The 121,896-nt window shown below is 39.7% G+C and overlaps 1 protein-coding gene across 5 annotated transcripts; it reads right to left on the bottom strand.

The window, feature by feature from the left end:
* Positions 1-20,929: 20,929 nt before the first annotated feature.
* KTN1 (kinectin 1) lies at positions 20,930-116,927 on the bottom strand. 5 transcript variants are annotated; one of them, XM_083378038.1, is made up of 42 exons: positions 116,682-116,927; positions 94,750-95,301; positions 92,878-93,015; positions 86,218-86,394; positions 82,917-83,047; positions 81,985-82,101; positions 81,144-81,284; positions 79,593-79,699; positions 77,411-77,543; positions 74,512-74,599; positions 73,770-73,936; positions 72,400-72,468; positions 71,733-71,770; positions 69,680-69,770; positions 67,676-67,744; positions 65,108-65,145; positions 64,903-64,993; positions 63,665-63,733; positions 55,399-55,433; positions 54,651-54,741; positions 53,265-53,333; positions 50,752-50,789; positions 50,367-50,457; positions 50,138-50,206; positions 48,645-48,682; positions 43,920-44,010; positions 43,799-43,836; positions 43,281-43,371; positions 43,134-43,202; positions 42,109-42,146; positions 40,460-40,550; positions 37,717-37,803; positions 34,385-34,474; positions 30,759-30,839; positions 29,344-29,433; positions 29,156-29,248; positions 27,896-27,979; positions 27,570-27,653; positions 25,058-25,141; positions 24,080-24,172; positions 22,437-22,545; positions 20,930-21,326 (listed from the first exon to the last, which is right to left on the bottom strand). In XM_083378038.1, exons 2-42 carry the CDS (start codon positions 95,270-95,272, stop codon positions 21,319-21,321), a joined length of 3,939 nt encoding a protein of 1,312 aa, XP_083234164.1. In that variant the 5' UTR covers positions 95,273-95,301; positions 116,682-116,927; the 3' UTR covers positions 20,930-21,318. The 5 variants fall into 5 exon arrangements, with proteins under 5 accessions (XP_083234164.1, XP_083234165.1, XP_083234166.1 ...); XM_083378039.1 differs by having other exon boundaries at positions 20,930-21,473; XM_083378040.1 differs by lacking the exon at positions 63,665-63,733.
* Positions 116,928-121,896: the final 4,969 nt, after the last annotated feature.

Raw genomic sequence — 121,896 nt, forward strand, 5'->3', positions numbered from 1 at the left:
CCACAGGTCTGGCGCGCCCACAGAGAACGCCCTCCCCCTGGGGGCCACCAGTCAACATTCTTTGATCGGAGGCACCCTGAGGAGGCCCTCTCTGTGGGAGCAAACTGGACGGAGGGAAGTTGACGCCGGCCGCAGGTGCTGCCGTAGGTAATCCGGACCCATGCCATGTAGGGCTTTGTAGGTCATTACCAACACCTTGAATCTCACCCGGAGGGCAACCGGCAGCCAATGCAGCTCGCGGAGCAAAGGTGTAACATGGGAGTATTGGGAGACTCCCAACACAACTCACACGGCTGCATTCTGCACCAGTTGGAGCCTCCGAGTGGTCTTCAAGGGCAGCCCCATGTAGAGAGCATTACAGTAGTTCAAACGAGAGGTCACGAGCGCATGAGTGACTGTATGCAAGGCATCCCGGTCCAGATAGGGCCGCAACTGGCGCACCAGGCGGACCTAGGCAAAGGCCCCCCTAGTCACAGCTCCAATATGATCTTCTAAAGAGAGCTATGAGTCTAGGAGGACCCCCAAGTTGCGCGCCCTTTCTACGGGGGGCAATAGCTCAAGCCCCATAGCAAGAGATGGAGTAATCTGAATTTCCCAGGATGCCGGCACGAACAGCCACTCAGTCTTGTCAGGGTTGAGCCGAAGCCTGTTCCTCCCCATTTTGCACCAAGCACTCCTTCTCAGCTCTAAATCAGCATCAGGCTGTGTGGCAAACTGGCTGAACAACACCCCTCATCACATCCTACATTTGCTGTAAGAACTAGACAAAAGCAATGCCAAAACAAGTAGACCCTGTAACTAAATGGGACAAATGCCAAGAATAACAACTACCTGATGAGTGAGTAACTTTCTGAAGGCAGGGTGATAGCACTGGAGAAGGCAATGAACTTAAAATGATTTTATGTAAAACAGGTTTTCTAGAATCATTTCAACTTGGTTTTAACCTGGGTTCATCATCAACATTTTGATAATCCAGATTAATATGATATATGATTCCAGTTCTTTTCTTTGATGTTAGGGCAGTGCTTCCCAACCTGGCCAAATTCCAGATGTGTGGACTTCATCTTTTCTCATCAATGGCTATGGTGAATGTGAAATTCTGGGATTTTAAAGTCTATTCATCTGGAAATTGCCAAGTTTGGGAAACACTGCCTTAGGCAGTAGGAGTTTGATATCATCAACTGCAACAATGGTTCTCCATCAGATGGGAATTGGGGATATACTCATCTAGTAGTTCTGTTTCTTCATGAGAGACCACTTCCAGGAAGCCTGAAGCACAAAACTCAAATGACCCCCACAACAGTTAAGTGAGGGGGAGGAGGAGAGAGAAGTGGTCCACAAATCTTTCCAGAGAGGGCTGCTTGAAGCAAGTCCCAGGTCCCATCTCATCTAATAGACTCCATCTGTCTGTGCTGTTGTTTAAAGCCCAGCCTTCACTGGGCAAGCTTTACTGATCCTTTATTTATATGTTTTCATTGCAGCAAATTGAACCAATAAATAAAGTAGCAAATGAGGAAAGAGCTGTATTAAGCTACTGGATGTGGTTTCTCAAATGCTTCATATGACCCTTGAGAGAGTTTCTTTTTGTAAAGTTACAATCCTGACCGAAGCACAGGGCCTCTGGGAAAAACTCAGGTTTTATTTAGAGTGAGTAAATAGGTTTTCCTTCCTTCCTTCCTTCCTTCCTTCCTTCCTTCCTTCCTTCCTTCCTTTCCTTTCCTTTCCTTTCCTTTCCTTTCCTTTCCTTTCCTTTCCTTTTTAACCAAGTATATTCTTGGTGTCTTTTTGCCTTCTGCAGTGGTTGATTGCATCTATCCTCAAAGCAATTTTCATGGGGCCAGTGGTCTCACTAAATCCCTTTAGGCTAAAACAAATAAATTCATTGATTTATCCATAATTGGAGAGAGGCTACTCTGTGTTTTCATTTACTCCGGTACACTGGTTTGAGTAATAATCCACATGAAGCCCTGGCAGGACCAACTGTCCTGGCCTAATGTAGCTGAGTTGAGAGGGCAATCTCCCCCTCCCTCTCCCCCTCCCCTCCTCCTCCTCCTCCATGTTAGAGATAGTAAACATTGACTAGGAGAAGGTACTTTTCTATTCATTAAAGTCACCAGGTCTTGTTCTGTGGGCTTCTGTTTGATGTTGAAGTACTTCTTAATTGCATTAATAAGCTGACAAGAAAACAAATTGTTTTGTTCATCTACTAGATTTTCTTCAAATGGAAGCATGCTCTCCTCCTCTGTGCAGAGAGAAATATCCCTTGAACCCTCAGGGTAGAAGATTCAGAGGATCAATAGAGGGCAGCAAATTGATATGAAACTTTCACTACTTGCTGCCATCTGCTGGTCATCTGGAGCTTTACAGCTGACTTAAAGCTTGAAAGCCCTCCTGGAAGCTACTTTGCCAAAATTTTCCAGTTAAATGAGCCCAACTCTTTATTGACAGGATTAGTTTTCCATATGGCAGTGAAATTCTTAATTTATGTCAGCATTTTTCAAACTTGGCAACTTTAAGATGTGTGGATTTCAACTCCCAAAATTTCCCAGCCAGCATGGAATTCTTGGAGTTGAAATCCACACATCTTAAAGTTGCCAAGTTTGAGCATCATTGATCTATGTCATGCTAAGGAAATCCTTCAGCTGCTAGTTATTTCACCCAAGAGTCATATTAACCTTTGTGTCTATATACCAACTTTTTTAAAAAATGTAACTGCTTTCCATGATCCTAACAGACTATTCTCTAGATAAGGATGGCAAGAAAGGATAGTGGAAAAGAATATATGGCTTTGACAAGACATAGCAATCTCCCTTAGATCTAAAACAATGCCTGAAATATGACTCAGGAGACAGAAATTCAAATAATATGACCATTGAACTTCCTAGAAACTGTCTTTTCCTTGTGTACATAAGGAATTATTTTATAGACTATTTCTATAACAAACTTATTCATGGTTTAACCTAATCATACATTTTCCCAGGTATGTGTTTCAGAGGATGATGCTACAACCTGGCCATTTGCATTTTCTGTTGGGTTGCAAGTCATCCAGTAATACTATAACATACAACAAAGAGAAGTGGCTGACTTGAGGAGGCTTATTGCTGTAAATGATTCCCATCCACGTGTTTCATAGCCCAATAGTAAACACCGTTTTCCACAAGCAGAGTCCCTGCCCAGCCAAAGCAGCACCATTTATTCTCCATAGGAGGGCATTATTAGCAAAGTTGAGAAAACCTTAACATTTGCAGAAGTACAAAACATTTTCAGGGAAAACAAATATAAGGAGAGAGGGAAGGGGAGGGGAGGAGAGACAATAGGAACAAGAATTTACAGTTGTTAAAAATGTCTTCCTTTGATTCTGGCAGAATTCACAAAATTGATCAGATGGGCCACAGTGAAAGGTGGTACAGTATAATAGTTGTAATGCTGGGCAGGACTGGAGGCACACAGTCCTTTGGACAAGTCATTTCCTCCCTGCTCAGCCTACCCTACAGGATTGCTTTAGGAAAAATAAAAGACAGGACATAAAACTAACAAAGAAACTTTGGGAGTGTGCTCTGTATTTCACATTATTCTGTTCTTTCCCTTCATTCATATTCTTTGACCCTGTTCTAACACTAATTCATACTTCTGTTTTAACCACATTCTGGCCCTCTCTAAAGCATCTGTAGGCTTGTTAGAGCAATATTGCCACAGTTTAGAGGACCTTTCCTTAGCCTCATAATTACCACATTTTGGAAATTTATTCTTCAACTTCTCTGATCTTATGAAGCCAACAATTAAATCCTGCTTATCCATAATCCTCCACTAAGTTTCCAAAGACAACAATGCTGTTTTATTGTATCAGGATTTGCTCAGCGTCCTTCTATCAGCAGCCCTAACAAGAACAGCAACTATTTGAAAACTAGTGCCTGTTTCATAAGTGTTTAAATGATTAGCTTGAATTGGAAATACAAACTTTTGGGGTACCTGATGCTAAACATAGAAAATATGGACAGAAATATGAAAAATAAATTACTTCAGAGTGGGCACAGGAAGTTGAATTTGGAGTATGAATAGGTAAAATTCTGAACAGGAGTGCTTTGTACAGTTACACCTTGATGCAAGTAACAATTATATTTTTATATGTTAGTTCTTATACACTGTATAAACCAAGAGTGGGCACAAAGAATTGGGCTTACTTGTGTGTCTCTGAATGAGTTGCAATGAATTGGCAAGAAGTTTGGATTCACACTTGTTTAACAATATTAGTAACATTTTTCCTCTCTTTCTTTCTAACAGATGAAGTAAAGAAAATTAGACAGATTTCTAAGTCATTAGAAATGTATTATCTGAAAAGACTGTGAGATCAGTCCTAGGCTGAGAATGCACATCTGGATGTACATTTCACCATTATTTTGGAGGTGTCTGGACTATTTAACTGATAACAGCAATAACCTGACTGACCTTAAGGTCGAAACCCCTGATGAGCAACCAATGGTAGCTGTCTCTAAAATGGGTGTGCATGGGGCAGGAAGTGGGTGGGGGTAACTAAACTTACTCAAAGCTGCTTTTCTGGCGGCTCCCTGGGAGAATTTTGGAGCGTCTTCTGGTCTTACTCTTTCACAATTCAGAGGGGTGATGGTTGGATGAAGCACCCAATTTCCAGGAAGACCTGGTTGCAACTAAGAGCAAAACCAGACACAGCTGGCGAAAAGGACTCTGTTACAAAACAGCAGCAAGTTATTCCTTTTTGTGGGAGAGCACGTTCTCACTCAAGGGGAGCAGAGGAATCAGCACCACCAATAGGTAAAAGCAGTAGCCAGAGATCCACTTTGCAGCATTTAATGAACCTTCTGTCCCTCCCCCACCTCATACAAGCAATCCCTCTGCACTACAGCCTAGAACAGGAGTCTCCAACCTTTGCAACTTTACGACTTGTGGACTTCAACTCCCAGAATTCTGGGAGTTGAAGTCCACAAGTCGTAAAGTTGCTAAGGTTGGAGACCCCTGGCCTAGAAGGCTCCAGCTTGCTGGGAGTTGGCCTTTCAGACCGATTATCTGAGCACAACACTCTCCTGCCCCAGCCTTTTTTTGGGAAGCAGGAAAATATAATCATTTATATGATTTATATGGCCACCCACCTTAGACAAGTGACTCTGGGCAGTATACAAGGATTAAACACCCACACACCCCAAACCTCATGACATAATGAGGCACCAGAAATGGAGATCTCTATCAAAAAAATCCAGCACCAGTAATTTAAAATGTTCAGATAGGCTTTTCATTCAGACTGTAAAATGTAATAATTAAAAGAGAATGCCCCATATTATTTTGATGGGTTGAACGCTTCCAAACATTCTTATTTGCTTGGCCACTGACTGTAGTAGGAAGTAAGAGAAAGATAGACTCGGGTCTAGAATGTGATTTGTTCCAGTCTTGGTCTTCCTGTCTTGGACCACATGCTGCTTTTCATGGTTGATCCTACCTATTCTAGATCAAATTCCTTTCTTTCTGCCAAAACCATGGAAAGCCCAGCCTTCTTTGGCCCAAAAGTCCATAGCCTGGAATCCTCTGAGTAGCAGCACCTGTACCGCCTTGTTACTTCCACCAGCATGGAGAAAAAATGGGTCATGCCACAAGAACCACTCCTTTGTGCATGCAATATGGTGCTGCATACAAAAAAGGGGTGAGACCAATGTCACAACACTACTTTAATCACTGTGTCCCCCTGTCCTCTGGACTTTTTGGATTTCCCCCTGCAAACACCCATGGGATTGCAGCAAAATACAAGGATGGCTTTATGACTACGAGCAGTTTAAAAAAAAAAGAAGCTTGGTAGGTACAGGCAAAAGCGTCCATGCACCAATTCACATAGGAGAGTTCCATATTTTTCACTTAATCAAGAAACAATGCCAGCGTTTGGACCATCGTTCCAAATCCTGGCTGACTGCAGTCTGCAAATTCTGCAGTGTACAAATTGCAAATTCAGATTTCAGACCCAGGAATTGCAGAAACCGATAGGAACTTGCATAAGCTGCATGAAATTGGTCTCCCTCCAGTGATCCACTTCATCTGCAAAAGCAAGAGTGGGTTTGATAAGAGTGCTTAAATTACAAGACCTCCTTGGACCCTGAAGCACATCTGAGTCTCCTGGACACACTTCCCCCTTGCTAGGTTCTTTAGCGGTCCCCATTATTCTTCATTATAAGTGAAGAAGAATGTTACTAACTATAATTTAGAGAATAAATCTCTGCTTTTATCTAGATATTTTACTATTAGCATTAACTGGTTTTTAGGATTCTTTCCATGAACTTTTCCCCCCACCTAAAAGAATCAAATTCTATCACTGAGTGCTCATCCAAGAAGACACGATTTTAATCCACATCTGTAGGAACAGAAAACGTTTTGCTCCCCAAGAGCCCACACAATGCTGTGAGAATGACAATGCTGCCTCCAGAGAAGGGATTGTTAATTTACAGGTAGTCCTCAACTTGCGAACACAATTGAGCCCAAATTTTTCGTTGCAAAGTGAGACATTTGTTAAGTGAATTTTGCCCCATTATACGACCTTTCTTGCCACAGTTGTTAAGTGAATCACTGCAGTTGTTAAAAAGCAACACCATTGTTAAGTGAATCTGGCTTCCCCATTGACTTTGCTTGTCAGAAGGTCACAAAAGGTGATCACATGACCCCGGGTCCCTGCAATGGTCATAAATATGAGTCAGTTGCCAAACATCCGAATTTTGATCATGTGATAATGGGGACAATCGTAAGTGTGAAAAATGGTCATAAGTCACTTTTTTCAATGCCATTATAACTTAGAATGATCACTAAAAACTGTTGAAAGTCAAGGAGTACCTTGTTGTGATTCTGGGTCAGCCTGTGGGTTCGGCATTTGGGTTGGATGACTCAGAGGAGGAGGAGGGGGGTGTTGGAGAGGTTGCTGAGGGGGTTGGAGAGCTTGCTGATGAGAGCCCTCAGCCAGGCCCCTCCCACCTGGTCATGACGCAGACCCAGCTGTGTGAGCCTGATAGCGTGGATGAAGATGACCCACAGCTGGCCCTGTTCAAGGACGCCCGACGCAGGAGGCAGTCAATCAGGAGTATTTTTATTTTTTTATTTTTATTTTAATTCCATTTATATCCCGCCCTTCTCCGAAGACTCAGGGCGGCTTACAAGCTTAGCAGTAGCCTTCATTCTATGTATATGCCTGCTTATTAGGGCTTTCATACACCCCCCAAGTGGCATTATTACAAAGTCAGCTTATTGCCCCCAACAATCTGGGTCCTCATTTTACCTACCTCGGAAGGATGGAAGGCTGAGTCAACCTTGAGCCTGGTGGGATGTGAACCTGCACTAATTGCAGGCAGCTGGTGTTACTTAAGGAGGCATTAGCCCACTGCTCCACCAACAGAGGAAGGCAATGGGGCACCTCGGAAGGAGGCAGAGAGAAGCCACGCCATGAACTGTTTAAAAGGGGAATGTGTGGGAGGGCTGGTTTGCTGAAGGCAACCATTTGAATAGCTCCTGTTTCATGGTTCGTGTTTGCTCTCTTTGCTCTCTTTGCTCTATTTATGTTTTTATGTTAATAAATTTGGCAGGCTTAGCTCCAGCCTCTTGCCTTCTTGTAAAAGGGGTTGTCCCTGCCTTATCTGCAGGGCCGGTAGCAGGCTGGTACAGAACATACCTGTACTAGCTTGCATTATAATACTGTATGCTAGTTTACATTTTCAAGAGAGAGAAGCTAAACTCTTATTATTGGATTTTTTTAAAAAAAATCTGCCTTCCTTCAAAGAAGCTCATTGTGTGCTGCCTGATTATTAAAAGTGTACATTCAGTGCTCGTTGACTCTGTAGGGCTCATGACTCAGTGACTGTAAGAGGGCAATGGGAGCAGATAGAAAGTTAAGGGTTTTTCCTGTGTCCCCTCTTTCATCTGTCACTCTGTTGCTGTTTCCCTAAAACAGGACTGATCTGAGATCACAGTCTTCTGCCATTGCTCCCAGGCACACATGCCCAGAACAGATGCTCTCTAACACTCAGTCTGGCATGAGGTAATTAGGTGCTAGGCATTGCCTTCCTCTATAATATATTTCAAATAAAACTCTTCACTGCTATGATTTAAAAAAATGCTTAAGTAATCACTGCACAGGTCAGATTCCTGCTCTCAGAACCTCTCACTTTGGGGGTGTCTAGAGGGTGTGATTAAAAAAAAAAGCAAAGAGGATGACCATGAACTCTGCCTATTTTTGGTCATACATAATCTTAAAACTGGAAGACAGTATTTATTGATTTACTGCCACCCCAATGATTACCTACTCCTATTGCTTACACTGCAGTTTATAGCAACAAGATTAAAAACAAAATATAACACCAAACAGCAAAACCAATAATAACCACAAATTATGCCCTTTCTCTGGGAAAGGGCAAAAATCTTATTATTCCCCAAAGGCCCTCTAGGAAATCAAGAAGTCAGGTCTTGGGTTATGTTATATATTGGGCTCAAGTGTAACACCACGTGGTTAGCTGGAGCAGCTAACGGCTCTCCAGCAACCCAGACTCCAGGTCTCCAGTGCTGCTATTGGCTACCCCTAGGCGGCAATGGGTTACTTTAAATCTATTGGTTGCCACCTAGGGGCCAGGCTATAAATTGCTGCAAGCTGCAGCCCAATTCTCAGTTCAGATCCTGCAAGCAATAAACCATGAGCTTTGTTGAACTCACTTGCCTCGTCTTCTTTCCTGCGTGAAGAACTCACTACACAACAGGTTATGTCTGTAACTACTTGAGCTGCTGCATTCTAGATCAGTCGCAGCTTTCAAGTATTCAAAGACAGCCCCATAGAACAAATTCAAGTAGCACAAGGCTTGACTTAGGCATGAGTACTGTGAGGAGGATCCCTGATCCACAAATAGTTATAACTGGTGCACAAGATGGAGTTGTGCAAAGTCATTTGTGGCCATGACTGACACCTGCTCTTTGAGGACGCTTAAGGTTATGATGCCTCTCTGCAAAAGGAGTGTGACCCTCTATAGAACCAACCAAGGATAAAATAGAAAATAACTGGAGTAGTTGGCTTCCATGCCCACAGCCACTTTGTCTGGCAAAAATTAAGCTCACATTTCTTCCTCCTCATCCAGACTCGTAACAATCTCTGGACACTGGGACAGAATCCCAACCACATCTCCTATTTAGGTATCATTAGTATACTGAAGATGATATCTGACCAAATACCAATGGACGCCTTTCCCCAGGTGTTAAAATATGAAGGGTAAATATGCAGAGTGCTGTGACACAATAAAACAGTCCTAAAGCTTGGCCATTTCCCCCACAAGGCATTAGGGAAGAGGGACAGACACAGGTTCATACTGAAGAAATTGAAGGCACCTGAGTAATCTAGCTGGACTAATAAGATTGCACTCTTTCTATCTGAGTTTTAACACAATTCATCCACATCACTGATCCAGAATAATCTTAATTCCAGATGTGTCTGAAACCTTCTTTCACCTAAATCTGAAACTTAACTTTGGGGAATGGGAAGAGGACAGGTATTTGCCCTCCCACTCAGCTACTAGTTTGCTTTGAAGAGATTCTCATTAAACAAAGATGCAGTCCTTTTTTGATGTGAAATGAAGCCCCTAGTGACTAAGTTGTTGTGTATATTCACAACAACTTACAAAAAGGCACAAAAAAACGGGTTGGAGCCACCCATGTTTTTATTTTCTGAGAATGTTTCTGTGGCCCTAAAGCACTAATGGAAACATAGTTATACTGGGAAAACAGGTATATTGCTTTATCTCATGTTAATTACCCATCAATTTCTCAATTTTTTTTAATTACAAGAGGCTTTAAAAATGAAAATAAATATGGAAGGAATGTATCAGCACCCAGAGATGATGTGTTCGTATGTCAGGCACTAACCCCATGGCACTATCACACAATAATAGGTCAGTGTTAAATATAGCAATTAGCATGTTGTGTAAATAAGATAAATCTGGTTAGTTTTATCCTCCCTCAAGTGTTTTATGGCATAAGGCAATACATCGTGACACGTCACATGATGTTGCGAGTTTGACACCCCTGGCATAAGGTGTTGCTTAACCTTAGCCATTTTGTTGGTTTGTAATTCAGTGTTTTGTATGCAAACATAGGAAATGAGTTGTGGAAACTCATCAATATAATTTATTTTTTAGCTTAATATAGTTTGTGAATTCAGTCTTGTGGTTTGTAAACTATGGTTTGTTGTTGTTAGTGGCGAAGTTGTGTCCGACCCATCGCGACCCCATGGACAACGTTCCTCCAGGCTTTCCTGTCCTCTACCATCTTCTGGAGTCCATTTAAGCTCACACCTACAGCTTCAATGACTCCATCCAGCCACCTCATTCTCTGTTGTCCCCTTCTTCTCTTACCCTCAATCTTTCCCAGCATTAGGCTCTTCTCCAGTGAATCCTTCCTTCTCATTAGGTGGCCAAAGTATTTGAGTTTTAGCTTCAGGATCTGGCCTTCTAAAGAGCAGTCAGGGTTGATCTCCTCTAGGACTGACCGGTTTGATCGCCTTGCAGTCCAAGGGACTCGCAGGAGTCTTCTCCAGCACCATAGTTCAAAGGCTTCAATTCTTTGGCGCTCAGCCTTTCTTATGGTCCAGCTTTCACTGCCATACATTGCAACTGGGAAGACCATCGCCTTGACTATACGCACTTTTGTTGGCAGGTTGATGTCTCTGCTTTTTAGTGTGCTGTCTAGATTTGCCATGGCTTTCCTCCCCAGGAGCAAGCGTCTTTTAATTTCTTGGCTGCAGTCCCTGTCTGCAGTGATCTTGGAGCCCAGGAAAATAAAATCTATCACTACCTCCATTTCTTCCCCATCTATTTGCCAGGAATTGAGAGGGCTGTATGCCATGATCTTGGTTTTCATAATGTTAAGTTTCAAGCCAACTTTTGTACTCTCCTTCTTCACCCGCAACAAGAGGCTCTTTAGTTCCTTTTCACTTTCTGCCATTAGAGTGGTATCATCAGCATATCTTAGGTTGTTGATATTTCTCCCGGCAATCTTAATTCCAACTTGATGAATCAAAAGTTGAAACTATGGTTTACAGTGTAACATATCTGAAGTCAGTTTTTTAGGAAACCATGTTTAAGCCACCTGTGGCTTAGTACAGTAAGTGAACCTAATTAGAAATCACCAAACCAAAATGCAAGATGCTCTTAACACCCACTCTGTTTGACTTCAAAAGCCAAAGTCTACTACACAGATATACAGTACATTCATAGTTAGCCCACTTTCCTTGCAAGAACTCAGCAAATAAGTATATGGCATGAGGCCAAGTTACCTGTTGTACTGACTCTGCTCCATTACATCAGTTCATCCTACTTGGTCAGGCAGAAAGCGTAGAGCTAGTCCTCAATTTACGACTGAGCCCAAAATTTCTGTTGCTAAGCAAGATAGTTGTTAAATGCATTTTGTCCCCAGCCTCTTGGTTTTTTGGAAATGTCTAAAGACCTGGCTCTGCCAAGTTGCTTGGGGCTCACATAGGAGTTTGCAGCTATGGGGGTAGTTAGTGCCTTGAAAGGCCCCCTGGTCTCTAACACTGCAAAATTTGCTGCTATTCCAAGCCTCGTATAATGAACAATCAAGGGCAGGTATGCTTTCTTATTACTACTGGTATAGTGTAAAATGCAATGTTAATTTCTCTTCAGTTAAGGAGTCAGTGAAATAATTTCTTTTGGACATTCACCAGCAAATTAAGGAATAATTGCAATGTGTAAGTCATGGTTGCAGTATCAATGGCCTCCCCCAGCTGGGCACATGTATGCCAGAACAAAGGCAAGAATGCTTCTCTTCTTCTCTGGAAGAGGGAGATCAATCAAGCCATGTTCTTCTGCCTTTCTGAGGTGGAGCAATCTGAGAAAATTAATAGCAGATGCGGCACAGCTGAGGTGGCTGGATTGCCCGTTCTTTTGTTTACACTTGGGGATTGGTGTAAATAATGTACCCATCTGAATGATAGATGTGGAAGCTCCAGATAGCCAGCTCTGTTATTGATCAAGTGGCTTTGAATGTAACAGTGAAAAGGGGAAAAACTGACCACATTCCAAGCACCCATATATTTATTAGCTCCGGATTGTTGTGAAAAAGCTCCTTTTCAGTTGGACAAAAGATTCACTTTGTCACCATCATAAAAAATTAATTAATACTTATTTTGTGGAGGACAGCAACAGCAAGATGACAAAGCGTTCTTTCTGAAAGAGCTGGGAATAATCACAGGTTATTGATACTGTTGTCATAAATTAATGAAATCAAATTAACAAAGGACAATGGGGCAATGTGCAAAGGTTGCACACCAAACTCCAGCATTTACTCTTTCAGATCAGAGGTGTCAGGGTTATAGGTGAGACACCTTCTGTCCCCTGCCCTCTACCCCATGGGTGGTAATCCTTTGGGCAGCTTTGTGCCATTGTAAAATTGATACCTATTAATGTTTGTATATGTAATCCTGAAGATCTTGCAACATTCAGGTCTTATTCAATTACCTGCTGTTGTGAAATTGATTTTTAATGAAATAATTATACCTTTGACTTAACACTTGGATTCCTTTGGGTAACAAGGCATCTGTAAGATACTGCTGACTCCTGCTGCATAATACTGGAATGAATGATACAATCAAGCTTATAGGTTCAGGATGGCTAGCAGATTTATGTATACATACAAAATAATAAATATAGTTCAAAACAAAAACAACCAAAATGGATCCCTCTCTGCCATTGTATAGACAAACGGTGAAGACCTGGCATTTCACCCAGGACTTTGGCAAGAAAGAATGAGACAATGCCACTGTACTTGTTATCTTTTATGTTTACTGTCTAATTTTATTTGCTTCATCATTGTGAGCCACCCAGAATTGTTGAGAGTTGGGCAGCATCTAAGTTTAATTAAAGTTGGTCACCCTTTATGTGTGTTTACACTAATAATGATAATAATGATAATAATAAAAATGAAGAACTGGGAAAAATTACAAAATATCGCAACCTGGCCATCAGAACTGTGCAATTATGGATGAAACGTGTAACGGTGATACCCATTGTCATCGGGGCACTGGGAACTATGTCCAAAAACTTTGCAAAATACATCAAGAAATTGCAGCTTCCTGCAATAACTCCAGCAATGCTACAAAAAAACTGCACTACTCAGAACATCTTATATTTTAAGCAGGTACCTGGTTGATACCTAGGATGCTAGCAGCAACCCATGTCAACCATCAGCACCAGTCAGTTTGAATGTTCAGTTGACTGAGGTTCATGTTTAAATAAAAGATAATAATAATAATAATAATAATAATAATAATAATAATAATAATAATAATAGAAGATTTGGCATTTTTATCCACCTATTGCAGGGGTCTTCAAACTTGGCCCTTTTATGACTTGTGGACTTTAATTCCCAGAATTCCTCAGCCAGCGTGCTATTGAGTCCTTCCCAAGGTCAACCTAGCCCTAGCTCTTCCCAAGAATCTGGGATAGGCAGATGTTGCTTGATGATAATATATCATTGCAGGATATAAACTGTTTCAAGTAAAGCTGCCTTTTGTAGTTGAGTGACAGGGATTTTGTCAATGCTGATGGTGTTCTAGTAGCACTCCAGATGTTTTTGGATTGCACCCAAAGACCTGTTACTGCAGGTACTATCTTTGCTTTCTTTTGCCACAGTTGTTCTATTTGTGTCTTTGTATTTTGTGATTTTCTCCAGTTCTTTCTCTTCTCTTTTGCTGTCTGCAGGTACTGCGGTGTCCACTATCCAGACTTTTTTACCTTTTTCTTTTTGATCAACAATTGATATGTCTAGGGCAGGGGTAGGCAACCTTGGCTCTTTTATGACTCGTGGACTTCAACTCCCAGAATTCTGTGCTGGTTCAGGAATTCTGGGAGTTGAAGTCCACGAGTCATGAAAGAGCCGAGGTTGCCTACCCCAGGTCTAGGGTGTTATGTTGCAAGTGCTTGTCTGTTTGAATTCTATAGTCCCAGAATACTTTCATTTCTTCATTTTCTATTACTTTATCTATTTCATAATCCCACCAGTTATTGCTTGCAGGCAAAGAGTATTTCGTGCAAATATTTCGTGGAGGTTTTTAAGGAGACTGGACAGCCATTTGCCTGAAATGGTATAAGGTTTCTGGCCTGAGCAGGGGGTTGGACTAGATGACCTCCAAGGTCCCTTCCAACTTTATTATTATTATTATTATTCCAATACACATTGATGCTATTTTGTCATGAATTATTTGTAGTCAGTTTGTGCAATCTTCTTGCAGCAGCTAACTAGGTGGTTCACTGTTTACTCATTATTTATTTATTTGTTTGTTTATTTATTCATTTATTTATTATAGGGCTAGTTTGCAGCCTGTGTAGTGAAGGTGGTTTCTTTCTGACTCAATTTCTCTGCCCATTATGCAGCTGTGGGCTATATCTCCCCTGATCTGAGTGTTTCTTAGACAGCATGTCTTTCCCCTGTCCCCCAAAGCCATTTTCACATACCATTAAATGTTTTGTGAGATGCACAACCATATTCATGGAAAAACAAACAAACCAATAAATAAATGGGTGAGCTGCTGGGAAGCATCCAATGAAATAAGAGCAATTGATTTCCACTGCTATTTAGCAACAACATCTATTATCAGGACTATTTGTGGATGAAAGAAGAAAGCAATGAGTCTTTCCACTTTCACCAGTTTATTTGAACCAAATAAAGGTGGATGTACACAAGCATTTATCTATGTACTTATTCACAATGCTAGCCCCCCCATCTAATACCGCAATGGCCAAGGGATCAAAAATATCACCACCCCTAGAATAAGCTGATCAGACAAGTTTATTTGTTTATAGGTAGTCTTCACTTAATGACTCTAATTAGGACTGGCAACTTTGTTGCCAAATAATGCAGTTGTTAAACAAAATGTCATGTAATTGCTCCAATTAGTGGACAATTAATGACTTCTAGGCAATCTCAGTTGCTGTCATTCCATGTGAATTCCATGCAGTTGTTAGGTGAGGACTCACCCAGATCCAAGCCATTTTTGGAAGAAGGTAAGGGACTGACTCCATTTCCCCCATCCACCTGTCTCCCCATCTCTTAGGGAGGGAGCTATGGTGGCACAGTGGTTAGAATGCAGTATTGCAGGCTAACTCTGCCCATAGCCAGGAGTTCAGTCCTGACAGACTCAAGGTTGATTCAGCCTTCCATCCTCCTGAGGATGGTAAAACGAGGACCCTAATTGTTGGGGGCAATATGCTGACATTTATAAACCACTCAGAGTGCTGTGAAGCATTATGGAGTGATATATAAGGCTAAAGGCTATTACTATTGCTATCTCCCCAACTCTTGCCTTTTTGGTATCCACTACCCATCACCAGCTTCCTTCACGGCTCACCCACTGCACCACATTGCATTATTGGCCAGGACCTTCTATTGTGCTGCCTTCTTTTGCAACAAGGCACTTCTTTTCATGCACCTGGCTGGTGCACGAAAGAACCCAGCTAGTAGCCATAGTTCTAACTTGCCAGTCTGCAGGATGTTTCCACATCATATTCCCCAGGCGTGGCCAGGATGGTGAGCCCATTGGAGAGGCAGATAAAGATGACAAAAGTCAGCTGAAAATGAGAGGACAGCAGTGGTGGTGGTGGCGATTGGCAGTTGTGAATGCAGGAAGGCCTGAATTTTGTTCACAACTGTGCAGGTGTTGAATGATCAGAACTTTAAAGACTAGTTGTAAGTCCCTGTGTTCATTGCTATGATAACTTTGAACAGTCACTGAAGAAATGGACATTAAGCAAGGACTACCTATATTTAAAGAATTTTTGTGGCTGCTTATCTCACATAGTAATCCTAGGCAGCTCACAGCAACCAATAAAAACATCAATATAAAAACACATCATATTCTTCCATCAGGATGCCAGAACCACCCACACCATTAACCTTTTGAGTCAACCTCATCCTAACCCAACACTTGGGAAGAGCCAGATTCTAACCATCTTGTGGCTTTTGGAACTGGAAATCTTTCAAAGAATGGTGGACTCATTGGACCAAATTTTTACCTGTGAAAGAGTTTAAGTTTAATTGTTAAGCAAGGTCGTCAAAAACACAGTGTCTGGACACCATCAAAGCTGATACCAGCTTCAGCATAGAACAACTCAAAGAAGTACAGCAAGATCAGAAGATGTGGAGAGATCTGACCCATAGAATTGCCAAGAGTGGACACAACTGAATGAATAATATCATCATCATCAAGCAAGGTTTGGTGAGAAATAGCTCAGTCATACATTGCAGAAATTTCACACTAAGTCTTGGATTCAATTTCCAGCATCTAAAGCTAGAAAAGCCAGTGAGGAAAATAAATTCTTTTGAAGGACAGCTGCCAATAAGAGCAGACAATATTAAATGAAATGGTCAGATAGTCTGACTGGATCATAAGGAGGTTGGTATCCTATAATCAGTGTGATTCAAACTTTCTTGCTGTGTGATATAAACAAAGTCTTGATTGATTGATTGATTATATATTTGGAGTCACTTCATAGGCATCAGTTATTCTTCAAAACACAAGTCTTTCATAATAATTGCAATACGAATTTAGGAAAAGGAGAAATAGGTATGCTGATCCTAATTTTAAGCCTCCTGAGGAGAAAAGGGGTAGTATTCCCGGTATTCTTTGAATTTCACAGTTCAAGGGAGCAGAGAAAACGGAACAGAGAAATACAAATTGCTGCAATTACTTCTTACAAACCTGCTTAATAACTACTATCCCATCAACATATTAATGATGGGCCTATTGAGACAGATTACCAGTGCTTTTGAACACTGTTGGACCTGAAAAGGGTGCTAAGTTGACTGCTCTGAATTCAAATGCATTTTGGCTATGGTGACAGGATAACTCCGTCTGCGTGCCAGGACCCAACTCATTCTTTGGCTCAAATGAGCACTTTTGTCCAAAACCTATATAAAGATTGAACTCTGTGAAGTCATAGAAGTCCATGACACCAAGCATGCAGATGTGAACAAATCCCCTCTTTGAAGTATTAAAGTAGTAGTGTTATCTTGAAAACTTGACATAGCTGCTTTAAAAGGCCTTTTCAGACTGCCTGCTGTGGGCTAATTATTTTACTGGCATTACAGGCAAAGCAGCTTTGTGTGCACATAGATGTGATACCCAGGGAAAGCTTTCACAATAGCTGTGCTGAACCTTTTAGAGCAGTGTATCTCAGGCTTGGCAGCTTTAAGATGTATGGACTTCAATTCCCAGAATTCTGAATGTGAGAATGTGCTCTAGAAGATGCAGCCACTCTAACAATTAGAGAACATGTACTTTGTTAATTATTGTGAAGTGCCCCTTTCAAAACAACTTACACAGCTGTATAAAATACAAAATGCTGGAAATTTCCCTCCACTTCAGGCAGTGTGCCACTTATGAAAACTGCTGCAGTCTGCCATACAGCTATAGGATATTCAATTACTTGGGCAACTGAACTCAATCCATTTTCCCTCATGGAAATCCTTTCCTCTTGAATACCTGAAGCACAAAAATGAGCGGATGATGAGGGGAATAGCCAAGAAGACGTTTTACACCCTTGACTTTACCTCATATACTTTATACTTTATACCTCATATACTTTACCTCATATACTTTTTGAAGCCCATCCGATGTTTTCCAACAGTTCAGCAATGGTTTAATTAATTCCCAGATACACTATTTAAGATCAACTTAGACTGGACAAGAAAAAACGTAGGTAGCATTTCCATTTTTATAAGACATGAGGGAAAGCTTATCTCTACGCACTCTTTAACAACTAAGTAAATATGTGCAGACAGGAGTGCTTGTTATCTTCTCCATTGTGCATTGTTTCAGCTAATTCCTAGCCTGTATTTGCTGATTTCATCATGCTGAGCTGGGATACTGACATTTCTGAGAAGTGCCAGCTCACACTGTTACCTTTCACTGCTAAAACAGTTCAAAAGAATCAAGGAGAAGGGTCAGGAAAGTTGCTTTTAACGAATGACAAAGATTCAGAGCTTTTGTCTAATAAATAGGGGAGAATTATAATCAGGATCAGTGAATCTGGGCATTCCCAAAGTCAGCGCTTTTCAGCCTTTTCACCATTGTACCACTTTCAGGATATGGCAACCTCCGAGTACCACCACCCTAGCCAGGTGACAAAAAAAAGGGAAAAAGTGATGAAGTACAGGTATTCCTCGACTTACAACAGTTCACTTAGTGACTTTTCGAAGTTACAATGGCACTGAAAAGTGCCCCCCAAGCCACAGCCGAGCAAGACGCCTGCCTGCCTGCCCGATGGCGCTCTTCCTCCTGTCCGAGATTTTCATTGTTGTAAGCATTTCTGTTGAGGATTGGCAACGGGGGTGGGGTGGGGGGGGGTGTTTGGTTTTTATTCCCTCCCATTTGCTGGGTTGCAGCAGGTTTTGGTCACTTCACATGACCCTGGGACACTGTGACCATCATAAATATGAATCAGTTGCCAAGCATCTGAATGTAAATCACAAGACCCTGGAGATGCTGCGACATTCCAGCTGATCGGCGCTTCTTCTGGGCTGAAAAGTGGCAGGATCAGTGCCAAGCTCCAGCTGGAGCCTGGTGCTGATCCTCACACTTCCGCTGAGCCCTGACAGCCCCGAAGAAGTGCTGATGGGTTTTTTTTTAATTTTTTTTATTGAAAAGTTTTAAATGGAATTAAAATTTTTAATTCCATTTATATCCCGCCCTTCTCCGAAGACTCAGGGCGGCTTACGAGCTTAGCAGTAGCCTTCATTCTATGTATATGCCTGCTTATTAGGGCTTTCACACCCCTCCCAAGAGGCATTATTACAAAGTCAGCTTAATTGCCCCCAACAATCTGGGTCCTCATTTTACCTACCTCAGAAGGATGGAAGGCTGAGTCAACCTTGAGCCTGGTGGGATGCGAACCTGCACTAATTGCAGGCAGCTGGTGTTACTTAAGGAGGCATTAGCCCACTGCTCCACCAAGGCTCCCGATACTCCCATGTAACACCTCTGCTCAGTGAGCTGCATTGGCTTCTGGTTGCCCTCCGGGTGAGATTAAAGGTGCTGGTGATGACCTATAAAGCCCTAAATGGCTTGGGTCCTGGATATTTGAGGGAACACCTGCTGCCGGCATCAAGCTCCCTTCGTCCTGTGCGCTCCCACAGGGAGGGTCTTCTCAGGGTGCCACCGGCAAAAGATTGCCGGCGGGTAACACCCAGGGGGAGGGCCTTCTCTGTGGGTGCGCCTGCCCTTTGGAACCAGCTGCCCGTAGAGCTCAGGACTGCCCCTGACCTTCGTTCATTCCGCCGGGACCTGAAGACCTGGCTCTTTGAGCTTTCCGGCCAGGACTGAGAATTTTAATTGTAATTTTATTTTAATTGGGCTTTAATTGGAGTTTAACAGGGGTTCTATTTTATTCAAGGACTAAATTTAATTATTTTAATTGTTCTTAACTTTTGTAATTGTATTGTTATTTTAAATACCTTGTGAACCACCCTGACTCCTACGGGAGAAGGGCGGTATATAAGTCCAATAAACATAAACATAAACTTCTGCTGAGCCCTGACAGCCCTGCAGCTCCAGCCATCTCTCACACAGGCTTGTGTGGTGCTGCCACCAGTTCAGCTCATTCCCCTCCCCCGCTACCACTTTTCTAGGATGGTTGCGTACCACCTGCCAGGTGCCAATGTACCACAGGTGGTACCCACAGGTGGCATGTATGGTTGAAAAGCCCTGCCCTAAGTTGCAGCTATGCTTCATTCCTGGGTGTATTGATTTGTGGGGGAAGAATTGACTTCAGAGCATCTGATTCAGTTTGACTGATATACTGTATGTAGGCGAGTAAGGGCATAGTTAAATGGATCAAAGTGTCAATTAAATGGTTGCTGGATATATGGGTCTAAATTTATTAATGTTTAGATATCACTCTTTATACCAATGACAAAAATTCTTTTCCTATCAGTGTTTAAGAACCGTATGTATTTCAGGAATTCTTTAATTAGCTGAAGCATATTTGAAGGAGGAGCTAAGTATTCTAATTTTTTCTTTCAAAAATGTGTTTCTTAAGCAAGTGCACTCAAGTATGTGATAATGCTTCTAATTCAGTTTTTTATTGGTACCTCAATTACTTTTCTTTTACTTGAAAGGAACAAATGTAAAGACTATCACTAAGAAAATGTTTGATTTCATCACAGCATAGAATCCTTTCCACTTTGTCATCACAAGAAATGATACATTTAAGAGGTACATATAGGCCACCTGAAACATTTAGAAACTTATCACACTTTGAATATTATGATTAGCTGTGCACCCTGCTTCTGAGAAATAGTAAGGTAGAAGTGGAGAAAAGACGTCATAATGGTGGAGGAATTGAAAGCAACACAATAGTTTGAGGGGCTAAACACCAATCACAATAAGAGCAGGTAACCATGGCATATAACATTGGGCACAGCACGAATGAAGTACATATAAAATGTTTCTCTCACACACATATATTAGAAGGCAGAGCTATTATGATTAGTGGGAAGTTCAAGGCAAATAGTAATTGGGTTTTTACTATGATTTATTAAATACCATAATTGGTTGGGTTTGCATAACATGCCTAGCCTTAAAATCATGATTTACAAGTTGTAATGGCTAGAATCACGTGACACTTTTTTCTACATACTGCATTTTCAGCATTGGTTCGAAAAAGTTCTGGAGAGGGCCCCAATTCAGATGGATCTAAAAAGGAAATGGATGAATGATGTCTTTTTTTCCAGGTTCCCAGTGATTGTCCCGTCTGTGAAACCTGATACAGGAACAGGAAAACCTGTGATTTGGACCCAACCAGGTTCTTGTGCCATCAGTCACATTAGAGTGTTTTTATATAGTAGCACGGAAGATTGACAAATCAAGAACATAACAGTACAGTTAGAGTAGTAAGCATCCCTTTATTTGCTGACACCATTACAAAAACTGATTACATTAGCAACCCAAAAAAGAGAGAGTAGGGAGGAGGAGTGTTTACTTCAGGTAGAAGTTACAAGGCTGCTACTCCCAAACTGTATCTAAGTTAAACAGCATAGGCTGTCAGTATTAAAACGTTATTGTTGCTGCTGCTACCACTATGTCAAGGGTGCGTGCGTGTCTCTGTGTGAACGAGTTTTACTGAGCATAGTAAAGATAAAAGGTTACACGTTTACTGTAGCTCCAGGAATGTAAAGCTCTAATTATCCAAACCGGTTTATTTAAATTTATTTATTATAAAACTAAACTCTGGAGGTGTCTGCAGAGTCGTCTTCTTCATCATCTTGCTTAAATCAGTAGTCTAACAAAGAGTAGAAAAGACAAAACTCTGTTCAGTGTTTGACGAAGTAGAAAGGATGAACACATAAATAAGGCTTTAATTTGGCAAAATATAAAATGCATTGCCTTCTGCTACCCCCAAATTAAACGATCTCCCCATGATTTCATTCTGTAAAAGAGAAGCAAAACAAAACAAAAACAAAAACAAAAATAGATAAGCTTAAAGATTAGGTAGTCACTATGGCAAACTATTATTTTTAAAAGTAACAGAAAAATGTCATATTTTGGGAGATCCAGTTGTGGTATATACTAAGAATCAGGAGGTTTTTTTAAAAATAGAGGTATTTTTAGGGAGGAAAAAAGTCAATATTCAGCATGTATAGTTTTCTTAAAGCTAAAAAAAAGTACTAAGTAAGCCCAAATTCAGAATCTACTAAATAGAATTAACGAAAATTAACTTTGTAAAGAGGACAGGCAATTGAGAATCCAAATTCTATATTTGTCCATGCATATTTCTGCATTTGTGAACAAGATTTTTGTTACCCCAGAATAAAAATAATCATTACAGCTGTGAAAAAAAATATATTTGCCCTGTACAAGAGCAGTAAACGCAGCTGCAAAGGGTAAATGCAAATCCATGGGAATGCTACTGGGAACTTTGAAAATGACCATTTCATTATTTCTGTAGGCTGTTGGTTGGGGAAGGCTGATCTGCAATGAGTCTTCCTAACAGCAATAGCAATAACACTTAGATGTATAAACTGCTTCATAGTGTTTTACAGCCCTCTCTGAGCAGTTTACAGAGTCAGCATATTGGGCCCAACAATCTGGGTCCTCATTTTACCGACCTCGCATGGTGCAGTCAACCTTGTGCCGCTCAGGATCGAGCTCCTGGAGTGAGCAATGAGTTAGCCTGCAGTACTACATTCTAACCATTGCGCCACCACGGCTCTTCAATGTGCTACTTTATATGGAGAGATAATCCACAATGGTATTTCAACCAACATATGAGGCTGCAAGCTTCTTCTATGATTTGATTACTGCTGTCTAGAGATCAACTGAAAGCTTCACCAGTTACTTTTGCCCTCCTGCTAAAGTCCATCTTAGGAAAAACAGACTCAAATTCTCCTACCTAGTAGCTGATACTGTTCTTTTCCCTTTGTGAGCATTTGGCCTACTGATGCAAGTAGCTTCTTGAGATGGACAATATCTTGAATTAGATTCACATTATCTGGCCCGGCCTGAAAGAGATGGAAGTAGAAAGTATTTAGAAATTGTGAAGCAAAGAAGGCCAAAGGAGATGAACAATTCATTTTAGGATATGAGCTAAATACCTAGCTCAGGGGTAGGCAACCTCGGCTCTTTTATGAGTCATGGACTTCAACTCCCAGAAATCCTGAGTCAGCACAGCTGACTCAGGAATTCTGGGAGGTTTTTTTTTAATTCCATTTATATCCCGCCCTTCTCCGAAGACTCAGGGCGGCTTACAAGCTTAGCAGTAGCCTTCATTCTGTGTATATGCCTGCTTATTAGGGCTTTCACACACACCCCAAGCGGCATTATTACAAAGTCAGCTTAATTGCCCCCAACAATCTGGGTCCTCATTTTACCTACCTCGGAAGGATGGAAGGCTGAGTCAACCTTGAGCCTGGTGGGATGAGAACCTGCACTAATTGCAGGCAGCTGGTGTTACTTAAGGAGACATTAGCCCACTGCTCCACCAAGGCTCCTCATGGAGTTGAAGTCCATGAGTCATAAAAGAGCCGAGGTTGCCTACCCCTTACCTAGCTGAAGCCTCAAATCTGTCTCACCCCTTAAATAGAGCCTCTTCATCCCCAAGAACCTTCATTCATTCAACATTCATTCAGCTGTTCTATACAAGTTTCACATCTTGGCCAAAGTGTTCCTTTTCCTCCAGGACAAGCAATTAACACATTTTGGATATTCACTTCAGAAACTCTTTAATCTCTTCCCACCCACTTTGGCCAGTTTTTTTTAATAAAAAAATATTCTCCAATTAGAAAATGTAATGTCATGGAGAACTATACTAGATCAGATCTACCTTTTATGGGAATATTTTTATTTTTTCATTCTATGAGGCTTCATTTAGTGGTGCCCTAAACCACAACAACCCAGATATATACGATAAGAACTAGATAATATAATATAAACATCAGAGCAAAAAATTTTCCAGCTATCTCTTAAGATTTCCAAATGTGCTTAATAGTACTTGCCAGGATGTTACTAGCCTGCCATCTGGTGGCAGGAGATAATAGTCTTTTGCAGGGTTTTTTTAAACTAAGCAATTTAGCAAGATTTGAATTGCCCACCCAGCATGTAGGCTGGGGGATTCTGGAAGTTGAAGTCCACACATCTTAAAATTGCCAAGTTTGAAAAACACTAGCTACTGGCCAGCCCCACAAAGACATGTACCAAAGAAGCTGCAAGACCATAAGACAGTTACAGTTGGATTTGGAGTCAGGTGGTGCCTAAACTGAACTAAATAAGTAAATAAAAATACACAGCACCTATAAACTTCTAAAGCAAATTTCCAATGGCTTAGACAACCCAAACAGCAGCTTTGTATACAGATTGTAGTGGACCCTTAGGCCAAACAAATGAAAACTATGTGAAAGTGGGATGTAGCAATTTTATTATGTACAATGACATCAAATGATACAGAGCAAAATGCACAAGATAAATCGGCCTCTAGGCTGTCTGCTTTTATCTGCACTTCCTAAGCCATATTATTTATACAGCTAGGAAAATACTCACCATCTGTGAGCAGACATCACTATTCTGTATCACTTCGGGGCCCATACTAGTTTTTCCTATTTCCTTTTCTAGGATCACCAGTAATTCCTGGGCCTTTAAAAAAAAAGCAGAAAATTAGAACAGTTATTGCTTTAAAACATCTAATCATAGTCAGCGCCTTTTTAAAGAGGAGGTAATGGGGACAACAGCCCTGGACCCATACGTGGGGGAGGACGGACTGGAATACAATTCAGTATTTGAAGTGATCAAATAAATCATTATTCTTCATTCTAGATCTCAAGCATAATCAATGAAAATATGACAAGAAATGTTCCTGTATTCCACATTTCTCCAAACTCCCAATGACTGAATTACAGATTTCAGTGAGGGGGAAAAAGAGTTGAGAAGAAAATTACACTGAAACGATTTCTGTTGTTTAGAAACACAAGTATTGCAGGATTGCAAAACAAATAAAAAATAACCAGGGCTGTAAAATATTTTTAAAAAACATCAAGGTCGGCAGCTGCTGTGACTTTTTGATGTTCTTTTACTGTTTATAGCCCTAGTTAATTTTTGTTTTGTGTTCAGGGGCAGGAACTTTTATTAATTACTGATTAAATCAATAATAAAAGTTGTCACCAAACTTTCCTGAGGAAAAATATTTCAAAGGGAACACTCCACTAAGGACCTTTTGCAGGATCTAGGAGATCATCTAAGTATGAGGAGATGCTTTCTGGTTAATTTAAGTAGCATTTGGGAACTAATATTTCAAATAACCTTCATAATGACAACTTCACATAAAATGCATTGCTATAAACTAACACAAGAGTCATTGAGGTATGGATCACCATGACTTTTCTGGGAGAAGCTAGAAATGGCACAGCAACCTTAATGGGTATTTTCATGACGAACTTGAATCTATCAATACCCCAAACTACAGATAAGTGCTTTAGAAAGAAATGAACTATCATCATCCAGAATCGGGCCGTCATTCCTTACCTTTAGCAAATCAGCAGCTAATTTGTGTCTTTCACTCTGATCAGACTGGAGTTTAGATAATGTGTCATTCAGCTGGGTTTTGAGCTGTAAGAGGTAAGTCATGGTCAGGTGAGAGTGCTTAAGAGGAGCATGGGGCAGTTTCTGGTAAAGTAATATACATATAAGAACATAACCACACTGAAGACTAATTGCTACAAAGTACATTGAGTGATAGGAAGTTCCATCTGCAAAGGAGTTAAGAAGAAAAGATAAGCCTAAAAGAAGTTAAAATCGGTATTTAATGCCAGCATTAAATAGATTTTTTACAAGTATGCTTTACAGATAGTCCTCAACTTACAACAGTTCATTTAGTGACCAAAGTTACAACAGCACAGAAAAAAGTGACTTATCACTGTTTACAACACAACTGTTGCAGCATCCCCATGGTCATGAGATCAAAATTTGGGTGCTTGCCAACCAGTTCGTATTCATGCAGTGTCCCGGGGTCATGTGATCACCTTTTGCCACCTTCTGATAAGCAAAGCCAGAATCACCTAACAACCATGTTACTAACTTAACAACTGGCAGTGATTCACTTAACAAGCAAGAAAGGTCTTAAAATAGGGCAAAATTCACTTAAATGTCTTCCTTAGCAACAGAAATTTTGGGCTCTGTTAAGGTTGTAAGTGATAGGGACGCGGTGGCTCAGTGGGTTAGGACGCTGAGCTTGTCGATCAGAAGGTCGGCAGTTTGGCGGGTCGAATCCCGAGTGCCGCGTAGCAGAGTGAGCGCCTGTTACTCGTCCCAGCTTCTGCCAACCTAGCAGTTCGAAAGCATGTAAAAAATGCAAGTAGAAAAATAGGGACCACTACGGTGGGAAGGTAACAGTGTTCCGTGCGCCTTTGGCGTCTAGTCATGCCAGCCACATGACCACGGAGACGTCCTCGGACAAACACTGGCTCTTCGGCTTTGAAACGGAGATGAGCACCGGCCCCTAGAGTCAGAAACGACTAGCACACATGTGCAGGGGAACCTTTACCTTTACCTAAGGTTGTAAGTAGAGGACTACCTGTATTTTATTGGCTTGAGATTTAAAGTTGCAGATTATTATTCTTGATCAGAGGAAGTACTTTTATGGGTATAACATTGTTTTGTTGTCTGCAGATCAGTTTTAAAAAACATAAGGAATCCTTCCCCAAGACAGTATTTAGACGTTTTCTGCGTGTTTCCAGGATCTGAATCAATATAGATTCCTATACAGTATGTAGAAACAGAGATGAAAATAATCTCCAGAATTTTTTTTGTGGAGCCAGTTCCCCACTAAAAGTGATACTGAAATATAAATTCTCCTGAACTGGCTCAAAAACCTGTTCTTAATTTACAAATTATGTAAGTCAATCTTTTAGCAAAGATTGATAATATAATTTGTATCTGTCATTCCCCAACTGCTCCCAAATATGACAAATTCATGTGGTCCAACAAAGAAAGAGATGGTCTTTTTCACTTGTTAATTACATTAGGTTAATGTACATTAGAGACCTTTCATTTGCTTGCTTCTTTTGATCTCTCTGTGCTCAGGCTTGGTTTTTCTTCAACAAATGGAAGTGGCTTCCTTGATCACAAGACACTCAAGTCTTAGCTGGGAGTCTTCTCCCTTTAGATGACTGATAAACAGGTATGTTCTCTTCCCCACTGAGTAGGTCCTGTGGGTCTCAAGCTCCATATTCAGTCAACTTTTAAGGAAATAAAAGAACTCCCCTTCCTTAAGCTGATAAACCATGTTATCTCATAGAATCATAGGGCTGATTGTAGATTTTTCAGTCAGCGGTTCTTGTGCCTGAACTCAATAAAGAATGGCTACTTCCTTGTGGGTATTTAATTTTGACATCAAACTGGTCCCACCCAGTTAGGAGGCTTTTCCTATCACTGAAATTTATTTCTCTGTAACTGCATTATTTCAATTCTTATATTCTGAAATTACAGACAATACACTGTATATCCCTTTTTTGTATTTATATCCAATTCTTCTAACTGTCTTTGAAGACGTAATTTCCAGTCCTGTGATCATCTTCATTGCTCTTCTGTGAATTCAGTGCTGAGAACTGGATAAAATTCTTGAGGTGTCATTTGCCCTATTCCAATGTATTTGTTGTATACAGACTGGGATTGTTCAGTTTTTCTTTTCAGCAACTGAAATTCCTTTCAGGAAAGGAAGTGCACAATTTAAACAAAACCAAAGATTTTCCTCCAAATGATCCTACACAACACTCAAGCCCAGTTCCTCTGTGTTCTGTGAACAACATGTTCCAAATTCACAAAGTATAGAAATATGAATCCTTTAGGCAAGGGAGAGGCAGGCAGATGAAAAGGTATACTAAGCACTAGTCATGTTATTAAGAGGCAGAGAAAGGCTATAAAAGTGGCTGAAGTGGACAAAGGCTAAGCCAAAACGGTTAGCAGACAGAGAGGATTTGGAAAAGTTTCTCCACTTTTGAACAGATACAGTATATTCAGTGGAGGACAGGCCTCTTACCAATGTTAACTCTTCGTTCTGCCTTACTGCTTCAGAATATGAGTCATCAAGTTTTCTCTGCAATTCAGTCAACAGATCTTTAAGCTGAAATGAAGTTTTCAGAGGCTTTAGGATGCATTACCATATGTTCCCAAATGACCCTCTATTCAGCCATTAATATAATTTATTTCCAAGTAATAAATGAATTTGAAAGCATAAAAATGTTCCAGATCGTCAGATGAGTAGGTTTTTCAACTTTGGGCCAACTAAATATTTATGCTTCCAGGTAAATGCGTACATGTGACAGAAAGCAAATCTGGCTTCAATAGTTCAATTAGGTACATTACCTCTCGGACTTCTGAAACATACGTTGATCGCTCTATTTCTGCTTTTTCCAATTCATGTTCCAAATGTTCTCGTTCCTTTTTAAGCTAGGAAAGAATAGGCAGCCACAAATCATATATTTTATTTCAAGTTCAACCTGGCCTTCTGCCTCCCTTCCTCCTTCTCTCTCTACACACACACAACACACACACACACACACACACACACACACACACACACACACACAATATATGATATCCAACTCTATCCAATTTTATAGCTTTATTCAAATAATTTATATCTTTAAATTACTGTCTGCACTTTATTGAATGTAAAAACTGAAGAATTTATTCATACTAATTCTAAACATAGCTAATTTTTCATTAAATAGCCATGTTTAAAGACTGTGGCTCAAAAGGTCCTGGTTTGATATTCTAGCTTAATGGGAAGACCTGAATGAATTTCCTAATGTATACACAGGGGGGGGGGGGAGAAATCTAGGAAAATTTCTAATTTGTTTTCAAAAGATCAGGTAGGAGAGAGAAGGAATAATATATCCAGACACATATCGTATTCCTAGGTGAATAAACTATAATGTATCTATATATTTAGTTTTCTGACAATCTGACAGGTGAGCTCATTAAGGAACGCATTGTCCACTGCTGGCAACAGAAGATCAGCTAGGCCCTTCATGAAATTACTTCTGAGTGGCCTCTATCAGCTACTCCAAGTGCCCCCTCCCATTTGTGGAGGTCTTCTGAAAGATAAAGCAACAGATGTAATGTCTAGAGCACAGGCAGAGGAGGAAAGAGTGAATCTAATTCAGTATGGGTACGTGTGCACGTTCAGACCTATTTTGTAGCAATAAGAGCGGTTAAACATTCTCTTCCTACATCAGTTTAGCTATGGAATTCTTAGGGCAAAAATCAGCTCTACTTTTTTAGTTGGTAGCAGCTATAGAAAAATCTGTTTGAATTAATGGAAGGGTAAACATTTGTATAGATCCATAAATTAATCAATTGTTCCATTTATTCAGATAATCAGTTTTATATATCAATTTGGATTTACATGTACCTAATGACTCTTTCAGATAGCTTTTATTTATATCTTTCATTTTATCACCTACATTAAGAATTATTATACTGAGAGGCAAGCTGTATTTTTTCTAGACTAATAATTAAACACTGTGAGAATATTTTCAGTTAACATCTGAAATCTGAATAAAAGCTCTAACCAGCTCCCAAGTATTGCAGCATGAATTCTTGATTTTTTAACAAAAATACCTGTTGTAGTTCCTTCTGTGATTCTTCAATTTTTATTTTCCATTTGCTTTCTTCTTCTTCAACACTGCGCTGTAGCCTTTGCAAGATTCCCTCCTAGTAATACAAAATTTCAGTTATGTTGATGCCCACAAGAAATTGAGGCAAAAGAATTACCAGATACAGCCAGATTTTATAAAGTTCCTTCCTACCGTCTCTGCAAGGACAACTTTGTACTTCTCACATTCTTGCTGCAACATGACATGTAGTTCATCTGCCTCTTTCAACTTCTGTTCCATAACCTATAATGATAAAAAAGATTCCATGGATATAATGTACAGCATGCGAGGCAGAGAATTCTCTTTATTCCAGTGAAATGCTGTATGACTGCATTTTGTTCCATTAGCTCTGATTCTACACAGCTGAACAATCTGGACAGGTAGCCGGGATAATAATAGAATATGAATTCAATATATGTTTAGGAAGTGACCACAAACTAAGAGGACAGTTATTTATTTCTTCAAGCAATTCACATCTATTTTAGCAATTACATGTTCATCAATTGTACACAATTCTATTTCAAACTCAACCTTACAATGTTCAAAAGCAAATTACCTACTTTAAATCTTTCTAATAATGGTAAATAAGAAAACCATTGGCAACCATGTCCCTCTGCCCTCAGCTCTTTTTGATTTTATATTGTATTCCCTCTGACAACATTCTAGCATCCCGCAATAAATTAGCTGTGTTTGCCTATTATTTTTCATCTACGAAATGCTTCTTGTGCTGAGAGTCATGCATCCCCCCACATACACCTTTGAAAACAAGATGTTGCTTTTTTATTTATTTATTTCACATTTGTTCCTTTAGGAATCCGGACAGGTGGCACAGATAATAACAGAATATGAATTCAACGTAAGTTTATGGAATGACAACAAACTAAGAAGGACAATTATTTATTTCCTCAACCAACTCAAACCTACCATTGAAATTATAATGCCAGTGAAAAACTTGAACACAAAAGAAAAAAAAACTGGCAGAAAACAAACCCAGATGGGAACAAAGACAAAGAAGAAAAGGATTGTCAATCATTCTTGTCAAAGGTCTGGGGAAAGAGAACATTTGTGGCAACCCATGCTTTTATCATATTTCTGAAGCACCTATATTGGATCAACAAAATGTGGTTATGTTGCTAAATTTCAGTAGCAAAGTTCTATATACACTGCAACAATAACAACAAGAAGATATGCAAAAGTGGAGATCTGGGCTAAGGAAAAAGTGCATGCTTCTGTTGTTCTACAGAAAAGGGTCTGTCTGCTTTTCATGTTTTGTTCAGTCAAATCTGAAAGCTCAGGATTTTGCAGAGGACAATCAGTTCTGTAATTAAGCTCTGCAGAAAAGTAATCATTCAAAACATTAAAAAAACTTTGGGGAAAACACTTGTGGGACTAATTGTAAGATTAACCTTGGCATTACCTATTGTCAGTCAAATCTCCAGATATCACCAGTTAATTCTCACAGGACATCAGTTTCCTCCCTGCTCCCCAGAATAAAAATACCCCTTACATTAAAAAATACCTCTTACGTTATTTAGTTAAAACTAAATTCATACCCAGTCTGCACTAACCTTAATGTCATCTGATCGAGAAGTTTCTTTTGTATGTTCTCTTATTGCTTTTTCAAATCCACGCATCCACTCACTGTGATTCTTGAATATGAAAAAATACATTAGAAGAATTTGGAAATAAATAAGTAGCACAGCTATCTAGAAAGGACAGATCAGCTAGCAACTGCCAGTTAATTGGAGTCTTGAATGACTCCAATAGCAAGTTAGAACTTAATAATCTTTGAAGACACAATTTTGCCAGATGGTAAAAGTGAACCAGCCAAAGCTGCTTAATTAACAAGAGAACTAAGGACATGTTAGCAAACTCATTTTTCCCTCTTCAATATTATCTTAGATATCAGTCTCGCTTTAAACATGGTTGCCCATTTGATAAATTTAAACAAATGGTAATCTTACCAACCCCTTCATGGATTACTGCATTGTCGTGGCGAAGGGGCTTGCGTAATTCAATGAAGCTATGAGCTATGCCGTGCAGGGCCACCCAAGACAGACAGGTCATAGCAGAGAGTTCTGACAAAACGTGATCCACTGGAGAAGGAAATGGCAACCCACTCCAGTATCTTTGCCATGAAAACCCTATGGACAGTACCAAAAGGCAAAACGATATGACGCTGGAAGATGAGCCCCTCAGGTCGGAAGGCGTCCAATATGCTACTGGGGAAGAGCAGAGGGCTAGTACTAGTAGCGCCAGAAAGAATGAAGCGACTGGGCCAAAGCCGAAAGGACGCTCAGCTGTGGATGTGTCTGGTGGTGAAAGGAAAGTCCGATGCTGTAAAGATTTTTTCTCCATAGGAACCTGGAATGTAAGATCCATGAATCAAGGAAAACTGGACGTGGTCAAACAAGAGATGACAAGACTGAACATTGACATCTTAGGTATCAGCGAACTAAAATGGACAGGAATGGGTGAATTTAATTCAGATGACCATCAGGTATACTACTGTGGGCAAGAATCCTTCAGAAGAAATGGAGTAGCCTTCATAGTCAATAAAAGAGTAGGAAAAGCAATACTGGGATACAATCCTCAAAATGACAGAATGATCTCAGTTCGAATCCAAGGCAAACCATTCAATATCACAGTAGTCCAAGTCTATGCCCCAACCACCAGTGCTGAAGAGGATGAAATTGACCAGTTCTATGAAGCACTACAGCACCTTATAGAACTAACACCAAAAAATGATGTTCTTATCATCATGGGGGATTGGAATGCTAAAGTAGGAAGCCAAAAGATAACTGGAATAACAGGCAAGTTTGGCCTTGGAGTGCAAAATGAAGCAGGGCACAGGCTGATAGAATTCTGTCAAGAGAATACGATGGTCATAGCAAACACTCTTTTCCAACAACCCAAGAGACGGCTCTACACATGGACATCACCAGATGGTCAACACAGAAATCAGATTGACTATATGCTCTACAGCCAAAGATGGAGAAGCTCTATACAGTCAGTAAAAACAAGACCAGGAGCTGACTGTGGCTCAGACCATGAGCTTCTCCTTGCAAAGTTTAGGCTTAAACTGAAGAAAGTAGGGAAAAGCACTAGGCCAGTCAGGTATGAATTAAATCATATCCCTGTTGAATATACAGTAGAGGTGACAAATAGATTTAAGGAATTAGATCTGATAGACAGAGTGCCTGAAGAACTATGGACAGAGGTTCGTGACATTGTACAACAGGTAGCAACCAAAACCATCCCAAAGAAAAAGAAATGCAAGAAAGCAAAATGGCTGTCTGAGGAAGCTTTGCAAATAGCTGAGGAAAGGAGGGAAGCGAAAGGCAAGGGAGAAAAAGAAAGATACACCCAATTGAATGCAGAATTCCAGAGAATAGCTAGAAGAGATAAGAATGCCTTCTTAAATGAACAGTGCAAAGAAATAGAAGAAAACAATAGAATAGGGAGGACCAGAGATCTTTTCAAGAAAATTGGAGAAATGAAGGGAACGTTTAATGCAAAAATGGGCATGATAAAGGACCAAAATGGCAGGGACCTAACAGAGGCAGAAGAGATTAAGAAGAGGTGGCAAAATTACACAGAAGAACTATACAAGAATGAGCTTAACGTCCCTGATAATCACAATGAGGTGGTCACTGACCTCGAGCCAGACATCCTAGAATGTGAAGTGAAGTGGGCCTTAGAAAAGCTGAGCAACAACAAAGCTAGTGGAGGTGACAGTATTCCAGCTGAGCTATTCAAAATCTTAAAAGACAATGCAGTAAAAGTGCTACACTCAATTTGCCAGCAAATTTGGAAAACTCAACAGTGGCCACAGGATTGGAAAAGATCAGTTTACATTCCAATTCCTAAGAAAGGCAGTGCCAAAGAATGTTCAAACTATCGCACCATTGCACTCATTTCTCATGCTAGTAAAGTCATGCTTAAAATCCTACAAGCTAGACTTCAGCAGTATGTGGATCGAGAACTACCAGAAGTGCAGGCAGGATTTCGAAGAGGCAGAGGAACTAGAGATCAAATTGCCAACATACGCTGGATCATGGAGAAAGCTAGGGAGTTCCAGAAAAACATCTACTTTTGCTTCATTGACTATGCTAAAGCCTTTGATTGTGTGGATCATAACAAACTGTGGCAAGTTCTTAAAGAGATGGGAGTACCAGACCATCTTATTGGTCTCTTGAGAAACCTATATGCGGGTCAAGAAGCAACAGTGAGAACTGGACACGGAACCACTGATTGGTTCAAAATTGGGAAAGGAGTCCGGCAAGGCTGTATACTGTCGCCCTGCCTATTTAACTTATATGCAGAGCACATCATGAGAAAGGCAGGGCTAGATGAATCAAAAGTTGGAATTAAGATTGCCGGAAGAAATATCAACAACCTAAGATACGCAGATGATACCACTCTAATGGCAGAAAGTGAAGAAGAACTAAAGAGCCTCTTGTTGCAGGTGAAGAAGGAGAGTGCAAAACTTGGGTTGAAACTTAACATTAAGAAAACCAAGATCATGGCATCTGGCCCTCTCAATTCCTGGCAAATAGATGGGGAAGAAATGGAGGTAGTGACAGATTTTATTTTCCTGGGCTCCAAGAGCACTGCAGATGGGGACTGTAGCCAAGAAATTAAAAGACGTTTGCTCCTGGGGAGGAAAGCCATGGCAAATCTAGACAGCACACTAAAAAGCAGAGACATCACCCTGTCAACAAAAGTGCGTATAGTCAAGGCTATGGTCTTTCCAGTTGCAATGTATGGTAGTGAAAGTTGGACCATAAGAAAGGCTGAGCGCCAAAGAATTGAGGCCTTTGAACTGTGGTGCTGGAGAAGACTCCTGCGAGTCCCTTGGACTGCAAGGCGATCAAACCGGTCAGTCCTAGAGGAGATCAATCCTGACTGCTCTTTAGAAGGCCAGATCCTGAAGCTAAAACTCAAGTACTTTGGCCACCTAATGAGAAGGAAGGACTCCCTGGAGAAGAGCCTAATGCTGGGGAAGATCGAGGGCAATAGAAGAAGGGGACGACAGAGAATGAGGTGGCTGGATGGAGTCACTGAAGCAGTAGGCGTGAGCGTAAATGGACTCCAGAAGATGGTAGAGGACAGGAAGGCCTGGAGGAATGTTGTCCATAGGGTCGCGATGGGTCGGACACGACTTCGCAGCTAACAACAACAACAATCTTACCAAAGTGGAAGGAAGAGAGACTATAGGAAATAGCTTCTGCAATACATTTCTCGTCTCTGCTTCAACAGCCTCTGCATGTTGCTGACTCTCCTGGATTGATAAAAGTGAAAGAAAAAAAGACGAAATAAGTAAAAAATCTTCCACCATAATATCACATCAATCTCCATTTCGTGGCCTAAATAGTTCTGAGTTTAATATTACTGATTCTAAGGAGCAAAAATGATTTTATACGCTGCCATTGCATTTGGAATATGGAATGATTCGCTTTAAAACTAAAAATTTTATATATGCATATATATTTAATATAATCAGAATAAGTTTCAAAGCAGATGAAAACTATAATAATCATCAACTTTCATTTGGAGAGTCTAATACAAAGATTTTTAAAAGATGGAAGAGGGAAATCTTAAATGGGTGCCATGGAAAAATTTATTACCCAAACTAGCTTGAAAAAAATCTTTATCACAGTCTGATAACAATTAAATTGTTTTATGCTGCCCCCCCCTAAATTTTATTACAATATTATTTCACCTTGCATATTTCTTGATACAACAATTTTTCTATTTTTTCCACTTGTTTGCATGCTTGCTCATCCTTTAAATCAGGACTGAATATTTATGTTTAACTGAATTAAGGCACCAAAGCAATAGTATATGGGCTGTATTTTGAGAGGCTCAAGCAATTCTGGAACTAACTGCAAATATTCCAGATTATATCCACAGCAATTATGCCATCATTAGGAAACATTTTTTGTTATTAAAATTGTAGGAAGCTGGCTCCCAGGTGACATTCATTTTTCTGCTTTTCCCTCCCTTATCCACTTTAGTTCTTTTATGAAAATTACATGCAGTATTGCATTGGGAATACAGCTGCTATTAAAAAAACTCAATTGTCACTTCAAAAGTGACCAGAGCCTTCCAACTTCATTTGCTTATTATGCTAAAGCACTTGAATGGCTCACACATACATGTGCACCACTTGATCTCTCACTGTTTGACCCTTGGCTGAGAGTCTAGTTTCTTTTGTAACAGCAGAATGGACTGCCAGTAGTTCCTGTTTCTTTTCTCTTGTAAGCAGAGGCAGATAAACTCACTTAAAATTAAGAAAGAACTATTCTGACCCCAGGCTTCTAATTTATAGTCACTTAACCAAAGTCTTATTGTCAACAGAATGTTGTGCTTTATTGCTTGGTAACACCAGGATGCAAAATGAATGTGATGGAAGAGAATATTTGTAGTTGGGTTGAACTGTGGAGTCTTGGTGCTTCTGAGCTTGGTTGTTTTCTTGCAGATGTTTCATTAGCAAACTAGGTAAATTATCAGTGCTAGAGCTGATGATCATCATCCTAGTCCTGATGATGTCACCTAGTTTGGTAATGAAATGTCTAAAAGAAAACAACCAAGCTCAGAGAGTACCAAGGACTCCACAGAAAGTGATGGAGGAGTTGTGATCAGGCAATACAACAACTCCTCTATTTCTTCCATTTGTTGCTTGCTTATCCTTTAAATAAATGCAAAGCAAAATTATATTTTAAGTGTCAAGGCAAAATATGTTCACTGTCTTTCAACACAACAGAGCAGAATGGAAGGGCAGGTGGGGGAGCCATGGCCCGTCTTAAAGCACAGTCCATGGATGAAAGCAATGTTCTTCAGACAGATTCAATACTGTTCCTGTTTCCCCTGGACTGCAAATATTCAGATTCCACAAAAGATGAACTTCTTTTGACAGAAGTTCAAGCTCTCCGTGAGTTATTGAAGTTTTATTTTGCCACATTCACCAAAGTTGAAGAACCTACCAGCCCTATCCTGTAACCCATTTCAAGCAAACTCTATAAGCATTGTAACTAATGCCCGCCAAAGCTTTTCTTTAGGAGAGGTTCTTCCTAGCAGTTTATTCTTCAGCTAGGTCAGGGGTAGGCAACCTCGGCTCTTTTATGACTCATGGACTTCAACTCCCAGAACTCCCAGCTGGCTCAGGAATTCTGGGAGTTGAAGTCCATGAGTCATAAAAGAGCCGAGGTTGCCTACCCCTGAGCTAGGTGAATGCTGCTTCACAATAAATTGAGCTTATGGATTATATCACTGGATTTAAAATGAAAAAATCTTGCACCACATTAAATACTAACAAATTTATCATTCTGTAATTCAAATTTATCATTTTGTGGATCAGCAAGTCCACTTCATCATACTATACGGTACAGTTTGTGCCCCAAGATTATTATTTTTGATACAAAAGAACCAGCATGATTGCTCTTCTGGAGACTGTGATTGTAGTTAAGTTTTTTCAAAAATATAAATCAGTGTATTTAAAAATAAAAACTGATATATAGAAATGAATTGCTAGTTTAGCTGAAAGCATAACAGGAGACTTGCTAACAGAAATGTACCAAACAGAAATAGTTTAAATTCATAGCTGCTTCGTTGTAACAGCTTTCCTTAACCTAGCACCCATCAGATGGTGCAATATAACCCAAATCACCCTCACTAAACAAATACTGTGGAACATTTGGTTGTGGATCATGGGGATTGTAGTTCAGCAGTTAGCTACAATGGGAGGAGCCAGAGTTATTTTCAATTATCTCAGTTTTAAAACACATTTTAAAATTTCTGAATTTTAATAAATCTTAAGATTGATGAAAAAATATATTTTTCAATTATTACAAATCTTAAATCTGTACTCTAAAATTCTAGAAAAAATCAAGATGTGGCAAACCTGAATCTGGTCCTATTAAAATGAACTAGGGGTCTCTATGATAAGAAGTTTAACACAGACATAACTTGGTCCTAGTTAAGTACTTTGAAATATCAGTGGGAGCCCATGTGTGTAATACTCCCAGCAAGATTTGTGGGCCTTAAACTTTGTCCAGACAACTGGGGCAATGGCCTGAGTATTAAATTTCAATTTTTTTATATAATAGAAGTAAAGAATTGTCTTCAAAAAAAACTTACGGGCAGTTCTTTTATGACAGAGTTCCTTTCAGCACAAAACAAGAGAAATTTTCAATGACCAAGAGGGTGGCAGATCATTCCAACTCTGCAAACTAAACATCACAGCCCTACAGCTCTAGCATCTGTCCCAAGCAAAACCAAAATAAGCAGCATGCTCACAAATTAAAGGTTTAAAGAAAGAAAGAAAAAGAAAGGTATAAAGATGACAGGCAGAAGCGAAGGTGAAAGTACATGGAGAAAGGAAGGGAGAAAGGAAGAAAGGAAGGATTCAAAAGAGTATATTTAAAAACTGCAGTAAAAGCTAAATGTTTCCATTTGATTTTAGAAGGCGGCTGCAGAATCACTTCTAGCTAATGCATTGTGTCTAGCAATTAGCATTACAACCTTGGCAGTCTTGTTCACTCTGTCCTGCAGCAATTTTTCAGTTGAGGCCAATGCTTCCATTGCATTCCAGTTTTTCTTTCGAAGGTCCTAATCATTTTTAGAAAGAATGGTTTCAGTTCAGCCAAAATAAAACGATTTCTGCTTTCACCTCAAAGAGCGAGCATTTGCATTTGAACATGGGCTACTGCAAAATGGGTGGATGCTCAGTTTAGATGAAGCATACTAGCAAAAGACAAGTGTGATGTTAAAAAGACAAAGTGTTGATACGGCAAAAAATTCAAAAGCAAAAAAAAAGCATCTATTTCTGATTTTATGGCCATAATGGCATCATGAACAGGACCCTCCCCCTCCATACTTCGACTGCATTTGTAAAGAAGAAAATGGAGAAATATTCAAAAGTTATCAGCATACATACATGCATACTGACAAGCATACATACACTAGATCAGGTACCCACTACGTTGGCTGCGTACTCTAGAAATTAACCCAAATAGAACAGGAAGGAAAATTTGGGGTCATTAGAAGTAATGTAGAGAGGTTTCCCAAAGATGTCCTTTCAACATCCAAAGCATCAGCTTTGACTTTAAATACTGCTGTGAGGTAGTATATCTTAGGAACAAAGTAAATTATTTTAAGTGTTGGAAATTTCAGGCCCACTCCTTGGTACAGAAGGATCTAAAAGGAAAATACAGGAGATGAATGCTGTGGCAATGTAGTTATTGCTGGACTCCAATTACCCTCACCTCAAACTTGACTTTTGGATAAGCTGGCTGGGGTCTGATGGGAGTTGAACACTATAAAAAAGAGCACTCAGTTTTGTATCTTGAGATATTAGGACACTTTAAAGGAGATCCAGCCAGAGTAAAAAGTGCTGAACTAGATATACCAATGATGTGAATATTAGATTACAATCCCCCTTCTCCTAATTTCTGGTGGCCACTAGGGGAAGTGCAAAACTGTTTTAGTTTAGGTTCACTGGCTGGATCAGAAGACAAAGCAGGAATCAAACTTTTTGGCATGATAATTTGTACTCCATAATGTGTTTAAGGTGATCAATCACATTTTGATAAAATAATCAAAACTGTGTTAAAATACAAAGCAGCTGTACCTTAATCAAAAGAGAAATCCAAATCAGAATTTTATTTTCTTAGATCACAGGTGTCAAACTTGCCACATCATGTGACATGTCGCGACGTATCATGACTCTTTTTGCATTGCCGGCAATGGGGTGGGCGCAGCTTCGGTATGATGAAACCGGCCTGTGGCTGGCAGTTTGACAACCCTGTCTTAGATGATCATCACATTAAAAGGGAAGGATTTTCCTCAGTGGAATTCCATAGTTGACAGTTGTGTATTGATCTGAAGGGAGGCATCCTTATTTTCTTGTGTCACAAACTCTCCAGTAACCTTTTTAGTTTGTCTTCATTCCATTTTTTTAATAGAATGAAAACCTAGAATAGCTTTCTAAGAGTGAACAGATTTCCAAATTCAATTATCCCTACTCAGTAAACTACACAGTCTGTCTATCGGTCTCTCTTCCTCTTATGGTGACTGCTGAAAGGAGATGAAATATATTTCAGAGACAGGAGAAATATTTAGGAAGTTCCATAGGAAAAGTTTCAGACCACCTTATGCAGCCCCCAAGAGAACAGCAGATTTGACTGCCCAGTGCGATTCCAGTTTTGTTGACCAACAGCAGAAAGATTGAAGAGAAAAGGTAAATCATAGAATCATGGAGCTGGAAGGGACCTTGGAGGTCTTCTAGGCAGGACCATCCTGCTTAAATGAATGCCCAATCTTTTCTTGAAAACCTACAGTGATGGAGCATTCACAGTTCCAGAAGGCAAGCTGTTCCCTTGACTAATTGCTCTCACTGTCAGGAAATTTCTCAGTAGTTCCAGGCAGGATCACTCTTTAATGAGCTTCCACCTGTTGCTTCTTGTCCTGATCTCAGGTGCTCAAGTCAAGTCAAAAGATCTCCCAGCAGGTGAACTGAATATATGTTAAGTTTGCTTCTTTGGTCAGGAAACTATTTTCTAATTGAGTAATGCTTCTCAGAAGCATTTTCCTATCAAACTTTCAAGAAATTCACTTAGCCAACTAGAAAATACATCATTTTCTTCTTCTGAAATTTGTTCACTAAGCAGTGGGACCCTCTCAGATGCTTCCAAAACGTTTTCATCATATAAAAGGGAGAGTAAAATCTCCCTCTGACTATCTCCTGAAAAGCCACCCTGCTCTTACTACTGGAGGAAATGGGCTAAAGAGGAGGCCTGGAAAATATATATATTTAAATGCTTGTTAACTATTTAGATTACCTTGCTAGGCCCCAAACATGGGACAAATCTTATTTCCTGTTTCGGCCTAACCGAAGGCCATCCACAGGCAGTAGTCACAACAGTGACAGCTCATATTTGTGTAAATTTTTTAGATTGCTAACAAAGAATTAAAGGGAGACTGATATGCATTTCAAACTTATTTGTTTTCATCAGTCAGCCATACCCTTCTGAGATTCGAACCTGGGCTGATTGCACATTAGGCAGTTGTTTTAAGACATGATTTAAATGGTAAAAGAAATCCTCTGGACGTGCTGGACCACAGCTCCTGTGTGTTCCATAAAGGCAATGCTGAGGAAAATGGGGCTGTAGTCAAAGGATCTTCCAGGATGAGAATATTCCGTACCAAAGGAGTGCTTCCTTCCACATCTATCAGCCCAAAAGTTATTCTGGAAGGAGTTACTTACATTGTTCTTTTGCCTCTGTTGCTCCACTGCATGTTTCAAGGAGCCCAACTCATTTTGGAGGCTGGTGATTTCTTGTTCTTTCCCAGAAATGCTAAATCCGTACAAGAAAAGGCAAAGTCACAGCCATGTAGAAGGGAGCAAAGACAGGGACTGTGAAGAACACTCCTGTTTTTGTTTCTTCAACAGAAAAGACAGATAATCAACCTCCCCCCTCCATTATCAACATATATTCAGGATTCCACTTCAGACCATGAGAACTAGAAAATCTGCTCTTTTCAAAGTAGGAAGAGGAAAAAATCCCCCCTTTTTTGGTGGATTCAGTTGGAAGTAAGAAGGCAGCAATTACAATGCTTATTGTTCCTAACTTTTCCTATGCCTGCTATTTACTAAAACTTTCCTCTGCTTCCTAACACCACTTCTGTCTGATTTGAGGTTTTAAAAACTTTCTTTAAAAAGGAAATACTATACAAATTTGGAACAAGTAAATGAAGACACAGACAGTGTAAAGCATTTTTCTTCTCCCTACTAATTGACTTTCCTTTCTAAGCTATACCCACTTGGGAGAGGCCATAAGATTGCTACTCCATGCACCATCATTAAGTACAGAAGGCAACATATCATACACCCCATAAGTACATCTTATTCTCACAGTACACATGAGGTTTTTCCAATCCGTCTGTTTAATGAGAATGCAGGAAATCTCTGAAATATGTTCTCTTTCTGTATCCACTTTTCTGCTTAACTGCATTTTTCTAAAGAGTTATTTTGTATCTAGAAGCCCAATCTAAAATGAAAGTGACACCAAAATTAATGGTAATGGTGCACTGAGTGATAAAGTCTCTCCTGATTTTAGCTTTCAGAGGATGGATTTATCTCCATTTATCTGTGCTAGATCATTTCATGCAGAATTGGATTAAGATCAAGGGAGATTCAAATTCAAATGTCTATGTGCCTCTTCTCTGGGTAATTTTCAACAAATTACTCAACCTGTTTTACCTCACAGGAGTGTGAGGATAAAACTGGTAGGAAGATTGCCCACCAACGTTCTCTTGAGCTCCTTGTAGGAAGCATGTCATAAAAATATAATATATGCAACACACTTATTATTAAATATATTTAACACATTTGTACAATTTAATTGGCAATAGCTAAACAGTAGTTCAGCAAAAACAGCCAGTTTATCATGATACGCTGCAATGTCACTTTGAATTCAGAATACATTTTTCTAAAGGATATGAACTGTGCAAGCCATTATTCACAAATAAATTAAATGCAAACTTTCTGCACCACTAGAAACCAATTGTCTGTTAACAGTTTACAATAAACATAAAACTAAGTTAAAACTAAGAGTATTACAAGTGAATCTCAAATAGTCAACAATTTTTAAATGCCAATGGGCTTATTTTTTCTCACACAAATTGTCAGCACTGCTATGAGCATGTATCATCTTTATACATCTTGGTACAAACTCTTCTGGGCCTTATAAAGCTTTCCAGGATATCCCAGTGAATTTAGACTATGAATACCTAATGCAGCTGTATTGCTGTGGAAAGAGTAACTAATGAAGGGATGAAACGGCATCTAGCAGAAGAATATCTTGGTTCAGACCTATATAAAAGACATGCTGAAATAAGTTACCAATAACTTACAGCTGTAAAAGTTGCTCATTCCTGATAGCCAAGGATTCCTGAAACAGAGAAGCATAAATCACTTAACTGAAATGGAGTGGAAACTTCCCCAGCTTTAACAGTATTTGACATGCAGCCATATGCCACCCCAAGATTTTTCTCTATGTCCGTTATGGCATTGTTACATTAGCCAGGACACTAGAATGATATTGTTGAGTAGTAGTGTGGCTGCCAATTTACCAGCTCTATTGTAGGACACACTTGCACTCTTCCCAAGCTACACCACAAAAGGGTGAGCTACCTTTGTACCAGATACAAAATGAGCAGCTCTTCCTACAGTGTCATCTTAGGCCCTCTCCCTTCCCTGAAGCTTCTTCATAAATGGGTGCCACAATCAGGAAGGAATCTGACTGCCTGAACGAAGAACCAACCTGTCTCCCCTCTGAAGTAGTACCTATTTATTTACTTGCACAGAACATGCTTTTGAACTGTTAGGTGGATAGAAGCTGAGGCAAGTGACAGGTGCTCACTCTGCCACACAGTGCTAGGACTCGAACTGCTGAAGCAGAGACCATCTCCAATGTTATTAAACCACTGAGCCACCATGTCTCTAAAACCAACCTGATTTGGGGGGGATGGTTTTGAAGGAGTGAAACAGGTCTGGGCCTTCTGCCACCTTGTATGCTCCTTATCAGATTAAAATTTACACACAAACACTTATTTCACACATACAGATGCTGTAATGGAATTAGGGAAGGATGGAGAAAGTCACGTCTGACAAAGGAGTCCTGTCACAATTAAAATATTATCCTTGAAATGCCTGGCTCTGACAGGGGTCAAATGATAGGCTAGAAAATTAAGATCCATTGTTCCAGTAAGCGGACAGAAAAATTCTTTCTCCTTATTGAGCCAAACACGAGACCTGATCAATAGTAATTTCAATCAGCTAACTGATTTTATTCAAAGTGACTCCTAAGGCAAAGAGCATACAGTACATACAATGTCTCACTTTTTAACACTGTAAATTTAGTAATCTGGAGAAATACCTGTTTGCCATTTTCCTGCTTGATTTCTTGAATCTGTACTCTCAGTAACCTATTCTCTTCCTGTACAGCCTGTAAAAGAGGATGACGTGTTAAGTCTCCGTGGCTGCTTCATAACGCCCCCCCTCCTCTTAAAGCTATTACAGCCACCTGCAACTCTTTTCTTTGGTGAGCAACTTCTTTTCCCCTCTCATCTAATAATGTTGCCATTTCTTGCACTTCTTCTTGTTTCTCTCTCAATCTGTGAACATCGTTTTAAAAATTACTCATAAAAAATAACCAAATGAATCCTTCAGCAAATTAACTCAAAACAGAATCTTTTAGCCAGCAAGCAAAGTCAGGGCTGAATGATATGAAAACATTTTTATGACAGGATTGTTTTTTAAGTTTCCCAACTAATTGTGGTTATCATGCTTCTTTGATTGCTCTGGCAACCAACCGTGCCAGAAACTCTCATTGTTCATTTGAAGATTTATTACTACCTTGATACAGGAGCAAGTCTTCAAGAAAGAGGGCTTCACCCAGTACAAACAGCTGTTCCAACCAATACCAAGAACAATGAAATGTCTCTCTTATCATTCACACTCCCAACTGAATCAAGAATTTATCCCAAGTCAAAATGTGGAAGAGTACGTAATGGTGGAGGAAGTTCCACTTTGTTCACTTACATAGCCTCATGATCTTTAATAGAAGTAGCAACAGAAACCTAGCAGGAAAGAGATAGAAGAAAATTAATGTGATAAAATATCTAAGATCGCATGCTGAGTTTTAGAGTTTCATCAACTATACCTGAAGGCATTCTACGTTCTTTGAAATCTCATTCTCCTTTTCTTTCAACAGTACTTCTAGACTGTTCACCCGTTCCTCTTTCTCCTTCAGTCTGCAAGAGAGAACAAGATAAAAGTTACATTTGTACGATGGGTAGCTATTTAAATAAATAAATAGCAGACCATAAATAAAAGCAACAGCAATTGTTAAATGTCTTCATAGACAAAATAGCCAAATGCTGGATTCTGGGCATGATCACTTTTCCAAGGCCAGCAATGTGGGTCAACATCTCACCAGAATACAAAGAATAGTAGGGTAAGAGCAAAGGAAAAGCAGCAAAATTAACAGTGTAAATAAGTATTTTGAACAATCCTCATGATGTCCAGTTAGGTGCTGAAAAGCTAAGATGAATTACCGTAATCTGGATTTGTATTTGGATGACAAATTCCCAAAAATACAAGGGCTACTGGTTAGCCTGGGAAATTTTTTTTTTAAAAAACCCTTACTAAAAGGCAATGGCAATACTTCCAATTTATTGCTCAGGAAAACCATGAGAATAAGTCCATGCTTGAAGGAGACCTTTTTTATCATTATTTTTTAAAAAGAAAATACAATACAATTATTGAAGCCTAAAACCTTCTTGAATGGGATTTCACTGATATTTCAGTGATTTCATGTATACTTTACCACTTTCATTAGCACAGTATGCCTACCAGACCTGACAAGTACAGTTCTTGGACTCCTATAATTACAAGTACAGTTCTTGGACTCCTATAATTACAATGTCCTGGAAATCTTACACAGCTTATGAGTTCCCCAATAGCCTTGAGCCACTTTGTTCAGTGAAACAACCTGCCTCCAGAAGATATGAATGCTGCAACACTGGCAGTTCTTAAGAAGAGACTGGACAGCCATTTGTTTGAAATGGTATAGGGTTTCCTGCCTGAGCAGGACTAGACGACCTCCACGGTCCAATACTAATACTAATACTAATACTAATACTAATACTAATACTAATACTAATACTAATACATTATTATTATTATTATTATTATTATTATTATTATTATTATTATTATTATTATTAATTATTTATTCGCATAGTCAGCCAGATATTCAGACTGGATTTGGCATTTTTGTCTACCTATCGAGTCCTTACCGAGGACCTGGGATAGGCAGATGTGGATGTTTGATGGTATTACAGATATTGTCACAAGATGGAAGCAGTTCCTAGTAAGGCCACCTTTTGCAATTGACTAATGGCGAATTTGTCAATGCCAATGGTGTTCAAGTGGTGCTCCAGTTGTTTTGGGATTGCACCCAAGGCGCCTATTACTATTGGTACTACCCGTTTGCCTTTGCCACAGTCTTTCTATTTCTATTTATAGGTTTTTGTATTTTGTTATCTTCTTCAGTTCTTTCTTGTCTGTTCTGCTGTCTCCAGGCACTGTGTTCTGAACCAGCCCTCTTCTCGCACCCCTAATCAAAAGAAGAGACTGGAAAGCGTCCAAGGCTAAAAGGCTTCTGCCAAGATTTAATAGTAAACACACAAGAGCTTATCTTCTCAAGCAAAAGAGTTGCTTTCAGCAACCAGCCCCTCCCCAAACACTCCTTTTATAGAGAGCTCAGGGCGTGGTCTCCCTGTGCCTCCTCCCGAGGAGTCCCATAGCCTTTCTTTGTTTGTCCCTGCTCGACTGCCTCCTGCGTCGGGCGTCCTTGAACAGGGCCAGCTGTGGGTCATCATCCTCCGCACTCTCGGGCTCACACAGCTGAGCAGAGGTTCCCGGCTGAGGACTCTGCAAAGTCTCCAAATCATCATCAGCCGGTTCGTTTCCCTCCTCCCCCACATCTGAGTCCTCCGATACATCGGAGCCGGCTGTCGGACCCACAGGCTGACCCTGAGTCACAACACACTGCCACATCCACTATCCAGACTTTTTTGTCTTTCTTATTGACAGTTATTAAGACCAGGGTGTTATGTTGCAGGTGCTTGTCTGTTTGAATTCTGAAATCCCAGAGCAGTTTAATTTTATCATTTTCTATGACTTTCTCTGAGGAACTACCAAAGATTCTTTGTAGTATGAGCTATGCTACCTTTGGATTAGATCCATGCCTCACTTGACTTTGGGGGCAATCAGAGAAGGTACAGGTGGCTGTATATGGCAGTGAGTAATGTTTTCTTGAAAGAGAAAGTCAACATCTTTAAAAGAGATAGTTCTGCACCTTCTCTTGGTATCTCTTCAAACAACACATGACATACTTTCCCTTCTTACGGTATCTAATTTCTAGAAGGGGTAGACTAACTATCCTGACCAACAGTCATTGCAGTTGTTGGGGAAGGCTGTTTTAAGATCTTTACTTGCTATTAAATAGTAACTTCAATTTTAGTTACCTAACCTCTAATCAGACTTAATATAAGCCTTACCGTAGTTTTCCAATCCTAGATTATGCAAAAACTGTTTCTAATATTAGCAGATCCCAATGGGCACCATGGTTCTCCATGGAGCTCCGGGAGATGAAGCATCGGAGACGGGGCCTAGAGAGCTGTTGGAGATCCAGCCGATCTGAATCCGACCGGTTGTGACTAAGGTCTTTCACGAGATCTTACCTCGCGGCGATGAGGACGGCAAGGTCTAATCACTTTGCTGCCCTCATCGCGTCTGCAGATAATCGCCCGGCCGCCCTGTTCAGGGTAACTCGCTCCCTCCTTAATCAGGTGGTGAGGGAGGAGCCCTTGCAGGGTCGTGCCAAGGAGTTTAGTCAACATCTGTCGGACAAAATCGCTCGGATTCGGACCGGTTTGGACTCTGACTGGGCAGAGTCTGATGATGAGGATGAGGGCAGTCTTGTTGATATTATCTGGGAGGAGTTTGATCCTGTGACTCCCGAAGATGTGGACAGGATCATGGGGAAGCTGAGTTCCACCATGTGTTTGTTGGACCCATGCCCATCCTGGCTGGTTTATGCAGCCCGGGATGGGACATGAGGCTGGCTCCAGGCAGTGATAACTGCTTCTTTGAGGGAGGGTAGTTTTCCTACCGCCTTGAAGGAGGCGGTGGTGAGACCCCTCCTCAAGAAGTCTACCCTGGACCCAGCTGTATTAAATAACTTTCGTCCGGTCTCCAACCTTCGCTTTCTTGCGAAGGTTGTTGAGAGCGTGGTGGTGCATCAGCTCCCTTTGTTCTTGGAGGAAGCTGATTATCTAGACCCGTACCAATCGGGTTTCAGGCCCGGGTACAGCACGGAGACGGCATTGGTCGCGCTGGTGAATGATCTCTGGCGGGCTCGGGACAGGGGTTGTTCCTCTGTCCTAGTCCTATTAGACCTCTCAGCGGCTTTCGATACCATCGACCATGGTATCCTGCTGCGGCGCCTCAGGGGGTTGGGAGTGGGAGGCACAGTTCTTCAGTGGTTCTCCTCCTACCTTCTGGGGCGTTCGCAGTCGGTGTTGGCAGGAGGGCAGAGGTCGACCTTGAGGCCCCTTGTTTGTGGAGTTCCTCAGGGATCGGTCCTCTCGCCTCTCCTGTTCAACATCTACATGAAGCCTCTGGGTGAGATCATTCGTGGTTTTGGAGTTGGTTATCATCAGTACACTGACGATACCCAGCTTTTTATTTCAACCCCAAACCACCCCAGTGATGCCCTCGACGTGATGTCCCGTTGCCTGGAGGTGGTCCAGGTCTGGATGGGGAGGAACAGGCTTCAGCTCAACCCTGACAAGACTGAATGGCTGTGCGTGTTGGCATCTCGGGAAACGCAGAATATTCCATCTCTTAATATGGGGGGTGAGCTATTACCCCCCCGTAGATCGGGCTCGCAACTTGGGGGTCCTTCTAGATTCACAGCTCTCCTTAGAAGATCATATAGGAGCTGTGACTAGGGGGGCCTTCACCCAGGTTCGCCTGGTGTGCCAGTTGCGGCCCTATCTAGACAGGAAGCCTTGCGTACAGTCACTCATGCGCTCGTGACCTCTCGTTTGGACTACTTCAACGCTCTCTACATGGGGCTGCCCTTGAGGACCACTCGGAGGCTTCAACTGGTGCAGAATGCAGCCGTGCAAGTGGTGTTGGGGGTCTCCCGATACTCCCATGTTACACCTCTGCTCCGCGAGCTGCATTGGCTGCCAGTTGCCCTCCAGGTGAGATTCAAGGTGTTGGTAATGACCTACAAAGCCCTACATGGCATGGGTCCGGATTACCTACGGCAGCACCTGCTGCCGGCATCAACTTCCCTCCGTCCAGTGCGCTCCCACAGAGTGGGCCTCCTCAGGGTGCCTCCGATCAGAGAATGTCGATTGGTGGCCCCAGGGGGAGGGCGTTCTCTGTGGGCGCGCCAGACCTATGGAACCGCTTGCCGGTTGAGCTCCGGATGGCCCCCGACCTTCGCTCCTTCCGGCGCGATTTAAAAACTTATTTATTTGAACAATCTGGCCTGGTTTGATGGGTTTAGGGTTGGATCTAATTTTAACATAGTTTTAAGCATTGTATTATATTGGGTATGATTATTTAATTCTTTTAACTTCTTTTAACTTTTGTATTTATATTTTGATATTTATTGCCCTGTACACTGCCCTGAGTCCTTCGGGAGAAGGGCGGTATAAAAATTTAATTAATTAATTAATTAATTAATTAATTAATTAATTAATAATATGATAAACATGATGAAAATTAAAGCTATGTTCTATTAACATTCTATTAAAAAGGACAGCTAGAAAACATCTCCATTCTTGTTATAAGAAACACTTACTGGTTTTGAAGATCTTCAACTTCCTGAACAAAAGACACCTAACAGAAAAAATACACATATATGTATACAAAAGAGATGTGCAGAATAATAATGAAATGTAAGTCCAAGGGGGGAAAATAAGATAGCAAGCCATAACAGTGCTAATATCAAATATATACAGTTGTCTTTTGGAATACTTTGACATTTCTGTAAAATGTTACTCTTGGGAATTTAATTAAATGCAGTCAGACTATTCTACAAAAAGAGCATTTTTGCAGAACTAAAAAATGTTGTGTTCTGGAAGACAAAAGAAACAATAGGCAATAATAAAAAGGTCTTGAAACAATATGTCCTTTGACTTCCAGAAATGAAACTAAGCTTTTTCTGAAACCAGCCAAGCTGGTAGCTAGCACCTCACCTCATGGCACTGAATTCCAAAACTGAATTACATGTTATCCTGATTCTTTCAGGATTCAGATTTATTGAGTGATCCCCATTTCCAGTATTTTGGGAAGGCAGAAATAGATTTTCCTTGCTAACTTTATCGATACCTTGCACAATCCTATACACTTCAATCCCTCCCCCCAGCTGCCTTCTTGTTAGATTAGAAAGCCTGCGTAATCACAACCTTTTCTCACTGGGAAGCTATTCTAGCCCTTGGTTATCTTAACTGCCTTCTCTAGCTCTATTATATCCTTTTTGCACCAGAATGGCACACAAAATTCCAGGTGCACTTGCACCATTGATTTCTATAAGTGTATTACAATATTGGCTATATTGCCATTTAGAGTAGCTGTTTTCTTAAATTCTTCTTTGATAACAACTCTAGCATTTCTGTGAATCTTCAGAAGTATCATTCGTAGAAATGCTAGGTCTATCGTTCAAATTTAAAAACTTATTATATTTTCCAGTTTTTCTAGGTGTTCAAGGAGCTTTCATGGAATCTCCATTTTATGCCACAATAAAGATAGTGAGATAGGCTGGGCTGAGAAAAGTTGACTTATTTTTGAGTGATTTTTGAGCCCTCCCAGTCCAAGTTCAATGTTGTAGTCACTACACCATCTTCACTGTGTTGGCCAACAATAACAATGATAACAATGGTATTAGGAGCTTGAGCTGATGAACTAAATTTGCATTTAGAACTATCATTTCTTTACATGATGTTTTCATAACATTTACATGATGTAAATGTAGACAAGACATATTATCTTAGCAAATGCTTTCTTCCTATTGCATACAAATTAGCCTTTTCTAAGATAAACAGATTTTTTTCAAATCTAGAAATCTGCTTAATATTAGTGGAGGCCATGTCCTTCTTTAAAATTCAGCAATTTACTCCTAATCAAACTGAATTATCAATTAAATACTGCAATCCTATATGATTCATTGTTTTTAAGCCTCATGGCAAAAACTGAAATAAAACATTTTTTTAATGAGGAAAGAAGCACTTAGATGTGGAGGAAGAAACAATGCCAAGTAAAATACACCCAGCTGCTAGCTCACAATGGCTTTACCTGAGTGTCCTTCTCAAGATGGGCCTTTCTTAGTTCTTCTTTCACAGCCTCTATTTCCTGTTCCAAAGCCTTTTCAATGACAAAACACACAAAATTGTACAATGGAGATGACACAAAATGAGAATGTTGCAAAAACAAATTTGACTAAAATGCAGTACAGGGGCAAATACACTCACAAGTTAATGCCACAAATAATGGAGCATCAGTATCCAAATGATCCAATACTTACCCCAAGAGATTTTTCCTTGGTTGAAACTTTAAGGACTTCAGCTTGAAGCAGTTCCTCCACAGACTTGATCTTTCCATCTTTTTCACTAATTCTTTAGCAAGACATAAAATTGAAAATGCAGATATAAAATACATTTATTTTAGAAAATAAATTTTAAATATATAAATTCTTGTACAAGGCGAGTAACAGTTTAATCAGGAAGTAGTTTGTAAATGCCAGCTAGTGGAAAACAAGCAATATTTCTACAACAGTAACTGGATTTAATAAGTACAATAGCAAACTTAAACCTAGATATGGAAGAACAATATTTATCCACTTAATTTCAAACAGTAACAAAATGCAAACATTACGAGCATATTAAAATTGAAGTCATGCTGCTACTTACACCCTTTGCAGGTCTTCTACCAAGGATGCAAATGATACCTTTGGTAGGGGGAAAAAGATGAAAATATATTAGCGTTTCATAGGAAAGACTCAATCACTGAATGATGCTTCAAAGGACAATAATGATTACCTGGCACAAATGATAGTAGTTTTTATTAATTATTAAATTAATTAAATGAATTGTTTTATTGATCTACTAATAAAAAATATTATTAGTATTACAACTGTATTTGTAGTATTGTAATTATAATTACAAATTAGAAAACAATTATTAGCTCTATTATTTAATGAAATTAAACAATAGTATTTGGCATCTAAAAGGTAAAGGTAAAGGGTCCCCCGCACATGCGTGCTAGTCGTTTCCGACTCTAGGGGCCGGTGCTCATCTCCATTTCAAAGCCGAAGAGCCAGCGCTTGTCCGAGGACGTCTCCGTGGTCATGTGGCCGGCATGACTGGACGCCAAAGGCGCATGGAACGCTGTTACCTTCCCACCGTAGTGGTCCCTATTTTTCTACTTGCATTTTTACGTGCTTTCAAACTGCTAGGTTGGCAGAAGCTGGGATGAGTAACAGGCGCTCACTCTGTTACGCGGCACTTGGGATTTGACCCGCCAAACTGCCGACCTTCTGATCGACAGGTTCAGCGTCCTAACCCACTGAGCCACTGCATCTACTGATCATTTAATCCTAAGCACAACTTGCAAGCACAGTTTAGATCCCTAGATTCTTTGTGAAAAATATTGTGCATGTCACATTGTCACTCATGGCATCCCCCTGGAATCCAGGTGGGGATGAGACAGCATACAGGGTGGAGGTACAAATCTATCCATACAGTGTTGCAACAACAACTTGCACCTGAATATCGGCAAGACAAAAGAGATGGTGCTAGACTTCCGGAGGAAAAAGGAGGAAACTGCCCGGGAAGGACTGTGTGGAGAGAGTTTCCTCCTTTAAATTTCTGGGAGTCTACCTCTGCAAAGATCTTACCTGGAAAGTTAATACAACCCAGGTGGCCAGAAAGGCCCAACAGAGACTTCACTTTCTCAGGGTCTTGTGGAAGAACAGGGTAGAACAACGGCTAATGACCCTCTTTTACCGGTCTACTGTAGAGAGCATCCTCTCGTACTGAATTGTGGTTTGGTATGCTGGTCTGACAGCCACGAATAGGAAAGCATTACAGAGGGTGGTGAGCACAGCACAAGACATTGTGGGCTGTCCCCTGACACCACTGGATGACATCGCCAGGGCTCACTGCCTTAGAAGAGTGAGGAAAATTCTCAGGGATGACTCACACCCTGGACGGTATCTCTTTACTCTCCTACCATCGGGTAGGAGATATAGGAGTATAGCCAGCCATACCAACAGGCTGAAGAACAGCTTTTATCCATGGGCTGTTAGGCTTTTGAACGGGATATAATTTTATAAACTTTATGCATGATTGACTTGTGAGGCTGGTGTGTTGAGCAATTAGCTCACATGGTGTAATAAGATGGAAAGTTTGTGTCACTGTAAGTTGGGAGGTGGGAGCACGAAGGGAGGCTCAGCCAATCTCAATGTATACATGGTTGTACTTTGACAATAAAAGGTTCATTCAGTTTTCCCTCCTCTGTGATTTTTGGGTCCCTGGAAGCAGTGTATTAAGAATGATGGACCTATATCCTACCACCAGACAATTTTATTTACTATAGCCTGGCATCAGAGATGAACTTACATTCCAAGGGTAACCCTTAAGCACAGCTTAGCTTACACTACAAATCCTCTACCTGGTTACATTAACTAGTAACTGGAGTACTATGCCTTCCTCAAAATGTCAATAATATTTTAGAACTGCAGTTATGTATGTATCTCCTACATAAAAGATATAGTACAGATTCTAGCTGGCCTTTGGGTGTAAAAAAAACTCACAGGATATAGTAAAGCAAGATGTGACAACAGATTTCAAATTAGAGTAGCAACATTACAATCCAAATGTTTCAAGTAAAATCCTCCAGACATACAAAAAATACTTTTATAAGTCAAATATATAAACCAGGGGTCCCAACCCCCGTCCGTGGACCAGCACTGGGCCACAGCATGCCAGCAACCGGGCTGCACAAACAAGCACAGCCCCATCCGTTGAATGCATGCAGCGCACGAAACCATGTTCTTTCTGGTCCGCAGAAAAATCTTTCTCCACAGAACAAGTCCCTGGTGCCCAAAAGGTTGGGGACCTCTGATATAGACTACTTAACTAATAGTAACTTTGGGTAGTGTACAAGATAAGAGTAATCAAAACAATGTAAAACGAAGGAAACTGGTATTCCCACAGAGGACTTACTTCCTCACCTAGCATCTGGGGGCAAAGCCAGATCTTCAAAGCTAATTTAAAAGAAAACATTGTCACGGCACCACAATTCTCCAGCGGGATACTGTTATAATTAGCAGAATGCTAATAGATGGAAAATGTTATAGTTATAATTACCAGAAATCAATCTGAAGATTTTTTTTTAAAAAAAAAGTTCTGATAAGACATACCTGCTCAGTTTGTACTTTCCGAAGATTTTCAACTTCACTCTTCAGGGATAAGTTGTCTGTTCTCAATGTCTTTACAAACAAAACAGTTTCTATATTGAAGAGTTGCAATATTTCTACTTATCTTTAAATAATAATTATTATTAATTAAATTATATACTGCCCAGCTCCCACTGACACCGGCGGCCAGTTTATAAATTATTTAAAACATTAAAACTAGACATTAAAAACTACAAGAAACAATAAGAGTAAAAATGGCAGGATGACAAGCAGACTGTGGAAAATAAAACAACTTGGATCAAAGTCATCTTTAGCAAAGGCCTAGATCAGGGGTAGGCAACCTCGGCTCTTTTACGTTTCATGGACTTCAATTCCCAGAATTCCTGAGCCAGCATAGCTGACTCACGAATTCTGGGAGTTGAAGCCCATGTGTCATAAAAGAGCCGAGGTTGCCTACCCCTGGCCTAGATGAACAGCCATGCCTTCAAGTCCCTTGGAAAAATCAGTAGGGTGGGGGCCATCTTGCGGGAACCTCATTCCAGAGGACAGGCATTGCGACAGAAAATATGTCCTTCTTCAATCCCCATAGAGCAGTGGTTCCCAACCTTTTCTATACCCTGCACCCCTAGATCGCTTCTGATATATTCTCGCACCCCTTACAAAAATTATAAATAACGGCAACGAATTATGCATGTTGTTAGCTGCGAAGTCGTGTCCGACCCATCGCGACCCTATGGACAACATTCCTCCAGGCCTTCCTGTCCTATACCATCTGTCCTATACAATAATAACAACAACAACAACAACAACAACAACAACAACAACAACAACAACAACAACAACAACAACAACAATAATAATAATAATAATAATAATAATAATAATAATAATAATAATAATAATAATAATATTTTAATATAGAGGAACGCTTTACAATTTTTCCCGGAACTCTGCAAGACATACCAGAGTTTGGCACACATATCAAAGGTTAAATGTGTGTACCACAAGGGATCATGAATGACACCTTCATATTTAGGCATTCCAGCTTGACAGTCTAAACTGCAACTCAATGTCACAGTAACAAATGGCACACTGATGTCTTCAATACAAAAAATTCTGAAGGCCTAATCCTATTCCAGCATAAAGAATAGTGACATGTCTCAGTTCTCTTGGCAGAAAAGCGGGGATGGGAATAAAAAAAGAGATTAGTTATCTGTAAATGGAGTTTTTTGAGTAGTCATCTGCGGATACATATATGAGAGTTATGTGTCACACAGAAGTTCATTCCAAACCCTACAAATCCTCCACATACACTATGCAATTTGGCATGGCTAGCTGTAGTATGAAATCTTACACAAGTAAGCCATGTGACATTCATAAAGTCCTTACCTTTAATTCTTCTTCCTTATTTGCCATTTCTATGAGCCCAGTTTCAAGGAGTTCTTCAACCGTCTTTATTTTGTCATCCTTATCTGTAATACTGAAGCGGAGAACATGTACACTGACAACTATTCGAAACTGGTTAAAATAATCAGGATGGTAACTATGCACATTTCCTCAAGGAGCGTTTACCACTGAATGGTCTTCACAAAACCAGCTGCAACATAGCCTCAATTCCTCAGAATATTACTTCATCCAGAAAGCTCCTTTCCATCCTACTTTCTCAAGTTCCTTTACTACAGGAAGGACATTCTTTTGGTGACTCGCACGTAACTTTGTGAAGTTGGATGGAAGTAATGACGTTGCCTTTCTTTTTGATGTCTTTCCTTCTTGTTTATTGTGGGGAGGGGAAGAGAATTTGATTCTATTTTCTTTTTTCCCCCCACCAATTATCTTAAGCCTATTTTAGATATACATGAGGCTATTTTTACATCTGAAAATAAGAAAAAAATTGTACAGCTGGAATTTGAAAGCATTATTAGTATAATATTGGGAGGACGCAAAGTAAAATTTCAGCAGCCACAATTTACCAATTTCTGCTTTGCATAGAAATGTCAAGGATGGAATTTGAGAACATCTCTATGCCGAGCCCTATATTTCAGAAATCTGTGGCAGACCCATTTAACCCTGGCCATAGAGATTTATACCAAGGTAAACTTGAAAAATGATTAGGTCATTTACTTCCCCCATTCCTTACCTTTTTTCCAGTTGCTCCAACAATTCTTTGTTAGCCTAATAAGTAAGAAACAAAGCAATAAATGTTAGTCTACAACTTTCATTCTAAGATATTCAGCTGCCTGGAATCTAAATGTCTACATTCACTTAAAGCCATGGCACAAAACCCACCTCAGATATTTCAATATCATTAGCTGAGCATTCAAATGGAGCCTGCCATTGATTTGTTAAGAAGAAGGGGCAGCGCAGGGAGGGAAAAAGGCAGTTTTTATGAGGTAATCTGAGAAACAAAGATAGTCTGTTTCTTTCACTTTTTCTTTTCTGGTGTTTGTCTAGAACCAAGTTAGTTGAGAGATGAAAGTGAAGTTCTTGGTGTTCTTGAAGTCTGGCTGTTTGCTTGCACAATGTTCCACTACCAACTAGATAACATAAGAGTGCAGAAATTAGAGTCATCAATGCCACCAGTAACAGTGTGCAAATCTGCCCTTTCTCAGGTCTTCCCACAACTATACACCTGCCCATATGCAAAACTGAGCTGCACATTTTGTGGTACCTGACTTAGTTCTTTTGTCTCTACGATATAATAAGGCCATTGTGAGAGAATCTTTCCTTGGCACTGCTCCCTACACTATCTTGCCATCTTTCATGACTGCAATGCTAAATTTTAATCAATCTTTACAAAAAAATTCAAGATGTTAAAAATTAGCAGAGATCTACTATGATAATAATTATAGCAACAAAATAGATTAACTGAAATTACTGGTGTCCAAAAATTGTCATTCAATCCAGCTATAAGGCTGATCTAGGTATTCTTCAAGCCAGATACCTTTGTAGTACCACTTTTCATCAAAGCAGATATTTAATTACTTAAAATTCAGCTGCTCACCTTATAAACGTGATTCTGAGTTGCTAGCAAGAATTAAAAATACCATATACAATATACACACGTAATTTTTTTAAAAAAATCCCACCCAACTGAAGTGGCTCCCCAAAACACCCTACATTAATAATGTGGGTTCAGTGACTCTCTTGGCTCCAAATATTTGAAAACATTTCCTAATTTTCATTTCTGCAGAAATCTGAAAACAAAACGCAGATTGTTACATTGCTCTATATGAAGCCTCACAATACATTCTTGTTCCACGCACTTCTATAATTTTGTATTCAGACTATTACATACTGAGAGAATAGGGTTTTATGTTTCCTGTAATATGTATTTTTAATTACATTTTTTAAAAATCTTCTCTCCTTTTAGAATGTTTTTCTGAAACCTCTGTTTTCCATAATTACCCGCAAGAGACAGAGAATTTCAATTATTAAATAAATAAGAAACAAAAATTAGAGTATGAGGGAAACAACAGCAAGTTTTCATGTTGCTACCCTGCATATAACACCGAGGGGACATTAATAGAGAAGGTAGACAAACTGTTAGCAAGATGTCCTGAAGAGTAGATGAACCGAATAATATAACTGTAAGCTTCCATGTACTGAGCTAGTCACTGAACAAGTTGAAGGAGGCCTTGACATGGTTTATTGAGCGATGAAAGATGTGATTGATTATTCTAGCATTGTTGAGGTCTCCCTCATGAGTTTAGATCAGAATTGCAGAGCCCTAGCCTGATTACTTTGAGTTCCAAGAAGGCTATAATTTTTAATGAGTCCGACAGCATCCAAAAAGCTAAGACTTGTGTCCCCTACACAAGTCTTCTAATCCCCGAAGGGTGGCATTGGCAAGTAGTATGGGTGAAAAAGAATACAACCTTTTCAAGGGCCTTAGACATCCATGATATGAAAGACTTTCAGATGAGATCTCGGTGGAATAAAATGACTTGGTCCAGTTGCTTCTCCTCTCAATAAGGAAAATGATGCCTAGTGTAGGGAGTATGAGTGAGTCCTGGCCCATGGAACTGAGCCTTAGAGATGACCTAGGACTGCTGAATTTCAACCATTTGGCATGCATCACTGACCTGATTAATTCCTGTAAGGGAGGAGGGCCAAGCCTGCCAGAATACTTCAGCTTTGTTTCCAGAAGCTGCAGGCATTAAGCAGGGGCAACTGCCTCTTCTCCCAGTTGATGCAGAAGCCAAGGTATGATAAGCAACAGACTATCTTGCTCACTCTGTTAAAGAATGAGAACAGAGGAGAAGCCAATCTAAATAGTAGGTTTGAATTTTGTCCTAAGAGAGACACTACATGTGCTACAAGGATCTTTTATGTTGCCATACCAAAGGGGAGAGCAGTGTATTGAGAATGATGGCCCAGTTCAAATCTCAGAAACCTCCAGAAGATGGGTAAATGAACATACAAACGTGGTTCTTTTGGCTTGGAAATAGCCAAAAGAATGGAATTTCAGGTTGCCACATGGAACTTACTGCCAGTGGGAATGATTCTATAACTTTGATAGCAAATAAGATGATTGATGGCTTGAAGCATCAGTAGGTGCTTTGCTTTCTGGCATTTCAGGGAAATGAGCTATGTCACTGTACAAAACACTAGGTGCCTGAATATGAGAACAGTAGCACTAGGCCACAGGTCGGCAACCTGCGGCTCCGGAGCCGCATGCGGCTCTTTGAGCCGTCTCTTGCGGCTCCCAGCCGCCCGGTGCGCGCGCACCTCTTCCAACAGGCAGTGGTGCGCGCGCACCTCTCCAAATGGAGAGTGGCACCGCCCGTTTGGAGAGGTGCACGCGCACCTCCCCGAATGGGCGGAGGTGCGCGCGCACCTCCCCAAACCTTTGGAGAGGTGCGCGCGTACCTCCGTGCGAATGGGCAGCGGTGCCGCTCTTTCAGGAAGCCCGCCTCGGCCCGTCTGTGAAGCTGCCGAAAGCGGCAGCTTAGCAGACGGGCCGCGGCAGCTTCCGCAAAGAGCGGCGCCCCTGCCCATTCCGAGAGGTGCGCGCGCACCTCTCCGAACAACCGGAGGTGCGCGCGCACCTCCCCAAACCTTTGGGGAGGTGCGCGCGTACCTCCGCGCGAACGGGCAGCGGTGCCGCTCTTTCAGGAAGCTGCCGCTTTCGGCAGCTTCCTGAAAGAGCGGCGCCGCTGCCCCTTCGCTTTCGGCAGCTTCCTGAAAGAGCGGCGCTGCTGCCCCTTCGCACGGAGGTACGCGCGCACCTCCCCAAAGGTTTGGGGAGGTGCGCGCGCAACTCCGGTCGTTCGGAGAACGGGCAGCGGTGCCGCTCTTTCAGGAAGCTGCCGCTTTCGGCAGCTTCCTGAAAGAGCGGCGCCGCTGCCCCTTCGCTTTCGGCAGCTTCCTGAAAGAGCGGCGCTGCTGCCCCTTCGCACGGAGGTACGCGCGCACCTCCCCAAAGGTTTGGGGAGGTGCGTGCGCAACTCCGGTCGTTCGGAGAACGGGCAGCGGTGCCGCTCTTTCAGGAAGCTGCCGCTTTCGGCAGCTTCCTGAAAGAGCGGCGCCGCTGCCCCTTCGCTTTCGGCAGCTTCCTGAAAGAGCGGCGCTGCTGCCCCTTCGCACGGAGGTACGCGCGCACCTCCCCAAAGGTTTGGGGAGGTGCGCGCGCAACTCCGGTTGTTCGGAGAGGTGCGCGCGCACCTCTCGGAATGGGCAGGGGCGCCGCTCTTTGCGGAAGCTGCCGCGGCCCGTTTGCTAAGCTGCCGCTTTCGGCAGCTTCACAGACGGGCCGCGGCGGGCTTCCTGAAAGAGCGGCACCGCTGCCCATTCGCGCGGAGGTACGCGCGCACCTCCGGTCGTTCGGAGAGGTGCGCGCGCACCTCTCGGAATGGGCAGGGGCGCCGCTCTTTGCGGAAGCTGCCACGGCCCGTCTGCAAAGCTGCCGAAAGCGGCAGCTTTGCAGACGGGCCGTCGCCATCGGGCAACCGGGAACCGGTTCCATCTCATTTTTTTAAAAATGGCAGCCGCGTGCGTCCGCGCATGCGCAAAAAACCTTTTTGCGCATGCGCGTGCATGGACACACGCACGCGGCTCCCTCTTTTTTTAATTTGTGATGGAACCGGTTCCCAGTGGCTCTTTTTCTTTTTTAGGTTGCCGACCCCTGCACTAGGCAAATAAGCAAAGCCTGCTCATGCCAATGAATTCTAGATCCTTGTGTAACTTTGGTTTTAGATAGGAAATGAAGGGAAGAGACTTCAGCCATTCTTGGAACTAAAAAGACCATCTAGGAAATATGTGCCCACATACTTCCTTCTCCACTGGCTATGAGACTTCTGACCTCTTTGAAAGCTTTTTAAGATGGAAAAAGTGAAATCCCCACAGGACTCTTCTTTCCTGGGCTTCAAGATATGTCGTCTTCTTCTTCTTCTGGGTGTCTTCAAAGATGGTTGTTGCCATGTGCACTTGACTTTCTGGCCAATTTGTTTGGGGGGTTCTCAATTCCCCTAAGAGACTGAAAATATATCACTCCCTTAAATAGGGTGAGCAAAATACCACCTCTTCATAATTGTTAAAAATACTTCAGGCAAGATGGAAGGAGACCTACTTGGAAAGGCCATCAGGTCATCTGAGGAAGTCATAGTTTGGAGGGTCAGTCCCTGAGAATGGTGCCCCCCTACCACTGAAAACTCTCCTGATATGTCCAAGAAAAGTGATGGACATCCTGGGCTATCAGAAAAAGTAATAAGAAAGGAAGAAATAGAAAAAAATGAAGTCGAGTGATATAGGATAAAGGTTAGCTGGAAACTCTTGTAATGAGCTGCTTACTACAGCAGGCAGGACCAAGGAAGTGGCTGGGAGCTTGTTGTATATTATTATAGGGCTACAAATTTCTTTGGCCTCCCATTGAAGCAAGAGAAGAAGCATCGAGGACACTCTCAGCCATAATAGGAATCAAAATTATGACATGCAATAATGTTCATTTTTACTCTATCAGGATAAAAGTTCTAAGAAATCAATCAGCAGAAGAAGTCAAAAACAGTATGTGCTTCCATAAAAGTTCCCTTCAAATTAGATAGTGGTAGCATTCCTAGCTCATTGCTTTTAGATCAGACCTTAGAAGAGAAGAGGTATGGAATAAATAGCCTGTTATCAGGAACATAAAAAAAAAATTATGACTCACCATGTCTGCCTCTATTCCAAGCCTCTTTGTGTCAAAAACAAGTCTAAATCTTTCTCCCATTGAAAGGCAAAAGGCACGTGCCTATCTCTGTCCATCTCCACCATCACTGCCCTCTTGGCTACTCTGCACTCTGTCACTTTTACTGCCCTATGCTCCTACAGCCCTGCCATGCCCCAGCTGACCATCTTCTTCACCCCCAACTGCCGATGAGGCAGGCCTGAACTTTCTGAAGGAGCTGTTGGCCACATGCAGCCTTCTTGCAAAGCAGCCTCGTGAGAAGGTCATGTACAATTTCAAGAAGGGTGTGCACAGCATCAGAAGGCAACTGAGACTGCTAAAGGCTCCAGGTCTCTACTTCAGCCTCAGTACTGTCAAGGCCACCATTGCTGCCAAAGAGTTCCACTGAACAAAAGAGCAGAAATTTTTTTTGGGGGGGAGGGGGAAACATAGGTAGGTGGGGGGAGTTCAAGAGGAACTCTCTAGATGTACATTGCACACTTGAGAAAAGTTTGACTTTTGAAGAACAGTTGTTTCAAATACTTTATTCAAAAATGAAAGATTATTCTGCATGGGAAATACATTTATTTCTCCTTGAAGACTATTTTCAACAGTATCATTTATACCACTAAAGGCTCTTTGGCATCTAAAAATGCCACCATGGGATCTGTTGATAATAGGGAAGAAAAGCTCAAATCTAATGTTTTAACAAGCAAGTTCATTCTCAACTAAGCATGCCTTGTTTAATCTCTCAACCCATCTACCAACCATGCATATAAAAACTAATGGTTGACGGCATGGAAAGTTATATTACACAAATAATCTTCTGGGAATGAATTAATGGTTCCATCTGAATGCTTTTCAATCCTATGTTTTTTATTAGGATAAAGTGTTTAAAAGGAAGCATGAGTAAACTAATAAAGCATTTTACAAGCCTGACACTTTATAAACACCTAGCCAACCTAAAACATTCACTGAACAACTACACACTTTCATATATAGAGAAGCAAAATGTGAAACGGACCCAGGTACCTAATCTGTTTTCCCATAATTGCTTTTGTAGCAACACTACAAGATCCTATAACATCATTCACCGCATCAGAAGTTCATACTTCTGTTCATCTCATTCAGAAAATTGATAGCAGAAATAGCATTATGCAAAACCTATTCGGGGAATACTTTAGGTCCCTGCTAAAGTCTCTTTATGTTAAGTTGGAGTTCTTTTTATAAAGGAATTACAAAAGTGATTCTACCAGAAGACCAGAGCTCTGCATGTCTCCCAAAAGTCAAAATTCCAGAGCCACAACCATAAAGGTAAATAAAACTGGCCACCCCCATGTGAGACCCAGAGCAGCCTTCCTCACAGCTGAACTAAACAAGCCTTCCTTCTCCTGGTTCAATCCTAGTATGCACTTTCATGCCAAACTAGGGAAAAGAGGAGGATTTATTTATTTAGCATATGGCTGGTCACACACAGAATTAAAAGCACTTCATATTTACAAGTTAGAACAGTTAAAACAATTTTTTTTTAAAAAAGAAGGAATTATAAAACCTAAGAGGAAAACAGAAATAACATTTCAGAGTTTAATGTCGAGTTTGGAGATCCAGTCAGTAGCTGCCGTTGTTACACAGAGGAAGTCCTTAAAATCTCCTGGGTATCTTCTATTAGTGCATTCCCTCACTATAGGTTGGGTAGTCTGTCGGGGAGCCCCGCAATCACATTGTGCTGAAGGTGTCTTTCCCCATTTATACAGAGAATCGGCACACACCCCATGAGTCGTTCTAATTCTATTGTATGTCACCAATATGTGTCGGGGTAGATTAAATCCTGGAGGTATACTATTAGGATTAATATGCTCAGAAATATCTTGGGAGGTATAGCTACTCCATGCTTCCATCCACTTTTGTATAGTGCTCTGATGTTCGGCCAGCAGCTTAAGCACTGTGAGGAGTGGTGGATTTCTTGACTTTAATTGACATCTTAAGAGATCAGAGGTATAGGCATGAGGAGGAAGAGGGTGACAGGTTGGGGGTATCTCATCAACCTTGGCTATATACAAGTTATTGTCTCTGTGGCCAGATACTAAATTCAGTGTCTCTTTTTTAAACAAGTTCCACTGAAGTGACAAGCCAGTGGTGGAAGAGAGAAAAATAAAGGATGAGAAAAACGTAAATGAATGAATGAGGATTGGCATTGTGGGATTCCAAATTGTACCATCATTTCTTCTTTTGCATCCATATGTATTTGGGAGGTGTGGGAAGCTATCTGGAAGATCTGTTGCAAGTCTGCTAAGGACATAAGTGTCAATGCTGCTAACATTGGATGTTGCCGCTTTGACAACTGATGAAAATGCAACCATTTTCTTTAGTCCTTTAACATGCTTTTTCTTACTTTAGAAATTAGGTGCAGCAGAGGGGGGGGAGGTTGGAATGTAAGCTCAGCAAGCCATAACATAACACTGTGGTGGGAAGCCAAGGACAAGCTGATAACATTTTGGCAGGGCTGTGGAGCTAAGGAGAAAGCCCCTACTTTAAGCTAATTGGGCAATGTGATTTATGACAGTTTATTGGGGTGGGAATTGCACTTTGTTACTTTGTATCAGGGGGAAGGGAATTTAGTTTTTGGGTTCAACTATGTAGTGCCGATACTTTGTTTCCCAAATAAAAGATTCTTTAAGGAAAGCAATGCCTCAAAGTTCTTTTGAAGGGTTTCATCTATCGGAACCACGATATTAAGGTCAATGGCAATGGAATGGGACAACGTGCCATGGCCAATCCACCGTGGCCTATTCACCGTGGCCAACTCACCGCGAGACAACACGCCATGGGACAATTCAACAAATATAAAAGTTAAATTAATTTTGACGGAGCCGTGGCCAATAATAATAAAATAAAGAAAGTCAATCCAGAAACACAAGAGTTATGTGGCCACCAATAATAAAAGTACCTGAATGAAAAAATTAATAGAGCATTGAATTGTCCCACAGTGAGTTGGCTGCAGCAAATGGCCGTGCTGAGTTGTCCCAGACCTCACTGACAAGTACTTGGTGTAACTCATTCATTAGAAAGGGAATACCAATAGCTTTTTATAGTGAATGAGGCTGCTGCTCAGCATGGCAAGCCTGGTATCGTACTGCCATATCCAGATGATGTAATGTTTTTCTATATCAAAGTAAAACTTAGTAAACGTTAACTATTTATTTTGACTAAACAGAGAGTGAACATCCTAAATTATTATTATCTGCAGCAAAGTGTGCCATACCTGCTCAGAGAGGAGAGCCTGCAGTTTCTGAATTTCCAACTGAAAAGTTTTGTTTTGATCCTTTAGATCCTAGAATGCAATTGTCATATCATACTGTTAATCTGGAATTACAAACTTAGGGATGGTTCTTATCATTTTCTTTAAGAGGAATAGTATGAACAAATGAAGAAATGTTAAGTGATTCTTACTGGAACTGGTTTCTATTATCATCTTGAAAAAGTAAACTTTGGGGAAAGAAGCATCCAGAGACACAGCTCTTTATATGTAATATCCTCCTATTTCATTCTCTAAACATGATTTAATTTATCCTTAATCTAATGATTTTAAGATTACAATTTTTTCAAAAATTCCAGGTGGAATGGTCATTGGCAAATAATTTCAAAGAGGGATTTTTAAAAGACAAACAATGAACTGTTTGTAACTGCAATTTGGCAGAAGTTAATCAACAAGATAGGATACTACCAAAATGTGGGGGGAAATGAAATAAATAATGAAAACAGAAAGTGGGCAAAATATGATCCAAACTGCTTCACAAAGGGTAAGGACAGACAACCCTGGCTCTTCTAGATATTTCAATTCCCATAACCCCCAAACTTGGTTAACAGACAGGGGTTTGAGAAGTACAGAACATTTACTGTGTGACACATTCACATCTCGTTTTGATAAAAACACAGGAGATAAAAATACAAAATATAAAATATATAACTTAAAATATTTATAAACAGGAAGCATAAAGGCATCAGAATGTTATATGTACAGTTTGTTATACTCTGTCCTGTCATAGAATGTATTTTAAGTTTTTGATTTTTCTTTCTGTAACATATGGTAATACTAATAGTAGTGTTGTAGCCAGGGAAGTTGAATCATGTCCAATTTTGTTTTTTAATGTATATTTAATAACATTTTCTAATTAAAAAAAAAGAATGCCTACTCCTGGTTCAGGAACAGGGAAGAAATAAAGAAAACTAATGCTGAAGAACAGACAGCATTTAACAACATTGCTACAATCATAAGCTTTTGGGCCACAGACAATAATCCAGACTGAGACCACATTTCAGAATGGACCCCTTAGGTATTTTGATGAAATATGTAATATTGTCCAAAATTTAGAGTCTTAAGAGCCAATCGATCCATAAATAATTTAATTTTGGCTTTCCTGTGTCATTGTTTCCTATTCCTACTGTCGAGGCGTTACTGTCTTTTGTTCCCCTGTAAGACAGCTTTGTGAAATGTAATACCTGAAGTTCCTCCTTTGCATCTGAAGCTTTGGAGTAATGTCCCTGCAGCTGCTCTTCCAGTGTTCTGATTTTGTCATCTTTAATCTGCACACTGAAGGGGAGAAAAAGATTAAAATAAGTTTCGCCCTTGCTCACAAGACCTTGTATGCAACCCTCCCCATTCTGAGCTAATGCATAATAATTACAGCATCTTCATTAATTTTACCTTTTCTGTATCCGCTCCAGCTCATGAATGGCAACCGCCTAGATGTAAAAAAGATTAGTGCAATTTTTAATGTCACATCACACCAAAATTCAGCAATTTTACTCACATCCAATTTTTTAAAAGGTCACATTTAGTTTCTCACTCTGCTTTTCATTCTAGGACAAGAAAAGGGATACACATATACTTTTGCTTGGCTCTGAGAAAAGACATATTATTTGAAAGGCTATGTTTTCAAAGCATCCTGATCTAACAAAAAAATTACTATCTTTAAGATAATATCTCAACAAGTGGAAACACTCCAGGAAAAATGGCTATTTGTAAATATTATTTACAATTGTACATGAATAGATTTAAATATCTGAATATATATGAGATTGGCAAGCTGGGTATGTTTAAATCCACATTCACATCATCTCAAGATATGGAATCTGGATCTTCATGAGGGGACAGATTCATCTACAGTAGATGTTCTAGCTCACATAAAAAGTTTTTGTTGTTTTAAACTGGAGACAGAAGTTGTGTACCAAGATTGGTACAAAGAAAGTACAGGTACTCCTCAACTTACGACCACAATTGAGCCCAAAATTTCTGTTGTTAAATGAGACATTTGTTAAGTGAGTTTTGCCCCATTTTACATTTCTTGCCACAGTTATTAAGAGAATCACTGTGGTTGTTAACTTAGTAACACAGCTGTTAAGTGAATCTGGCTTCCCCATTGATTTTGCTTGTTAAAAGAGATCACATGACCTTGGGGCACAGCAACAGTCATACGTATGAACCAGTTGCCAAGCATCTGAATTTTGATCACAGGATCATGGGTATGCTTCAAAGGCTGTGTGAAAAATGGCCATAAGTCACTTTTGTTTGCTATTGAACTGTCACTAAAGGAACTGTTGCAATATTGTCTTGTCTGCATGTAACCTTATACTTTACTTTTTCTTCTGTTAGAATTTCTTTTAAGATGCTATGATTTGAACTACTTTGTATTCTTATTTCCTCCTTTGCTGAATGTTTTCTCATGATAATACTTAAAAGTTAAAATGGATTTTTTTTATTCTTCCTTTTCCTTTTTTAAGCATCTGTGTCCTCAGTCACTTCAGCAGTGCAAATGGGTGTGGAGCCTTCTTGGAACTGCTGAAAGGACTGTGTTGTAGACAGGAGATAGGCGATGTCGTATCCCTCCCCCCCTGTTGAGAGAGGGCTGTTCAATTTCGACACAGATGGCCTCTTTGAACTCTCTTTCAAACCAGTGGTCCTCTCTGTCCAAAATGTGGACTTTGCTGTCTTCAAAAGAGCAGCCTTTGTCTTTTAAATGCAGATGGATTGCTGAATCTTGTGTTGATGGGACAACTGACAAGAAGCAAAACATCTTCAAAGATTGTGATGGGGGTTTCCCGATACTCCCATGTAACACCTCTACTCCGCGAGCTGCATTGGCTTCCGGTTGCCCTTTGGGTGAGATTCAAGGTGCTGGTGATGACCTATAAAGCCCTAAATGGCTTGGGTCCGGGATATCTGAGGGAACACCTGCTGCCGGCATCAAGCTCCCTTCGTCCTGTGCGCTCCCACAGGGAGGGTCTTCTCAGGGTACCGCCGGTAAAAGATTGCCAGCGGACAATACCCAGGGGGAGGGCCTTCTCTGTGGGTGCGCCTGCCCTTTGGAATCAGATGCCCGTGGAGCTTAGGTCTGCCCCTGACCTTCGCTCACTCCGCCGGGACCTGAAGACCTGGCTCTTCGAGCTCTCTGGCCTGGTCTGAGCATATTATTGGGATTTTAACTGTTTTTTAACTGGGGTTTTATAGCAAGGTTTATATAATTCTTTTTAATCGATTTTAATTTTGTAATTGTTGTATCTGTTTTTAGGAGCCTTGTGAACCGCCCTGAGTCCTACGGGAGAAGGGCGGTATATAAATTGAATGAATGAATGAATGAATGAATGAATGAATGAATGAATGATTGAATGAATAAATAAATAAATAAATATCACCTATAAAGCCCTACATGGCCTGGGTCCGGGGTATTTGAGGGAACACCTGCTGCCGGCATCAAATGCCCTTCGCCCAGTGCGCTCCCACAGGGAGGGTCTGCTCAGGGTCCCGCCGGTAAGAGATTGCCGGCGGGTGACACCCAGGGATAGGTCCTTCTCAGTGGGGGTGCCTGCCCTCTGGAACCAGCTGCCAGTAGAGCTGAGGACTGCCCCTGACCTCCGATCATTCCGCCGGGGCCTGAAGACCTGGCTCTTTGAGCTCTCGGGCCCAGGCTGAGGAGAAATTTATTTTAATTGGGGTTTTTAATTGTACAGGGTTGGTTTAATCTTTTTTAAATTGGTTTTTTAACTTTTGTATGGTTGATTTTTAACTCCCTGTAAACCGCCCTGAGTCCTCAGGGAAAGGGCGGTATATAAATGCAATAAAATAAAATAAAATAAAATAAAATAAATAAATAAATAAATAAATAAATAAATAAATAAATAAATAAATAAATACAAGAAAGTCCATTTGCTTCTTGAAAAAGCACCTTTGGGACAACCGTGACCTGGATGTCTGAGAATCTCCATAGATACTTACCTGATCATTTGTGAATGCCTGCAACTTTTGCACTTCTGCTTTCAGAGACATGTTGATATTCTGGACAACCTGCAGCGGAGAAAATGAGCACACCTAGTTCCTCTATTCAATCTACTGTTTAACACACTGGATTAATGTTAAAAACTTTCCTGTGCAACTTCAAAAAGGCCAAAGACGGAAATCAGCAGAATAGAACACCTGGACAGTTTACTGGACCGACTGTAAAACTGACTTTACCCATTCTGAGGTCAGTTTGACAAATGCTGAAGAATGAAATGAAAGACTGGACTGTCAGCTCAGGCTACAGTTGCCATGCTCAGACACCTCAGACACTCTGCAGCTACAAAACTAGACTTTCAGGCAACGCATCTGAAATTTGTTGGACCTGTTTGTGCTACTGAATTTGCGGAGAACTGCTTTGCATTTTGAAGAACAAAGAATGGCGCTTCTTCTCTGAACTTGGATCAGATCCAAGAGTGAGGCATTTACAGCATGATGGGATGAAAAGAAAAATGTTCGTGAGGTTTAAACTGGCCTGTTGCAGGCTCAGGTGGTTTCTGGAGAAAAGCGGTTTATGGATTATGCTGCTAACAATTCTCACTCTCTGTCCATGTAAACTTGTTTCAGAGTCTAGCTTGCCAAGTTGTAAAGGAACAATTTAATAAATACACCGTCTTCTATATAAAAATTCTCTTAAATCCAAATATTAAGCATTTCCTTCTCATCCATGCAACATAATTAGGTTTTTGAGGATTAGGAAGAGAAACTCCTGTAGCTTTAGAGTAATTTGCAATAACTGGGAATTGATCTGAAGCTGACTGCGCTCTTTCTAGGATCTACTGCATCTCTTAAGCTGCTGAAGTTTTTACTGCTTTCATTATAGGTGCCTTCATGCTTGCACAGGCATATAATAATAATAATAATAATAAACCTTTATTGTCAAAGTACAACATGTGTACATTGAGATTAGCTGAGCCTCCCCCCCGTGCTCTCTCCCCCCAACACACAGTGACAACAAACCCTCCATCCCACCACACCATGTGAACCAACTACACCACACACCGGCCTCCCAAGTCAATTCTGCATAAGATTATGTCCCGTTTAAAAGCCTAACAGCCCACGGATAACAGCTATTTTTCAGCCTGTTGGTACGGCTGGCTATATTCCTATATCTCCTACCGGATGGTAGGCGAATAAAGAGATACCGTCCAGGGTGTGAGTCATCCCTGAGAATTTTCCTCACTCTTCCAAGGCAACGAGCCCTGGCGATGTCATCCAGTGGTGTCAGGGAACAGCCCACAATGTCTTGTGCTATGCTCACTACCCTCTGTAATACTTTCCTATCCGCAGCTGTAAGACCAGCATACCAAACCACAATACCATACGAGAGGACGCTCTCTACAGTAGACCGGTAAAAGAGGGTCATTAGCCGTTGTTCTACCCTGTTCTTCCGCAAGACCCTAAGAAAGTGAAGCCTCTGTTGGGCCTTTCTAGCCAACTGGGTTGTGTTGACTTTCCAGGTCAGATCTTCAAAGAGGTAGACTCCCAGAAATTTAAAGGAGGAAACTCTCTCTACACAGTTCTCTCCGATGTAAAGTGGGGCAGGTTCCTCCTTTTTTCTCCGGAAGTCTAACACCATCTCTTTCGTCTTGCCGAAGGCATATACCTTCCCTTGAAGGCAAGAAAATAGAAAGTACTGAAGTCATAGAACTGAACTACAGCAAGCAGAGGAAATGATCATGAATGATTTGATGAGCAGCGCCCCATTGATAATTACATGTACAGGAAGAGAAAAAAAAAGAAAGAATCAAGGTAACTGCTATCACTGAAATTAGACAAGAAAGAAGAAAAGGCTAGTCCACTTTTTGTTTACATGACAGATGAACTACAGCAACTGCAACAGATACAACCACCTAACTGATACAACTTGTCTGCTACTATTACTTATTTCCACAACTGAAAGACAACTCACTCCACCTTTTTAGAAATAATATTTCACCGTACCATTAGCTCCTCTTCCTTGCTGGTTAGTTTGAGTCGTTCATTGGCTAAGGACTCCTCGGACTGACTTATTTGCTGCTCTTTTTCTGCAATTCTGTAAGCATAAAAAAAATCAATAGTGATCTGTAATAGCCTTCATAAAAGGTAGGCACAATATTCTTTAAAGTTGTTGCATTTGATAGTTCCATTAGTGTTTTAGAATATAAACAGACAGTGCTCTCTTAATGGAATGCAGTCTTTAAGGTTTCTATTATACTCTAGTCTAATTCTGCAGATCTGCTTGGGGTGAACAGGAAAAGGTAGTATAGTAGCTAACAACAATGAATGTAATAATATGCTTTCCATGAAGAAATATCAGCACTTAATTTCAAGATATAGCCATTTAAAGAGGCTTTAGAGCAGGGGTCCCCATCCCCAGCAGCTCATTCAGAACCAGGCCATGCAAGAACAGGTGAGCATCCACATGGAGTTGTATGCGCTTACACACAGCTGCTACTCACACACAACCATCCCCTCTCCCTCCCCTGCTGATCCGCCAAGCCGGAAAGTCTGGGGGCTGTTTCTTTAGAGTAACCTAGCAATAAGATATTATTTAGATGGAAGAAGGAAAGGAATACTTCTACTATTGTCACCCACTTGGGTGCAAGATAGTATTCCATTATTGAGGATTTCATAGTTTTCAACCAGTTTTTTTTATTATTATTTCCTTATGCTGAGTTGTGGATTGAAAAACTGTGGCGCCAGAGAGTCTGAAATTCAATATATATTATAGAATTCGGGATGTTGGTTTTACTCTTCTCTCTGCTTTTGACCTTTGGCCTTTGTGTTCTGATATAGAGATCAAAAATCAAGTCAGGCTGGAGCATTTTGTTCTATATGACTTAAACTTTCTTTAGTCCTGTCTGACCTTAGCAGTGCTAAATCAGGACCACTACATTGCCTAACCACAGCCTTATCAATGTAACATTAACTATTATACTAAAGCAGATAATAGCATTACATTTCCCCCTGCCAAAAAAAACCCCAACCATCACCAAAAGAATTAATAGGGAGATTAATTAATAGTGAGGAGAAATTGTTGAAGAACTTGTGTTGGGAATGACAGAAAATAGCTTACATACTTTATTTTAAATTTCATTCAAAATACTGATATATTGCCTTTCAAGAGAACTTCCGGGACAGTTTGTGAAATTTCCTCCAAACAGAAAGTTTCAGAATCAATTGCAAATCTTATCACAGAACTGAGAAGTCCGGACCTGCTACATTAAGGTTCAGGAGTACAAAAATAGTCTCTGAAACTAGAGCTACTAGAAATGTTTATTAAAAAATGTAGGAGAAGCTTCTCTTCCTGTATCTCATACGCAAAGCCCCACAGCTACATACTGAATCATAAAAGGTAAAGGTAAAGGTTCCCCCGCACATGCGTGCTGGTCGTTTCTGACTCTAGGGGCCGGTGCTCATCTCCGTTTCAAAGCCGAAGAGCCAGCACTTGTCCGAGGACGTCTCCATGGTCATGTGGCCAGCATGACAAGACGCCAAAGGCGCACGGAACGCTGTTACCTTCCCACCGGAGTGGTCCCTATTTTTCTGCTTGCATTTTTACGTGCTTTCAAACTGCTAGGTTGGCAGAAGCTGGGATGAGTAACAGGCGCTCACTCTGTTATGCGGCACTCAGGATTCGACCCGCTAAACTGCCGACCATCTGATCAACAAGCTCAGCGTCCTAACCCACTAAGCCACCGCGTCTCTTACTGAATCATACACAATGCTATTTTATTGTAATGTATGAAAAACAAGAAAGGGACAACGGTAATTCTTCCCTAAAACAACATAAAATACAATGCCCTGAAAACGTTCAACCTAAAAGGGAAATCCTTAGGAAGATGTCGGTAACTTCTCAGAAGAATTTGTTACAACAGACGGTAAAAATATTGACAATTACTGCATTTCCTTCAACAAAATCTCTTTCATATGCCCTCATACTCCTTACATGTACAAGGAAGTAATTAGCACAGAAGCAACAGAAGGTCTGACTATACATGTGAAAAATACTTACACTTTTTGCAATTCTTCAGCAAGGGCTGAAGCTGAATTCTGAAAGGCAGAAGAAACAATGGCAAATTACATTCAGAATGAACATGTGAAAGAATAAAACGTTTAAAGCTCTACTAAATTAGAAGAATACTATTTCTTTGTCAGTGTTAAGGATTTTGTTTCGTGTTTAAGGTGTTGCATTAGGGTCAAGGAGACTCAGGTTCGAGATTCTGGAGAAAACAATAATAGAAAACTAATAAATACCTAAATAAATCAATAAATACCATCATCAGGGATATACAGAATAACATGTGACTTTGAGAAGAATGAGTCACTGCTTCCATCAGTTTAATTTCCACTCTCTTTCTCTAGTATCAATGGTTTATCCTCCAGCTGTCAAGCTAGGTACCTGATAGTTATCACTCTGAAAGAATTCTGAAAATGAGGTAGAAGATAGCTACTGCAGCTTTCTGTGCAAATGCGCAGTACGGCCATGTTGTAACATGTGATTCACAGAACTCTCATGGAAAGATGCAGGCAGAGCAGTAACCTGCTCCAGCAATCTGCACACCTGAAGCACAAGGAAAGAGCAGCCGGAGAAGATGGAAGAGACTGGCTCCTAGGTGGTGATGGCCACCTGTTCTACTCCGATACCTAACGCATCTAACAGCAGGGCTTGTCACATATACCTGGACTGCCATCTGTGAATGGAACTTCTGAAGCTGAGCTTTCAAAGCCTCATTCTGTTCCATCAGCTCCTTTACAAAAAAGAAAATACAAAGAGTCAAATACTTTATTCTAAATGGGCAATACTGCGTGCATAAACACAATTATATTTTTACATAGCGGTGCTACTAAAATTATTCACCCTGGAAAAATAATAAAGTTGCCCCATGCTGCATCATTTGGAGATTACAGAAATATCAACATACCGGAAGATATCACGGGAAGTTTTAATTCACGCAGAGAAACTCATACACGTCAAGTGTTGTTCAATACTGTCCGTTAGCCCGCTCAGGCAAAGCGGACAGAAAACAGGATTACATGAACCAATTCAACTTTATTGTAAGGCAGGGGTGTCAAACTGCCGACCCACGGGCCGGATGCATCATGGCAAAACCGCACCCACCCCATTGCCGGCAATGGGGAAAAAAAGTCACAACACGTCACGTGACATTGCGAGTTTGACACCCCTGTTGTAAGGCTATCTTAACAGAATCTTGTAAGTCTGAAAGCACAATATTACTGCCTCCACGGTAAACTGCTTGATCCATTAGGATGGGTCCTTCCTAAATTTCTTCCCTTGGCTGTTAAGTCACTGGGGATTCCTGCCAGTCTTGACTGATTGTTTGCTAGGCAGCATTTCTCTCTCTCTCTCCCCCACCCCCCAACTTTCTCCAATGGCATCCACACATTCCATTACACTGCCTCTGGAGTCATTTTCTAAGGCCCACTTTGCAATTTCCAAAATATACTGCAATCGCAATAGCACAAAATCAGTGTAAAACAGGATTTGTCCAAAACATGCAAAATTGTACTAGCTGACAGCTCACCAATAAACATCCCTGGGAACTAAATTCATTTTCACATTTTAGCATTCTGTTTCAGGGTAAATTTTTTATTTTATTTTTTATTTTAATTCCATTTATATCCCGCCCTTCTCCGAAGACTCAGGGCGGCTTACAAGCTTAGCAGTAGCCTTCATTCTATGTATATGCCTGCTTATTAGGGCTTTCGCCCCACCCCCAAGTGGCATTATTACAAAGTCAGCTTATTGCCCCCAACAATCTGGGTCCTCATTTTACCTACCTCGGAAGGATGGAAGGCTGAGTCAACCTTGAGCCTGGTGGGATGCGAACCTGCACTAATTGCAGGCAGCTGGTGTTACTTAAGGAGGCATTAGCCCACTGCTCCACCAAGGCTCTAAAATTGGTTGTTATCAAATTATCAATCTAAAATGTAACAGATCCCACAACACTGACGTTGCAAACAAAACCAAAAAAAAACCCAAAAAACCAAAACCTTAAAAGCTAAATATGATCCTAGCAGAATATCATACCTGCACCTGTCTCTGGATAGAATCCTCAGTTGTGACCCTCTTTTGTTCTGCTTCCATTAATTGCATCATCCTTTGTTCCAGCTGTTGTTTCGAGACCATTGTATCAGTTAGCTTGCTGTGCAGACTCTGGATTTCATTATCTTTAGCCGCAAGTTTATTCTTCACATCTATAACGAGAAGCAAACATTTACTGCTACTAATTATTTGGGTGGGGGAGCTTCTTACCATTGTCAGATATGTGCACTCTATGAGTGTGAGTGGTCACCTTGAATTTTATGGAAATGTAGGAAACAAATATTTTAGGCATACAGAAAAAGAGAGACTGACGTAGGAGTGATCTGGCTCAGAACACAAGCAGCACAGTCTCAGCATGAGATCACCTCTCTGGAGAATAGAGACAGAAAGTGCATCACACTCTCACACTACTAAGAACAAGCTATTTATTACACATTAGGGGATGTAACCAATGGTGGTTCTATTCTCCCAGAAGGCATTTCTGCATACCAAGATAATTGAATTTTGCAGTCCTCTTTCCCTTCTCTTCAATGGAGAGACAGGAAGGCTGTAGTAGGTAAAAGGGAAACCAGCAAAAATTAGATGCCTTGCTTTGAACAATGCCAATACTGTATCGGAAATCCCATGTTCCCAGCAACACAAAAAGAACTTTAAAGAAACCAGTTTTATCCCACTGATAAAAAAGGAGGGGTCATATTCAGCAGCAAGGAAGACGCTCTGAATGCACCTTGCTGGGCGGCCTCGTGTTCTGCTGTCCGTTTCCTGAGATAGCTTTGCATTTCCTCCCATCTTCGTTCAGCTTCCTGTTGTTGTGCCTTCAAGTTTAAAGGAAAGGAAAAGAATAAACATGACTGCCTGTATTACTGCATCACCCACAAATCATAAAAGGGAAGCCAAATACTTCTTGTTCTTAATAGTTTTGAGTCATGCACTAATGCAAACATTTAAAAAGCAGATTACTCAAGTATCTAACAGACATGGAGTAGAATAAATAACTCAAGGCTGATACTAAAAAAGGTGGGCAAAAAAATTGAATGATTATAATGATTATAATAATAAAGGTATGAATATATTCCAACGGTTCTTAACCTCAGAATATTAAGGTGTGAACTTCAACTCCCAGAATTCCCTAGATAGTATGTTGGCTGGAGAATTCTGGTTATTGAAATCCAGACACCTTAAAATTGTGAGGTTGAGAAACTGACATATCCCCATATAATCAACACATTTTAATGTGAACTAGATTAGGCCATGCAAGTAAACAGAGCACCATGTTTGCAATTCCACACAATTCAGACCCTAAACAAATATGGCAGGAGCAAATTAAGAATTGTTTTACAAACCTACCAGTCAAGCAACTACTACCTATAGTCAGGACAGGAACTGATCCATGGTTATCATAACAATAAAACAAAAAGAAATCCCATTCCACTAAATCAGTTAAAGTAATTTACTGAGATAGCTATTCCATTTTTATAGCGTAACCAGTCAATCATCCAGAATTCCTTTACCACCAATCTGCATTTCTGTTCGCATATGGACATGAATATGAAATTATCTCAGAAGACGGACTATGCAAGTTCATAAATAATACAGGAGGTTAGGGTGATTTTTATAAGAGCCTTGGTGGAGCAGTGGGCTAATGCCTCCTTAAGTAACACCAGCTGCCTGCAATTAGTGCAGGTTCGCATCCCACCAGGCTCAAGGTTGACTCAGCCTTCCATCCTTCCGAGGTAGGTAAAATGAGGACCCAGATTGTTGGGGGCAATTAAGCTGACTTTGTAATAATGCCGCTTGGGGGGTGTATGAAAGCCCTAATAAGCAGGCATATACATAGAATGAAGGCTACTGCTAAGCTTGTAAGCCGCCCTGAGTCTTCGGAGAAGGGTGGGATATAAATGGAATTAAAATAAAATAAAAAATATATAAATTTTTATTCATGGAAATGCTGCTTCCAGGGAATCTTGTTGGTGTAAGAATGAATGTCTTATTCTACCAAAAATAGTTAGATCATTAAAACATGATCTTTAAATTATCTTCTATCTGCACCTTAAAAGCAACTTTACTTTGCTATTTTGTATATTTCTTTTAAACATTATGAACTGATTTAAGAAACAGTACTGAAGAGATGTAATACATATTTTTAAATAACATATATAATAATACTTCTAACCTGACACGTATCATTTAGAAAACACAAGTCACTTACATAATGTGATCTAATAAATTACTGTTGGGTGCCATCTCTATTCCCAAATAAAATTATGAGACATTTTTTTACAATGCTACAACACATGCTCTGTCAATAAAAGGATAGTTTATAACTTGTTGGCATTGATTTATATACAGGTCATAATGTTTCTGTACTTAGTAATTCATTAAAAGAAGAGTTCACAATTATTGTGTATTCTAGTAACATATTGCTTGCCTATGCATATCCTTTGATGGTCAAAGTGCCCTTTGCAGAATTTTTGCATGATCATGAAATACAGCATTGCACTGATTAAAAGCAGGCAGAAAATACAGTTTGTAAGCATGACAAATCAATAATATAATAGAACTGCCACTTTCACCCCTCCTAAAAAGTTGTTCCAAGGTTTCTCTAACATTCAGGAGGATTTTTCAGAGATAAAATGGGCATTAGAAAGAGGAAGTAGGAAAAAACAAATGTAATTATTTTAATTTTGTGTTGGTTTAAAATCACACAAACCAACTGGTAAAGGAAGCATTTCAGATTCATCTGCTCTTCCTGAGGCCACTAGTAATTTTGTGACATACAATTTATGTGTTCCTGCTGTACACATAACAGAATAACAGAGCTGGAAGGGACTTTGGAGGTCTTCTAGTCCAACCTCCTGCTCAAGCAGGAGACAAACACTTGTGCTGAAGCACCCACAACATCTGGAGGCAAGCCATTCCACTGATTAATTGTTCTGTCAAGAAATTTCTCCTTAGTTCCAGGTTGCTTCTCTCCTCGATTAGGTTCCATTTGTTGCTTCTTGTCCTGCCTTCAGGTTCTCTGGAGAATAGGCTGACCTCTTCTTTGGGGCAGCCCCTTAGATATTGGAACACTGCTATCATGTCATCCCTAGTGCTTCTTTTCATTAAACTAGACATACCCAACTACTGCAACCATTCTTCACCTGTCCCCTAATTACCTTTGTTGCTCTTCTCTACACTTTTTCTAGAGTCTCAACATCTTTTTTTATATTGTGGCAATCAAAACTGCACGCAATATGCAGTTTTATAAATAAGAACTACAAGAAATAATAACAGGTACCAACTTGTTGGCAACTACTTGCAGGTATTTGGAAACAAAACAGGGTAAGTTGTTTGATCTGACATGCATAAGCTTACCATACCTGTCAGTAGTATTATAAACAAGCTATACCTTCTTTGGATCTCACACAACCAAGAAAAGACAAAACTTCATTAAAGTGTTTCAGGAAAGGATGGATGATTCCAAAGCACTTTCTTCACTTTGGATCCAAATCTTGCAATCTATTGGCAATCCTCCCATGGGAGAGACTGCAAAGTCACATTTCCTCTCAGCAGCAAAAAATCTTCTGATTTGCATGTTTGGGGCACAGGATTTGCCGCAACTATGAAGACAAGTTGATGCTCACCTTTAACTGATTGATGGCTTGTTCTGCATTTTTCTTTAGGAGCTCTTCTTGCTGCAGTTTGTTACTTTTTTCTGTCAGCTCGGTCACCAGTCTAGCATAATCTTGACGCAATTTGTTGAGTTCCGAAGACTGCCTAGATACAAATACAATTGGTTATTTTCACAATGTAGACAATGTGAATGAAGCACATTTGGACAGGTCAAGCTGCAGTCACCATGACTGAAGATATGGTAATATTTTAAGCACATATGGCAACTGTTAAAAAAATATAATATGGTTATGTTACTGGGCCAACTATATATTCTATTAAAAACAAAATTCAGTTTCCTAGTTAAAGAGCAAAGAAACAAGGGAAACCATTCTTGATTACATTTTGCTCCTCTCATGTGTACAGATTCTGAAATGCCAAATGCCTTGATGGAGCAGTGGGCTAATGCCTCCTTAAGTAATACCAGCTGCCTGCAATTAGTGCAGGTTCGCATCCCACCAGGCTCAAGGTTGACTCAGCCTTCCATCCTTCCAAGGTAGGTAAAATGAGGACCCAGATTGTTGGGGGCAATAAGCTGACTTTGTAATAATGCCTCTTGGGGGGGGGCGAAAGCCCTAATAAGAAGGCATATACATAGAATGAAGGCTACTGCTAAGCTTGTAAGCCTCCCTGAGTCTTCGGAGAAGGGCGGGATATAAATGGAATTAAAAAAAAAATTGCCCCTGCCTCCAAATGTCTGTTGTAAAGAAAATCTCCAAATTATCATCCAAAATTCACTAAGACAATGAGTATACACTTTGAACAAAGAAGGCCCTAAACAAGTAAGTTCAGTGCAAAATTGCAGGAGAAACCATTCAGGCACAGCAACAGCTGTATAGTTAACACATATTGATTCTATGTTATAAGATAGGTCAGGGGTAGGCAACCTCAGCTCTCTTATGACTCATGGACTACAACTCCCAGAACTCCTGAGCCAGCTATGCTGGCTCAGGAATTCTGGGAGTTGAAGTCCATGAGTCATAAATGAGCCGAGGTTGCCTACCCATGAGATAGGGTATTAATTTATTAAGCATTCTCCCTTGTGCTGCTTAGAGGCAGAAATTTTTCTAAACTTAGTTTTACACCAAATGGTAGAACAGATTGGGATAAATTCCCATGCTATCTCCTACAGCTGAAAAACTAAAATTAATGACAATTAATACAGAACTCTCTTCTTATCAGCAAACCTCCTATCAGACTGATCTCCCCTACATGTTGACAGTAATATGAAGAATACTCAACCTGATAATGCTGATTTTTAAAAGGAAATAAAAAACAATAACGAGATGGCAAAGATTTCGGCTTATTTGAAAGATCACTCGCAAGAACGTTATGTTATGGAGTGGAGAAAATGGATTGAGTATATCCAGAACAAATATGGGACTAAGAAGTTTCATGTAGCATTTGAATAAGTCTTCCTTTTTTTTCTCCTCTTTTTTTTCTTTTCTCTTTTTTTATATATCTATATTAATTGTAGTTATCCTATATGAGCTAGAGAGAGATAGATCTCAGAGTTTATGGTTGTTAGCATATGGATGTTTATGATTGGTTTTTTTTTGGTTTTTTATACCTTGTACTTAGCTCTGGGAAGTCGGGGGGGGGGGAGGGGAGGGGGGGAGGGGTAGGGAGGGATAGGGGAGGGGTAGGGGGGATTGTTAAAGATAAAATGTATGATAAAACTTTTCAATAAAAAAAAACAATAACGATAAATCCCTAGAACTTGCTTTCTGTAATAGAAATAGAAAAATATCCATTTTATAGGATACAAAACTATATGAATACTATCTTTTTCTCAGCCCCTCTGAATCCCTCAATGCGCTGCAATGGATCTAACAGAACCATACAACTAAGATTAAAAAAAGGTAAGTCTCCTTGTAGCTTTGCTCCGGGTAATTTCTTTTTTTTAATTTTTTTTATTGAAAAGTTTTTCAATACATTTTATCATTAACAATCCCTCCCCCCCACCCCCTACCCAACCCTTCTTGACAACAGTGCAGAAGTGGTTTACCTAACCTTCAAAATCACATTATGTTTCTCCACAATAATACATGATGATGATGATGATGATGATAACAACAATAATAACAATAACAAACCATTTCAAGTTCAAAAGCACAAGATAGATGTTTTAACAAAATGACCATAATGGCGTACTTGCTTTCCATTTGATTTGTGGAAGTACTGACAGCATCTCTCAAGATGCCATTCTCCTGCTTTAGACGATTGATCTCTGTTTCCATCTGTTCACGAAGCTGTTGAAACTGTGACATGGAAAACATTATTATATTCCTTTAAGATAACCACTTTGTAATTTATGTGATTCCATATAAAACACAGGGACTTATCGTTTACTAATCCAAACTGTGGTCTACTTTCGGCTTTATTTCTTCAAGAAATAAAGAAAAGGCTATCACCAGATTAGTTCCCCCAATTTATTTCTCAATAAGAAATCTAGGAACTTTGAACCTAATCATTGTTGAATCACACTGACATTTCCCCAGTTTTAGCTCCTGCAATGTAATTAAACACTAAGGTCTCTTTTGTTTTTATGTTTCATATTATTAGCTTATTTAATTAATGATATGATTTTATAGAGCATTGTTATTTTCTCTATTATAAAATAACCACTTGGTTGATATTGTAATATTCCTTTAAAGTTTGAATTCCCTAGGTTTTAATGTACTTCCATTATTTTTTTGTACTTTGTAATTTAATTAGTGTTTCCTTATTATGTTCCATTGGTTGTTTTTAAACTGTAATTTAAATTAGTATTCTGGTTTTGCAATTGTTACTATAAAGGAAGGGAAACTTTAAGAAACCTTTTACTTTAAGTCTTCAAACTCTGCAATGAAACTATGTAAAACAGTAGTATAACCTGAAAAAGGTGCATAATCTAAATCCTAGTCAAACTTGAAATTATATATGAGGTTTTCAAAACATGAGCACTATCTTGCTTTTCCATGTCCTTACAGTAGAGTCCTATCAATAATTCAGGAACAAAGCTGATATTCAAACATGAAGCGACTACTGATCATCTAGGGTCTGTATGTCATGTGAACCTCATTCTGATAATTAGGAGATATACAATGAAATCAAGATATGGGAAAGAAAGAATTTAGGGAATGTCTACTGAAGCGTGACTCAGGGTCCTTTACAGGTCACTTTTTCTGTTCCACACTGTTCAAAAGAACAATTACACAAAAATTCCAGTTTGCTTAAAATGTTTATTTAGCCACAGGTCTGCAATATCTTGGCATGGAAAAAGGAAAGTCTGCTTGCATAGAAGCTGAGCAGATGGTTTAGAGAAACCATCTAGCTAGGGATTGTTTCAGGATTTAAGGATCTGCATTTTTAAAAACAAAAATCTGATGCACTTTTAATAAAGAACCTACAACTAAGTGTAATTTGGTGTAGGTGCTGCTTTTTTTAAAAAAAATCAATTTGTTAGCAAATATAATAAAATTTACAAAAGAAATTAGTATCCTGTGGGAAAAAAGCAGTTTAAAATTATGTAAAGGTGAATACTTTTAAAAAAAACACACTAGCTGATTCACATTACATGAGAAAGAAAAGAGGTTACCTACAAAAACACAGAGAAATTGTAATATGCACCCAAGGGCTATAATGCATGCTCCTCATCCTAAGCATCTGGATACTCAAGTCAAAATGAACATTTGCATTTTTCATTAGACATGTTGACTTTACCTTCATTTTCATCTGCTGGTTTTCTTGGTAGCCCACATGGATTTTGTTTTGGAAACCCCCATGCTCTTTTTCCAATGTGTTAACACGCTCTCTCAGTTTTGCCAGAACCAAATTGCTTCTTTCTTTCTCTGCCATCAGTTCCTACAACCAAATCAAAGAGTATCTCTTTTCAATACTCCGCCTTATTCTGAGGCCCATGGCCACTTTAAACAAAGGACAGGATTGCAGTTCCCTATCATAGTTCTAGGTATGACTCAGAACATCTGTGAGACTCAGAAAGCATTCCTGGAAAGAAGGAATTTACTTAGGGGTTACATTTTGCTCTACAGCATTTAAGCATCTCTTTTATTTCTTTTTAATTAAATGAATCTTAAAAAAAAATCAATAGGACGTGGGAATTGACAGGCACCAAAGGCAGACATAATGCTACCAGTAGATGCTTTAGTAGGTTCCCGGATTTTAAAGAGGTGAGACTGGACACAGCTCACAGTAGGAAAACAGAAAAAGTAATTTTTAAAAAAGTTGAAAGATAGATAGGCAGGGTGTGGGGAGGGGGAGGAGGCATCGAATTCTTTATAAAAGTAACAAAGAGGTGCTGGAAGGAGTTGGGAGAACAGAGACTGTTATGTATGCTTCCCCCTATGGATTTGCCCCACCTTGTCTTCAGACCTGAAGTGTTTCCTACTGAAAAGTTTTTTTAAAAAAATGCCTAACATCAAACCTGTTTTTATTAGTGGTATAAATGACACGCTTAGCTGTTCTTTCCATGAATGATTGTTCCTCCCTTTATATCTGATTATACCAGTAATGGTACATTTGCTTACTCTGGGATTCACTGTACCTGGGAGAGCTGCTTGCATTGTTCCTTTGCAACAGCACCTTCTTCTTTTGCTGCCATAAGCAATTTATCCTTTTCTTGCAGCTGATGGAGCACTGCAGCGGAGTCTCCTTTACTTGCCTTCATGAAGAACATAAAATGAACTTATGAAGAAACTAATTACCAGATCGCATGTCACAATAAATCAGTTTAACTCAATAGGAACAAGCCGCAGCAAATCATGATCATGTTCCTGCCATCCATTTTCCTCCTTTAGCTTATTTCCTGATATACAGTAAGTCCCTGTTATACTTAAGTCCTAAATTCATTCATATTAATGACTACATGCAGCAGCAGTTTCAGAACCCTTGATTTAAGAAGATCGATAACTCATCAGTTTGAATAGCCATAGAATTTCTGAACCAGTCAAAAAACTACTGCTAGGCATGTGGTAAATACTATTAAATTCACTAGTATGTGTGTGAAATATTTTAGGGTTGCAATAAATAAGGCACAGAATCTAACTCAAGGACAAAAAGAATTGGCCAAATAGGACCAGAGCAGAATATCCTCTGGAAGAGCAAATACTGCTGGGAAATAGCTTATCAGAAAGCTTCAAGGATTCCCAGTTACCTATGCACTTTCTTTAGAAGCAATGACACATACTAACTATGCTACCGTACAAAATCCAAGATGAACTTATGTAATAAAACAATGCATTTGTGGCACGTGTTTCTGCTCAAGAACCAGCAGCCAGGAAATGTATCTTATGTGGTGCAGGAACAAAATAGTGACATCATTAAAAGTGTCCTCAAAAATCTTCTGATCTGTTGTCCAAAGAAAGAAAATCCAGATTTATTTATTTGTTTGCTTATTTTTCAAAGAAAGAAAATCCAGGTATTTATTTGGATGGTAAGCAAATGCAATAGCAATGCTAGCCTCAAAGCACCAGTTACCTTCTGCAGAATCTCCTGTATGGCATTAGATTTCTCCTTCAATAACTCCACCACATTCATGACCTCCTCTTCTGTGAATATCATGTTCTTCATAACTAAGATAAAATCCTTAAATTTCACATCTGCGTTTTCTATAATGAAATCAACAGAACAGTTATAAGAAGAAAGCAGTGTATTTATTTTTTTAAAATCCCATTTATATCCCGCCCTTCTCCGAAGACTCAGGGCGGCTTACAATCTAAAGCACAAATCAATGTGCTTAGCAATAGCCTTCATTCTATGTATATATGCCTGCTTATTAGGGCTTTCGCCCGCCCCCCCCCCCAAGCGGCATTATTACAAAGTCAGCTTATTGGGTCCTTTGTTGCGATGAACGACCGGTCAGGGTTCTGGCTTCAACTCTTAGAGCCCCTTAACAGGGGTGAGAATTTGGAGGGACCCTCGGCAAGGGTGAACACCTTGAATAAGGAAGGATCTTGCCTTTTACCACCGACCCAGTATGCCGGAAGTTCCGACGGTCATACTTGGGAACTGCGATGATTTAGGCAGAGTTAGAGACAGAGTAAGACAGACTGAGGCACCTAATACAAGAAAGTGAGGGAGCATGGAGTGCTCGGGGTGGATGATGTGTCCCCTGAACAGCTCCACAAGCCCTCCTTTTATTAAGCTGTTTCATTTGGGAGGGGGGAAAATACACATGAGGAATTAACATAAAGGAAAACATAACTCATTGCATACATCTGCTAATGAACATATGTGAGGTCAAAGGAAAACATAACTCATTACACACATCTGCTAATGAACATATGTGAGGTCAAAGGAAACAATAAAACATAGTTTATGCTAACAGAGAACTGATAATGAAGAGGGTAAAGGCCATTACAGGAAACAATAATGCATAGCTATTTTATACAAATGTTGACAAGGGTTGTAAAGCAAGGACAAATACAGGAGACAGGTCTTGTTATAAATGAAGCAGGGGGCATAGGTTTATCACAGGAATGCAGACTTCATAATTATAATTGGGGAAAGGCAGAGGTATTATCTTGAAGCAAGGACAATCATAAAAAACAAGTCTTGTTAGTGTAAAGAGATTTATCACTACAACTCAAGGATGCAAAACTGTATAACTTTTAATATAGAAATTAAAAGGGTCTTTTGTAGGTAGAGGAAAGCAGATTTTACACTGGCAGAAATATAATCACTAGAGACAGGAAGGGAGAATTCTGTGATTTTTAATATAGGAATAAAAAAGGTCTTTTGTAGGTCTGGGTTCTCTACAGTCCTCATTTTACCTACCTCGGGAAGGATGGAAGGCTGAGTCAACCTTGAGCCTGGTGGGACTCAAACCTGCACTAATTGCAGGCAGCTGGTGTTACTTAAGGAGGCATTAGCCCACTGCTCCACCAAGGATCATTTTTACAGTAAGAGTAGAAGGAAAACTACTATTCTGTGATACATGGAAGACCACTTTTCAGCAGGCTTTCTCATAGGAACTAGCAAAGTATAAATATAATAAATACCAGTAGTCTTTGCTTACCAACTGCTTGTTCAGTGACTGTTGGAAGTTATGACAGTGCTGAAAAAGGAGATTTACAATTGGTCCTCAAAGTTATGGCTCTCAAAGCATCCCCATGATCAGGTGAATGTGATTCAGGTGCTTCACAACTGACATGTATTTATAACAGTTGCAGCATCATATAGTCACGTGACTGCCATTTGTGACCTTTAAAGCTAGCTTTTGACAAACAAAATCAAAGGGGAAACTGGTAGGAAGTCACATGACGTTGTACTTAATGACTGTGGGTGATCTGCTGCACAACCACAGCCAGAACCGACATAAGGTGGGCACAGTCGTATGATGTTTCACTTAACAACCATGTCACTTAGCATCAGAATTGCTGGTCCCAAGTGCAGTCAGTAAGAGAGGACTACTTGTATTGGCAAATAAAGTTTATGCCTCTGCCTAGGAAATGTTTGAGAGACAAAACTCCAAATTATTGTTGTAAGCTCTCCAGTACGTTTGGAGCGCAAGGCACCATTAAAAAGAAAGCATGGATTAGTGGCAATCTACAGGCAGAATCTCCCTAAGCACAGAGAGTAACTCTATTGGAAAGCGTACTGGTATCATTTTGGTTCCATCTGAGGCTTATCCTATCATAAATAATAATTTTGGGTTTTTTTGTTCTCTTACAGGTAAACAGAAAGAAGAACTTCCAATGCTCAGATTATTTCCAACCCAAGATAAAAAAAGTGGATTTCCCACCAAAAGATAGATTTAAAAATATGTTTTTTCATATGCCAACTTAAAAAGAAAAATAGAGGCTGCTCACTGGCAGGTCGCTTCAAGGCTCCCTATCTTTCTTTTATGAAACTTAAAATAAAAGATACTGTTTTGACTACTCTTCAAACAACACAGACATCAGATATGCATACAGTCATTACTTTCATGTTTATGTTCATCTCAGAACTCTGCTATCAACCTCTGAAAAACATATTTCAGGAACTTAATGTATTCCTCTACTTGGAAATTAACATCAGAGTTCAGGCATTTCAGCTTTGTGAGGCCATCAGCAAGTTCTCTGATCATTACCTAAAATACTGAACTTAATCATTTCTGGTACAGGTAAACCAGCCGCAAACAGCAATATCAAGCTTTTATCAGAAGGCCAAGCCAACACAACTCTCAAAGTGAAATACAGAAAGAATTTAGTTAGGGAGATGAAAAAATGACTCAAAATAGTAGATCTCCAAAGATTCTAGCAAATACAGAAAAATCTTAGGCTTACTAGTAAGGAAAATACTTCTGATTTGCCTGGGAAAATCCCAACTGCAAAGCAAAATGCCTTAAGATTGGAAGACGGTATTTTCTCCCAAAGAACTAAAAATTAGGAACACCTTTGATGATGATTCTGAATATCAGTTATTGCTTGGACAGGTTTGACTGGTGAATTTTAAAACTTTTTGTGTCACCTGAACAGGACCTCTCCCCCTTTTCTTGCCTGTTGCCTCTTTTGTTCCTTTCTTTCCTCTCCATTCCCTTTGATTTCTGATGCAACTTATCCAGCCCTCCCCTTCCATTCACCATTTGGTTTCAATCCATTTATCATAAATTCTGCAACTGCCCACAGTCTAAACTTTTCTCAATTAAAAAAAAAATGAAACCCTCAAATTCTTAAGAATATTGTGGCAATGGGAAAGGGTGGTAGATAAATCCAATTAAAAAAAATGACTATGTCTCCGTGCATCGTAGCACGATCAACTGGTTTTCCTGGCCCTGCCTTCTCTTTTGCACCAATACCTTTCTCAGTTTCATTCTTCGGTTTCTTCACACTGGTTTTCTGCAGTCCTTCAAGACCATCATGCCTCACCAAATCAGCTGCTTCTCTCTTTCCCTCTGTTACGCCCGAGTCTGCATTATCCATCAGAGGAATATATGTTGTTGCACGAATCAAAGGTTCATCCACTAAAGTCATAACTGGAAATTTAGGAAATACATTGACAATAATACATGGTAACATGCATTTAAAAATTAGTTTCACTTGGTTTCTTCCAACTCAAGTCTACATATGCACCAGTACTTTGGTTATTTCTTGAACAGGTACATAATGCCTTTTATATATATATATTTATTGTTCGCTTTTGATGGTTTGGGATTGCAAGTTGTTTCTAGTATATTTTTTTAAAAAATGCTACTAAACATATATTAAAAATGCACATAAATTAACAGTTAGAAACTAGGTTTCTACTTTTCAGCCAATATAGTATTTGAATATATTCAAATAAAATATAGCCTCTGGCATAAACTGACTCCACAATTTTAAGCAAACCATTTTCCCAAGTCTTAGTCTTCCAAATCTATAATATAGGAATAATACCATCTATTTACAGAGTTTTTATAAGAATTATAAAACTATACTTATGAAATGCATTGAACACATAGAAAGTACTACAGAAGTGCTTTTATTTATTTATTTATTTATTTATTTATTGAATTTATATACTGTCCTATTCCCGAAGGACTCAGGGCGGTTCACAGGGCAAGTTAAAAACAATACAAAAAGAGAGAATAAAATTAAATTAAATTAATACAAGCCCACAAAATTAAGATAACATTAAAATTTTAATTTAATTTAATTTAATTTAATTTAATTTATTATTTAATTATTAAATTAAATTAAATTAAATTAAATTAAATTAAATTAAATTAAATTAAATTAAATAATTAAATTAATATCCCTCAGTCCAGGCCAGACAATACAAACAACCAGGTTTTTAAGTCCCAGCGAAACAAGTGAAGGTCGGGGGCAGTCCAAAGTTCCATTGGCAGTTCGTTCCAAAGGGTGGGAGCACCCACAGAGAACACCCTCCCCCTGGGAATCACCCGCCGGCAATCTCTAACTGGAGGAATCCTAAGGAGGATTCCTCCTCCTAAGGAGGATTCCCTGTGGGCGCGCACAGGACAATGGGAAGCTGATGCTGGCAGCAGGTGCTCCCTAAGGTAATCCGGACCCATGCCATTTAGGGCTTTATAGGTCATCACCATATTAGGGTTGTTAAAATTCATCCTAATTCCTCAGTCTCTCCAATGATTCACCCATACTGATTAAGTCTTAAGATTATATATCAGTATTTGTAATCTATTGTAAGGGTCAACGGTAGCACCATGCACAAGTCAAAGACAAGAGATCTCAACTGATAATAATTCTCAGGATTTTCAGCTTAGCCTTAGACCAGACGTGTCAAACACAAGGCCCGGGGGCCGGATGCGGCCCACGAAGTGGTTTCATGTGGCCCGCGAAGCCATCCTGGAAACAGTGAGGGAACGGCCCCCTCTGCCTTGGCCCTGGCCCAGAGACCCTCCTTCTGCCAGAGACCCTCAGATCTGTCCCACTCCTGCCCAGGCCCCCATAGGCACCCTTGATGCGAACGATGTAGAGCTGGCCACGCCCACCCAGTAGGCCATATGCACTCTAGCCACGCCTACCCAGTAGGCCACGCCCACCCTGGCCATACCCACCCGGCCCCCTGAGGGCAACCGCAATGCTGATGCGGCCCTCAATGAAATTGAGTTTGACACCTCTGCCTTAGACCAAACCTAGATGGCATAAAGAACAAATTCACACTTGAGAATCTTACCTTATACGCTGCAGTTTGCAAGATCCTGAGAGTAAAATCCTAAAAACCTACACTAGGTTATTTGTTAACTTAGTGCTCTTCAGATGGTAGCCAGTACTGTGCATTTAATTCATTATGCATTGTATTAAAATCAAATCAGAATTGTTTTTAACCAATGAGGATTCCTTGGTGCTCTCTGTTGTTTTCTTGCAGATGCTTCATTACCCAAACTAGATAACATCATCAATGCTAGTAAGGAGTGGGGTTTGTTCTTTTTAACCAAATATCAAATGTCTCTCTAAAACTGGTTCAAGCTGGCCATGCTGAAAACCAAAATTACAGGCTAACTTGAAAATTTTCAATATTCAAAATGCCATCTTGCTTAATTGAGCACACTAAAGAGAAACTTCTCTTTAATATATCAATATAGCAGATGATTTTAATTTTATATGAAGAATGAGGAAGAACCTAAGCCCTTAATGGCATTATATATTTTAAGTGACATAGAGTTTTGTGTCTTCCAGCTTTTGTAAAAAAGATCATCTAAAGCAGGGGTCTTCAAACTTGGCCCTTTCACGACCCGTGGACTTCAACTCCCAGAATTCCTCAGCTGGCGTGCCCGGCTGAGGAATTCTGGGAGTTGAAGTCCACAAGTCATAAAAGGGCCAAGTTTGAAGACCCCTGATCTAAAGGCCTGAATTGTGAAAAATGGGTGGGGAAGTAAGAAGAGTTGCTCAATTAGAACAAACCTCTTCTTGTTCAACGTGCAATTCCTCAAATGGGAACACAAACTATATATAAATGGGAAGTCAGGACCCAAATATCGTACAGGTAGTCCTCAACTTATGACCACAATTGAGTCCAAAATTTCTGTTGCTACGCAAGACATTTGTTGAGTTTTGCCCCATTTTAGGACCTTTGTTGCCACAATCGTTAAGTGAATCACTGCAGTTGTTAAATTAGTAACATGGTTTTTAAATAAATCCGACTTCCCCATTGACTTTGCTTGTCAAAAGATCACAGTGATCACATGACCTCAGGACAGTGGAATAATCATAAATATGAGTCAGTTGACAAGCGTCTGAATTTTGATCACGTGATCACGGGGATGCTGTAACAGTCATAAGTGTAAAAAATGATCATGAGTCACTTTTTTCACTGTCGTAAATCTGAATGGTCACTAAACAAACTGTTTAAAGTCAACCTGTATTATGCCCCAATTTGCATTCCACAACATTGCTCTAATATTTTCAGTCTATAGTACTTAATAGGATGTTTCCAATTTCTTTGGACTACAATTGCCAAAAGCTTTACTACTAGCTTTATTGGCTGGTGCAGATAGAAATAGAAATCTAAAAGATCCAGAGAACATATTTGCTTTAAATATATTTTAGATAAGAGACAAGGTTATATATGGTAGCCACTGTTTACCTTATTCTCCTTCAACCTGTTTATCTCTCTTTCAAACTGTGCAAATTGGTAGCGATCACTTGTGGCAGTGAATGACACAGTATAACCAGGGCTTTTTTTGTCATAGAACGCTCAGAACGGAGTTCTGGCACCTTTTTTTGGATGGAACCTTGTAGGGTAGGCAAGGCGGGTTGTATGACGTGTGTGAGTTCCGGCACCTTTTTCTTTTACAGAAAAAGCACTGAGTATAACTATGTGAAACAGGTTGTTCTCTTACCTGTCCTAAATCTGCCAACACTCAAGCTCATTAGATATTGATTCTATTTAAGTGTTGACACCATGAAAATAGCACTGAGATATAGTGATACATTTTCACATTTGTAACGTAATATACTCAACATGAAATTTTCATTTTTCCCAGCGACTGTATTTTTGTTACTCTCTAATGAGCAAATGTGTTCAGCTCCCTCACTCAATGTACGATATATTAATTTTCAGTTATTCTGAAACTATAAACTGTTCAAACTCAACCCCTCCTGGTTATGTGAACTAAAGTTAAGCAAATGCAGTATACCAGACATGTCAAACACAAGGCTCGGGGGCCGGATCCGGCCCGCGAAGTGGTTTCATGCGGCCCATGAAGCCATCCTGGAAACAGTGAGGGAACGGCCCTCACTGCCTTGGCCCTGGCCCAGAGACCCTCCTTCTGCCAGAGACCCTCAGATCTGTCCCACTCCTGCCCAGGCCCCCATAGGCACCCTCGATGCGAATGATGTAGAGCTGGCCACGCCCACCCAGTAGGCCATATGCACTCTAGCCACGCCCACCCAGTAGGCCACGCCCACCCTGGCCATACCCACCTGGCCCCCTGAGGGCAACCGCAATGCTGATGCGGCCCTCAATGAAATTGAGTTTGACACCCCTGCAGTATACCCTTTGTGACCCAGTGTATATGAATACACATGGGCAAGAAACAAACACACACACATACTATTTCATTATACAGCAGAAAATTCTGATGCCCCTTATGTGTATTGGAGGTAAAGAAATTGGAAAGAATTCCAGAAGCCATGTTCTGCCTGCTTTCCCTAATTTGTTTACCATAAGGAAAGTTTAGAATGAAATATCTCACTACAATATAGAAAGTCGTATAACAATCTATGCCCTGCCTAACAACACATATGTAACAGTACATGCATAACATCATACTTTGGATTTAACTAAGCTTTGCTGTATTGGCCGAAATCTAGTTTAGCTATCAGAGGAATTCTTGTTGAAGCGGTCTTTCCAGTAGATGGCGCTACAACCATCTTAAATATAGTATTTACTTTCAACAATATGAGAAAGTCCGGTGACCCAAAGAATAATGAGCAAAGTTGTAAGAAATATGATTCACCAAATGTGGACAACTATGCTTTTGGCCTAAAATATATAAAGAGCTACTTTTTGTGGGAATGGATTAGCCCACAAATCTTACTGTGTCCCCAGAGATTGCATGGTGGCAATTTGGGTACTTGACAACCAGCATTTATTTACAACAATTGTAGCATCCTGGGGTCATCTGATTGTTATTTATGATCTTCCCAGCCAGATTCAGGCAAGCCAAGTCAATGGGGCAAGCAGGATTCATTTAATAACTGTGTGATGTTTAATGACTATGGCAATAAAGGTCATAAAACTGGGTGTAGTCATGACTCATTTAATTATCACCTAGCTTGGCAATAGAATGCCAATTGCAATTGTAGCCGTAAGTTGAGGACTATCTGTATATAAAAAATAGACTTATTTAGAGAGGTAGAAAGATGTTTGGTAGAGGAGAGTGAAGAAAGCAGTGAGTGGACTAGAGGCCAAAACAGTTAACTATTGTCTCTCTGAAAACCCTTGGTTATCATCTTATCTCATCCCCAGCTTACAGAAGTATGAACAGTCTTACCAGCAATCTGATTTGATCTCTCATTTGCATAAGTTTAAATTAGTTCAACTGCAATTACTTGGACCTAGATTCAGAGTCTGTCCACTCTGACCTAAGGACACACCCATCCTTAAATAGCAGGCTCCTTCATCCTAACCCATCAAATAGCAGTAAAGCATGGACCATTTTTGCTGGTTCAGCAGCACTGTTTTACCCTAAATCAAAGTTTGCTGTTCAACAAATTGGTCTGATAATGATGGAAACAGATATCCCCTGAAGGATATGCTTCCAAGCTTATAGTATGGATAAAACTGAAACATTCCACACAATTGCTCAGAGGAGGAAAAAGAAAAACAACAGAATGGTTGTATGTTATGGGATATCCCTAAAGCAGGGGTCCCCAACCCTCTTCCATGGATTAATACTGGCCCGCGGCATGCCAAAAACCGGGCCACACAAACAAGCGAAGCCCCATCCACAGGATGCAGGCAGCGCGCAAAACCATGCTCTCTCCGGTCCGTGGAAAAACCTCGCTCCACGGAACTGGACTCTGATGTCCAAAAGGTTGGGGCCGCTGCTCTAAAAGTATATTTATAAGGTGAAGTATACAGTAATAAATATATACATGCAAACATACTTGCGATGTACCATTAAAAATCATCACACGGAGGAGGAAGAAATAAACAGAGTAAATAAGCAGCGTACACCACTTTAAACTTCTGGAGGAAAGGCAGGGTATAATTCAAATGAGTGAACATATATTGATTCAAGAAGATCAAGCACTTATTTTTCTTCTACCAAAAGGTAACAATTGTCAGTCATGCTATTTCTACCCTAACCTTCCTTTTGTCAGGCAGGACCTCCTTGGTTCTAGAAACAAATAAGTCACAGAAAACTATAGACTCACAGAACTCTGAATGCCACTATTCTTGATATCTACAGTCTGTGGTACAGTTCACGTATATGCATTAAATATTTACAAATCTTAATGAATCATTTTAGTTTCTTTCGTGTAAATTAAGTGGATTCCAGACTATGAAAGTACATGTCATAATGCAATTGTTACATTCTTTAAGTGAAAAAAGGATTATCATTTATTATAATTACTAAAATAGAATTCTAAACTAAGTAGATTCCATTCCATTCATGTAATTAAACAAGCACTGATTCCCCCAAAGTCAGGTAGGTATCTGCACAAGCTAGACTACAGTTTTGCCTTCCATTTTATGGGACAATTGGAGGGAAGCTAACTTTCCAACTTTAGCGTCAAGTATATCTGATTCATGAGAATGATGTTGCTAGCTATTTTCCTTCTTCCTAGTGCATTTGAGAAGGAAGTAAGGCTCTGAGGATTGACACCAAAATTACATCCTCACTTCTACACATGCACAAATTCTGATTTGATTTGGGAGTAATTTTGTGACTGAATTTGATGCACTGAACCCAGAAATATTTAATCCAACAAAGATCACCCACTAAAAGTGTTTATTAAAACATCTGATATAAAATGCACTGAATTACCATTATCTGTCTTTTGTTTCTTTGCAGACACTTTCTTTTTCCCAGAGCCACTTTCTTGCTTGATCTCAGGATGCAATATGAGAGGATCTTGCTTTCTGGATGTGGACAGAAGTGAATCACTCCTGGCATCCTGATCATCTGTTAAAAGAAAAATGAGCTATATTACGCTTTATACTGTACACACTAACACACTAATCTATACATGTCCATACATGTTTGTAGGTATGCATGTATGCTATACATTTATATACACATGTACAAAGATACAACAGGTACAACAGGTACAGCCATGTACAAGTTGCACGGAACACTTAAATTCATATATATTATACGTGATAAAAGTAGTCCTTGACTTACGACCACAATTGAGCCCAAAATTTATGCTGCTAGGTGAGAAATCTGTTAAGTTTAGTTTTGGCCCATTTTACAATTTTCCTTGCCACAGTTGTTAAAGAGATTCATTGCAGCTATTAAATTAGTAACACTTTTGTTAGATGAATCTGGCCTCCCCATTGACTTTGCTTGTTAAAAGGTGGCAAAAAGTGATTACATGATCCTGAGACACAACAATCATCGTAACTATGAAACAGCTGTCAAGCATCTGAATGTAAATCACATGACCATATCTGAATCTCAGACATTTTCTGTACAGTTGGAAAGTTTATGTAGGCTAACAAAATATTTCCAACAGTGCCGAATATTTCTCTTTTCAAAGCTTCATTCGGTAGATCAAGCTTCATTCTAGCAAGATCAAAACAACCTAAAGTTTAAACTGCTGACAGAAAACAGTGAATGCAATTTTGTGTGCCAAGGTTAACCTTTACATATAAAGTTGTTACTAGGTAGGAACTCTTTAATCCATGTGTCACATTCTATTTTGAAATAATTTCTTTATTAATACAAAAAGAAAAAGAAGATATGATAGCAGTGTTCCAATATCTCAGGGGTTGCCACAAAGAAGAGGGAGTCAAGCTATTCTGCAAAGCACCTGAAAGCAGGACAAGAAGCAACAGACGGAAACTAGTCAAGGAGAGAAGCAACCTAGAACTAAGGAGAAACTTCCTGACAGTTAGAACAATTAACCAGTGGAACAACCTGCCACCAGAAGTGGTAAATGCTCCAACGCTGGAAGTTTTTAAGAAGAGACTGGACAGCCATTTTTCTGACATCATCATCATTATTAGAAATAATGTGTTCTTCCTCATTTGCATGGTCTATGTAGTGTTTAAGTCTTAGGATTCATCTATCTGTCTTTCTCACAGAGGCATAAAGGTCGAAACGTCACCAAGACACCCTCAATCCTACACAGGAAAAGACCCAAATACGCCAATACATACATACATACATACATACTCCTCTGAATCCAAGCGTCTTCATGAAGTATATAGGAAATATGCTATGCCTGGATTGCTTAATATTTTAAACCAAGCAAGTGTGAAACATCACTTACAGCCAATTCCAGATCTATCTGTCAAGAAAGAATAGGGAGCTGCCAGCAGGTTCCAGCAAAGCCTTATTTTCAAGGCTAGCAACTTCAAGACAAATCACAGCCACATCCAGTAATTGCTAGGCTGTGCCTTGAAAGACTGTCAAAACTTGTCTTTGAACTCTGTGCCCCTCACTTTGATTCCAGTTGATCATCATCATCGTAACAGATAACATTAGAAACTGGTGCCTGAATGTGCTTAATTTCACTGTTGCTTTCCCATTCCCTTTCCTTTGGGGCCTTGTCATTTAATCTGTAAACCTGCAGCCAATGACTCTTATTCTGTAGTGGCGGTGTGACTTGCTCTTCTACACAATGAAAATATATTGCCACCCCCTTATTCCCTCCCCCCCAAACCCCCCCCCCAAATAGTAACACAGTCGTACCTATTCCATTTTTCTGCTTTTTTTGTCCAGATTTTTTTTTGGACCCAGCTGAATCCGAAGGTGGGGTGGGCTGTTTTGTTACAGGTACGGGGTCCACTTTTTTCCCTGCAGACTTAGAACTCTCCGATTCTTTTGGCACAAGTTCCTCTGAGTTGCCCTTATGTTTCTTCTCCTTCTTCTTGCGCTCCCGGAGACTGCTGGGGGCCTCTGTCACATTCAGTGGGAGAGGGACAATGTGTTCCTCCTCTGACCCCACAGCATCTGACAGTCGGAAGTCCCGAGGGGTGCTCTCCGAGTCAGACTCGTGGAGATTCCCATTCTGCGCCTCTTTTTTCTTGCTCTTCTTCTTCTCTGCTTTCTTTTTATCCGTCTTACTAGGCAGAAGCTTTTGGTCCCTCTTTTGTTTGGCAATGGCTTCATCGTATAGCGTTTCTTTCATAAAAAGCCAAAAAAAGAGGAAGATGACAGCAATCACAACAGAAGGTACTAGGACGATAAAATAGGGAGACTCGTAGAATTCCATTGTGCTTTTTCTTGACTACAGGAACAAATCTGCAAAGAAAATAAGGACAAACGAGAATAAAAATTACTAAGAAGTCTTAAAAAGGCGGTGTTTTTACAGATCTATCACTGAAGCAATGGTGTTTCCAAGTAGCTGATCAATAATGATTTTTTTTAAAAAAAACCACATATCAATAAAATAAAAATATCGATAAGGAGAGTATAGGGAGAACAAAACTTAAAAGAATTACTCCTTAATGATAGAACTATCTTTATTGGGCACCTAAGGGCTTCCTGAACTGCTTCTTGAACCACTGAAATTCTGTCTGCCTCTGAAGTTAAGAATAAGCAGTGAGAACAAGTGGGTATGGCTCTGGGCTATCCATGGCTCGCTTAGCCAAGCATGACATGCAAACATTGGATTTTGAATGGTGTGCACCTACAATACACAGCCTGATTTATTCTTTAATTTCTAAGCTGGAAGATCCCCACATTCATGCATCATATTAAACTCACATAATCAGCTAGCAGACAAGAGGTTGCAGGAGCATATGAACATATTTATCACTAATCCAAGCCTGACACACTAACTGATGTTACAGAATGAAAAGGGTACAATATTACTATTGTGCATCAGTCATTACATTTCACTGGAGTCAGGAAGGAAGTGCAAATCTCCAGAGTACTAAGTGCTCTACACAATGATATTTTCCTGAAAATGCTAAAAGAACTATTATGTGATATTCACACTCACAAGCAATATATATATATATATATATATATATATATATATATATATATATATATACACATACAGATAGATAGATAGATAGATAGATAGATAGATAGATAGATAGATAGATAGATAGATAGATATAGATCTCTTTGAGGAACCCAACAATTTTTAAAATACATCTACATTTATTTTAGCTGGGGCACTAAACTATAAAAAAATTTGTGTGCTTGTGAGTAGCCAAAGTTAAATAATATAGGATAGACTGTGTGCCAAAGAATAATTTGAACAGGGTAGAACAACAGCTAATGACCCTCTTTTACCGGTCTACTATAGAGAGCGTCCTCTCGTATGGTATTGTGGTTTGGTATGCTGGTCTGACAGCCACGGACAGGAAAGTATTACAGAGGGTAGTGAGCACAGCACAAGATAGTGTGGGCTGTTCCCTGACACCACTGGATGACATTGCCAGGGCTCGTTGCCTTGGAAGAGTGAGGAAGATTCTCAGGGATGACTCACACCCTGGACGGTATCTCTTTACTCTCCTACCATCCGGTAGGAGATATAGGAATATAGCCAGCCGTACCAACAGGCTGAAAAATAGCTTTTATCTGTGGGCTGTTAGGCTTTTGAATGGGACATAATCTTATGCAGAATTGACTTGGGAGGGCGGTGTGTGGTGTAGTTGGTTCACATGGTGTGGTAGGATGGAGGGTTTGTTGTCACTGTGTGTTGGGGGGAGAGAGCACGAGGGGAGGCTCAGCTAATCTCAATGTACTTTGACAATAAAGGTTTATTATTTTATTATTTATTTATTAAGTAGCTCTCAACTTATGACCTGAGCCTAACATTTGTTGCTAAGCAAAATAGCTGTTAAGTGAATTTTGTCCCATTTTACAATCTTTCTTGCCATAGTTGTTATGTGAATCGCTGCAGTTGTGAAATTAGCAACACAGTTATTAAGTGAATCTGGCTTCCCCATTTAATTTGCTTGTCAGAAGCTCACAAAAAGGAATCAGATGATCCCAGGACATTGCAACCATCATAAATATGAGACAGTTGTCAAGCATTCCAACATGCTGCAACAGTCAAAAGTGTGAAAACAGTCATGTCACTTTTTTCAGTCCTGTTGTAACTTTGAACGGTCACTAAATGAACTGTTGTAAATCAAGGACTACCTATATTCTGAATTCAAAGTATCAATATTCTTGTTCTAAATCACTTTTCCCTGATCTGACAAATGTCATAGTCATCCTTAAATAATATTTGCTACCGTATTTTCTGGCGTATAAAACGACTTTTTACCCCATGAAAATCTTCTCAAAAGTCAGGGGTCGTCTTATACGCCGGGCGCTGAAACTTTAGGGACAGGGCTGGCTGGAAAACCTGGAGCGGATCTCCTATTTGGTCTGCGCAGGGAAAGCGGGACCAATTGGAGAAGAAGCTGCAGTCTGTGATTTTTTACAGGCTGGGGTCTGGGCGTCTTTCCTTTTAAAGTTGAAGAGCAGCTGCAGTCTATCCCAACTTGAAAGGCAGGTGGGGAATGCAGCAGCCAGAGCAGTTGCTTAGCTATAAGGACACATTTGACTCAGGAACTGGGCTGGCTGGCTGGCTGGAAAACCTGGAGCGGATCTCCCATTTGGGAAAGCTTTAGAGTGAATTAGGAAAAGTTTAATCCACTTGCACTGTTTTATGTTTACATGTTTGATGACAAACAGCCTTATGTTTATAAGTGACAGTTTTCCTACTAAGTACCTGCATGTCATAAGCATTTGAATTAAAATTACCATATTAAAATCAAATCTGATGTTTTTTAATTTTTATTTGGTGTGCGTTGGAAGAGGGGTAGTCTTATACGGCGAGTATAGCCCAAACCCTATAATTTAACAGGAAATGTAGGGGGTCGTCTTATACGCCCAGTCGTCTTATACGCCCAGTCGTCTTATACGCCGGAAAATATGGTACCTTGAGTCTATAAAGACTTTAGCCTCACAAAGCTATGAAAAGCTTGTGTTAAAGCAATGAACCTTCTGAAAATCTTTTTAAATTCAGAACAGAACATGCATTCCATTTATTATTCTGTAGCTAAATTTCTTAAAGTGTTTCTGAGAGCCAAAACATTTCAGACTAAATGAGTTAAACGAAACCTATTCCAATCTAATGCCTCCTAGATGTGCTGGATTACAACTCATAAATCTCAGATAGAAAAAGTTAACCAGCTATTTGCTACTTGTGCCACCTAACAATTAGGCTGCTATACAATTTTTAAATTACTGAATGGGACTCAACTTTCAGGCAAATAATAGTCAAGTCTTCCCATTTCTCCTACCCTTTGAACAGATGACTAAATACTGTGTAAGTACTATGTGAGCATGCCAGATCACAGTTGGGGAATGGTACAGCTATAAACTGAATATTGCATTGAGCAAGTGGAATCAGGGAGTTAAACAGACAGCTACCCAGCTCCCAAGAACATTTGAAAAGTTAAAACTATTTTAATGTGTAGTATGATTGAAACATCTGCAACACTGATAACCTTGGTTTAGAATAGGCTACAACATATCTGGAAGAAATAAAGGAGAGCATGAATCAATCCTCTTTGTACAATATTTCCTGCATAATGACCAGAGAACCCCACAAGTACTGAATATATCTTTGATGGTCAGTAAAGGCTAAATAGTGAGACAGACTACACATCAGACTTTATTAATATAGTCAAACATGAGTGATCATGAAATCCACCGTCGTCTTAAAGTTTATACATTGTTCATCCATACCCTAGATTAGAAGGAGATAAAGATTCAAAATTCTCCTAAATGTAAAGAACCATTGAGATGACCTTAAAAAAACTATGCAGAAGTAGTTAATTCAGGGCAGCTAACCTAGTACACAGGAGAATAAAATTGGAAGCGATTGCTATGTATACCACTTTGAATTCCTGGAGGAATATAAATACAAAAACCAAACAACTAAATTACTTGTGAGATATCATTATAAATCAGATAAACTGAAAGCAATAAATACTTATATTATTTAAAGAAGCACTGCTTCATTTCTCTTTTTATTTTCTACGTTTTTAGTTTAGTTATAGTTATAGTTTATTTGATTTATATACCGCCCTTCTCCTTGGTGGGACTCAGGGCGGTTCACAGTCAGCTTTTATTACTTTTGTTAATAAAGTTATTATAAAGCAGTTTGATCTATTTTTAAACATAGGCAAAATTCAGAGTCTTTTAAATCAGGCAACTCTTCTCTTGATTAAACTGATCCAATTAAGCCTTTTGTTGAGCACAAACTCAGCCCTCCAAATATCCTCTGGGTAAATGCTTTACATTCCAACTATAACAGAGACACATCAAGTCAAATCTATAGTCCTTTGAAAAAGAAAGATCTGAGCAAAGGTGGGTTTTTTTTGCTTTTTTTAAGAAATTGGGAGTGTACCTTCCAGGTATTTGGTTTTAATCAAATTCAAAACATCCTTATAGGAAAAATATTTTAAAGTATTTTAAAATTAATATAATACATTAATGCATTTAAAACAAGAGTATGCTAATATATCAACAATGTCAGCATTAGACATAAGTTTTAAATATGGTTATATTCTCCCCAAAAGAGCATTCCTTGAATCCCAGCTATTACTGGATTTGTAGGTAGTAACTATATTAGGGAGTGTATTTGTGCCAAAAAATTATGCCAATTCCTGAGTTGGCTAGACTTGGCAACAGATATCCACATCTTGGTTACAAACTACTTTCTATATATTTTAGTTGGTAAAAAATATAGTGGGTAGACTATTAATCAGTACAAACTACATGATGTTGATTCTGAAAGATCTTCATGTGGTCTTAAGTCAGCTATTGGGCGTAATTTGAACTGCTGGGAATGAATTTCAAAGCCCTAAATATAATAATATACGGTAATAAGGGACCTTGGAGGTCATCTAGTCCAACCCCCTGCTCAGGCAGGAAACCCTATACCATTTCGGACAAATGGCTGTCCAGTCTCTTCTTAAAAACCTCCAGTGTTGGAGCATTCACCACTTCTGGAGGCAGGTTGTTCCACTGGTTAATTGTTCTAACTGTCAGGAAGTTTCTCCTTAGTTCTAGATTGCTTCTCTCCTTAATTTCAATCCCTTGCTTCTTGTCCTGCCTTCTGGCACTTTGGAAAATAGCTTGACTCCCTCCTCTTTATGACAGCCCCTGAGATATTGGAACACTGCTATCATGTCCCCCCTCACATTTAGGGCATGATTATTTGAAGAACTTTTGTCCTACCATGAGCTTGTCCAGTTACTTAGATCAGCAGGAGAGGACCTTTTGAAACTGCACTTATTCCCCAAAGTTGATTATCTGGCAAAGAGAAGGCTTTTTTCCTATGTGGCTATGAAATGCTCTCCCAGGAAAGTATAGCCATGTGAAAAACAAGACCTTATGTAAAGTTTCCCCCTCCCTTTTTTAACAACTGTACGACATATCAATATTAATCTTTATTTACCCAAAAATAACATATTTCATTTCCTTCTGTGGAAAAAGGAAGTATCTTTGGAACTGAGTATTATTCCTTTTGGCAGAAATAATCTCAAGTAGGTTTCCCAAAGGTACTTTTTCAAAAGGCAACTGGATTTTATTTTTCTTGAAGGTGTTTTGCTTCTCATCCAAGAAGCATCCTCGGTTCAGACAGAATGCTGGGGAGTGGAAGGATTTATATTTCTTATAAATCTCTATCAGTCACTGACATTGACTGGAAGGGATTTTTCCCACTTGTCCATGCATAATATTTTCAGCTATGCAAAGTTTGATGGGTTTCTTTCATGCACAGCCCATTTCAAGTCACCCCACAGCTTCCCAATGGGATTTAGATATGGGCTGTGACTTGATAATTCCAGAGCCTCTATTTATTTTTCTTTTTTCAGGTGTTCTTTGAGGGATTGGTTGGAATACTTAGGCTGTCATCTTGAACTTTAATTAACAGATGGATTCACATTATCCTCAAACACTCTCTGGCACAATGAAGAATTCATAGTGGTGAGCTGCCCAGGCCCTGTTGCAACAAAGCAGTCCCAGACTATAACATTTCCACCACCCTACTTTGCCGTTTTTATTAAGGTCTTTTGAGTGAAATGCTATTTTTGATTTTCACCAAACCTGGTACTGTGGCAAAATAACTCTATCCTTGGCTCATTTGTCCTGATTCTCATTTTAGGTACTTGAGGTAGTGATATATGTTGGGAAGTGCTTACTTTTCATACATGTGAAATGTGCATTGATATTTAAATTAAGATAAGTGGTGCATGATATTTGTTATATCCCTATATATCAATATTGTTGAAATGAAGATCACATATCTACCTTTGAAACATATAGAAAAAGTAAAAAAAATAGTGGGGTGTACTAATTTTTCCCCATGATTATATGTTTGGTTCACCGGCCATCTGACTGTGTAATGATAGAGAGATGAAGCTAGAACCCATGGGATGCAGATTTTGAAGATTTCCCTCAACAGTTCATTAGGGACATGTATAATTTATCCCTAAAAAAGGACAAGCAAAAACTTCAGACAGGTTCTCACACACTTTAATTTGAAAAAGAAATTTCAGCAGATAGCAGCACCTGACTTGAAGATACAAAAAGTCAAGCTGAGCTGCTATCTGGCTAAACACAGTAGGAGAAGAGCTCCATTAGTCCATGGTGGCAAAAAATACATCTGGTGAAGTGAACTGCAGTTCACAAAAGCTTATACCTTTTAATAAAAGCTCTTAGCTGGAAAAAGTGCTACCCGACTCTTTCTGATTACTTAGAGAAATGTCTGGAAATGTCAACAGTGAGAAGCTAAAAAAAAAACCCAAAAGGTGTAATGGCAAATAATTTCTGCATTATTGTCAAAAAAATTATAAAGGCATGTCCCTGTAGAAACCAGAAATCAACTTACTTCTCTCAGGAATTAAAAAGAAAAACACATTCTTATTTTATCATTCTTTCCTAACCACATTTCCAAGCAAGTGAAGGAAGAAAGCTCTCTTCCACAAAGTTATGTCTAAAATACTATGAGGAGGAAAATAACCAATTTAGCTAGAGATAAGAAAAGCCAGCAAAATCTGAAAGTTATAATTTATTTTGGAGTATTATATGAAGAAAGATAGTAATATAAACCAAACAAAAAAATGCAACCAATTTACTATGCTCCATATCCAGGATCAACAATCAAGACATTACAAGATTCTGAAAACAGAGCAAAGTTGATGTCTCTTATGCGTCGATTCGGAGACAAAATCATCATGAAAACTAGAAAGCACAATATTCCTCTTTCTAAAACATGTAGGTAATAAAATGTAGTTTGGCAAAGTTTCAAGGACTTGGAATGGGGCAGGGAAGAGAAAACAGAGGATTGCTGCATTTTTGCAATTTTCTTGTCAAGGGTATAATAACCTGGCCAATGGCAATCATGAAATATTTACTCAGATTTATCCTCATGGAGAGCAAGTTCACTGCAACCCAGCATATCTGGAAGATGAAACTGGGAAAGACTGTTGCATTCATAACAGAGAAGACGGGAATCTATGCTCACTTTTTTGTTTAAAACTCATTTTCTCTTAATTCAAGCCAGACAATTCCTTCCTTTACAAACTAAGCCACAGCATCTATGTAAAGTTTTAAAGTGAGAAGAGGAGGAATATGTCGAAAGCCATGCGGAAAAGAAGTATGAACAGTTTAAATTCACAAAAAGAGCATGAGAATGTCGAGTGTTATAACTAAACAGATTTCTCTAATTGCCAGACAAGATTTAGTATCTTAATGCTTAATCCTATTTTCCAATAGGAAAATGTGGACAAATGAACTGAAATTTACACTGAATTGTAATCTGAAACCCCTTCATGGATTACTGCCTTGTCATGGTGAAGGGGCTTGCGTAGTTCAACGAAGCTATGAGCTATGCCGTGCAGGGCCACCCAAGACGGAAAGGTCATAGCAGAGAGTTCTGACAAAAAGTGATCCACTGGAGAAGGAAATGGCAACCCACTCCTGTATCTTTGCCATGAAAACCCTATGGACAGTACCAAAAGGCAAAACGATATCGACGCTGGAAGATGAGCCCCTCAGATCGGAAGGCGTCCAATATGCTACTGGGGAAGAGCAGAGGGCTAGTACTAGTAGCGCCAGAAAGAATGAAGCGACTGGGCCAAAGCCGAAAGGACGCTCAGCTGTGGATGTGTCTGGTGGTGAAAGGAAAGTCCGATGCTGTAAAGATTTTTTCTCCATAGGAACCTGGAATGTAAGATCCATGAATCAAGGAAAGCTGGACGTGGTCAAACAAGAGATGACAAGAATGAACATCGACATCTTAGGTATCAGCGAACTAAAATGGACAGGAATGGGTGAATTTAATTCAGATGACCATCAGGTATACTACTGCGGGCAAGAATCCCTCAGAAGAAATGGAGTAGCCTTCATAGTCAATAAAAGAGTAGGAAAAGCAATACTGGGATACAGAATGATCTCAGTTCGAATCCAAGGCAAACCATTCAATATCACAGTAGTCCAAGTCTATGCCCCAACCACCAATGCTGAAGAGGATGAAATTGACCAGTTCTATGAAGCCCTACAGCACCTTATAGAAGTAACACCAAAAAATGATGTCCTTATCATCATGGGGGATTGGAATGCTAAAGTAGGAAGCCAAAAGATAACCGGAATAACAGGCAAGTTTGGCCTTGGAGTGCAAAATGATGCAGGGCACAGGCTGATAGAATTCTGTCAAGAGAATACAATGGTCATAGCAAACACTCTTTTCCAACAACCCAAGAGATGGCTCTACACATGGACATCACCAGAGGGTCAACACAGAAATCAGATTGACTATATGCTCTGCAGCCAAAGATGGAGAAGCTCTATACAGTCAGTAAAAACAAGACCAGGAGCTGACTGTGGCTCAGACCATGAGCTTCTTGTTGCAAAGTTTAGGCTTAAACTGAAGAAAGTAGGGAAAAGCACTAGGCCACTCAGGTATGAATTAAATCATATCCCTGTTGAATATACAGTAGAGGTGACAAACAGATTTAAGGAATTAGATCTGATAGACAGAGTGCCTGAAGAACTATGGACAGAGGTTCACAACATTGTACAACAGGTAGCAACCAAAACCAACCCAAATAAAAAGAAATGCAAGAAAGCAAAATGGCTGTCTGAGGAAGCTTTGCAAATAGCTGAGGAAAGGAGGGAAGCAAAAGGCAAGGGAGAAAAAGAAAGATACGCCCAATTGAATGCAGAATTCCAGAGAATAGCTAGAAGAGATAAGAATGCCTTCGTAAAGGAACAGTGCAAAGAAATAGAAGAAAACAATAGAATAGGGAGGACCAGAGATCTTTTCAAGAAAATTGGAGAGATGAAGGGAACGTTTCATGCAAAAATGGGCATGATAAAGGACCAAAATGGCAGGGACCTAACAGAGGCAGAAGAGATTAAGAAGAGGTGGCAAAATTACACAGAGGAACTATACAAGAATGAGCTTAATGTCCCTGATAATCACAATGAGGTGGTCACTGACCTCGAGCCAGACATCCTAGAATGTGAAGTGAAGTGGGCCTTAGAAAAACTGAGCAACAACAAAGCTAGTGGAGGTGACAGTATTCCAGCTGAGCTGTTCAAAATCTTAAAAGACAATGCAGTAAAAGTGCTACACTCAATTTGCCAGCAAATTTGGAAAACTCAACAGTGGCCACAGGATTGGAAAAGATCAGTTTACATTCCAATTCCAAAGAAAGGCAGTGCCAAAGAATGTCCAAACTATCGCACCATTCCACTCATTTCTCATGCTAGTAAAGTCATGCTTAAAATCCTACAAGCTAGACTTCAGCAGTATGTGGATCGAGAACTACCAGAAGTACAGGCAGGATTTCGAAGAGGCAGAGGAACTAGAGATCAAATTGCCAACATACGCTGGATCATGGAGAAAGCTAGGGAGTTCCAGAAAAACATCTACTTCTGCTTCATTGACTATGCTAAAGCCTTTGATTGTGTGGATCATAACAAACTGTGGCAAGTTCTTAAAGAGATGGGAGTACCAGACCATCTTATTTGTCTCTTGAGAAACCTATATGCGGGCCAAGAAGCAACAGTGAGAACTGGACACGGAACCACTGATTGGTTCAAAATTGGGAAAGGAGTCCGGCAAGGCTGTATACTGTCGCCCTGCCTATTTAACTTATATACAAAGCACATCATGAGAAAGGCAGGGCTAGATGAATCAAAAGTTGGAATTAAGATTGCCGGAAGAAATATCAACAACCTAAGATATGCAGACGATACCACTCTAATGGCAGAAAGTGAAGAAGAACTAAAGAGCCTCTTGTTGCGGGTGAAGAAGGAGAGTGCAAAACTTGGGTTGAAACTTAACATTAAGAAAACCAAGATCATGGCATCCGGCCCTCTCAGTTCCTGGCAAATAGATGGGGAAGAAATGGAGGTAGTGACAGATTTTATTTTCCTGGGCTCCAAGATCACTGCAGATAGGGACTGTAGCCAAGAAATTAAAAGACGCTTGCTCCTCGGGAGGAAAGCCATGGCAAATCTAGACAGCACACTAAAAAGCAGAGACATCACCCTATCAACAAAAGTGTGTATAGTCAAGGCTATGGTCTTCCCAGTTGCAATGTATGGATGTGAAAGTTGGACCATAAGAAAGGCTGAGCGCCAAAGAATTGAGGCCTTTGAACTATGGTGCTGGAAAAGACTCCTGCGAGTCCCTTAGACTGCAAGGCGATCAAACCGGTCAGACCTAGAGGAGATCAACCCTGACTGCTCTTTAGAAGGCCAGATCCTGAAGCTAAAACTCAAATACTTTGGCCACCTAATGAGAAGGAAGGACTCATTGGAGAAGAGCCTAATGCTGGGAAAGATTGAGGGCAATAGAAGAAGGGGATGACAGAGAATGAGGTGGCTGGATGGAGTCACTGAAGCAGTAGGCCTGAGCTTAAATGGACTCCAGAAGATGGTAGAGGCCTGGAGGAACGTTGTCCATAGGGTCGCGATGGGTTGGACACGACTTCACAGCTAACAACAACAAATAATCTGAAAAGGGTTTTTAAATAAAATGATATATCATTGATGTTTAAAGCCTGAAAAATTGTCAAAGATTTATACTGGAATGTCAAACAAATGTTGGAAATGTAACCAATGTGAGGGCACCTTTTACCATTTATGGTGGACCTGTAAAAGTGCTAAGAAATATTGGGATTTGATAGGTTTGCTGATCCAGAAGATTCTTAAAGTCGATGTATATTTGAAAGAATTTTTCCTTTTATGGTTGATGGATAAACACAATGAAAGTAAACACTGTACTTTGTTCTTATATATGACAACTGCTGCAAGCCTTCTTTGTAAACAAAGGAGGAAGGATGTGCAAATTCCCATGAATGGATCATGAAGTTAATGGAACTGGTGAAGATGGCAAAAATGACTACTTTGATTAAAGATAACATTTTGACTGCTAAATGACGTTTTGACTTTGGGATTTGAAGATTAGAGATGTTTTGATTATAGAAATACTGTATACTATATATCGTTTAATAGATATACATTTTATTTTATGTCATTTTATAGTTTTATACATTTAATATTATGTGTAACTGAAATTGTTAGGATTATGGTTTATCTTTTTAGACTAAGAAATCATATTATTTACTGTTATATATACATATACATATATATATATATATATATATATATATATATACATATATATATATATATATATATATACATTATATATATATACATTATATATATATATATATATATATATATATATATATATATATATATATATATATATATATATATATATATATATGTATGTATTCATATATTCATTTTGCCTCTGTTTTAAAGTAAAATAAGAGAATATCATAATTTTACCCATGCTGAAGATAAGTTGGAAGTACCTTTTTTGTTACTGTTTTCTTGTGTCACTTTTTAAATTTTTCCTGTTGTCCCTGGTTCCTACTTTCTCTTTTGCTGTAATTTTGTATTTTAACTTTCTATCTTTGAAATTTAAAAAAATTCTGCATATAAAAAAAGATTCAGTATCTTAGTGCCAAGAGTATAGGAGTATCGTTTTTTTTAACATCAAATCAGCCAAAATGGGAACATGCTCAAAATTCACTCCCACTTTGCCTTAGCTAGTCCACAGTGTGCTTGTGCATGAAAAAGAGAAGCAAAATATGAATGAATAGACAGGTAATTGTGCCTTGCCATCTGCCAAAACCTTCTGCCACGTTATCGCTCCTAAATTAATTATGAACTTTGGTCATAATTTTATCAGTAGATATTATCTGCAATATTATTTTACAAATGAAAAGAGCTTTGAGAAGAATTTTAGTTTTTTTGTTCATTAAAGTTTTCATTTATGACATAAATAATTGAATTTGCTTCAGAGGGGGAAAGTTTTGGAATGCCCCTTCAGTCTAGTTCAAACTAGTTCTCTCTTTATTAAGCAAACAACCAAGCTCAGAGAGCACCAAGAACTCCACAGCTCTTTATTATCCTTTCAAAAGGATAGGCAAAAACATTATTTATTCAAGTATGCTTTCAGGATGTAAGTACTTTTGACCTTCTGAGCTTCGTAGGTACTCTATTTTGGAACATTTTTGTATGCTCTTTTTAAATATTCCTTCTCTTTACTATTTTAAATTATTTTCCTTTTCTAAAAAAACCTATATAAATAAAATTAATTTAAAATTATGAAGAAAAACATTTCGGGAGGGAAAAAAACTCTTTTGTTGGTCTTAAAAATGGACTCAATTTACTAATGGCACCTAGTCAGAATAACAGAATTGGAAGGGACGTTGGAAGCCTTCTAGTCAACCCCCTGCTCAAGCAGGAGACTATACTATTACAAACAAATGGTTGTCCAATCTCTTCTTAAAAACCTCCAGTGTTGGAGCACAACTTCTGGATGCATTTCAACATATAAAAAACAAGAAATAAAATAAATAAAAAAAGAATAGTCATTCCAAAATCAGTCATCTACAGCTCTATAAACAATGTTCAGCTTGGGAAAATTATTATTAGGAATAAGCAGTAATTACGTTAAAACTGTGGGACGCGGTGGCTCAGTGGGTTAGGACGCTGAGCTTGTCGATCAGAAGATCAGCAGTTTGGCGGGTCAAATCCCGAGTACCGCGTGGCAGAGTGAGCGCCTGTTACTTGTCCCAGCTTCTGCCAACCTAGCAGTTTGAAAGCATGTAAAAATGCAAGTAGAAAAATAGGGACCACTACGGTGGGAAGGTAATGGCATTCCGTGCGCCTTTGGCGTCTAGTCATGTCGGCCACATGACCACAGAGATGTCCTCAGACAAACGCTGGCTCTTCAGCTTTGAAACGGAGATGAGCACCAGCCCCTAGAGTCGGAAACGACTAGCACGCATGTGCGGGGGAACCTTTACATTAAACCTGTTCTGAAATGCAAGAAATTTAATGTTCTTAAATTTGAATGGGTCAGCTCTTTCTAAGGAGTTTGTTATCTTTGATACAAGGGAAAAAGTGGGTTGCTTTTACACAAACATGCATGAACAAATATATACACAAGCATAACATATATTCCTAGTGAATGTTTCCAAATGGTCTTTCCTTACGGATTACAGTTTAGATGTATACATTACATGAGGTATTTACAAAAATAGAATGGAGACAAGGCGCTTACGAATCACTTCCTTCCCACTGCATAATACCAGGTCCTTCAATTCCAACCTTATTTCACAGTTTCTGTTTTCTGAATCTCACTTTTCATTGCTTTTCTTTTCTACTCAATCCCAGTCCAGACTTATTTATTTCATACTCACCTATTGCAATGAATCTTACTGGAATACCATTTATTTACATGCAAGTAACTTGAACACTGGGCGCTATCTAACAAAATGAAATTCAATGGTGAAAAAAGTAAGGTTCTACATTTAGGCAAGAAAAACCAAATGCACAAATATAGTATAGGTGGTACATTGCTCAATAGTAGTAACTGTGAGAGGGATCTTGGAGTCCTAGTGGACAATCACTTCAATATGAGCCAGCAATGTGCTGCAGCTGCCAAAAAAAGCCAACACAGTGCTAGACTGCATTAACAGAGGGAAAGGTCATACTTGGAATACCGCATCCAGTTTTGGTCACCACGATGTAAAAAAGATGTTGAGACTCTAGAAAGAGTACAGAGAACAGCAACAAAGATGATTAGAGGTCTGGAGGCTAAAACATATAAGGAACGGTTGGTGGAACTGGATATGTCTACTTTAATGAAGAGAAGGACTAGGGGTGACATGACTGCAGTCTTCCAATATCTTAGGGGTTGCCACAAAGATGAGGGAGTCAAGCTATTCTCCAAAGCACCTGAAGATAGGACAAGAAGCAATGGATGGAAACTAAGAAAAGAGAGAAGCAACCTAGAACTAAGAAAAAAATTCCTGACAGTTAGAACAATTAACCAGTGGAACAACCTGCCTCCAGAAGCTGTGAATGCTCCAACACTGGAAGTTTTTAAGAAGAGACTGGACAGCCATTTGTTTGAAATGGTATAGGGTTTCCTGCCTGAGCAGGGGGTTGGACTAGATGACCTCCAAGGTCCCTTCCAACTTTATTTTTGTTGTTGTTAATTGGTGCCACAATCTTAATTTTTGGGTGGTAAAACTTCAGTAGAAATATCTCTTTGTGGCACAGTCTACAAATTTTACTAGTAAAGGTTCAAATGCTTATGTCATTTCAGATTCTGGCAACTTATTTGTACACTTCTATTCTAATACACGGAAATACAGTTGCTATGACAAAGCATGTTAAACATCCAAAATTTCAGTTTCACAAATGTCTGTGAATCCTAATAAATGCATCAAAATGTGTTGTTCTCAGAATGTGAATATAAGAACTGAGCAAACTAAATCCAGTAGCATTTTTTCTCTAAATAACTTTCAAAATTTAATCTGGCCTTGGAGAAAGTCTACTTGTTAAATAATAGGGCACTCATTAGGATACTTCTCAAGCTTCCTCTATTTTGCTGTATCCAAATATCGTATCTCAGATTATTTAATACCGTAACTTGCTGAACAAACCATACTGGTCTGCTTCAAAAAAAAACCCTTCATGTATTAGATATTTATACATTACCTTTCAGCACATTTTTGACATCTAGAATTGACGATCAAACCAATGAGCAAACCTGAGTATGTTAAGTAAAGGTCATATACACAAGAAAATTATCAGTTAAAAATTAACTCTCAATCATTGCCTGTGTGCACAGGATAAATTATATAAGGATGGAAATATCTTTAGTGATTGAAAGTTCCTAAAATATTTTGTTATTTAGAAATTTAACTGTAATTTCACTCATGTCGCTGCATAAATATTACACAATTTTGACCTTTTGGAACTTAATTTTCTGGTTTAAGAATAAGAGAATGAAAGCAAAGAAAATGAATAATTTTGTTAAATGTCACCAATAGTTAAGATTTCAGTCAATTCTTTTTTGACTTGTTAATCTTATCAGAACTGAAATCACAATTTTATTAAAAGGTGGCAGCTTTTTCAGATTTCCAGAGAAAAAAATGCATCAGTAATCCTTTGATATCTCTACTGCCCCAGTCACAGAAAGCAATTCTTTGCCTTCCAGCATTTCCCAAAATTGCATACTACATTTCACAGTGGGATACAATGAAGAAAACTTCCTGCAATGACCAAAGTTCATTAATTCTCACAATGACAAAGCTCATAATCTGGTTCAAACTGCAGCTAAATGCACTTTGCCCTCTATTCTGCAAAGCAGAAATAGGTGGAGCACAAAATGACTGTGGGGGCAGGAAATAGAAAAATGTTTCATAGCTATTTGCATCATCACACCACCCTGCACAAGCTTCAACAAGTCAGGGGTTTTTTTTTAATATGGCATGAGATACTATACAACTCTCAATATTATTCTCAGAAAGAAAGAGTTAATGTGTTTTGTAATCCCATATGCCTTCACACAGAGCTGAATTACCAGCAGACAACACTATGCATTTATAATATGTATATTATTACAAATTTTGAAAGACAAAATAAAAATCTAGAATTTATCAAAAGAACAGAAATATAATTCCCACACTTTTATATTTTATATGCTTATCTTCATTTTGGTGTAGAAGAAGTATTTTAATTATGAAAATTGTATGCAATTGTAGAAGTTCAGTAAAAGCAGCTGCAAAGCTAAGCTTTAGAATAAATGCCACTGATTTTTATTTTTATTTAGCATTAGCACTCTGTTAGGAAATGTCCAGAATAAAGACAAAATTATATTAAATAAGAGGGGAAAGGACTCCCTCTGACACAGCTCTGACTAAATTATTTTCACTGAGGAATATTTTTATACATTCTTTCTGGATCCCACTATCTCTTTCAAATCACAGTGAGTAACTTTTATTCATTTTCCTAGCAGACTAATAAATATTACTCACATATTACAATGTAAGACACAACAGCAATTGTTAAGCTAAAATGTAGTCTTCTGGGTAGGATACAAACTGCATTGTTCTAGATGTTTAACAATTGTTTTACTTGGAGGGTCATAAGCCATTAAATCTCTTCTGGAGGCTTTCAGTAAGTGAACCAGGAAAAGCTCATTCAATTTAGGCAAACAAAAGAACCATCAATTTACATGGCCTAATTGAAACACAAGTATAATTAAAAAATACTCTCCCCCCATATATATCTATTTCAGTTATGGGATGCTTAAATACAGGTAGTCCTCAGCCGACTTAAAACAGCTTGTTTAGTGACCAAAGTTACAACAGCACTGAAAAAAGTGACTCATGACTATTTTTCACACTTACGGCAAAACCCACTTAATAAATGTCTCACTTAGCAACAGAAATTTTGGACTCAACTATGGTCTAAGTTTAGAAATACTGTTTCTGTGTTTCCAACAACAAGCATGCAACAGAAAGCTTCAGATGTCAGATGTTCAATGAATATATGCAGCAGAAATAAGAGAATTTGTGTGTGTGCACACGCACGCGCATGTGTATATAACAGTAATTGTCCCAAGACAGTTGAACTATTACTACTAGCAATCCCAGCATCCTGCTAATAATGAGGGCTACTGGGAATTGCAGTTCGGGAACAACAGGCTGGCCAGGGGTTCTTCCATATCTGAGGGGGGGGGGGATGACAAATATGGGAGAGGAGTTGAATCAAACCACACAATCCTCATAAGAATCAAAGTCTTGCTGACTGTTCTTACCAACTCATACTAATCAATGGTCTCATTTAACACAAACTACTTAGCTAATCAAATATTGCAATCAAGACAAACATTAACCTATACAAAGAACTAGTACCACGCTTCAATGGTTATTCTGTAGGCATTCTTCAAATAAATGCTACTCTCAGCACTTGATTTGATAAAAAAGATGATTACACCAAGGTGAAATTGCTATATGTGAGGCTTGTTCCTATGCAGTATCAAATATTTTCAAGTTCAAATCCAAGAATCCACCAGTCTGGACACATCTGACACACAAAAGCACTGCCAGGAATACTTTCAGAGCTTATTAGAGCCTACCTCTATTCCATGTGAGATTTTACCCCTTGACTCTTACATTACAGAACATTTCTGAATTTAAGTAGAAGCTACTTAAAAGGCTGAAACATCATTGTTGTTCGCATAGTAACTGAATAGTTCTTCAATATTTTTATAATTCAAGTTTCTGATTAAAAAGCTTTTTAATTGTAATTAAAAAGTTACTCTGAGGTAAGATGGGCAGCCAATAAATTTTACAAATAAATGAAGATCCTGCTGTAGAAAATGAAAATCCTCCTAGTTTTCAGCCTATTATCAGGCTAAACTTTTCAGCAGTTCCAAAATACGACTCAGAAGTCAGAAATATCATGCATACTTCACATGGAATTTCCTGCCATTAATCTTTGCAAAGTTTGGAGCACAATCCACCAACATATTTACGAATAAGCACTACAGAAGTATACTCAGAAAACAGACAATATGTATAACACCGCAAAAAAAATTGAACACAAAGGATTGCACTGCACATTATTCAAGGATAACTTTGTCACTGCAAGGAGAGCACTAAGCATTTCTGTCCCTCAAGTATTACTATACTACTAATAGATACAGAGGTATTATTACAGTATATATTATACAAAGCTTAATGAAAAATATTCTCATAATACAACAGGTATTCAGCCAGTTGGATTAAGATTCTTGCTGCAGACCATATTACTTCAAGAACTTAAGTTTTAACTAATGTATATAGAAACATCAGTGTGAAAAAATGTGAATCTGAAGTACAATTAATAAAAAATCATTTGGTCTTTCTTCATTCCCCCCCCCCAAAGGCCTTTTATTTTGGAATGGAGAATGGCATTACAGAATACTCTTAAGATGCATATTACAGGACAACCCCCCCCAAAAGGAGAACCTTACTATATGGTAGCCAAACATTAGGAGGAGGCTGGCAATACCTTTTCCAGCTACCAAATGTGATTAAAGGAAATATGCTTTTGTAAGCTACAGCTCACCATCAAATGCATGGAAAAGCTAATTCCTACATTAATTTGCCATTCCATACATCTGACTTAAAGGAACCATTAATCAATGTGCACTGGTGCTATATTTCATAACAGTAAAAAACACCAACAAAATAATTTAAATACTGAGGGGACGGTTTATTTATTAAATTTATACGCTCATCACACTGTCAGGCAACAATCCATTACACAAGCACAATCTCAGTTCCAATCTCAAGTTAGCTGCCTTTGTGACTTGAAAGTCTTGCATTTTTTACATAGGCATTTCAGAGATCCTGTCTAAACTTCATTTTCTGAATAGATGTGGAGTGGGGTAGGGGAAAGGAGACAAAAAACATTACTGTAAACTTTGCTTATTTAGGTAACAGGGCTACACAATCTGGCATTCATCTGCAAATCCAAGCAGATAGTTAATTTGTGGTTCCACTGAAATCTATTGTACAAACAAGAAAAATATATTTAGGACTGATTCATTTGCTACTCTATTAACATAAAAAATTTCCCTTAATTCAGTAACATTTGAGGCAGTTTCTTCTAAGGATATGCAAGGCAACAAATCCTTAGAACATTCTCAGCAAACAATCATTAAAGATCACAGAGAATTAACTTTATTATGCTGAATTATGATGACTAAAACATGACAAATACTATATTAGTCTCATCATAGGCAGTCATAAAGAGATGCACTGTTATAAAAACAGAATATATAATGGATATAATCCTTTGCTTCCCATTTGCCTTTAGAGAACATATGCAATATTTTTAAAAAGGACAAGTGGTGCAATGAAAAGACAGTTTTCCTTTCCCTGTGCTGCAGTGCTAAATGTCAAAAACCCAAAATAATGAAAAGGGGGAGAATTGCACTAAAGTGACGAAATTATTCTGTTTAAGCCATTACTTTTCTCTATTTCAGTCATCTCCATAGTCCAAAAACAATGTACCTTTACTGACACTATATACACAGAACACTAAATGATATCTGTATGCATGTGTGTTTAACAATTACATTTTAAAAAAGGGATTATTAAAATACTATTCTTTCCCCCCACATTTCATATATTGACATTAAATCCTAAGGGATTGAACAAACTTAACATATTTCACCCACATTGGAGGGAGACTTGGCAAAGAATGTCTTAGAATTGTAGTAACATTCAATTGTAGTAACATTTCATTATCTGATTTTGTCTGAACAACCCTCAAGCTGTTCAGGCATTCTGTGTAACAGTTCAAGAAACAATGAACCACAGCATTAAAGAAAATCAATCACAGCCCAATCCACTGCTAGAATCATTCCAAACTATGAATTTTAAAATAAAGGGCTTAGTACAGTTCAAACACAATAACTGTGGACCAGCTTAAGATTCTAAAATCAAGCTCACACAACACTTAGTAAGGGGTCATAGTTCAATAGCAAAGGATATCTTGGTTTCCATTCCTGGCATTTCCAAGGCAGGCTATGAACACCCTACCTCCCTATCTGAAGCTCTAGTGATCAGTTTTCATTTAATGTAATGTAGTCAATATTAACCACTACCGCATACACAAATCAACCGTCTGACTGTCTAGTTTCATACAAGCTCTAATCTTGCACATACAAAATTAAAATTCCTGCTTCACACTCAAAGAACACAAACTAGTTTCTACTTGGACATCATAGAAAACTCTGATCAGAGTTTTAGATGCTTCTGATTTTCCTTTCATAGAAGAAATCAGGGAGAGCCTAAGCAGGGGCTCATTCCAACTTATTCTATTAATACTATGTGAGAGTTCAATGCTGCTTCAACCAGCCCTTTGTTTCCTTATCTATAACCAGTTAGAAAGAATGCCTTAATAGTTTTTTTTTAAAACACGGGAGTGTTTGGCTAAATATCCCCATATACATGTGCTGAATGACAGTTCTTGGATTTCCCAAAAAAGTAGCTCAGACCTGGGAGGAGGAGAAGTAGAGAAGTGAATGCACATGGGTTTTGTTCTGAATAGACTAGGATATTTTTTTTAGTTGGACATACAATACAGAGGTCTTCTTGTTCCCCACCCAGGTCACACTTAAAATACGTCAACTTGGAAGCAAGGGTGACTCAACCACAGCTAAATACATCCCGAACTGCAATTCAGACCCTTTCCCAGAAGACTGCCTCCCTTCCCTTTCAAGCTTCCAGCTCAGTCTCCTGCACCCAATTCCTTGGGAGCACCTTTTGACAAGAGTTAAATCCCAACAGTCTTAAGAGGTAGACTCTACTTTGGCCCCTTCATCTACATCTATACCAGGCAATCATTAACTCTGATTAAAATCATATACAAACAATAAAAATAAATTCATGGGAAGGAGAGAAAGGTGGTGTGGTTGGTTCCTAGCAGTTTCAGGAGAGAAAGGAATGTAACTCCTCATTATTCACCGCACCTTCACATGATTTCCACAGAAGGAAAAGACGGGGCCTTTTAGAGCAGCGCTTTCCAACCTTAGGAACTTGAAGATGCGTGGACTTCAACTCCCAGAATTCCCCAGCCAGCATAGCTGGCTGGGGAATTCTGGGAGTTGAAGTCCACGCATCTTCAAGTTCCTAAGGTTGGGAAACGCTGTTTTAGAGAGGCAGGGTTAGGGATGGGGCCGTTTCTTCCCATTTCTGAAAAAGGAGGAAAAGAGCGCTCCAAAGACCCCCGTACAAATTTAGGATACTACCGCAAGGCTTGTAAAGAGTTACTCTCCTGATTCAACCTCCTTCCTCCGCACCCTCCTTCGGGGGTGGGGAGGGGGGGGGCAGAAGCAGCGCCAGAGAAACCCCCACAGGTCGGGAGGGGTGGGGGGGGCTTCGGTGCCCCTTCTCTGCCCTCACCCGCTCGCAAGCCGGCCTGCGGAGAAGAGGGCCAAGGGGGAGACTCCTCTAGGCGGCCAGCCTGAAACCCGTGGCCGGATGGCCCCGTCAGCCACTCCCCGCGTCCCCCTCCCCGGGCCTAGCGGGCCCAAGCAAAGGAGGACTCCCGAGCAGCGGCCCAGTGCCACGGAAGCAGCCCCGTTAGGCATTCGCGCCTCCCCAGCCGGGCGCTGCTCCCTCCGCTGCTTACGAAGCGGCTGCCCTCCCGCGTCCCCAAAAAAGGGAATCGGAGCAGGAGGAGATGGCGGCCGGCCGCCCGGAGCGACGTACCTGAGGAGGGCAGGAGCCTGGCAGCCGGCGGAAAGGGGAAGAAAGGCAGGGAGAAGGAGGAGGAGAAGGAGCGGCGGCGGCGGCGGCGAAGCCAGCAACTAGCAGGCGGCGACGGCTCCTCCTCACACCACTGGCCTTCTAGGAGAGGAGCCAGGGAGCGGGAGAGGCGGTACCGACACGTCCGCGGCGTCGGCCGGACCCGGCCCTTCATACATCCAGGCAGTCATCCATCGCTTCCTCTCCCCGCCCCGCCGCCTGTTAAAGGGGCGACCGACTCTCTCTCTCTCTCTCTCCTCCCTCGCCCTCCCTCCCTCCCTCCCTCGGTGGAGCAAAAGCGGCGGCTCTTGGCCCTCTTATTCCCGCAGCCTGTGTGACTAGAACGGCTCTCTTTGCGGATAGGGGATTCTCTGCACATTTCTCAACGACACGCATATCCTTATGGCGATCTCCGGCCCAGATCTTGGCCGTCTGTGGAGACGGTCAAGGAGAGGATGCCTCGGAGAACGTGCGAAGTGGCCGCTTTCCATCGCTCTGCTTCTCCGCGCGATAAGAGATGTGGGGCACTTAAGATTTGTGGTTTAATTCCATATCGCTGCCGTTGCAGCCTCCGCGCTTGCTCTTAAACTCGGGCATTTATGTGTTTATCGTGTTGGGATTTCTCACGAGCTCTTTCTAATTCCGCTGTCAGTCAAACCAGCCCGCGGCGGTTTCTCCATGTGGCCAAGTACTACCTTATTTTTTTTTTCCTATCGCAAGGCGAGGATCCTGTCTTTGTATAGGGAAGCCTCAAGACGAGCGCTTTTTTTTAGATATTATATGAACACGCGGAAGTACGAGTTTTTTATTTATTCAATTTATATAGCCCCCCCCGCCCCCATTTCACAATTGTGACACTGGGCGGTTTGTAATTAAATACGTGCATGAAATCCCACTTCCTCCATCAGAAATAAGGAAGGCCCAAATACAGCAGACTAGGAGCCTGAATAACCAAGCATTTTGCTTTTCAGAGTGGCTGTGCACAAGCAAGACAAAAGGGCAATAGTGTTTTGTCACTGCTCCTATGCAGCTGACATGCAAGAATATCATGCCTGGGCATAGGGAGAACACAATGCTACTGTTAACCAGTGGGCGTGTTCATAAAAGACACTAAGCCCACAATCAGAGTTAACAAGTATGCATGCATATATCATCACATCCTACACATTAACCAGGATTTGAGATTTATTACGTTGTCAGCCCCCAAAAGCTACAATGCGAATTCTTCATATATTGAATTCTTACCCTGCAGCTTCAATCTGTTTTTCAGAAAAAGATAAACATCTGCCACACATTCTGTATTATCTGTTAAACCTTTGTTCCATAGATTAAAGCATTTGGTTAATTCTTTCCTTACTGGACAATGTTTAGTATTATCAGCATTGGCTAAGACTGATTTATCATACCTTTTCCTTATAAAGCATTGTTGTCAAAGGTTTGTAGTCAATAAGCTCAAAAATCCTTGTTTCAAATAAAACCTGAGTTAGTTTTAAATCCTATGAATATTTTATATTAAATTTTTTATGTCTTGTAAATTACATTTTATGTCTTATAATTTTACTAAGTATTTTGCCTCCACTTGGAAAATGCTAAATAATTATTCTGTACTTTGATGGGAGCCCGCTACAAATCCAATTTTATGTACTAAACCAAAATTTTAAAACTTCCAAGAAGTGAATGGTAAACCATTTCTCTATTGTTGCCAGGAAAACAATATGAGTTTCTTCATGTTGTCACCAGGAATGAAGCATAACTCAAGATAAATTTTATTTAAGCTACATTGAGCAGGCTTCCCCTTGAAGACAATATAAAAATAGAATAAACATATAAGTATTAACTTAGTTTTTGTCTGGATCCCAAACTAGTATAACTAGATACATTTATTCCCCCATATTCCCTATCCAAACTTTACAAGTAAAAAAATTAAACCTCCCTCTGCCTGTCTGTCAGATAATTTCCTCTCTTTCAGGCAATTATTGAGCATAGAATCACATCACAGATTTTTCAGTTTAATTATTTTTATTTAATTTATGTTTACTGAGCTGCATTAATCACAAATGTGTGATTAAATAACAATCTAGAAGAAGAGCGCCCCCTTCTGTCAGCACAGTGAACAAGTATGCATCAGTGTGCAAGATGAATGGAAATAATTTTTCTGTGCTTTTTATCTGTGAGCATGTTGGAGAACCCTGTCTTCATGATCAGTGATGCATTAGAATCATAGCTTTTTATTAGTGGTGTTTACAAGAATCCTACCAGCTGGAAAAGAAAATTTAAGATATCTGCTATGAGAATATTGGTTTATGGGTGGGAAATATAATTCAAAGGCTTTAAGTATCCTCATAGTCAGTTCTAAGGCTGATTGTTGTACTTGTCATTAGATTTTACTGCCCTTTTTCACTGTGCTCCTTGACTTTTATTAGTACATCTTTCAAGTCCTTTCTGTTTTTCATAGTATCATCAGCCAGACTATTTCACTATATTCTGTCTGTATTGTGGTTTCTTGATCTGTAAAAATTGTTTCTCATGAGAACAATAAGATGTTCTGGGATTCCAATTTATTTAAGCACATACTACAGCTTGAAGTGATTGAATGATCAAAGGCCTTTCAGGATAAATGAAACATATATTGATTTCTTTTGGGGGGTCTTTGGCTTTCTCAAGTATCTGGTATGCATCAGCAATAATGTTTTATATTCATCGGCCTTTTCTAAAGCCACCGGAAACATCTGGCATCTCCTTTTCCATTTAGGGCTCTAATATGCGTTGGATGACCAGAAGCACATGAAATTAAGGATGCTATGCAATAATTTGCACCCTCTGTTAATTTTTTTTGTTTTGTTTTTGGTGTTGGAATGTAGATTGAACTCTTTCAATCTGTTGGCCAGTGTGTCAGTCTTGATAGATCTGTCTTATTTCTGTTGGTTGCTTCCTGTGTGATTTGTAATGTCGATAACTGTGTGATGGGATGACTCACTGGGAGGACAGTCAAATAACATAATTTTATACAAGTAGTCCTCGACTTACTACTGTAATTAAGCCTGGAATTACAGTGGTCACAGTCATAAAGCAGGTGATCACATGACCAGCTTGATTTTATGACCTTTATTTCAGGCATTGTTAACCAAATGCAGCGCTCATTAAGCAAATGCTGTGAACCCATTATTTGCTATGGGCCAGAAATAAATGCTAGTTTCCAGGAAAAATGTCATAAATTGTGGTAATGTGACTGTGAGTTGCCGCAAATACCCATAAATATAGGCCAGTTGCCAACCATCAAAATGCAGTCACATGACTGTGGGGGAGAGGCAGCTGTTGGAACTTCAGAACCAAGTCACAAATAGCTTTGGGGGTGGGGTCCTTTGTAACTTAGATGGTCACTAAACAAAGCTGTAAGTTGAGTACTACTTACATTCAAACTGAAGAATGACAGAGGCTGCTAAATACAGATATTTCTCATTTAGCCTTGTTTAATGATCATTGCAATTACAATGGCGATGAAAAAGTAATGTTACAAGCAATCCTCTCATTTACACCCTTCACGGATCTTTAAAGCAAAGGAAAGCTGAAGTAAGAACTATAAGCACAGTCATAGTTTCACTTAGCAACCACTTCACTTAACAACTGAGTTGCCAGTCCCAATTGTAGATGCTAAATGAGGACTACCTGTACACGTGATTCTCCTTCATGTAAGTTATATTATAAGATTCTCTGAAATTCAGCTTGGTGAAATTGCCTATTCTAAGTACTGAAGATGAGGAGGAAAGGGCAATGACCCCTAGTGATTATAGAGCTCAGTAACCCATACTGAAGAATTCAAGCACATACTCTGTTTTCAAATGAGAAACCTATATATAGGTAAATTAAGGGAGCAATACTCCAATTCATATTTTTCAGTATAAAGGAAAGACACTTGTCCTTTCTATGAAAAAGAACAGCAATTTATACCTCTTTATTATTTTGGAAATGGGTATTAAATTTCATATCAATGTGATACCAGTGTTCACAACCATCACCAGGATCTATGTACAGGTTTCATTTGTGTTTCGGATGAGTCTGAGCCTAAAAGTTCAATTTATGGGTTTTACTGTACTTATTTTCTACATGACTAGTTTCTATCCAGACAGATTTTGACTGTTCTGAGTATTTTGCTTGCAAAATGCTCCTCCTCCCCACATTCCTATAGATACGATACATTCCTAGTGCTTTGGGAGCATGAATGGGGGCGGGGTGGGGTTTCTTAGCAGACCAGTTCTGTGTGAAATGACTAGACGGTGTCCAGCCAGAGATCATTTAGTGCATTGACACAGCTTTTCCCAGAAAGAGTGTGGAGTTCTGCTGGTTCCCAGTTGCATTTGTGTCCTACGGTGAATAAGTGGTATACAAAAGAGAATAGCAATATTTTCTTCCATCTCCTGTACTCTGCTGCAATTTGTGTCTTCCATAGATTTCCCCAAGTAGAGATTTATTAATGCAAAGTCTGGTGCTTTGATAAATGAGCTCATCCCATATTTCATCTGCTGTCTCCTCTTTAAACTGTTCATGTAAGCTTTTTTCATTGCAGCTCCCATCCTGAGCTAACAACTAAAAGTCAGCAACATGTTTGTGCAGACCATTTACTGAGTCATAGGCAATGGATCTCACAGCTAGTGGATTGACAAGGCTGTCACAATTAGTCCCTAAGAGTCTCACAAAAGTGCTGTATATATGTCTGTCTCTGTCTCTGTAAAATTTGGGCTGTTCTGCAGATGGAGAGGAGTTATCGTTCAATATCTGAGTACAGCTGTTGCTACAACTGCTAGATCTTGGGCAGGGTGGCAGCACAGGAACTATTAGTGAGGAAAAATGGTGCTAGCTTGATTGCTTCATCATCTGGCTTGCCATATGAGTCTAATTCTGGAACCAAGAGTTTGGGACCTGACTTGTGAATGAATTTGTGAGTGGGTGTAGAACCATGTTTTAATCCTGGAGTTTTGAGTGTTCTTTTTCCTCACTTGAAGTTGAGAATAAGAGTAGCTGTTCTTGGTGTCAGGATTTCACTGAGATCATGACAATAAATCTCTAAAACCTTGACCAGCACTCAGGAGTTAGCAATAAAAGAATCAATGGCAGAGCTTGGGTAAGAAGGTTGCTTTTACAGCAGGTATAAAAAGCCAAAATAAGAAAATGAACTGCTGCA

This window comes from Vipera ursinii (genome assembly GCF_947247035.1).
Source record: "Vipera ursinii genome assembly, chromosome: 1".
Classification (NCBI taxonomy): domain Eukaryota; kingdom Metazoa; phylum Chordata; class Lepidosauria; order Squamata; family Viperidae; genus Vipera; species Vipera ursinii.

Coding starts and splice junctions, on each gene's coding strand:
- KTN1 (XM_083378038.1), bottom strand. CDS start 95,272: ATGGAATTCTACGAGTCTCCCTATTTTATCGTCCTAGTACCTTCTGTT. Junction 83,048..86,217: donor GAAGAATGAAACTGAGAAAG/GTATTGGTGCAA, acceptor ATTTCATTATAG/AAAACGCAGATGTGAAATTT. Junction 81,285..81,984: donor AATGCAAGCAGCTCTCCCAG/GTACAGTGAATC, acceptor ATTTGGTTGTAG/GAACTGATGGCAGAGAAAGA.